Genomic DNA, 144179 nt, shown 5'->3' with positions numbered 1-144179 from the left:
GCGTTGGTATCCATTTCTTCGTGTTTACGTATTCCCATTCCTCTGATGTTCTTTACGTCGTTTGACATAAACAGTTCGTCTAGTTTAGTTTAGTTGCGTAGTTCGACTCGCTTCGGCCAAGTTGTATGACTGCGTCAATGTAATAACATAATATCATCAATGTTCTGCGTAATATTTTGGTAATAGTTACCTAAGTATAAATTGTGTTACGTCAAATCTTTCACGTCATACTGACTTTTATTGATACGTATTTAGTTTTTTTTTCTTAACTTAGAGTACAATAGTGTACTTTTAATAGGTACTAACGATGAAAATTCCTGAATACACAGATTTTTTTACGCAAAAATAACTCTATCTGTTTGTTACCTTGTCACGCTTAAACGGCTGAACCGATTTAGATGAAAAGGGGATGGAGGTTTCGGACAAAGTCGCGGGCGGACAGCTAGTAAAATATAATAATATATTGTAAACAAATTCGAGTCGTGAAGGATTGAAGTTGAGTTGGGGAGTCGTTTAGTCTCCAACGGGGAGATGTGGTGAGCTTCTGTTGTTATGGCCAATGTAATCAGACGACATACTCCGCGATGCGAGTGACTAATGCAGGAGAAACTAATAATGAAGGGGAGAGTATTGAGTAGATGACGTTACAGAAATCATGACTTATGTCCATCTTTGACTCTGTTTTTTTTTGTCGTGACTTATTGTCGGACAAATGGGGAGTGGAGAGTTTGGAGTGTGGGTGTACGTAGTTTGTCTTCTGGGCGCTAGCGGCTGCCCACCACGCTAAGCAATAGGGGCGTGAGTTGTATTCACACTACACGGATAATACGGTCGATTTCATTATGTGTGTGAATCGAATATAAAAGCATCTCGTATCGTTCGCATAATTACTATCTGTTGATAACACGTGAGTTATTTCCGGACGGAGAGGGTACTGGCTCGGAGGAGGTACTGAGCTCATCATCTATTATTAGAAGCTTCACGGTATCCAAATGGGGTTGGCAGAGGAGATGGATATAAGGATCACACCCAATATCAGTGCTCACCGCATGTCCTGTTTTTTTATTTGATTTGACTTAATGACATTTGCCGCAAATGTCATTAACTACTTGGCCGGACTTAAATTAACCGGAGTTAAAATGACCACATCGAAGCAATTCATCTAAGAAAGCAATATTGCTATTTGATACTAAAGAAGACGAATTAGTTTATTTACTAAATGCGTTTTCGCGTTGATTATTAGTCATAAAAAAATTGGGGTTATAAATAGTATAATGAAACCGATAATGAACCGCGTGGTGGCATGCCCATCTAATGGTCCATTATATTAGAAAGGACGTACGGTCACGAGTACTAATATGTATACATTTTGCAACCATGTCGCATTAACTTTTCTGACAAATTAAACCATAAGCTTCATTAAATGTCAAATATGATAGTGCGACAGGGTTTTAAAGTGGGTGCATGATATTGCTCATGACTGAACAATCCCTCTGTCTGTTTTTACGACATGCCAACGAGACGTACCTGTTACATTACATGACTCAATACACTTCAGTTGGCACACCACGTAGCCATTACATTACTCATAATATTAATACTAAGAAATAATTAGTACAAATGTTGTGAGGTGTTATTACTTTCGTTATTATTAGACGGTTTCTTCATTATTACTTCTAGGAGCGAATAAAAAATAGAACGCGTTCAGATGAACATTTTATGTAGTATACTTAATGTGTCGAGATGACGTCACTAATATACCTACACGGTCAAATAGTCATGAATACATCCCGCTCAGGGACGATACTGAAAAGTATCGGCGTCCGAAAGACGTAATATACGATCCCGACGACCCGATTACTCTAGCCATAGAGGCGGCCAATCAGCTCGCGACACCAAACACTTCAGAACCCTGATACCGACCCCGTCGGCGCGGTCGACGAATTCCCTCATTCAGCGCTTATCGCTATCGACGCACTAGGGTCGATTAATTCTTTGAAATACTCTTCCTCTCAGACGACACCCTGAGCCGAGATTCGCGTCCAACTGGGCACCCTCAGGCCTGTTGTCTTAAATTTTGTACCGGGTGAGAGCCTTCAGCGCTCCCCATTGGTCCGGCCAAGTAGTTAATGCCATCTGCGGTAAATATAAAATAATTCACGACAAAAATTTAAGATGTTTTCGTGCTTCGAATGGCACGTTAAGCTGAAACAGCGCCCTCAGTGGAACAGCGTGGAGTATGCTCCATACGTATCGTAATGGTCGCTTGTTGTCACCAGTGGCTCACCACCAGCCAGCTCCAGTCACCCAGAACACATCAAGCTGTCACTATAACAATTGATCTCGACATCTACTACATTAACTATCGCGAGCCATTTGTCACTCCGGCACTAGTTGGCAACGTCGCCTTTACGTTACTCATAACAATATAAATAGGCAGAGAATTTCACTTTAAATAAACAAATTAGGTGATTACGGAACTTTTAAAAAGCTTAACCCAATTTCATTATTTCATACGATTCACAAAATGCATAATACCCTATAGCCACACGGTTCATCGCTTTCCGTTGATCCCGTCGCGGTTGATTATACATACAGTATAGTCACGACTGTATCCCCATCGGGATAGGCAGAGCCAGAAGTCAGCATTAGCCAATAAATAGCACAACTCGCAGCCACTATTAGGTATTCGTACCAAGAGAGATACAATTCAAAATAACTTCATTCCTGCCTGTGATAGGTTTCAGCCTCCTCATAAATTTTAAGTGACTTTTCGTAGACTTTTTTACTACTTGGCCGGGCAAATGGGGAGCGCTCAGGGCTCTTATCCGGTACAAAATTTAAGACAACAGCCGTGCGGGTGCCCGTCTGATCGTATGCCGATAGTGATAAACGCTGTATGAAGGAAATCCACGACCACGCCAGCGAGGTCTGGCTGATCGGCCACCGCTATGACTACAGAACCAAAGAGAAAACAGTCACAAATCGACATCAAAGAAGTCCCCATCGAGAATCGAACCACCTGGTTATTCTTAGATACCTACAACAATATACTTCAGTACAGTAATATATTACAGATTGATGTCCACGACAAGTGTGGCGCTACTAGAACACAATTAGTTGTAGCCAATTAGCTGTGGATAAATTACTGTTTGACTCGAGTCGGAAGACAGTGTAATAAAGTGTAAATATATCTCTCTCTCTCTCTTTGTTTAAGAGCTGCGCTCTTTCGGTGGAGTAATCGCCATTCCTCTCTTCTTCCCGCCAAATCCTTCACCTCCTAATACGATACGACCTGCACCTTCTCTTTTATTTGTTTCATAAATGTTCTCCTAGGTCTACCCCTTCCTCTCTTCCCTTCAATTTTTCCTTCTATGATGTTTGTCATAAATGAATCGTGTCGTATCAGGTGGCCAATCATATTTCCTCTCCGGTTCTCTATAGTCTTCATTATGGTTCTCCTTTCTTCAACTCTTTACTTTTTCATTTCACACCATTTCAATCCAGCTTATACTATAGCCTATATAGTTTTTATTATATAAAGTGTAAATATATTGAGCTTAAATATTTCGTTGCCGTGGAGCAGCGTGGTGGAGTATGCTCCATACCTTGTGGACCTCGATAGCGACACCGCCGGGTGAGGTAAACAATTTCCCTCATTCAGCGCTTATCATTAGGGTCAGTAATAATTTCAAATATATAATCCTCTCAGCACCAAACTGGGCACCCTCTGTTGTCATACATTTTGTATGCGCTCAAGTAGAAACTTGGCCGGACAAATGGGGATTTACTTTTCCTATGTTCGTAACTAGCAATGTATTAATATCCACAAGTTTCTGATTGAAGTCGTCAAACATTGCTGCGTAGCCGGGGATCGAACCCACTAACCCGCCAGTAGGTAAGCTTTGACTGCTCGCAGAACTGACGTTCGTTATACTAACGGCTAGCTAGTGGTGGGGAGGTTGTGGGAGTAGATATCGATTCAATTATAATTAAATTGCAATATTATTGTTGTTTATTTTAAAATATACATAAACTCACGCCGATTTCCCACCGGGATAAGCAGAGACTATGGAATTCCATTTGCCACACACATCACACACACACACCTCTTGCACACATCTCTTGCTTCCTCCACATTCATCAATCGTTTCAAAGACGCACGCCGGTTCAGAGTAGATTATACTGAATCTTTTTAAATGTATAGGTATATAAATATTTTTATAAAAAACGTATTGCATTTTATCTTGGTGTGAATTTAAACCAATATTTCCAACTATTCGCACAAAGCGCTTCGCATCGTATGCGCACTGCTAAGGAGTGGAATTCTCTGCCGTCTTCTGTATTTCCGAATGCATATAACCCGGGTGCTTTCAAGGCCAGAGTGAACAGGCACCTTCTGGGCGAGCTCGCTCCATCTTAGGCCTCGTCAAATGCCTTCGGGCAAGTCTGGGGCCAAGAACAAACCCATCAAAAGTAAAAGAAAAAAAATCCTTACTTATGAGAATGCCTTGATTTGTCGTTGCGTAGACACCTACTGCAAGTATTTAGTTAGCTTAAGTTATTCCGAAAAGTTTTCTCACATAGGTGTTTACTTGTCAAGTAGATAAATGGTCAGCGAAAATATCTCGTTATTTAGAAAAATCGTTAACTATTTGTAACTTGAGTCATTGAGCACAGGTTCGAATTTCGAATGATAATTTTTCCAAGTTTATAATGCATCGATAAAACTATTACAAGCATAACTCGCTCAACCCTACGCTACTCGTCCAGGCCGGTGTGCCCACTATTACAGTCTCCAGCTAATTCAAACACCAGGAATTCGTAATTAATTTACCGAATCCTCCCTAACACACCACATATTAAAACAGTCGGGTAATACCCTAACTAACTAACTAGTTATTTGTGTACTCTATGTAATTAACCTTCCGCTTCCCTACTTCGGATACGCTCTTAGTATTTACTGAATTCGTAAACGTATATTAAGTGATGTAATTAATTATTGGAATTTGGTTTAAATAGAGATATTAGGTACGTCGTCCACGTAAAGTAAATGATATAATAATATGTTGAAATGAATGTTTCCCACATTATAACATAACAATCAGCATTTTGTAAAATGCTGGGACCTACAATGTAAAATGAGTAAAATGCATTGGGACCTACAGGTCCCAATGTTGGGCGAGGGCCTCTCTTTAATATATTTTTTTTTGTAATCAATATTCAACTATTCCAAAACTTTTGACCGTTCAGTACATAAATGTAGCTAGCAAATATGGGAATTATTTATATATGCAAGCGGCTAAGGGAGCAAGGTGGCGACTCCCGATCTGGGCATTACTTAGCGCAGCATATTTCTCTCGCCATCCAACGGGGCAACGCTGCGAGCGTGATGGGCACATTCGGTCGAGAGGTGATAAAAGGGAGCATTTTTAATTGAGCTTTTTAATATAGTTTTAGTAGTATAGTTTTAATCCTTATTTTTGCGTTTTTTCACTGGAAATTTTATTACAAAGCTACTGAGCTTTGTAATAAAATATAAAATAATTAATACTTTGTAAACATGTCTAAAATAAGTATACCTAAATACTTATTTGTAATTCTAGGCTAGTAACGAATATAATAAAAAAATTGTTTTTATCATTTTACTATTCACAGTTTCGCATAATAATAATATTCGATATTAGAGCTACAAAAGATTTTGTTCCACATAATCGTGAATTATGCCAAAACACTCCATAACAATATTTTATGCCTTTCGAAAATATGACTACAGACATCATACATTCCAGAGAGCACCCGAAATATGTTGGTTCACTGTATAACGATATAAAAGAGTAACACCGTCCCCGACCCTCAATTAATTCTAAACCTTTGATCCTTATGACAACAGGCACACGTCACATTTTCACTCGCTCATATTGCAAAGTGAATGTTCATTTGACTTTACTTTACCTATAACAAAAAACGTGTGGGGTGTTGTAAGAACATTATAATTTGCGTTCATTTCGTTTATTACAAGGTCTTTAGTTTTCTGCGTCCGACACCTTAACGGCCTCCGTAGACTAGTAATTGAGCGTTGGACATTACAGACTATGATTACAGACTACCCGATTGTCCGAAAGTAAGATGATTCGTACTTCGGAAGGCACGTTAAGCCGTTGGGCATAGTTACTATTTAGTGATGTAGTAGGTACCTACGTAATCGTGTCAGGGGCCTTTAGCGGCTCAATAGTAACCCTGACCAGTATACGTTTTTACAATAAAATATCAAATAATTGAATTTGTCAGAAAATAAATTTAAAGCTTATGTGAAGCTTACTTTACGTAAAAAAGCTTATTATAAGATTAATGATTACCTAAATGATAAAAATGCCTAATAACGTGCAATGTACCCTCATTGATTCAAAAGATGTGTTGCTGTTGCAGTTTCTTGTCATTTCTTCTCCTCAGCTATAACACCTTGCAAAATTACTAGATTCAACGTTACATTGACCTTCAACAAGTTTATTCGTGATAATTACGTTGAATAAAATGATTCTGATTTTTGTGAGGTTGGTATACCACCTCACAACCCGTACGATAGAGGAAGGAATCTAAAGCGGCGCAGTCGCTCACATTATTAAACTTTATCAAACACTTTAACACCGCACTACCCTTCAACACACATAAAACGAGTGAAGTGCGGTATGCGATACATTCAAATGATACTTAATATGATACTTGGTGTGTGTAATTGGATTCATATTGGCGGGAGTGGAGACGGGAAGAGAGGGGGGATATAGTTAAAGGAGTGGGGGGCGGAGGCGTTTAATGTAGTTGGAAACGGAGTCCTCATTTATAAACCTGGAGTAAGATTGGATTTATCGAACGTTACTTTGTTGACTGAATGCTGAAAATCTTTTTCTCATCGGCAACCTTATGGACAGCGTCTCGATAAGTTTGACATGCTTACTCTGGCCAACAGAAGATTTCTACTGGACATGAAATTCCTACACAAGCTAATCAATGGACATATTCACTGCGATCACCTACTTAACAGAGTTTCACTCAAAATTCCCTATAAATATCCTCGATGTAAAATTAAAAACATCTTTTACACCCCTCCGTCTAAAACAAACTTGGGTTTGCAATCACCGATGACTAGAATTTTAAACCAATACAATTTCGCCAATGGTCGCGTTGAAAACCTTGATGTGTTCCATGACACTCATTCAAGATTTGTGAGAAATGTCCTGAAATACTTAAGTACAAATTCTAATTATAGTAAGTAATAAGTAAATTCATAAATTCATTATATATATTTTTTTTATTCTACTTTACTTTCATATTTTATTCATATTTAAATAAGTAGAGACTGCTGTGTTAATTTTATTACTAATTTGTAGATGCTATGTACACTGTAATTGTCATATATATAAGTCTTATTTTTATTAATTGTATTACTTGTGAATGTTTTATATATAATATGATGTAGTTGTACTCAATAAATAAATAAATCTTTTAAATGCGTCTCCTCAGCCTTATCGCTTTTCTCCGAGGTCGACTTATCTAATACGTGGATAATGTGCTTGATTGTACATGTACTTATGTGAAAATATCCTATTGTTAATATATCATGTATAATTGTTTATTATCCCATGAAAATAAATAAATAAATAAAAACTAACCTGAAGATGTGACAGGCGCGGGTTTTTGCTGAAGCGACTGCCTGTCTGGCCTTCTAACCTGTTGGGAAAAAACAGAAAATTATGTTAGGTCACATACCTCCGAAACGCATTTAGAATAAGAATAAAATAAATTTCTAAACGAATGTAGGAGTTTAGCGTTCTTCCAACAGAGGACACGCACGGCGCTATCTCCTGTCACCTGTCATGGAACCTAGGACAGGATTTCATGGTCTAGTCGTCTAAACAGTGCACTATGAATCAATTTCATATTTAAGCTATACACCTCCGCCTACCCCTTCGAGGATATAGGCGTGGTGCTATATTATAATAGAAAAAAATGCTATTTAAAACGAATTAGCGGCAGTAAGTACTACTGTCGGTAGGTAAATTAAGATATAAGCATATGAGCGCTACTCGCCATCAAACTTCATAAGTTTGGCGGGGATGATTTGTAAATCTACCGTTTAAGTTTTTCATTTAAATAAATTAAAAAAATAAATTACTCAGTATTTAATAAAAAGAGAGATAGATCACAGAATTATGTTCTACTTAAAAACTCCCGGAGTGAACGTGTGAATGTAAAACAGAGTAAGTTTCTCTGCCCGCCCCCAAGCTCCGCGACCGCGAGTATTTGCGCTCGCGATATTAGACAAGTTGTGGGGGGAGCTGGTGCGGCGAGAGGGGGTGATGGCAGGGGGGGGGGGGAGGTAACTACAGTATTAATATCTACAACACTAGATTCCGAGACGACGACCTGGTGGTGAGGGGCTGAGCGCCAGGAGTTTAATTCTACTGGAATGTTCAATAGACCAACAACGTAATGGCTTAATAAGGCCAGGTCAAAAGGAGCAAAATTCATATATTTTTAAACTTATTTTCAATTCTATACTTTTGCGATGGAAAATTCCACTTTATGTTTTCCAACTACATATTAATGTGTGTATATTTTTATTTTATAAATGTATATGTGTGCCGTAGGTTTTACCTGAATAAACTTTATTATTATTATTATATTAACTCACAATAATGAGCAGAATCATCCCTCTCAGTATTCGTTGTTATGTCACTTACACCTTACACCCCGAAGTACGTACAGGTAGCCTTACAAGTACGTACGGGTGTTAGTGACACCGTAACGAATACTGAGGGGGATGATTCGGACCATGACTCGGAGATATCATCTGGAATTTCCTGTCGAAAAATTTATGACAATGTGTTATTTTCAGTTCCATACTTTTGCAACGGAAAATTCCATTTGACATCAACTCAGGATCATGGTCTGAATTATCCCTCAAAGTTTTCGTTACGTTGTCACTAACCCTCTGTATAGCGGGTAACATAGTGTTAGAAGAAGATTGTCTTTTGAACATTTGCATTGAATAAGTAAATAAAATATATCTATATTTATTATTTATTTTCAGCCATGAAAGAAAGTGCATTTCTTTGAGGCAATGACGTCATAAATCGTCTGAAACAGACGTATAAGGCCAATGATGATGATGATATTTATAATCAATCAGGTGGGTTGTAATTGTGAGGATTCATACACGGACTTCATCAACCTTAGACCATCGTTAGAAAAAATAAAACGTACACTGTTTTAACTTTACGCGGTTATTGTTACAATTAAAACACATAATAACGGGTTCTTACCGCGTTTGAAATAGGAATATGAGACTCCTGAACTACTAATTAAGATAAAACGTAATATTTTTGTTGTAAGTACTTAGGTATATTTAATAATACGGCCTCCGTGGTCCAGTGGTTGAGCGTTTGCCTCACGATCCGGAGGCCCCGGGTTCGAATCCCGGTGGGGACAGTCACAAAAACCACTTTGTTATCCCTAGTTTGGTTAGGATATCACAGGCTGATCGCCTGATTTTCTGAAATTAAGATGATCCATGCTTCAGAAGGCACGTTAAGCCGTTGGTCCCGGTTACTCGTTACATAAGCCATGTCAGGGGCCTTCGGCGGCTCAGTAATAACCCTGACACATGATAAGATGAATAAATCGTAATTATTATTAGAATTACAAAAAAATATATCTACCCAATGTGCTCTCTCAATGTTACAACTAAGATCAATATTCAATTATTGCCTCGCTAACAATACATGAGATTTTTCTTTGAAGACGAAACGACTGGTTCATTATGCGAATGAAATCGACTGATATTTTTATGAGGAGCATCGTCTGGCAATAGATATTGGATATTAAACTTATTTCGTGTGGGGGTTGAGAGCCGGCAAAGGAATAAAGAAGTTAAGTCTATCTTTTTGTGAAATTTATAACGATATATTAAAATGAGTGCGCGGGCGCCCGCGGCACTGGCGGCGAATGAACGACTGACATTACTACCTACTTATTACAAGTGTATCTTACTATAACAAATGGCTAATCCCTAATAAGGTTCATCATATATCTTAGGACTTTCTTTTCAATGGTGGCTGCAAATTGTCTTTGATTACTAGCTCTGCCAACCCCTTTTATGTGAGTTTGTGAGATAACAAAAGTGGCTGCAAATTGTCTCCAGACTACACCCAGTAAATAAATAATATTGTCACGTTAGATAATATGAGGAGATGGTGACGGTTACGGTTGGCCGATTGGTCACTTATTTGGCCCCAGTCAGCCGACTGGTAGGCGGATTAGTCGACCAATGTGGGGCTTTCTAGATTACGTTCCCCTAAAATAAAAACAGATGGCGCTGTCCAGGTTCAACACGATAATTATCTATTTTCTCATTGCTTGTGCAGATACAATAGCAGACATATAAATAATTGATGTTTGCAACAGATTGTGTATAGAATTATGTTGCTACCTATATAATTGCTTCCCCAATACCGACCCCGCCGGTGTGGTCGACGATTTCCCTCATTCAGCGCTTATCGCTATCGACCCACTTGGCTCAGACGACACCCTGAGCCGAGGTTCGCGCCCAACTGGGCACCCTCAGGCCTGTTGTCTTAAATGTTGTACCGGGTCAGAGCCCTTAGCGCTCCCCATTTGTCCGGCCAAGTAGTTAATGCCAACTACAATAAGTCACGTCAAAAAAAAATTGCTTCTCTTTATTTTGATCAGTAAAATAATGTGTGAAAGATGTGTTGTGCCTGGATGTAATAACAATGGTCATCAATTACACCCAAAACATACATACATACATAAACTCACGCCCGTAATCCCTAATGGGGTGGGCAGAGCCACAAGTAATCAAAGACAACTTGCAGCCACTGTTGATACGAAGTCCAAAGATGGATATGATGAACCTTATGGTGATAAGGGATCAGCCTATCGCCCATAACATTAGTCCATCATGTTAGAGGACACAATCCCTCTGTCGGTTTTTACGACATGCCCGGGAAGAGAAGCAGCTGAACGTGTTCTATGTTTTTTTATATGCTCACAGAACAGCATAGAAGCAACACCCAAACAGCATACACCCAAAAACAAAGATAAATTCAAAATGCATATGGCTGCTATCTATGAAATTAGAAGGTTAAACGAAGGCAACATTGAACAGCGCCACCTACATTTTTTTTGGAGAACGTAGCCTGGAAAATCCCTCATTGAGCAGCTTCTATTTTGTAGGGAAACGCTATTTACATCGTAGATTCATGAACAAAAATGAATGTATGAATGCGACTTTATAAGTTTGAATTCATGTTTGGTAATTGGTATCAATGTGGTTGGCACGATTTGTGTCCGGTTGATGGCAATAGGTTCGCTCCCGATCACATGGTACTTAAGAATAGCTGGTGAGGAGTGGAGGTACTATTTACCTCTAGCTACCCCTTTGGCGTGAGTCGTGCCGCTATGTTATTTAAAACCCGCCTCTCTCGCTACTCGCCAACACTGATCCCATTCCTGAAACGTGTCAATCGAATTTCACAGATGCTTTCACAGCTGTGACAATACAGCTTTGATGTCACCTGGCACCCGCTCTGCATTGTCTGACAATCTGAAATTAATCTCGAAATTCACAACAATAGTTTATTGCTGACGAGAATTTCATTAAACCTACAGTCTCGATGATGAGTTAATTACGACGCTGTAAGTTGCCAACTCAGTTATTGAATTGGCTCGTTACAGTCTGTATTGAATTGAAATTTGAAGGGATTTGATTTTAATGTGTCTCATCTGTTATGTGTAAGCGAGTACTCTAGTAAAGTATACTAATAAATAAAGTTAGAGTACAGTTTATGTAATGTGTTTTCATCATCATCAATTTAAGAGCCAACGCTCTTGTCGGTGTAGCATTTAAAAAACTAAAATATAAAAAAATAAAAAATAAATGTGTTGTGTGTGTGTGTGTGTGTTTTCTTTAAATGTGTTTTATTCGTGTGTAATAAAGAGTTATTGTAGGTACCGTATTGTTCTCAATATTATAATTATTTTTCTATACTCGGATCAAACCCTATCTCACATCGAGTGTCCTCTACGTCGGTTCCCAGGTGGCATAGCCGAGCTGCATGTGTGACGGCTGAGACTTGGTTGAGAGAGTTTAGATATATGATCCACGCAGGATATTTTATTTTAATATATACAATATCCGGTATTAGACTGGTGAAGATTGACACATACGTTGTATTACATAGTACGTCAAGTTCGGTACAATCAAATTAGTGATTCATCATCATCAGCCTATTAACTTCCACACTGCTGGGGCACGGGCCTTCCCATGGATGGATAGGGAGATCGGGCCTTAAACCATCACGCGGGCCCAGTGCGGATTTATGGTTATTAACGACTACTAATGCAGCCGGGACCAATGGCTTAGCGTGCCTTCCGAAGCACGGAGGAGCTCAAGATGAAAAGTTTTCTCCGTGCTTCGGAATTTATACTTAGTGATTATACTTAATTAAATAAGTATAATCACGTAACATAATAAAGTTTTAAAAAAGGTTCTATTCGTAAAGAGTTAGATCTGTCGAAGAGGTCGAACCACAAGGACAGGAGGCTATTTTTTTAGCAGGCTTAGCACGCTGACGACGCGAGCAGAACGAGTTGTCAAATTTGACAGACGAGTTAAGGTTCTTCGTTCGCACATCGACATACTTATGAAACGTGTGTCACACAAGTGATGTTAAAAACTATAAATTTTCTCATTTCTTATGTTTTTTCTTCATCTTGGCTCTTCTATAAGCAATATATAATAAAATATATTTCCTTTGGAGTGTGACATATTGAAAAAATCGCGGATGCCCGGTAGTCGCGTGTACCAAGGACCTTATTTTATAGTCGCATTTACGTAGCGTACTAGGCCTGCTAAACTTTAATCTTGGTAGCATAATTCCTGCGGTAACTGAAGTCCACCAGTCCACGTGTGGAAAACTTATACGCACTTTTTTACATACACAAACTCACTCCTATTTCCCACCAGGGTAAGCAGAAATTATGGAATTCCATTTGCTACGTCGTGGCACACTTTTGTCCTCCACAAATTTTTCAATGTTAATTTATTAATGTTTGTGATTTTAAATAAAAATTATTATGATGAGGCATGACATGGACCTTCCGAGGCTCAAGGTTGCAGGATTGATGGGATCGGCCATTGATCTCACAATCAGGAGAAGAAGAATGATGAAATCTACGTGTAAACGACGCACGAACATTTTTATGTAGATTTTTTACTTTTTATAAATTATCATATCAAGATCGGTCGTTAAGTTTTTGAGTTATTTTTTTTGCTTTTCTTTTATGTTTATGTTTTTTCTTTTTCGTTGTAGGTATATATTTTTAGTAAAGTGATATTCCTTTAGTTTTTCTTTTTATTTCCGCGCACCCGCTGCCGAACATTTACACTCGTAATTCATAATAAAAAAAGCACCACATCACCTATTTCCGCTAAGATAATACCTACCTAATTACATTGACAGTAAGTGCTATTAATGTTAACAACACGACGACACTTGACATGTAGTAAACAATGTGTTACCGTCGTGTATTGTGACCATCAGTTGCCGTCAATCCATTTGTTACCATCGACCACACACGATCAGATCGCTTGCCAATTTCAACGTGTTGTTTAGTTAAAACGTTGGTATTTGAACAATGATACGGGACATGTTTGCAAGGGGGTCTTAAATGACGTAAATGCATTCATATAAAAGCAATTCTGCTATGTGATAATTGTTTGACATACTTGCTGCTACAGATTAGATTTTAGATTCATTTATTTCACATTTAGTTGTACAACACATTTTAGATACAATATATAACGGTAACAACATAAATAAGATCGTCGAAAATTATAACAAAAAAATGTCAACATAGAAGATAATATGTGGATAATATGGTTGATTTTACATGTACTTATGTGAAAATATCCTACACCGTGTTATAATAACACCTATTGTTAAAAAAGTGGTATAATTGTTTTATCCCATAAATCATCATCATCATCAACAGCCTATATACGTCCCACTGCTGGGCACAGGCCTCCCCTCAATCAACCGGAGGGGGTATGGAGCATACTCCACCACGCTGCTCCAATGTTGCGGGTTGGTGGAGGTGTTTTTACGGCTAATAGCCGGGACCAACGGCTTAACGTGCCCTCCGAAGCACGGAATCATCTTACTTTTTCGGACAATCAGGTGATTCAAGCCTGAAAAGTCCTTACCAAACAAAGGACAGTCTCACAAAGTGATTTCGACAATGTCCCCATCGGGAATCGAACCCGGACCTCCAGATCGTGAGCCTAACGCTCTAACCACTAGACCACGGAGGCAGTCCCATGAAAATAAATAAATAAAATAAATAAATGTCAACATAGAAGATAATAAATTAAAATAAATTGTCACAAGATATAATAAAATAATTATATACATAATAAAATTACATTCAAGTAATTACAATAAAATACTATGTCAATTTTTCATAAAATCGTCAATAGAATATAGCTCCATATCCAACAAAAGGTTTTTTAGACGGTGACCGAATGAAACGTCACATTTCACAAATCTTCTATTGCGCGGATTCGTGCGCCATTTTAGGAAAATATTGAAATGACGAATTATTATTGATAAATACAAACATCACTCCTGTATCCCTGTGGGGGTAGCCAGAGGTACACTTCTATTGTTTCTATACCATCATAGTAAGACAATTACTCCTCGTCAGATATGTTTAAGTTATGAAATTATAGTGGGCGATCTGACATACGTAACTTTTAAATAGCAATAAAGCTTTATAGACGTATTCTAAGTATTGCTTACATGTGCCCTTTTTAGACCCCGGATTTCTTACTTATCTGTAACTAAAAAGCAAAAAAGTTAAGAGTTCGTTACCTTTACCGCATTCAAAGAGAAAGTGAGAATTTAGTAAAAAAAGCAGATCTCTTGTTCTTTTCTTGTTACAAGGGAAGTCCACAACTAAATCTCCAAGATAATGGAATAAACTATTAAAATGAAATTGACAAAAGGATTAAATATTTGTTATACAAGTTTTTAACAATAAATGTATGGAAGTAAAACGAGTAGCGAGATGGTTATTGTTCGTGTTGTGAGGGGATTACAGCGAGGAAGATGGTTATTTTTTTTGTTAATTGCTTTCAAATACAGATATACTCTATTGTACTCAAATAAGGTAACAGTTACAATGACTTAATGTTTTTTTAATCATGATGTGACACTTGCTAAAACTATTCTATTAATAAATATATGTTTTAATAATTACTTTTCAACAATTTAGAAACGAACATACATTACGTTTAATAGTTTTTTTTAAGTAACTTAACTAAATTCCATTTTTTGTTTGCTTCCTAAAGAAGTTTTTTTTTCAATTTTTCTTTTGATTTTTCATTCTGTCTCCCGTGTGTGCAAGTAAGTATTTTAATTATGTTATCTCAACCTAAAAATACGTTTTATCTACAAAATAAAACTTTAACTAAAGGAAAATGTTGCAATAACAAATTACTCCTAGTGACTAGATATCGCCCGCCCATGTCGCTAGGGATTAACGGCGTAAGTTTATTTACGTTTCAGTAATTACTATTTATAATTTATAATTAATAATTACAAGTATGTTATACATAAAAGTTAGACATTAATTTACAACTAATTAACTATTTATTATAAATTTTACAGCCATGTTAATTGTTAGTATATATTGAAACCATTTGGTTGAGACTAATCTCCGCGGACACAATATGTGACACGGTAACGAGGTATCGACGATACAATGAACTTGGCACTGCGCCCGCGCATACGTCACATTGTATGGATGAGGGGGCCATGCGTACGAGATATATTATTGTAGTGATGCCTTTCCTAGCGGATAAAACTTTACATTATTTTCAGATTTTCGTTTGGCATACGTTTCATTACACAAACTCGCGACTGTATCCCAATTGGGGTAGTCAGAGGTACATCCATGCCAAGATGAATTAAGTACCCACACGTTACCGAGCTTTCTGTTAGACCAACGTGTTAGGTGGTGAGCCGTATCGCCATCTATAATGGCCAGTTGTGTTGTGGTAGAAAAAAAACTGCACTTAAGATGTTGACTCTTTGGTGCCAGTCCGGGGCACGAACCGGCGCTACCCGATTGACAAGCGAGCTGGTGGACCACAATGAACACCTACCCACGTTTGGCATAAATCCATATTACATAGCTAGCATAACGTAAGTATTTACGCGTATGCATAATAATAGTTTAGTCAAATATATATCCATATATCCTTTCCCAGCCGTATTCGGCCATGGTGACAAGTCTCCAAACTAGGAACGCCTATGATGCGTTCTTTTAAAAAATATATCATATCAAATATATATAATAAGATATGGAAACGACATACAAATAATAATAATATTAGTCAAATAATAAAATAGCATACCTATAAAATTATACGGTTATGTAGATACCAACTTAAAATATAAGTATACTTTTGCGAATGATGCAACCCCCTTCACTCTACTTGCCTATTTAATTTGCATGGGTTATACGCATACAAAAACCACCAAGTCAAAATTCAAACACAAGCGTTCCCTTTTCAAAAACGTTTGCAATATAAAATTACGGAAGCAAATCTGACAAACATGTCTTTTGAATGCGGATTGCGGCCCAACACTTGAGCTTCATATCTGACGATTACTGGTGTAATCCGGTAATAACTGCAGCACAGGGCCGCACGCGGGCTTTGTGGACCCCTACGCTACACCTGTGGCGGGGGCTACATTTTATTGACAAAATTACCGCATTGCTTAATTCTGGCCAAGTAGTAAAATAGCATATACACATACATACATAAACTCACGCCTATTTTCCACCGGGGTAAGTAGAGACTATAGAATTCCATTTGCTTCGATCCTGACACACTTCTCTTGCTTCCTCCACATTCATCAATCGCTTCATACACGCACGCCGGTAAAATAGCATATGGTTATTCCCAAACTAGGGATGCTTCTTTCATCATCATCAGCCGTATGACGCCCACTGCTGGGCATAGGCCTCCCCCAAGGATCTCCACGACGATCGGTCCTGCGCTGCCCGCATCCAGCGGCTGCTTCTTTACTTATTATTTTTTTCGACATGACTTATTGTATATTTGCCGCAAATGTCAATAACTACTCGGCCGGAATTAGGCAATGCGGTAATTTTGTCGATAAAATGTGGCCTCATTTGGCCTCAGGGAGCCAAATTATTGAAACTGTATTATTTGACGACCTTGTAGGGCTCTACTTTTCTCCGGCTATGTAGATTCGGAAACTGCAGTACTGTTCAAAGTGTAACTTTGTTAACATAAGCTCACTAATACATCCCTATTGGGGTAGTCAGAGGTACATCCATCACAAGAAAAAGTACTCACGGCTCACCGAGCTTTCTGTTAGACCAACGTGTAACTTTGTTATCTATTGAAAAACTTAAAGTAGGTAGTTAAAGAAAAATATTAAGTAGTTAATGTTAAAATTAATGAAAATTTTATAAATTATATAATTATACAGAGGAAGATTATTATTATTATTATTAAAAAGAAAAAAAAAGAGAAGTAGAAAAAAAGAAAAAGAAGAAAAAAAGAAGAAGAAAGAAGAAAAAAGAAAAGAAAGAAGAATAAAGATGAAGAAGAAAAAATAAGAAATAAAGAAGAAGATTATTATTATTTTTTGATTTTATTGATTATTGAGGGGATTATGAGGAAGGGGAGGCCTTTGCCCAGCAGTAGGATCTTGTAGGCTAGATTAGATTAGATTAGATATAATTATAACAAAATTTACGACATTTACAGGTAGACAGACTTTTTATCATATGAGAAAAGCTCTTGTAGTGTGTAAAAACTTTTCTTTAGCACCTTTAGAATCTTATTGTAAATTGTAACCCCCATGGCAAATGTACCAGAACCTACCATTTTCATGGTTGTTATGGGATGTTCGGCAGTTAGTAGACCAATGTACCCTATGCTTAAATGCGGCGCTGCTGCAGTAACCGAATGAAGTCTACCAGCAAACACGTAATGTAATTCAAACTGTGACGGGTGAAGGGGGGAGCGAGGGGGAGAGTGGGGGGAATTTAATATCGGAGCGCGGGTTAAGGCGACGCGCAAATAAAACTCTATGAGACCGCACCCCGCGTTAAGGCGCCGCGCTCGCGAGCTGATCTGTTTTATTGATGTTTATTTTTTATTATATTTTTTAAAATAATTAATAAAATATTAAAGTATGATGATGATATCACAGTTTTACTTTAGGCATCAATCCGTTAAAAAAAAGTAATAATATATAAAACGAAAGTATACCAATAAGATTTTTTTTTATTAGCTGGACTCAAAATTGAAGCTGCATTACTCAAGTATTTTGGCATGATTGTAGATTATCTTTGGATGCCATTTACTATTTAGCGACGAGGGAGATAGCACATGAGCATTTTGTAAAAAAAATACTTTAAAAATAAGGGTCGTTTATCGAGTCCATTGATCAAAACCAAACCTGGCACATAATATTGATGATTAGTAATCTACACCTGGAACGTACACTTAACAAGTCATTTGGTATTTTTGGGGTGTTAATGGTATTTTATTGATGAATAATGCAATTGATTGATGTCATTTCATGATAACAAATACGTAAATACCTTTTATATATTTCGTTTTGTTTTTTTTTTGTAGTAATAGGCAATTTGTTTTATTTTATTGCATGTAAGATTTTTTAAATTGCGTCAAATTGTGTCTTCGATAAGATGTCTAACGTAATATATGAGTGTACCATGAGATATAAGTAGCCCCACCACACAAATAATAGGTAATTGGGTAAGTAGCGTTATGGTAGAAAAATAAACTTTTTGATTCTTCTTCTTTGCGAGTCGATGGCGATCGAAACTAAATTTTTGCTGACCAATGATAACTTTTTGATTAGGTACCTATCACTAATTTAAGAGCTACGCTCTTGTCGGTGTAGCATTCTCTATGCTATTTTTAGGAACAAATTGGGCAGTGGTTTTCCTCTTGGGTTCTACTACGTCTCACCTATCGAAAATTAACTCAAATCTGATTAAAATAATATGCTTCTTTTATTACTTTTTTTTATTATTTTTTTATTTACTCATTTTAATTATGACAAACACAATAGCAACCCCATTCGATTTACTTTAGCATCCCACTTCTACTACTTTTATATTTTTTTTATGTCACGATCGTCCGTTTTCCTCTCGTCTCGTCCCATCCAATCCACAAACGCTTCACCTTAACGGTGTGTCTGCGAATATTTTTACAAACGTTATTACTGTCGCGGCGACGCGGGGAGCGGGGAGGTCTTTATTAAATTGTCCCCCCCCTCGGTGGCCCGCGGACGATCAGCAATCGCGGGGTTACACCTGGAGACTTGGAGACGTTTTGAGGGATTGCCTTTCTAGTGTTTTTTTTAATGCATCGTTCTTAACAAAACCATACCTGAATGTCGAAATTTGACGACTAAACATAACGGGTCCTATCACGTTTGTCTAACAAAAAGCTTGGGGAAGCGTGGGGACTTTGTTCATCTCGCGATGGATAACCCCTGACTACGCCAATTGGAAATATTGTCGTGAGCTTATATTAGCTTAATTCCCACCGAGAAGAGCAGAGTCTATGGAATTCCATTTGCTTTGATATTATGTTGAATAAAACTATTATAATTTGGTCGGTTGAGGGGAGGCCTGTCTCCAGCAGTGGGACATATATAGGCTGCTTCCTTATGTATTTGTTTGGATAGCTTACAGCTTTTCTTACAACATGAACACAAACAAATGCCAATGAGGACAATATAGGCTACGTTCTCAAAAAAAAAATGGTACTGCTCACATTTAACGTGATAATTACATATTTTCTGGTAGCTCGGAGTACGTATATAATTATTCAAGAATATAACCTAACGGCAGGGGCATACTTATATGAAAATAATTGTTGATATTTGGATTTTGGGGGTTAAAATGGCCACATCGAAGCAATTTACAACAGGTAAGCCAAGGCAAATCAAGACCTGGCGGAGGTCTCTCGGACGGCGAAACAAAAGGTTATCTATGTGATTAAAAGGATAAACGAAGGCAAATCTGTACAGCGCCATCTGTATTTTGTTTAGGGGAACGTAGCCTGGAGAGTACCTCATTAAAAAGCTACCTGTAATGGTGACAAGTTAGTCGGTTTTTATAGCAACAGAGAAGTTGTACGATATCAATTCAGATGAGGCTACAAGGTCATTTTCGGTCCTGCCCACCCCGATAAGGATTAAGAGCGTTAGTTGTGTCTAACTTAGCATAATTTAATAGATTTGCACGTGTTTTCATATTTGTATTTCTAAGCCTAACATAGGTAACATTTTAGTAACCGGGCGAAGTCTGGGCGAGTTGCATAATTGAGTTTAATGTTGAAACAATAACTTAACATAAATAGCCTATAATGTCGCACTGCTGGGCACAGGCCTCCCCTCAATCAACCGGATGGAGTATGGAGCATACTCCACCACGCTGCTCCACAACAACAACAATATAAATTATTAATAAAAAATCATTTGCGATCGTTCACAGAATAATTTTCAGCAGCAAGCGCTCTCTGTGTTCTGGCAAGACACAACTTCAGTTCGGCTACCTAGCACTAGATGGCGCCAAAAACGTTTGGTAACTCGTAACCACGGCGCCAAACAGCTTGCCCTACTGCACTGCCGTACGTGCGTACAGGTTAGTTCTGCTACTCACTGCTAGATGGCAGTAAATTACATGAATTAAAAATAGTAACTGAAAAATAATCTTGCAAAAATAAATAGCTTCTATTCCAAGTGGTGTTATTATAAAAAAAAAATGTAAATTTAATAGGTACCTACGCTGCGTACATACAAAAACTCACGCCCGTATTTTTTCTGGGGTGGGCAGTCCTAAAAGTGATCAATAAATTGCGTGTAACGTAATACCACGTATAGTAAGAGTATCCATCTCGTCATCTTATTGTTGTCTTATATGTCTGCCCACCCCTGTAAGAATTACTGACGTGACTGCGTGATGTATGCTATAGAGTTCGAGTTTATAATAATGATGTGTCGTGAAGCCGTGTTAAACTAATGTTGGTGGAATTACTGAGTAATGATAAAAACAGTATTTGAATACACGGATAATGGCCCTGATTGTTGAAGTCACCTCCTAATTTTAATTAAAGTTATTCTTATACGCCGAATAGGAAAGGGAAGAATGTTTAGGAACTTCTTTCACCCTAAGGTTTCCTGGCGGCAATTGCTGTTTAGTAATAAGGCCGCCTATTGTGTTTATTTTTATTCGTATGTATATGTCCTGTGTATATGTTTTATGCAATAAAGAATTATTGATTGATTGATTGAATGTTAATTTTAAAATGTATGAATGAATATCCCGGGCGAATCGCATCAGGCAACTCGCTAGTACGTAATTGCAAACTCGTGCATGCAACCCGTTTGACGTGTGTTGTCAACTTAATGTCTAATTTTCTTTCAATGCATAAACTTCATTCACCCTAAGGTTGCCTGGCAGAAATTGCTGTTTAGCTAAGGCCGCCTATTGCGCTTATGTTTTTTATTCGTATGTTTATGTCCTTTGTATATGTCGTAGTGCAATAAAGTATTATTGATTGATTGACATTTTACCCGTCTCTTTTATTTTCGGTGGATAAGAAAATGTCAGGTAGAGCTTAAAATAAAATTAGATGGTGTGTGCTGGAATCAGCACCATTAGGTGTGCAATTGATTCTTAATTTTATCTTTGAAACAAAAAAAAAAAACTAACCTGTTGGTACTAAGCTTACTTGTAATGTCTGCATTCTTTGTCTGTTCTATAGTGTACTAATATATATTAAGAAACAATAACTAATACCACCTATCATCATCATTAATTTAAGAGTCACGCTCTTGTCGGTGCAGCATTTTCCATGCTACTTACCTACTACTAGGAGCGGAGTTCTGCGGGGCGGAAGGCAAGAGGGAAACCACTGCCCTATTTTTCCCTAAAAAGTAGCATGGAATACCACCAATCATCATCAGCCCATTAACGTCCCCACTGCTGGGGCACGGGCCTTCCCTATGGATGGATACGGAGATCGGGCCTTAAACCATCACGCGGGCCCAGTGCGGATTGATGGTTATTAACGACTGCTAATGCAGCCGGGACCAACGGCTTAACGTGCCTTCCGAAGCACGGAGGAGCTCGAGATGAAAACTTTTTTTTTGTGGTCACCCATCCTATGACCGGCCTGTGCGAAAGTTGCTTAACTTCAACAATCGCAGACCGAGCGCGTTTACCGCTGCGCCACCGAGCTCCTCGCCATACCACCAATAAGACTAAGTAATTGCCTTCAGACTAATTGATGTTTTTAATTATTGTAATTATAGTAGATAGAGTCTGTGTACATGATTATTATTATTTGATAGTGGTATTTTTTGAAGTAGATTTTTTTTCTGATTCAATCATGTTGTAACTTAACGTAATTCTGCATATCAGAATAATAATATTAAAACCACCCACCCCAACAGCACTCCGCCACACAAGTTAAACCATCTCATTACACCGACTCAAAGGCGCAATCCACAATTAAATAACAAATCGGAGTTCACAAATAAAACGGCGCCGTCACAGAAATGTAAGGAGTTAATCAAGTCTCGCGCAAACAGAGCGACGAGTGCAAAAACAGCCCCCCCACAGTGGTTACAGGGAAAATTCGCTCAACAGCCAATAAGGCAGGCAATAAAGTGGGGGGCGGGGCTGCGGAAGGGGAGGGGGGGTCTCATATCTCGAGCAATTACGACAAAACAAATGAGAGCTAACGAAATTCACCTCCGGGAGATCCGTGCGATGGACTCGACTGGTGTGGAGTTGGCTTTATGTTGTAAAGGTTTTTGTTACGAGGTTTTTGGTTTAAATAAAGTTGAAGCGTCTGTGTATAGCGGCTTAGCGCTCACGTAAGCATAGAAGATCTCCAAATATAGGTAATATACTTATAATAAATGACATAGGTACTCAAAATTATCACTCCTAAAAAGTTTATGAATTTTTGTTGTTGTGTCAATTTGTTTTTGTTTGTGCAGGTATTATGAAATACTTCTCTACACGTCTCATCAAGGATCACTGGCGTGAGGATATGTATGTGAGCATGATGATGATTGTTAAGACTATCTAAAATTGATTTTATAATGTTTAATTATTATACAAAATATTAATGGACAACATTCGACTCCACAGAAGTTGCTGTCCGTGGAGAGCGCCAAAGGGCTGTGTGTCGGGTGTTTTAAGGTTTTTTCAGCGGGCTTTGACTTGCAAATTGTGTCCCGCGCCCCTCAGCCAAACGTAATTAAAAATTGAAGCGATGCCAGTGCCTCTAGCGGTGAGATTAAGAACCCTACATATGAGTCTACAGCGCTCACAGCGGCGAGTAGCGGAACGTTTAAACGTATGAACGGCTATTCGACGAAAGATGGCGCTGCTGACGGTATTTATAAGTTTGCAAAACTAAAAAACTTTATTTTTGGTAGTAAGTGATTTAATTTGTGCACTTTATTATTCGACTACGCGAAGCAAAATGGGGTCATGTGTCTCATACTGTTCCGTAGTCAGGTTTTTCTTTTTTAAATTTTTTTTTGTTTTATGTGTCACTTTTCTTATTAAGGGTGGTTTATTCACAGACTTTTTATAAAAAAATCACTATCGGTCGCAGAAAAGTAAGTACATAGTCTAAGTAAGTACATAGACATCCTTTAAAATAAATAAATAAAATCCCTATTTGTCCAGTCAAGTGTAGAAAGTCATCCGAGGCAATTCTATGATAACCCATCGGAAAAAAGGTCGTCCATAAGCCACTACACCACGCGGCAATTAGTGTGACAATATATCATCAGACGACGAACAAACACATTCCCCGCCAGTAACGCGGCGCACGCACCGTACATTATTTATTAACTCTCCTAATTGTCGCATAAAACGCTAACTTAGTACTTAGTTACGACTGTTGATAACGTACTTACGAATTAGTAAAGGGAAAATAATGTAGTATTAAATATTTTGCCTATCAAGTTGGTCTAACCGAAAACTCGGAGAAATGTGGGAGATATGTGGGAGAGATGTGGGAGATATGTGGGAGAGACGTGGGAGAGATGTGGGAGAGATGTGGGACAGATGTGGGAGAGATGTGGGTGGGATACAGTCGTGAGCGTATGTTATGTTATTAAGTAATCCATTTTATTCAGGCAACTAAGACCATACAACTTTAACAACATATCATCACGCCTGTACCTCCGACGGGGTAGGCAGATAAATTTAGGTATGTAGGTGATCCTATTGCCATCATAATATAAAACATAAACAGCCTATTTCTAGTGGTTAGAGCGTTAGGCTCACGATCTGGAGGTCCGGGTTCGATTCCCGATGGGGACATATTCGAAATCACTTTGTGAGACTGTCCTTTGTTTGGTAAGGACTTTTCAGGCTTGAATCACCTGATTGTCCGAAAAAGTAAGATGATTCCGTGCTTTGGAGGGCACGTTAAGCCGTTGGTCCCGGCTATTAGCCGTAAAAACACCTCCACCAACCCGCATTGGAACAGCGTGGTGAAGTATGCTCCATTCCCCCTCCGGTTGATTGAGGGGAGGCCTGTGCCCAGCAGTGGGACGTATATAGGCTGTTTATGTATATGTCCCATTGTTGGGCACAGGTCTCCCCTCATTCAATCGGACGGAGTATGGAGCATACTCACACTGCTCCACTGCGGGTTGGTGGAGGTGTTTTTACGGCTAATAGCCGGGACCGACGGCTTAATGAGACCTCCGCAGCACAAGCATCTTACTTTTTCAGACAATCAGTGATTCAAGCCTGCAAAGTCCTTACCAAACACATTAAATTCTGAAAACACTTGATATCAATGACGACATTTGACGACAAAAACATAAAGGAGATATGCATTTTGGCCTATATTATTATAATAGAAAGAACAAGCAAGCAAAAGAAAAAATCGAAAAGAGAACTGCGGGGCGGAAGACAAGAGGGAAACCATCATCATCATCATCATCAGCCCATTATCGTCCCCACTGCTGGGGCACGGGCCTTCCCTATAGATGGATAGGGAGATCGGGCCTTAAACCACCACGCGGGCCCAGTGCGGATTGGTGGTTATTAACGACTGCTAATGCAGCCGGGACCAACGGCTTAACGTGCCTTCCGAAGCACGGAGGAGCTCGAGATGAAAACTTTTTTTGTTGTGGTCACCCATCCTATGACCGGCCTCTGCGAAAGTTGCTTTACGTCAACAATCGCAGACCGAGCGCGTTTACCGCTGCGCCACCGAGCTCCTCAAGAGGGAAACCACTGCCCCATTTTTACCAAAAAAAGTAGCATGAAGAATGCTACACCGACAAGAGTGTGGCTCTTGAATTAGTGATGATAATGATTATTATAATAACGTTGGGCAACGTATCTTGCCCAGCAGTGGACGTGCACCCCACCCCTCCCCCCACCACTAACGCGCGTCTCTCGTGCTCACGCTAATTATAATTATGATCATAATTACTGTTTGTTCGCCGCCCGCGATATAGTACGGGAGGCGAACGTTTCTCATTTAACCACATAACGTGCTCACGACTGTATTCCTAACTAGACTAGTAATCAGAAATCAGAATTATTTATTCAACGTAATTATCATGGATAAACTTGTTGAAGGTCAATGTAACATTTTTGAATTTACGCCATTTCGCAAGGTGTTATGGCTGAGGAGAAGAAATGACAATAAACTGCAACAGCAACACATCTTTTAAATACCAATGAGGATATACATTACAAGTTATTTAATAACTTGAGGAACACATTCAATACTTGACATTTTTATCATTTAGGTAGTCATTAATCTTATAATAAGCTTTTTTTATATAAAGTACCTAAGCTTCACATGAGCTTTAAATTAATTTTCTGACAAATTTAAAATATTATCTGGTATTTTATTGTAAAAACGTATACATAACCCCAAAAAAGATAAATTTAATTTACTTAATCTAGAATTTTGAATAGCAATTTTATTTTTATTTCTTGTATTGTAAGTATGCCTTTCACAGTTTCTCCGAAGGAGATACATACATAATGTTTTCATAAATATATAGTCAGAGGTAAGTACATCTATCACAAGATGAACTAAGTATCCCTAAAGGGATACAGGCGATATGTTATGTTTAATCCACCCATCTATCCATCTGTGAACTCCAAACTCCAGGCTGCGACTTGTCTCGTGTCTGCTATCGTGTGACGACTGAAGACATTACGATTCGCATTTCGTACACTGACATGAATCACAGGTGAGAGAATTACGTATTACATTTATCTAACATAAGCATACAACTATATCCCAATTGGGATAATCAGAGGTACATCTTCGCAGGATGAACTAACTAAGTACCCACACCTCACCGTGCTTTCTGTTAGACCAACGTGATAGGTGGTGAGTCGTATCGCCGTCTATAATTGCCTCCACTTACCTACTGTGTTAGTGAATGCTGCACTTAAGATAAATTTATTAATAATTCATTGGTACACGTCCCGTACCGGGATCGAACCGGCGCTCCCCGTTTGAGAAGCATGACGGTGAACCACAGGACCACAGTGACTCACTATTGTATTTATAAAGTAATATAGTGTCCTGCTCCTGTACTAGAATCAAGTCGGGCCCCTAATCGCGCGGTATCAGTCACGTCCGCCCCCGCCGCCTCTCATCGCTAACGACCACAACTCGCGCTAATTCGTTTAATTAATCATTTATGTTTTATTCAACCCGCGTGATTTACTGGATGCAGTTAGTTCGGTCGCTCCATGTTTTAATTTCAGTTCAACTCATTACTTTTAATTTACTTACTACACTAATTTTAATGGGTCGGGTAATAATGTTTCGTTGTGAACTTTACTGACTAGTTTGTATTTGTTAACGTGTGTCATTAGATATAGTTTTTTCGAATGTCATTTTTTTACTTCTCCGCACAAGTTATTAGCGTTATCCTCACACGATTTAAGTATAAACAAAAAATAAAATTATATTAATTGATTATTTCTTGTGTAATCGCAATGTGCAATAAACTGTATTATTATTGCATAGTTTCTAAACATACATACATAAACAGCCTATATACGTCCCACTGCTAGGCACAGGCCTCCCCTCAATCAACCGGAGGGGATATGGAGCATACTCCACCACGCTGCTCCAATGCGGGTTGGTGGAGGTGTTTTTACGGCTAATAGCCGGAACCAACGGCTTAACGTGCCCTCAGGTGATTCAAGTCTGAAAAGTCCTTACCAAACAAAGGACAATCTCACAAAGTGATTTCGACAATGTCCCCATCGGGCATCGAACTCGGGCCTCCAGATTGTGAGCCTAACGCTCTAACCACTAGACCACGGAGGCTGTTTCTAAACATATTAAGTTTATTTATGTAAGTACTTACTTGCGTACTCACATCAGAGGTCTTTAGCAATAAAACATGTTGTGTGCTACAAAGAATATTTGTATAATTACGCCAGTTCAGTATTGTTAGTCAAGTCCATTACTTCCGCGAACTATTTAATCTCCGCTCGTTAACAATTTAGTTCCGTTCTGAAGTAACGAATGCAAGTTTTGAACAATAAATCGCACAATATGACGCGACGAGATATGTGTGAGTGATGTGTTCATGAAACGACGGTTTCATGCTGTATGAACAATGAACATATTCACAAAATTACTGAAATTAACGAGGGTTGTATGAACGGAAGGACATTTACTTTAAGCTTAGTTATCAAGCTCATTTATTCACCACCTATCACGTTGGTCTAACAAAAAGCTCGGTGACGTGTGGGTACTTAGTTCATCTTGCGATGGATGTACCTCTGACTACCCCAATTAGGATATAGTCGTGAGCTTATGTGATGTTATTATGTTTATATATTAAGTGAGTAGCTACTATGCCCAGTGCGGATTGGTGGTTATTAACGACTGCTAATGTAGCTGGGACCAACGGCTTAACGTGCCTTCCGAAGCACGGAGGAGCTCGAGATGAAATCTTTTTTTTTTGTGGTCACCCATCCTATGACTGGCCTTTGCGAAAGTTGCTTAACTTCAACAATCGCAGACTACTACTATGCTAGACTGGAAGCGAACAAACATAGACCACGTCCAATTGCTTGTCCTCCCGGGCATGTCGTAAAATCCGACAGAGGGATTGTGTCTTTTCCAACATAAGGTTCATCATATCCATGTGAGTGGAGTACCCATGCTCTGTAGCCGCTCCGGTTGATTAAGAGAAATCCTGTGCCCAGCAGTGGTACGTGTATAGGGTGATTATGTTACGTGCATGTAGTTAGAACCGTATTATTATCTGGCAGAGCCCAAAGTAAGACAACTGGTAGCAACTCTTGATATTTGTCCCAGGATAGATTCAATAAAAAATACCCCTATTTATTTCAATTCTTGATAATGGCTTTTATGTTGTCACAAACTAGAAGCTCAAATCTAGGCAGCACTGTTGAGTGTTCCTAAATTTTGACAGTACTCCATACTGTCCAGCTAAAATTCGTGATAAATTGCTATAAAATGTGGAGCAACGTGGATTTCAAAAAATAAAGGCAGCCAATTGGAAAAAGCAGTTTTGATTGAAAATAAGGTTTAATAAGTTTTTTCTTCTTCCCGATCTTATCCTCAGACTTTATCCTCATTCGCCTTATGTCATTAATAAAAAATATGATTATACGAAAATTTATTGTAACTGTCACCCTCTCAAATTCCGTGTCTACATCTCCCCACATTCCCCGTGCTCACTAATCGCGCTTGAATGTTAATTTGTCGGCAATTTACTGCCCAGTACATTTGTCCCCTACTTCCCCTCCTACAGAGCAGGCTTGATACTACGGGTCATTACTGTATTACGACCTCCGTGGTCCAGTGGTTGAGCGTTGGGCTCACGATCCGGAGGTCCCGGGTTCGATTCCCGGTGGGGACATATCACAAAAATTACTTTGTGGTCTCTAGTTTGGTTAGGACATTACTGGCTGATCACGAGATGGTCCGAAAATAAGATGATCCGTGCTTCGGAAGGCACGTTAAGCCGTTGGTCCCGGTTACTAATTACTGATGTAAGTAAGTAGTCGTTACATGAGCCATGTCAGGGGCGTTTGGCGGCTCAATAGTAACCCTGACACCAGGGTTGATGAGGTTGGTACTCCACCTCACAACCCACACGATAGAAGAAGACTGTATAATAATTATTTATTTATTTTGTGTATATTACTTTAGCTACATGTAGTCCAATAAATAAGCTACGTTTCCCAAAAAAAAAATAGATTGTGCTGTTCAGAGTTGCCTAGGTTTAACCTTCTAATTTCATGGATAACATACATTATGCATCTTTTTTTTCTTTGTTTTTGTATATCATATCAGATCCAAATATCAAGCAACAATTTATTATTTTTATATATTATTTTTATTTATTTAGCGCAGGACCGATCGTCGTGGAGATCCTTGGGGGAGGCCTATGTCCAGCAGTGGGCGTCGTACGGCTGATAATGATGATATATTATGCCACAATTTTTTTAGACATTTTATTTTTGCAAGTACCTACATAATTTTTTTGAATAATTATTTACCCGAGCATTGACAAAATAGGTAATTATCACATTAAATCTACACACAACGCCATCTGTATAGTTTTTAGTCCACGTATCATGGAATGTCCCGAAAGCCCACACTAGCGTCCACGTAGCGTCCGTAGCAAGGCGTAGCAGTCCACTACGCAAATATTACTATACGTCTACGCTTATATTCTTATCTCTTTATTACCCGACATTCGGCAAAGTAAAAGGATGGTTCAACTTCAACTTTATGGTTGTATGGCAACCGAACAGGATGGTTATGTGTATTTATAGTGAAAATAATTCAATTACCGACTTAAATAATCTGCAAGTACATCTTTTTTGGGGTTATGTATACGTTTTTACAATATTTATTTTAAATTTGACAGAAAATAAATTTAAAATTCATGTGCAGCTTACTTTATGTAAAAAGGCTTATTATATGTAATATTTAATGACTACCTAAATGATAAAAATGTCTGGTATTGAATGTGTTCCTCTAGTTATTTAATAACTTGTAATGTGGGTACACTGGTTTTTAAAAGATGTGTTGCTGTTGCAGTTTCTTGTCATTTCTTCTCCTCAGCCATAACACCTTGCGAAATGACGTAAATTCAAAAATGTTACATTGACCTTCAACAAGTTTATCTATGATAATTAAGTTGAATAAATGATTTTGATTTCTGATTTCTAAAAAAAGTTAAAATTAACAACTGTGTTCTCTTCGTTATGATGGACTATATATTTAGGCGAGATGAGCTGGTAATCTGCTATGAAAAGGTTATTGACACATCGTTACCATATGATTAAATCTCGATTGTCCTAACGGATTCCAGCAACATGTGGAAAATATCCCAACCTGAACACGAGTAATAAACAAAAAAACACAAACTGATGGAAACAGGTAAGAGAGGTACTTACATGAGCGGCGTCCATCCATCCCAAGAGACACTTTTGTTGGAAGACACTGAATTTCCATAATTTTGAATGTTCTGGTAAGCCAGCACGCGCCGGCGCCGCGCGGTTCGAAACTGACGTGTGATGCGTTTTGTTTGCTTGAAGTTGACGCACGACGATGGTGCGTTTTTTTGGTATTTCTAAAGAAGGAATACTAGGGGTTGTTTGCTTTTGTCCACGTGACACAATGCAAGATTGCAAGTTATATTCTGATGTATTATACGTTTATGGATGGACAGTGCTATTATGCAGCACTGGACCCGCGTCCAACTTGCCAAAGACACTAAATTATATAAATATTTAATTGATTAATTAATTGTAATTTTTTACTAACATAGATATAAGACTTTTGTTACTAACAATTGCTATGGGAAAACACCCGAAATAAATGATTTTTTATTATTATTTTTTTTGGTGGAGAAAAAAAATCGCGTTTTGGCAAATAAGCATCTTCCGGCCACGTCGTAAAAGCCAACTTGCAGCCACTTTTGGTACGAAGTCCTAAGATGGACATGATGAACGTGGTGACAAGACCTCAATCCCTTTCTTGGATTTTACGTCATTCCCAGAAAGACGATCAGCTGCGCATATTCTATGTTTTTTACTGGCTCCTAATCCAGCGTAGAAGCTATGAAGCCTACAATATAATGAATTAAAACATCCTAAAATAATAACATAACACACAAACATAAACAGCCTATACACGTCCCACCGCTGGGCACAGGCCTTCCCTCAATCAACCGGAAGGGGTATGGAGCATACTCCACCACGCTGCTCCAATGCGGGTTGGTAAAAAATAATGTTGAACTAAAACTCTTGTGACGAAAGAACACATTTATTAATCTCTCCTATACACGTAGTATGTATACAGCTTTACACTACGCTACGTATATACACGAACACACTCACTTACGATGTAGTTGATACACTAGTACCGTACACTGCTACCCTATATATACACATATCATGGGAATGGGAATGGAATGGTCTTTTCATACTACGTTCCTCAAAGACAATGTAGATGGCGCTGTACAGATTTACTTTCTAATTTCACGGATAACAGACATATGCATCTTTTTTTTTGTTTTTGGGTATAAATGATGACCCTTCGTATTACACCCAGGCACAATTACATTTAAAACACAATAACGGGTTCTTACCGCATTGAACCTCTTAACGCCGAGATTTCCAGACACAATAGTTAAACAATCGGTTTTGCATTTTAAAAGAACATTCGGTCAAATCACGGGGTCATTCGGTCATTCGGTTCGGATTCGGTTCATTCGGTTGTTTGTTTGTTTGTTTGTTTGGTCTTACGACTTTAAATCAGGGATATGAGACTCTGGATGATTGGGAGTCTCATATCCCTGCTTTTAACACGGTAAGAACCCGTTATTATGTGTTTTAATTATGATAATAACCGCGTAAACTTAAAACATTGTACAATTAATCTTCCACCCATTATTCATTTGATCAAAATAAAGAGAAACAAGATAGGTAGCAACATAATTCCACACATCATCATCATCAGCCCATTAACGTCCCCACTGCTGGGGCACGGGCCTTCCCTATGGATGGATAGGGAGATCGGGCCTTAAACCACCACGCGGGCCCAGTGCGGATTGATGGTTGCTGACTGCTAATGCAGCCGGGACCAACGGCTTAACGTGCCTTCCGAAGCACGGAGGAGCTCGAGATGAAAACTTTTTTTTTGTGGTCACCCATCCTATGACCGGCCTTTGCGAAAGTTGCTTTACTTCAACAATCGCAGACCGAGCGCGTTAACCGCTGCGCCACCGAGCTCCTAATTCTACACATAATGCGATCCAAATATAAAGCAACAATTATTTTTTATGCTTCTACCATTACATTGTATTTTTGAACAATGATGTACCCGAGTAATGAGAAAATAGGTAATTATCACGTTAAATCTGTACAACCCCATCTATATTGCTTTTGGGGAACGTAGCTTGGAAAGTCTCTCATGGTATAGTTTAAAAGTAACCCGAGAAAGAACACAAAAAGATTGACCTACACAACTTCTCAATAAATGTTTCTTGTTGTTGTTGTTCTTTTTGTTGTATTATTTTTGTGTAATAATATGTAATAATAAAAAAGTCCGGGCCTCTATAAGTCCGAGATATGAAAAAGTCATACAATAAAAATAATAATAAAAAGTTTTTTCCGAGTGACTTCGACAGACTTAAAATATTTACTTACACAATTAAAATTAATAAATGTATTAATAATAATATATTGTTGTTGAAATATCAGTTGTCGTTACACATATTTTGGTCATTTAGCAATATTTTCCTAAAATCAAATTCATGTTTTTCATTATAGCCTTGCTTTTAACTACTATAAATAATATCTTGATAAATATGTCTTCTATGGAAATGCTCCAAATACATAACGTTGTAAAATTAAATAACTTGAGCGGAATACAAAACAAACCCTAAGGTTACCTGGCAGAAACTGCTGTTTAGCAATAAGGCCGCCTATTGTGCTTATTTTATTCGTTTGTGCATGTCCTTTACTTATGTTTTTGTGCAATAAGGAATTATTGATTGATTGATTGACCTTCCAGTCCGCTGGAATGTCACCAACTTTTTGTCAGCTGGCTAGATGGTGGTTACACTCATTGTAAGTCTGGTAATTGAACTTTCGCCGGGAATTGAACGCTTGTCTCTTTATCATATATACAGGCCTGTAAAACTACTACACTTTTATTTATTATTTCTCAACTGTAGTTAGAAATTTAAAATAAGAACAAAATTGTAAAGATAATTTTATCAGCTTTCTTTGTAACTAGTTAACTATACATTAGTAACAGTTAACGTTGTTTTTATTTCAAAAGTTTATCTTGTGCACTTAAAAAGTTATTATAACTTGAATCGCGTAATTCTTAGTTTTGCTGCCCAGTGTCGATACATCTTAGACATTGAGCACTTCAATCTTGACTCGAAATCGAAAATCCAAATTATTAATACCGAATTTGATAAAATTTTCGTAAGTACCAGTATATTTAAGTACACCCTCAGAAGTTTATCTTACATTCTAGTTACCTAATATTCACATAGTTTATTATTGCTTAGGAATCAATTGAAGGGAACAGTAATACTTAGAATATCATCTTTAAAACAATATGCTTTAAAGGAACATACATTTGTGTGTATTTACTTACAGTCAATGTGCTAATGTGTAAAACCGTCATATCTGTATGTTGAGTGATGGATTTAGAATATAACATAATAACATGGCAGAAGCTCACAACTATATCCCCATTGTGCTAGTCAGAGGCACATTCATCGCAAGATGAATTAAGTACCCACGCCTCACCGAGCTTTCACCAACGTGATAGTTTGTGAGTCGTATAGCCATCATCATCATCAGTTTAAGAGCCACGCTCTTGTCGGTGTAGCATTTTCCATTCCAGTCTATCAAAGGCCAATTCGTTGACTTCCCTATAAGACATGACGTTAACCTTTTCTTTAATCTGTTCCATGTAAGCTCTTCTTGATCTTCCCCTTCCAACCTTTCCTTCTATGATGTTTAGTTTATGTGTTAGTGAATTTATAATAGCTAGCTAGAATCCCGTGCTAAAGTACTGGTTTGATTCTCGATGTCAGTTCAATCTGTGAGACAAATTACATTTAACACACTGACTGTAGATTCGTTTTTAACATCGATGCCAGTAAAAACTATATATTAAATAGCGCTTTTACGACACTTTCCAATTTACGTAAACTTAGAAAGATTGTGGATTCATTTTTCTAAGTTTTTTGGTAGAATTAATATTATTTTTGTGTCTTTCTTGCAATATATATTTTGTTCCCGGCACCAACGTTAAAAACATAAGTGAGTACAATAAGTAGTAAGTTATAATTATAATTAATTACGTATATTTCACATCATATATCTAAGCCTAACATGACAAAATCTAATCAGTATACAAGTTCTAAGTACAATATTTACACGTTGATATTTTAACTTAACTTTATAAGCATCGATTACAGTCACGTATAATTACATAAGTACATACTTTAGTTAAACTTTCAATAATTTACTAACACAATAAGTTTATATTTACAATATCAGTTCCATGAAGTTCCAATTTTAAGTAAGTTTCATGAAAAGTTTAATTTAAGGTGAAACGTAGAAATAATATCTAAGTAAGTAATAAGTAGGTATTACCAATCAATCACATATAAAAAAAACACTTAGCAGTGAAAACTATGTAAGGTTGGAGAAATCTCTATTGAGCGATACTACAATAACCTATTTAAAAAAGTAAATTAAATTGCCTTCACAAACCACAGCTCAGTAAAGTAAATTAAGCGTCATAATATTTTTAAGTTTTTTTATCTCAATAACGTCTGCGAATTAAAAACACTTAACAACTATCATACATTTTATTTGACGCGAGGTGTATATTTAATTCGCACGGGTTATACCTCCATGGCCCTTAAACCAGTGGTTCTCAACCTTTCTTTCAGGTACGATTAGGCTAGTTTTGTTTGGAGCAGGACATTGGAAAAATAATTAAACCCTTTTACTTTTGGTTAATGATGATAAGTGCAAATTTTACGACACTAATGTAATTTTAATTTACTTTGATAGTTCTAAACCAAGCTGCACCTATCAGGGCGGCATTATATTTAGTGCTATCAAATTAAGTTAAAATTAAGTTTGTTTCCTTTGCTTCGCGAATCTAGATTTAGTTGCCATGGACCCTCAGTTGTGACCCCGTATTAGACCATCTGCAGCCCCTTGGAGAGGCTCTCGACGTGTTCCTTGGCCTTCATCCTAAGCGCCGCTATGGAGGAGGAGCGCGGGTCGGGCGCGGGGGGCGCAGGGGGCGCCGGCGCCGGCGGGGTGAGGTACGACGGGTAGCCCGAGTGCGGGTGAGACAGGAAGCCTGCAACAGAGACAGGTTATATTAGGTTTTGCTCTTCTTCTCACGAGTGGGTTGTGAGGTGGATTACCAGCCGCCAAAGGCCCCTGACATGACTCATGTAACGAATACTTACTTACATCAGTAAGTAACCGGGGCCAACGGCTTAACGTGCCTTGCGTGCGTGCGTGGTTTTGTTTAAATTCACAGATCTTACAGAAACAGAACACACACATTCACAGATCTGAAAGCTCGGTGAGGTGTGAGTGCTTATTTCATCTTGCGATGGATGTACCTCTGAAGACCCCAATTGAGATGTAGTTGCTAGCTTATGTATGTCTATAGTGAGATACTGACCCGGTAGAGCGGTGAGCAGCGGCGGGGCCAGCCACGGGTCGACGGGCAGGCCCAGTCCCAGCCGCGGGACTTGCCCTGGACCACATCCATACTCAGATAGTCCCAATCGAGCGGCCTCCATCTTCTCCTGTCGACGCCATTTTGCTCGTCGGTTTTGGAACCACACCTGAAATGGATAGACGGTTTTGTGTTAATAAAAACAGTAATTTCCCACAAACAAGACCAACAGTAACCAAAATAAACTCAATCAAATCGTAACAAATACACTAAAATCACGACACGACATCACCCTAATTCCTAACATGGAATCGAACCGAAACCGCCAGAACGCAAACTCCAAACAACTATAACACAGCTAATAAGATAAACGGCGATACCGAAACTTGGCACACGCGACCAAATTAACGAGGTGAAAGAATATTCGTGGAAACTTTATAATTGATGTACTTCCGAATATAGCCGAGTATCAAAAGCTGGGGCTATAAATCAGAAGATATGGCAGCGAAAACGCTTGCCCTGTGCGGGCGACTTGGCGGAGCTCTATGCTGGGAGCGGACAACAATCATAGAACGCTTCCAGCTGCCATGGTCCCGAGCAATGAGTGACAGCCCACAGCGTTCACCATTTGTCCGACCAAGTAGTAGTGAATGCCATGCGTCAAAAAAAAGTCTTCAGGAGGTTAAAAAGGGCACATTCAAGCAGTTCATCTAAATAAGTAATATCACTTGTGGCTCTACCCACCCATGACCAAAAATGGAATAGTTTTCATCCTTTATTGATATTTTTCTTTGTTTTTACCCACCAACTGCTTGCTAAGCTGCTTCGAGTGGATTTCTGACCAGTGGGAGGCGAAACCGAAGAAAATTCCCTTTCATACCTAGTTTTTGACATTGTTTAATAAATAAAAAAAATCTATCTATCTATATCAGCCTAAATTCATATCCAATTTTGGACGTAGGCCTTTTCCATGTTTTCCACTTCCGACGATCTTGGGCTATCGACATCCAGTCATATCCTGCGTGTCGTGAGATGTCGTCCTTCTCTTTCATTGGTGGTCTTCCTCTCAGTCTTGTGAATGCCCAAAAAATACCATTTGCTAATGGACTAGAAAAAAATCAAGAACTTGTATCCGCTAATCGCTCTCCGCTGGCAGTGGGCCGCCAGCTGAGACCATCACATGTCGCGCACCGACATGCGACGCAGATATACACTATAACTTTTATAATCTTGCTCCGAGCCTCTTCCATGATGCCTGCAGGTTGTGTTCAGGTGGTGAGGGGATTTGGTCTCTTGTTTTTTTTAATACTAATAAGTTTAGTTCGTTAAGCCGTTAATCTCGGTTACTTCTTACTCATTAGTGAGTAATTGTTACATGAGCCATGTCAGGGGCCTTTGCGGCTCAATAATAACCCTGACACCAGGGCTGCTGAGGTTGGTAATCCACCTCACAACCCACACGATAGATCTAGTCTGAACCGGCGCGCGTTTATGAAACGACTGATGGATGTAAAGGAAGCGAGAGAAGTAGTCAGGGTCGAAGTTTATGGCATTAATAGTATTTTAACCCGGTGGGAAAAAGGCGTGAGTTTATGTATATAATATGTTCCACGTATATTAGTATACTACTAGTTTTTGTGAAGTTCGTAGGTCATAACCATAGTAAAGTTCTAAAATCGGTCGGAGAGATCATCATCATCATCAAAGTTCAAATAAATTTAATTCGATATTTAAAAACAAAATAAAATTTATTTTCTAATTTGTGCACTCAGTCTTTCAAAATAGGTATTGTTTCATCGACTATAACATTTAAGCGCGAGGGATTTATAATCATGAAATATGCAGGTTTTAAGGTGGTAGTTCAAGCCAAATCTCCATAGTACCATATCCCCCGTCTCACCACACCAAGACAATGCCACTGGCAGTGTGAAATGATATACTCGTCTGATCGCGTGACTCCGTCCATTCCCCACCACAGCAAGGACATGCGAGCACACCTACCATGGGTACACTAAATCCAACAACACACAAACATACTCACACCTGTAACCTGGGGCATGTTTAATAAAACTTCAATTGTAAATTACAATGACAATTTGATGTAGGTACATTGCGGAGTTTGTGATCACAAATATTTTGCAGTTTCATATTAGCTACGAAATGAACACCAAATTGTCGTTGTAATTTACAATCGTAAGTTTTATTAAACAGGCACATGATAGTTATAGTAGATATTGCGAGTTTCAAGATCGAGGCAATTCATCTAAAACCGAGTTCGACAAATGCGCATAAAACATAAAACTAAGTTCGAATGTTTACAAATGTCAAATAGCATTATTGCCTTTGTACATGCATTGATTCAATGTGGCCTTTTTATCCTCCTGTTCTTCTAATAAATAATCTATTTGGATTCATAGGTAGATTAGTAGATTATTATTTGGATTAAAATGTACTGTATCCTCTGCCGAAGGTTGTCTGGAAGAGATCGCTCTTAGCGATAAGGCCGCTTTTGCCCACCTTAAAATAAGTTTATGCTGTAAATGTTTTTTAAATTTGTGTGCAATAAAGTGTTTTATTATTATGTTTGTCATTTAGAGCTAGAGGCCCCTTAAGATAATATAATTATAATTTTATTATTATTAGATTAGATATAGTAATACTCAGAAGAATCTCGTGGTCGTATGCCAATCTGTTCTAAGAGTTTGTTCTCAAAGCCCTAGAGAAGATAAACCGCAGATGTTTCTATTCGTACCTGGCCACTCTTGGTACGTAAACAAAAATACCTGACACCAAATCTTGCAGTCGATAACTGACTTTACAAAAATAGTGGGTAAGTCACGAGATTGTAAAATAAGAACACTAGCAACAAAGTTGTCACGTTAGAATATCGTTAAAGTGTTGCCATAAATATAAATGTTCTCATATCGTATCGAATGTGAAAATGAAAACTATCTAAAAGGAATAAGGTATGGAAACTTTGGTTATTTTTACGACAGTTGGATAAGTTGGAAAGTTAGCCGTAGACAAACATTATTCTTAAGATTAAAAAAAAATGTAGTTCCCCTGAAACAAAATCTATAATAATAATATAGAAAAATAAATATGCATTTTTTTTTTATTAATTGATAATTCGTTCGTCCATCTTGTGTCCGATATACTCAATAAAGTATATAATTTTCATATCATAATAAATAAAGAAAAATAAAAATTAAAACATTATTTTAGAACTTCAACTATAATGAAAATTCTAAACAAAATTAAATTATAAGTAAATATAACTAACTGATCTCAAACTTTAGAAAAAGAACAAATAGCTTTTGATATCACGTGATAACGGCGCCACGTGATTGGTCGATATGATGCCGTGTACACCGGCTACAGACATCTAATGTAGACGACACTTAGTGTCGACCCGAGTGTCGTGACATTGAAGCGCTATTTATTTGCTGTTTACTGTCTAACTTAGTTGTTAGGGCTGCGACTCGCTTGATTTTATGTGAAACGAACGTAGATTTTTTTACGGGACTTATTGTAGCATTAACTACTTGGCCGGGCAAATGGGAAGCGCTGAGGGCTCTCACCCTGTACAAAATTTAAGACAACAGGCCTGAGGGTGCCAAGTTGGACGCGAACCTCGGCTCAAGGCGTCGACAGAGAGGATGATATTTGAAAGAATTAATCAACCCTAGTGGGTCGATAGCGATAAGCGCTGAATGAGGGTAATCGTCGACCACGCCGGCGGCGTCGGTATCGGGGTTCTGAAGTGTTTGGTGTCGTGGAAACGAACGTAGAGTATATTCAAGTAACTGTGAAAGTTTCTACTTATTACGTTTATCTACAAAAATAACAAACAAGCGTATAAGCTGCTTATCTTTCTAGACGTCCATTATAAAGCCATATTATGTCATAGCTTATAAGGCCGTTGGGCACAATTTTTTGTGTTTATAGGGGCATTTAGAAATTTGATCGTTCCTTAACACAACATAAGCTCTCGAGTATATTCCCGTATTGGGGTAGTCAGAGGTACTTTCTAACTACGGTCACGCCTATTAGTTCCTCCCGGTTCTTAAACATTAATTCTGGACTTCAGTACCAAGTTTGGCTGTAAGGAGTTGTGTGTCTCTTCTACCCATGATCCTCATCATTCATCATTCTCCTGAAATACAGGTGTTTCTCCACTTAGTTCAGAAGTATCCAAAAGCATCTAAAGTCATTGCATTAGAAAATCGAAATAAAGTTTTTTTTAACTTATTTTATTCTAACAAGTTATTCATCGACGAAGAATACAATAACCAACGACGAAGAATACAATAAATACAATACTTGTTCGTTATTCGTTATAACAAAAGGAATTGTGATAAAATGTATCTACGCATTTCGATTATTCCTGCCTTGCCTAACTTTAATCTACTAGAGTAAGAAGTAAAATAGTATAGTGTGCACCCCTGTATTGATAGTGAGTATGAAGTATGGTGTCGGTCGGTGCCGCAGCCCACCCCCGCGCGGCCGGGGCACGATGTTGTGTCGCGTCGTTTGTCACTATTATAGCTTTTGTTTTGACGGAGTTTAATGCGATTATTAAGAACAAATTTAGGGGTCAATGTGCTATGATTCTGAATAACATTGCCCAAGAAACCGTATTGCTTAAAGCGGCGTTCCATTTGACTACCATCGTATCTGATTATAAGGTGGGAGACGCTTACCTAGAAAATACCTACTTAATTTACCTGTATTCCTATGTCTGACTGACATATCATATTGTAACTAGAGTCACATATCGTCTGCTCCTGAAAACCACGTAAGCGTGTTTTTGTAAAATCACATTTAGATGTGTGTTCACATAATACCGGGTTCTTACCGCGTTAATCAGGGATATGAGACTCCGGATATTTCAAAACTGTTGCAAGTGCCATGATCACGGGACGACTTATGAAATCGGAGTGATTATGAATTGGAGAATTATAATTATAACAATATATAGACGAGCTAGTTTCAATGCAGGTAAATTTCAATTCAATTCAAAATCATTTATTTCGGACAATACGAGTATACATTTATAATTTATTAGTAACAATACACTTACTTGCTAGGTTAGTTAACAATCAAATAAAATATTAAAAGTGTTAGTAACAATGGAACTTAATTGTGTTAGTAGTACTATCTATATAAAACACACTATTACTAATTATCATAGGCCCCAGAATCAAGCATTATTAGTGCCTTCGTTCAGTGCCTAACCATAGGGCAGTCAACCCTATCAGTAAAACAATATGGTCTCAATTTGTATGCGGATTGAAGTTGATTGAAAGAAATCGAAGATTTGTTGAGGAAAATCACATCAAAATGTGTTTTTCTTTTCACAAGGCGTTTACGTGATTTTCACAATAAGGCACACACTAATGCTTATGTGTATGAGTGTGTGTAATATTAATACACTCCATCAACTATACGCTTTCAACATATAGAACTACTAAAGTGTATAAAATATTTTTTAATTCATACAAATTCTATTGCCGTCAAGTTTACGACATAATGCCTCCATTTCCACAAATTTTAGCTGCAATGAAACACAATTAGCATTGTTGAACATTCCGCTGAAAGTTTGAGGGTACTTAATTGTGGGCAGTAATTACACCATTGGGACCGCATATTTACAGTAGTGATATGGATAGTTATGTTTTGAGCTCACATTTTTGTTTAATTTCAAAATTCTGTGATAGCACAGTAGGAAGAACGCATGTCACGCAGTCGCAAATTCGAATTCATGATTTTAATAACTTAATTGAAACAAAAGGTCTTTTTGTTTTTTTATGTCTAGATCTAAAGTGAATGCTGAACAAAATGTAGTTATTTTAGATTAAGTATATTGTAGAAAGCTAAAGTATTGATAGTGTCGATCATTTTAAATTATTCAACATATATAACATATATAAACCTTATAACATAATAACACATATGCTCACGACTACATTCCAATTGGGGTAGTCAGAGGTACATCCGTCAGAAAATAAACTGAGCACCCACGCCTCACCGAGTTTAAACCTAACCTAACTTAAATCTAACGTTTGCGTCATAATCACCATAAATCATTAATCCCCCTTAATAAAACATTCCATTTTACCAACACAAGTCAATCAATCAGCCGAACGCGGGAGTTTTATTTAAGAGAAACGTCTGCGGAACGCCACATTGATTGAATGACGTCACAATACCCGCCCGCAACAACTGGCGGGAAAGCACAAAACAAGATGGCCGACAGCGATGACAGATGTCATGTAACATTCTGCTAACCAATCACCTCTTGTTACATAGATTTAATTCGTAATATTTTTTTTGCCATTCTTCATAATTGCCAGAATAAAATTGCCAACAATAAAACGTATTAAACTGAATCTATACATCGTAGCTTTATAGCGCAAATCACGTAAGCACTTTTTTTAAATTATATTCGAATGTGATTTTTATTAAACCAATCCTTGCAACAGACACACTTGTTTCAATTCTGATAAGAAATGTGGTCTAAATTATACCCGGATTGAAATTAATTGAATGATATTTTTGAATTAATTGAAAAATAGTAGGTATAATAGACGATATTAGTGTAAGTATTTAAATGTGTAATTTTCGGCGAATTTTTGAATGTCGCACTGTATCTATGGTAGTTGTAGACCAGTGGTCTGTTTATTGTTTTAAACTCTATTCTATCCTCGTCATCGGACATCAAAGCGACAACGCAATGCATTTTGTTTGATACGTACTAAATGTAGCGAATGATTGTAATTGTTTATAGAATTATCCCCCGCCGTGAATGGTCGATTACTGTCGCATTTTGATGCGCGTGATTCAATTACGAACTCTTTTAGCGTTAATGAGTCAATAAATTGACTTCGCCAAAGCGACATGTGTTATTTTTTCTCCTTTTTGAGGGTGAACTGTTCGTGTTTCATTTGATTATCATCACATCACGGTTGAATTGTTTGGAACAAATCTATTATGTTATTTATGGGGCAAGTTGTGACTTCAATTATGTCGAAATAAAATATGGTTTGCTTATTCCCTGTTAGAGTGGAATAAGAGACATCGCGTCATTTGTCGCGTTTATGTAGATAGCGTATCCCATGCAAATCTACTTTTAATATCACAGTCTACTTTTGACAGATTCTTAATTTGACACATTCATTCTATATTAGACACATAAAATATATGGCAACTTGCGATGACGATTCAGAACGAAACAAAAGAAGTATCATCGGTGGCCTTTTAGCAACTCTTTTCCCAGATAACCTCAAAGTGAAAGAAATGCCATAACTTTTCCTTTCACGTTAAAACCTAGCCAATTAATCCGTGAATGCCTCTAACCTGTGCTTTACAATATAATCCACTAATTCATAATCAAGTCTGGGTCAAGCGCGCACGGCAGCCTTTAAGCTCGAAGCTTTACACTCGAACAAATTTAATTTCCATTACGTTTCGCTTATCGCTGATGTAAGGGCGTTGAGGGAGACATAGTAAAAAATAATCAGTATTTTAATGTGAAAGGGTTGAGGAATGGGTAATCTTTAAATATAACTTAAACATGATGAGACACAGTTCCTCTAACCGCCACTTAGTCGCACTGACTCGTGCAAATAATCATCTTATTTGCCTACATCTGCCCTCTCGACATTAGTCAGCCAGTTGGTTTCAAGTGGTCGTAACAAAGATTTTTGAAAATAAAATATTTTGGCCCGCTGCTTTCATTAGCCTGTAAGCTTAAAATTACGAATGTATCGGCTATCGTTGGACAATTAACCGCTAAACAGTTCGTGCTTGGAATTGTTCAACTAATTGGTCGCTACTAGTCGCGCGCGATACACGTCACGCGAATGGTATCGAGCTGCTGGACTGTGACTTGTGATCGAAATGGTGTGTCCATACATAATTAAACTCATGTCTGTAATCCCTAATGGAAAATAAAATAGATCTTATTGCTAATATTAAACGTGAACTATAAATATGGTGTGTATCTGTAAATACACTCATTATAGCTAATGAACTCGGTAGATCTTTCATTATGTTACTATAAGGTAACACTTGGTATTGGAAATCTTAATTGTGACATATTACCAAATCATCACCCATACAAATAGCCCATGGTGTAAGTATATGCCCTGTACTACATTTGTCGACTTGTAGGAGAATTATGTTAAGGAATCATAAACAACCGAACGTTATGTAAGATTTTTTTTAATTAGAAATGTACGATGTACTCTGAACCGGCGTGCGTGTATGAAGCGATTGATGAGTGTGGAGGAAGCAAGAGAAGTGTGTCAGGATCGAAACAAATGGAATTCTATAGTCTCTGCTTACCCCGGTGGGAAATAGGCGTGAGTTTATGTATGTATGTAGAAATGTACCTGCCAACTAATCGTTGAATAGTCGGCAAAGCCGAACAGTCGCTGATTAATCTGTAAATTTCGACTCTTTGCGTATCTAATTTCAGAGAAATTAACTGCATGAGATAATGAACAGCATGGATTGTCGTCTTTTTAATTCTGTGAAAAAGTGGAGGAAGCAATAGATGTGTGTCAGGATCGAAGTAAATGGAATTCTATAGTCTCTGCTTACCCAGGTGGGAAATAGGCGTCAGTTTATGTATGTATGTAAAAAGTTACATTATCAACATGGACAATAAATACCTATATGAAGTAACATAAAAATAATAAAGTAATTTCACATGTAATAAAAAGTATAACAGAGAAAATAATTAAATACTTCGTAACATAAGTGGTAAAAACCTCTCCATATTAACACACGTGACATTTTATTCGTTTGAGAGCGTGTTTACCTTGTGGGTGTACGGTTGGTTCACTGCGGGTGTACACGTTAATAAGCAGCGTTCCATTCCAAACGGTTTATTAAAATTTTCAGCCGACGGTAGATGGGCACAGAAATTGTCATGAAACGAAACGTAATAACATTTTCTTTTAAATAAATGAATGTAAAGGCGAGAAGCCACAGCTAAGTTCTTGTTAGTTGATCATTTTAAATAGGTAACGTAAGTTAATCCTCTCACCACCCTCAAGTACAAAAAGGTCCCACCCCTCCGCCCTTGTATATGAGGGACAAAAATAGGTGGAACGAAGTCTCCCTTCGGGCGAAAGAGGAGAACATCGTAATCACCAGCGCCCGCACGACCCAAGATGGGATCAAAATTCAAGTCCCGTCATCTTCTGAGCATAGAAAGCTCACTACAATTCTGAAAGGTAGAGGAATACAATTCCATACCTACGCCCTCCCGGAGGAACGTATCCTCCGTATCATCATAAAGGGAATCCCTAAGGAGTGGGAAACCACTCTTGTTAAGGAGGACCTTGTTAACAACGGTTTTCCGGTGCTTGAGGTGCACCGTATGCATCGCGGTCGTGGCCAGGTCCCGTATGACATGGTCACAGTCATATTAGAAAGGACGGATGAGGGCAAGAAGATCTTCAACCTGAAGACTTGTTGCGGTCTATCTGGCCTTAAAGTCGAAACTCCCCATAAGGGAGGCCCCCCAACGCAGTGTCATAGATGCCAACTTTACGGGCATTCTAGTAGGCATTGCCATGCCAAGCCTAGGTGCGTAAAGTGCCTAGGGGATCACGCTACCTCGGATTGCCTTAGAGGCAAAAACGAGGTAGAACCCCCTAGTTGTGTGCTGTGTGGTCAGCAAGGTCATCCTGCGAACTATCGCGGATGCACCAAGGCTCCACGCACCCACCACAAGGTAGCCCAACGAAGGGCAGCCCGAGCTGCAGCTTCCCAACCCGGTCCCACTAAAGCCCATATGGCCCCTTCCTCGCACTCTACTCGCGATTTCCCGGCTCTGCCACTCACGCAGACCAAACTCGCGCCGCAGCGTCCATCCGCATGGACTCGTCCCCCGTCAATCGTCCGACCCACAAATCCGCCCCGCGCCCAACCTAGTAGCAATTTAGGTATTCCTGCAGCCTCTCTCGCGCCTCGTCCGGTTCCTGCGATGGCCCCTCAGGCCTCTGCATTTCCTGTCAACCAGTTTAGGGAATTTAGTATTCTCTTTAAGTCGGCCCTTAGTCAACTTGACAGTTTATTAGACTCCCTGTCCCAATTTAAAGCCTAATAATGGATTGTACGAATAAAAGTAGAGTCAAACCGCGTTCCCTTACAATAGGTTTTTTCAATGCTGATGGCATCTTAGGTCAACGTGCAGAGATTCACGAGTTTGTAAAACATCATCAGGTAGATATTTTATTAGTGCAGGAATCTTTCCTCAAACCCTCTAACCGCGACCCCAAGATGGCAAATTATAATCTAGTGCGAAACGACAGGACCTGCGCGCCCAAAGGGGGCACTCTCATTTATTATAAAAAGTCACTTCACTGTATCCCCATAGACCCACCTGCCCTCACTGACATTGAGGCTTCGATCTGTCGAGTAGGCATGACAGGACATCAGCCGATCACATTAGTGTCGGCTTATCTATCTCCTAATAACTCTAAGAGGTTACTTAGAAGTGACCTCGAAGCCCTCTTTAATCTCAGTAATTCAGTCATAATTGCAGGCGATCTTAACGCTAAACATCTTTCTTGGAGTTGCTTAACAACAAACACAAGAGGCAGGGTATTAGAAACTCTAGCCGAGCCCCTCTATTATGATATAATAACACCATTGCAGCCCACTAGATATCCCCCTGACTTGAACCACAGACCAGAAATACTCGACTTGGCGCTTCTAAAGAACATAAACTTACGTTTATGTTCTATAGAAGTACTACACGAGTTACAATCCGACCACCGACCTGTTATATTAAAACTAGGCTCCCGTTTAGACGCCCCTGATAATCCAGCACCCCCTAAGACAGTGCTGGACTGGGAGAAGGTGGCCGAAGGCCTCCAGTCTTCCAGTTCAGTGTACTTAGATAGTATCCCAGTAGAAATAACCTCCTTAGAGGAGGCCTCGACAGCTATTAACTCCCTCACGGATCACGTGAGGTCGGTTTTGAACGAAAGTTCAAAACAGGTTCCGGAGATGGAAGACCATCGCTGGAAACTGCCTACCGACATCCGTGATCTGCTTACGGAGAAAAACGCAGCCACCCGCGCATATGATTCCAATCGCACCGAGGAATGTCGCCGTCATTTGCGTCTCTTGCAGCATACTGTAAGAAAACGTATTAATGACATGCGACAGAATCGGTGGGACAATCTTTTGAGCGGCATTGAGCCCCACCACCAGGCCATCTGGCAGCTGTCTAGGTCTCTTCAAAAGGATACGGTTGTTCCTACTCCTCCTCTCAATAGGCCTAACCAACCCCCCGCTTTCGACGATGACGAAAAAGCCGAATGCCTTGCCGACAGTCTCGAAGCCCAATGCTCGCCCAGCACTCTCCCTATCGATCGTAGGCACCTCTCGACGGTGAACTCTGAAGTTCAGCGTAGGGCTTCTGTACCTCCCACCGATCCTCCTCTTCCACAGGTAACTGAGGAAGAGGTCCTAGGTATTATCAAAAGATTTCATACCCGAAAAGCCCCTGGCTCAGACGGTATCACGAATCGTGTCCTTAAAAACTTCGGTGCTCCCCTCATCTGCTTACTAACGGCAATATTCAACGTCGCCTTGAGCAACTGCGTCTTTCCACAGCAGTGGAAAGAAGCAATTGTAATTGGTATACCAAAGCCTGGGAAACCTAAAAACGAACCTTCGAGTTACCGCCCCATAAGTCTCCTCAATTCCATGGGGAAGGTTTATGAGCGGCTCATATTTGCTAGATTACGGGACTACGCCGAATCCAATAGTCTTATTCCACCAGAGCAGTTTGGTTTTAGAACCAAACACTCCTGCGTTCAACAAGTGCACCGTATTGTTGAACATATCTCTAGTAGATTAAACTTAAAAAAACCTGTCGCTACGGGAGCGCTCTTCTTCGATGTAGCGAAAGCGTTCGACAAAGTCTGGCACAACGGCTTGATCTACAAGCTTTATTCACTGGGAGTGCCAGACCGTCTCGTGCACATCATACGAGACTTCCTCTCAAATCGAACCTTTCGCTACCGCGTGGAGGGGACGCTCTCGTCACCGCACCCGATACATGCCGGAGTCCCACAAGGCTCCGTCCTCTCCCCTTTACTATTTTCATTATATACTAGTGACATTCCCAAATCCCCTAATACCGAATTAGCTTTATTTGCGGATGATACAGCCATCTATTCTTCGTGCCGTGGTCGAGTTATGATGACCGGAATCCTCCAACGCGCGGCCAATGCCTTGGGCAAGTGGTTTCGCAAATGGAGAATCGAGGTAAACCCGGAGAAAAGTGCAGCGGTGTACTTTTCAAAGGGCTATTATAACACGCCACGGTCACGCCGTCAACTTAAAGTCATTACGATGTTTGGCAAGCCGATCCCTTGGGAGGAGCAAGTCAAATATCTCGGCGTAGTCTTAGATAGACGTCTTACTTTCAAGGCCCATATCAAACGAGTGCGCGATCGCGCCGCGTTTGTAATGGGCCGTCTTCATTGTCTCCTTAACAAGCGAAGTAAATTGTCCCTTAGGAATAAGGTGAAAATCTACACGACTTGCATCCGTCCGATCATGACCTATGCAGGGGTAGTTTTCGCTCACGCGAGCCCCTCTCAAATTCACCGTCTACAGGTAATACAAAATCGTTTCATGCGGAAAGCTACGGGAGCTCCGTGGTTCCTTCGCAATGAAAATCTGCACATTGACCTAGGTCTGCCAACCATTGCCCAATGGCTCAAATTAGCTTCCAAACGTTTTTTCGATTCTGCTCCGCACCACCCAAATCCCCTGGTAGTTGCGGCTTCCGAATACATCCCGCTTAGGGACGGTACTGAAAAGTATCGGCGTCCGAAGGACGTAATATACGATCCCGACGACCCGATTACCCTAGCCATAGAGGCAGCCAATCAGCTCGCGACACCAAACACTTCAGGACCCCGATACCGACCCCGCCGGCGTGGTCGACGATTTCCCTCATTCAGCGCTTATCGCTATCGACCCACTAGGGTCGATTAATTCTTTCAAATATTTTTCCTCTCAGACGACGCCCTGAGCCGAGGTTCGCGCCCAACTGGGCACCCTCAGGCCTGTTGTCTTAAACGTTGTACCGGGTGAGAGCCTTCAGCGCTCCCCATTTGTCCGGCCAAGTAGTTAATGCCATCTGCGGCAAATCTACAATAAGTCACGTCAAAAAAAAAAAAAAAAAAAAAAAAAAAAAAAAAAAAAAAAAAAAAAAAAAAAAAAAAAAAAAAAAAACCTCTCACCACGACGACAAGTCAACTGTTTTAAGACAGTAGTTAAACAAAAACTTTACAAAAAAGGTTATTATAAAGTTAGTGATTATTTAGAAGATATGAATGCATGGGATTAACTGTCTAAGAACTTATAGTAGGCAGCTAAATTACTCAATTGTTTACCAATATATTTTTTTTTAAAGAACGTTTAGAGCCCTGTGCCGAGGTTTTTCTTGCAGCTTCTTTTCCCCGGCTATACAGGTTGTGAGAAGCTGCAGTAGTTTTAGGCGGATGAGTGTAACTATGTTACCTACTGAATAAAGATATTTTTGAATTTGAATTTTGTATTGAGTCAAATTTCCTAAAGTAATATCGCTATCAACACGAAAATACCTAACAGTCACCTGAAGCATAATGAGGCGTCAAGGACAGAGATCTCCAATAATGGTCCCGACGTAGGAAATATTATGGCTGAGTAGATTTGACTCCATTCCACGAATCAAGATCCTGTATTCTGATGCTGCAATGTTATTAGATCGGAAACACGACGATACACAGAAGGGGGAGGGGGAGCGAGAAGGGGGCACGCGGGACGGGGGGATCCCCCTTCGTCCCCTTTTAAGCGTTTTACTGACAATCGGATTTGGCGGCAAAATTGACAGATCGTGTTTCGGTTGTTTTATTTTGAATGTCAGTTAATTTGGTATTATTTAACTGTTGTGTAAATATTTGTATTTTTATTCATTATATGTATAATGTTAATCTAGAAATATAAAGTAGTCGAAGATAATCAAAAATGTTTTTAATTTTCCGTTTTCAATTTGAAATAAGAATTACATCAATTTGTTCTTAACATACGTACATACATAGCATCGCGCATGTATTCTCAAAAGAGTATAGAGAGCCTCTGTGTTCCTGTCGTTGAGCGTTGGACTCACGATCCGGAGGCAGCGGGTTTGAATCCCGGTGGGGACATACAAAAATCACTTTATGATCCCTAGTTTGGTTAGGATATTACAGGCTGATCACCTGATTGTCCGAAAGATGATCCGTACTTCGGAAGGCACGTTATGCCGTTGGCCCGGTTACTATATACTGATGTAAGTGAGTAGTAGTTACATGAACAATCAGGGGCCTTTGGCGGCTCAACCATAACAATAGATACCAGGGTTGATGAGGCTGGTATTCCATTCCACCTCACCACCCACACGATAAGAAGAAGAAGCCAGTATGTTTAAATCAACGTAACTTAAGCTCAGCTTGCATTGGATTGCGGATATATTTAAAACACTTGTAAAAAAAATAAAATAAATTGAATTATTTAATTTACTGTTTGCCGAAATTTAAGTCAACCTTAAATTATACCAGTAACATGAGTAGAGGTTACCTACATGTTTTATATTTAGACAATAGCCCGGCTGGCTACATGCTTCGTATTTTCTATTTGTGTTATTTGTGTCTGGTCCGCGGCTGTGGCGCTCCGGTGACGTGTGCTGTCACAATTAATAACAGTCAGACGTCCCACCGAGGTAGGCAGGCACACACGAAATAAAACGCAACGACAGAAACCACAGACGTACTCCGTGTGGCTTAACAGCGATTCCTAAACTGGGTTCCGCGGTAACCGGGGGGAGGAAATATAGAAACATCATTTACCCAATACCCTTCAATTATTAATAATGTTTCCTCAATTACTGTTTACTCAAACAGTAGATATTGTCCATCGTATAATGTAATTATCAGCACTCGAAAGTGCTTGCGTGCTGATTGGTTGACCCCACGACCAATGGCCGACGCGGCTCATCGCGTTATCTCTGACGTCAGAGATATATCGTTTATTCTATCGCATTGTTTTGATGAGTGATTTGTGAATAATTGAGGTACTAAGGTTCGCGACTTCTTGTTCTATTGTGTGGGATTATCAACACAAGGGTTATTATAAAGGTAGGTCAGAAGTATAGAATTGTACTTTTTTTTAATTCACGATGACCTTCTCTACATTTTAGTTACGAAATGTCTCTCGATCTGAAGGTCTCGAGTTCTATTCTCGGTATTACAGACATAATTCATAAAAGCACTTTGTGATCTCATAGTTTGGGTAAAACATTACAGGCTGATCGCCCGATTGTCCGAAAGAAAGATGATCGGAGCTTTGGAGCCACGTTAAGTAGGGCTTTTGACGGTTTGAATAGAAATCAGAATCATTTATTTAACGTAATTATCATGGATAAACTTCTTGAAAGTCAATGTAACATTTTTGAATTCACGTCATTTCGCAAGGTGTTATGGCTGAGGAGAAGAAATGACAAGAAACTGCAACACATCTTTTAAAAACCAACGAGGATATACATTACAAGTTATTTAATAACTAGAGGAACACAGACATTTTTATCATTTAGGTAATTATTAATCTTATAATTAGCTTTTTTACATAAAGTAAGCTTCACATGAGCTTTACATATATTATCTGACAAATTTAAAATGTACCCTGACACCAGGGTTGTTGAGATCTATCATTGACGGCACAACGAGAGAATCTAGGATTCAATTTGTCAATTGGGTTAATGTGATATGTACTAAAACAATGCTCATGACCGTACTGTAAAAAAACTGGCACAACTTACTTCCCTGTCGCTCACTCTCTCTATCTCTGTCATCTTCAAACAACATCACAAACAGCCCGTAATTACCCGTAACAGTAGGTACGACAGCCCAGCTGACGAAATAATAACCTTTATGTTGAAGAAAACTGTATTTTACTACAATCGGCAGTCGACTAATAGGGCTTATTATATTACATCACTAACACACCGCGACCCGTCACCGCCAGAACCGAACCTACGCCCCTCCCTTGACAAACATTATTAACTTCACTATGCCACACCGCAAAATCGAACCAATGAACACTTGAATAAAGCCGCTTTCTTATCGTCAATTGTTCGGTTTATACGGCATTTTTAAAGTGAGAAAGTCGTGATATTGGCTAAGTTTTGGTACACAGGCTGCATCTAAGATGGCCGTATCTTCGGTCCCTCCCGCACTTATGGGTAAATTGTATTTGGGTCTCGTTTTTCTTGGAAGGTCGAGTTTGTGTTGAGAGAGGGAACGAATCGCGTTTGTAGTGTAAATAAAAGGTATCGAGGAATCGATACCTACAGCTGGATGGTACTCGGGACTGTTATTTTGTTGAAGTTTTACACCTTTCCAGGACTTTCACTAACACAGCTGGCTCGACCATTACAGACGGCGATACGGCTCACCTATCACGTTGGTCGAACAGAAAGCTTGGTGAGGTGTGGGCACTTAGTCGATTTTGCAATGGATGTTCCTCTGACTACCCCAATTGGTATATAGCCGTGAGCTTATATTATTATTATTACAGGACGGGGATGACCTTTTCGCTTGTCTACCACGAAAAAGAAGCTTTTTTTTAAAACAGTGCGTAAAGACGGGGAAAACTGCATTTTACCTACTCAAGAGACAAAGCAGATTTTTCATTTTTATTTTATATTCCGATTTTTCCTGTAAGAGTAGGCAAGGGAATATAGCCATACAGCCATATAAACTCCTGCGATTTTGTACGATATTAAATTTCATTCGCTCCAATGCCTATTAATTCTTATTACTACAATAGCTTCCGCCCGCCATTTTAATTCCGTTAAGGATAAATACTATGCTAAGTTCTTCTTTAGGTCTCAATATATCTCCGTACCTACTAGATATGATTTGTCTCTCTCTATCATATATCTTTATCATTTATGTATGTAATTTTTATGTAGGCACTATGTTTGTTTATGGTTTAATTATGTTTTATATAAACCGTTTTATGCTACCCTATTGCTTTATTTACTTATACCTGTGTTGCATCGTCGCCCCCGACTCTAATATTTTAGTTTGCGTGGAAGAAATTGATATTTAGCTATAAGGCCGCCGATTGTGGTTGTCTTTATATGTGCAATAAACTGTTTTTGTATTGTGTTGTATAATCTAAGTCAATTCAGCGGTTTAAGCGTGATAAGGTAACAGAAATATTTATCTACTTTCTTTTATAGGTATAAATGGATAGTTTATGATTGTAAATGTAGGACAAAATGAAGAAACGTAAATGAGTAGAAACGTCCGTATTTCTTTTATCAGTAAGTACAATAAATCAAATTATTTGCGGAGTAAATGTAATATAATTCTTTTTTCTCGAATCTTCAATTCCTGCTCTATCTTTCGCCTGCCAACCCTGTATTTCCCACCCCTTGTTTGCGCACTACTTAATAACGTCTTGTTTATTTGCGCGTTGCGTAGAGCGCGCATGCGCACACGCCTGTCCGCGCAACGACTGACGGATGACCCCACACAATATAAACGTAATTTGACTACGTGAGGGATGAAGAAGGGATGGGATAGGCTCACCCCGCCACAGGCTGTGAATGTTGAAGTGTGATTTGGAAAGGAAGACGACTGGAAGGTATCCCTTTTAAATAGTGATAATGTCGGCTTTGTTCATTAAGTGGACGGCCTCTGTGGTCCAGTGGTTGAGCGTTGGGCTCACGATGCGGAGGTCCCGGGTTCGAATCCCTGTTAGGACATACCACAAAAATCACTTTGTAAGCCGTACTTTCGTCAGGACATTACAGGCTGATCACCCGATTGTCCGAAAGTAAGATGTTCCGTGCTTCTGAAGGCACGTTAAGCCGTTGGTCTCGGTACTACTTACTAATGTAAGTGAGTAATTGTTACATGAGCCATGTCAGGAGCCCTTGGCGACTCAATTATAACTCTGCCACTAGGGTTGATGAGGTTGGTAATTCACCTGACAACGCTCATCCTCTCCATGCGAAATTTTCGATCTATATCGTCAATTGTCTTCTGATTACTTGTGGCTCTGCCCACCCCATTAGGGATTGCGACGTGAATTTATTTATGTATTGTACGCAATACTCATTAAAAGTCATCATCTCCATAGCGATATCCCCTTTTCACAGGGTCCGCACATTAAAATTACTTTTAATAAAAATAGAATTCGACACGATCTATAAATTAAATTTTCGATTATTGAATCACAAAATTGAAATTAATCTGTTTGATTAAACCAAGTTGTATAATAAAGGTTTAATACATTAAATACGTCGTCATAATAATTGGTTTGTAAATAACAATTGGCGATTGAACGCGGTTGCATCGTTCAATCGGTTGAATCGGCTCGCAAAAGCCACGTCACCGGATGATTCAATCAAAATAGAAACAATTTTCAAATTAATTTACATTCAATTGAATATCGTTTTATGGCGATGATTAAATCGTTACAAAAAATGACATTATGTAGATTGTATGTCAGTTACGACAAATGAATGACTAACTACTAGACACTTAATTAATATTATGAATAATTTGGTCAAACAAAGAGTTCCTTTTAATCTGTGTTTAAAAAGTATATAAGTATGTCTAGTTTAACGTCAGTCAAATTATTTTCAAGCAATAAGGTATTTTGTATAACTAGTATTTTTTGTGTTGCCACTGTGGCGTCCTCTAATATTAAATAATTTCTTTCTATTTTTAAAGATTAATCTATTCTAAGACTAATCAAACTTTTAATAATTATAATCATGTTTAGTACATAAGGTAAAGCAAGGCATTTAGAATAAATATATTTTTTGTATAAATTTTATACATATTTATTTAAACTTATATAATAATACCTAGATATATTATATAATTATACGTTTTGTTATTGATATTGTGAATATCGTGTGTACCTACAGATTGGGGCACGTATACAAAAATTTGTTTCAAGATTTGAATTTCATAACTTTACAATATGTGTACAGTCATAAGCAATATCATGTACCCACTTTAGAACCCTGTCGCACTATCATAATTTGACATTTAATTAGATAAGAAGAGACTTACGGTTTAATATGTCAAAAAAAAGTGATATGGTTTCAAAATGTATACATATTAGAACTCGTGAGCGTGACCGTACTGTTGGTATACCTATTTAAATAAATAAATAAGCTACTCTACTGTACTAATAATAAAAATGAGAAAGTATTTTTTATCTGTCTGTTACTTTTTTACATCTTAGCTAATAAATAAATAAATAAAATGTCTAGTAGTCAGTCAGTGTACCTGCAACAATTCAATTAGTAAATGGCCACAACGTGTCCGTGGGTAACTGATTGTATCGCACGGTGATTACTGACGTATCTGCGATGCAGGTGCTTTTTTATATTGCGAAATTCTGCAGAAATCAATCACTTCGACGTTTTAAATCAAATCAATAAGTAATTGCTGTTTAATCCAAAATAGCTCGTACAGTACAGCTCTTCCAGAACAGCCACCGTAGAGACAATTAATCATCATCAAAAGACCTTTAATTTTTTTTAAATTTAGCACCAAAATGTATAATAGTTCCTGTTATGCACGTCGTTAACAGTAACGACGTGTAGACCACAGGGTCTACATCAGACCTTTTTATTTTAAGATTAGTGTGAGCTACGGTGGTAGCTGATGAATAAGAAATGGACTGTATAACTAAATGAAATGAAGGAACAACAGATACTTAGTTTTGAGAATTATTTAATATATTTTCACCAGTCACCAAAAAGAGCCAACGACAAGAAGTAAAACAAAATCAACATACAAAACGTCAAAAAAGAATAAATATAAAAAACATAATAATATAAAAAGATTACAAAACCTACGAAGAGTTCGCAACAATTAGAATTAGGCAAATGTAATGTAAACCATGTGGCAGTTTAATATATAAATAAATAAAGAACAGAATAATATATATAAATAAATAGGGTTGATAAGGCTACTTCAAATCTCTTCATCTAAAAAAGCAATATTGCAATTTGACATTTGCGCATATAAATGTTAGTGCGCAATGCAAACAAATTTCAAATAGCAATATTGCTTTTTTAGATGAATTGCTTCGTTGTGGCCTTTTTTAACCCCACTGGTCTTTCAGAAGAGCCACATTAGGGACACTAAATCTACATTAAAACGCCATTAAATGACATATTGACCAGAATGTTTCTCTTCCTTTATTTCTAAGTGATAATCCGGTATGAAAAGGGCCATATTTTTATATGTATAGTTTGAGTAGCAACCCTACATCCGATCTACACCGAACCAACAATACAAAAACATAGAAACCTATTCCCAAAACTATTAACTTCTCGTTCCAAATAAGTAACAATTATGAAACCGCGTCCGCGCGGTAAATTAAAACGTAACAATACACAAGAAACGTGCCACAACGCCGTGCCGCGCGCCGCGACGCGTTTTGCGTTGTGCGGCTGATCGGAGTCGAATATACAATGTATTGTTACTACTGCTATTACTGAGCCCACAACTCATTAGGTGAAAAAATAAAATGGGCAAGTGTGACTTACTCTCGAGATAATAGGGTCCCGAAGCACTGGTCTTAAAATTCAATCGATTTTTTTCTACATTATCTTTTTTATTCGGATAGGTAAATAAAATCAAGCCTGGAAAAAATTGCTGCCTCTCTCTCTGGAAATATTAATTCTTGGTTTACAATAATAATTACCCTGCGTTAATACAATACAAATTATTGTATATATTACTATTATTGTGTGAATTTGACATTCCATAGGTAAAGTACAATTTGTATTGTATTGTAAAATAAATCAATAGTCGTTAAAAACCATTATTATTGCGTTTTATTATTCACTATTTTGTTTTATTATTATACCACAACTATTTACATGAATAATTTAGGTACTTAGGGTAATTCTTTATAATTCATTGTTGACAAACCTACATTTCAAAACTTTGTTAACTGTCAAGAATTAGGTAGTTTCCTAGGTCAAAGATAAATTATGAAATTCTGTTTACTAAATAAAGACAGATGTAAAACTGACGAAAAAACATTTTCTTTTTATGAATTTTCATCAAGAAAAATGTAATAATAAGTCCAACATTTTATGACGTTTCCTATGACGTCACAGTATGCATTTTCATACAAATTTCACAGTAATTTCGTGTTTTAAAGTTAAGTAAAAAGTAACTGATTTGATTAGTTGGAAACTAGCCTATTGATTCATTAATTGCTGATTCCATTTTATGAGAAATACAAATAGCAAAAGGGTCAGATGGACCCCTTTGCCCACGGATCCCTAATAACTGAGTAATAGCTATTCAATAGAGGCCGGAGTGTTTATTCGCAAACAAATTGCGTCGTTGGGGGCGCGGGAAAATATTCATGAATGGTAATATTTGGGTAAAAATGTTGACAGCCCCTGTGATGTAATGGTGTACTGTGACCAGCAAACCACGGGTCCAGGGTTCGATTCCTGGTCGGCAAAAGTTCAGGTAACGTTTGGAATATTTGAAATTGGAATGGGACTTTGTTTTTCTTTTCCAACCCGCAGTGAAGCAGCGTGGTGGGGTTTGCTCTATAAACACTTCGCCACCAAGATCCAAGATAGACGGCGATACGGCTCACCACCTATTATGACGGTCTAACAGAAAGCTCGGTGTGGTGTAGGTACTTAGTTCATCTTCCGATGGAAGTACATCTGACTACCCCAATTGTCAGTCTTGTCATTACGTTATATTGTAGGGATATTATGTGCCGCGACCATGCGCATGAGACATGCAAGTGGCGTATTACAACATAAGGCAGGCAGGTAGGCAGAGGTACATCTACCTAAAGATGAACTAAGTATCCACACCTCACCGAGCTTTCTGTTAGACCCACGTGATAGGTGGTGAGCCGTATCGCTGTCTATAATGGTCGAGCCAACTGTGTTAGTGAAAACTGCACTTGGGATATAAACTAATGGGTCATTTCTGTTAGTCCGGTACCGGGGTTCGAACCGGTGATCGTCGTTTGAGAAGCAAGCTGATGAACCACAGGCCCACAGTGACTAGTATCAGTTTAGTCTTTAAGTAATAATAAATCCACTATCAAATATAGTTCAAACAATGCGCAAGACCCCGACTAAACACACCCCACAAACTAGCAACTAACAAGTTAATTTACAGTAACTTTCACTTAATACTTCACATGCAGTGACAGCCCTTCTCATTAGAATGGCTCAAGTCAAATACAAACAGGGCTTATTACCACGACCAGCATATTTTGACCCTGGACTTACCATTACATTCTAACAAATTCACAAATTAAACACAAACTTCAGAGTTCTTGAAAAACTGGTCTTAGTCACGTAACTATTTTGAAAGCCAACTTTTAAAGACCTTTATAGAAGTATAAAATTCGAACATAGTTACTAGGAGAGCATAGCTCTAGCAAAACTGGTCGATGTCACGTGGCCAGCTTATTACTTATCTAGTATAATAAGAGCTCTAGAAGCTATAGTTTAAAGAATATATGAGAGGTCATCTTTATTTGGTAATTTCGAAACACGTGGCCAAAATTGTGGGTTGGTTGGAAATGGGCAATTTTGCGCAATGATACAGTATCGGGTTACTCAATACGTTGTGTGGGGGAGATTTCCACTGTTTGAACAAGTCAGGATTTGGAATTAAATCGTGTATTGCTAATGAGAAAGTTTGGCAGTTCATATTGGGGGAGAAATATAAATACAGAGAGGCACAGAACACTCACGCCCGTAACCCCTAATAGGGTAAGCAGAGATACAAATTACCAGAAGAAAATTTATTTTTACATTATCATCGCTTTTTAATGAAAACCACGCATGCGCCATTTTGAAAAATCTTAAAACAGACATGTAAAAACGACAGGCATGTAAAAACTGGTATTGGTTAGATAATTATTATGTTAGTGTATTTCATTTTAATTTTATTTTAGTTTATTTTCATTGTATATTATATCATTTAATTGTCATTTCATTGTGTTTTTCTTTTATTTTTATTTTTACTGTATTGTGTCAAAAGTATTGTATATGAGCCTTATGTTGCTTGAAATAAATGTATTTTATTTTATTTTTATTTATTTATTTTTATTAAAAAGTTTATTACCTACATAATGACATATTACAAAAATCACTTTGTGAATCCTGGTTTGGTCAGGACATTCCAGGCGGATAACAGGATTGTCCCAGACTAAGTTACATTAGTCATGTCAGAGGCCTTTGGCGGCTCTATACTAACCCTGACACCAGGGTTGTTGAAGTTAGAAGACACACGATACACGATAGATGAAGGAGTTAGTTTAAAGCAAATTATTGTTGACTCTAAACTTTCTAAATATAACATCATTATTATTTTGTCGACAAGAAGAAGCCTTCGATTTGTCAGATCTAAGGATTTTTGTTTTTGTATAGCACTCACTTAGAGAAAATTAAATCGAAAAAAAAAAACATTTTTGGCGTCGCGTCGGCTTAATGATGATAATATTTAGATCGAAACAATTCTCAATTCTCATGGTCTGGACGATTAAACTTTCTCTCTGTAAGTACTACTGCTCATTATCAGTCTAAATCGCTGTTTCTAATTAAACGTCAATGATAATTTTAATAGAACAGAATAGTCGGAATAATGTTGTTTTAAGTTTACGCGGTTATTATCATAATTAAAACACACAATAACGGGTTCTTACCGCGTTTAAATGGGGATATGAGACTCCCGATATTTCGACACTGTTGCAAGTGCCATGATCACGGGATGACGGGATGATATCCTGCTTTAAACACGTTATTATAAGTATGTTTTAATTATGTTGATGTTCTTTAAATTATTATAATATCTTGAATTCCAGATACGGTTATTTTTCTGATACTGTTATGTAGGAAAGTGAGAATGCTATGTAAGGATAATGAATGGGAATTTGATTGTTTATGGTATGAAAGGAGGATGGTTGATGAATGGGACGTAAGGCAATTTTAAAAAGTAAGAAGGGGAGTCGACGGTGCGATGTCGGTCGGGTGAGAGGATTTGGTTTTAATATAAGGTGTGTGTAAAGACATTTAAAAAATATCCCGAGTTATTTCATTATCCCACAGTTGTCACACAAAAATAACCCGTAGTCAGCAATAAAGTATATCTGTGTTAAGTACAATATCTGTCAAGCCTCCTCTCCGGTGCCCTCTCAGCCCCTCCCCCTGTGCTCCCGCCGCCACTACAAACTGCCAGCTAATTAGATTTGCGAGTAAAGCCGCCGCCACACCGCACTCCCTGTACTCTGGATATATACACTGCAGCTATGTAGATAGTCATCTATTGCGGCATTTAGGGGGTGAGCAGAGTAAATAACCGCACATAATGTGGAATAATGACCAGTTTGGAAGCATTAAAATTTACGCTCGTCTTCTATCGGTTGTGAAGTGGATTACCAACCCCATCAACCCTGGTGTCAGGGTTACTATTGAGTCGCCAAAGGCCCCTGACATAAGTATCTCTAGTATCTCTAGTAACATGTGCCTTCAGAAGCTTTTTCCGAAGGACGCTCGTAATGCCTACCTCAGTAGGAGTGAATAAAAAATGTATTCGAGTAAGGTCGATCGAATATAACAACAGAGTAGTCAGAGATACCTACATCCATCGCCTCACCTAGCTTTCTCTTAAATTAACAACACATTGGCGCAAGTCGGGTACTGGGGTTCAAACTGGTGCTCCCCGCTTGTATATCCGTATATATATAATATTATGAAACAGAATAGTGTATAAAATAAATTTAAATCCCAGACACATGTGCCATTAACACTTTAATTTAAGTAAACCTCCATTTAAGGCGTTTAATTAGCAAGAATAATGTAAGAAAACAGTCTCCGGCCCTCGCCACGTTCAAAGTGACACAATTTGATATAACCAGAGACTGTCTGTGTTATTTGCAGTTCCCCAGTCGAGACTTAATTAACTGCTGAGAGACCTTAATTGCTTAATTTATGCTAAATTTGTGCTTAATTTATGCCTAATTAATGGTTAATTTATGCCTAATTGCGGTAATTGCGAGATTAAGAGATGATTTGCTGCGCGCGACTTTTTGAGATGAAATGTTTGTGTCATTCCGTCGTTACTTTGAGAGTGTTTTTCTTTTCAGTGTTACAGCTATAGGGTTTGAAAAGGCCAAATTGAAGCAATTCATCTAAAAAAAAAATTGACATTTGCGCATACAAATCAAGTACGCAATATCAACAAGTGTCAAATAACAATATTTCTTGCTGAGATGAATTGGTTCCATATGACCTTTTTAATCCTCCTGTTTAAATAACGAACATCTGAAACTTCAGCTGCTACTTTCGCATAACGTCCAGGATGTGAAAGACGACTCAAAGTAATTATTTGTATATACATAATAATGGAAGGCAAGAAGGAAACCACTGGCCTATTTTTCCCTAAAAAGTAGCATGAAGAATACTACACCGACACGAGCATGGCTCTTAAATTAGTGATGATAAATGGATTAATTACCAAAGATGGAATTGTTCAAAACTAGTCCTTACTACCGAGCTATAAACATATACAATGCATTGCCAAAGCACTTAAGAAATAATATGGAATCAAAAACATTTAACAAAGACCTAAAAGACTATTTGTGTGTAAAAGGGTACTTATACGATAAATGAATTTATAAATTATAAAAAATTATAACATGCATGAAATATAAAATAACAAAATAACAATTTTATGAATAAAATGACGAAAACGAGACAATAACAAATAAAATAATAAAAATGAAATATGATTCTACTAATAATATAACATATTACAGCATGATAAAAAAATAATAAAAAAAATAATAATAAATGATCAAATAAAATTCTTATAATAAAATCACAAATATGATATATAGCATGATCCAATACCACTAATTGATATCTATATTTAATGTTTTTATTTATTATGACCATCACGCAGTCCGCTCAAATTTTGCAACACCCTTCCAGGGTCATGTACTTACCTCATTAATCATAAATCATTATAACATCTTGTATAATTATGTACATGAAGCAATAAATAAAATAAACAAATAATTATAAGTAATGATGAATAAAATTGATAGGTCAAATCTTTCATTCGCAAGTTACCTTTTATCAGTGATGCCACTACCAATACGTATTTCATATCAAATCTACTTTTTTGCTCATTCATACACAAAACATTTTAAAACAGTTTTTACAGCACAATTGGCGGCCTTATTGCTATACAGCAATTTCTTCCAGGCGAAAAGAAAATAATCTAATAATAAAATAAATAAATAATTTTCATTTCAGGATCAAGCCCATATCACAAAGTGACTACAATCACAAAGTCAAATATACAATAGGTGAAATAGAATAAAATATTAGAATGATAAGAAGCTCTTATTAACAAAAACATTCCATTACAAGCAGTTTATAAATAAATCAAAAAAAAATAATCCTACACACACACTAGATACCTTCTAAATAGAAACAAATTGATCCATCTCAACAACCACCCGACTAATCTCCCTTCACATCACAATACAGAATCAAGAACCCAATACTTCTTTGAAATACTTCTCAGTGACAGTGTCGGGTAACCACCAATATACCTTGCCCCGGGACACATCATCACGTCGACTAAACATTACCTGCTTCTGTAATTGTCAGATGTCAAGTTACCCTGGCGGCTAGTCCTTCAGTACGAGCCGCCACTCGCACCGAATTGTAAGCGTCGGTATCGGATCACTATTGTGTGTATTTCAATGACGACGGCAATTGGACGGATAATCTGCGCGAGCGCAGTGACAGCACAAGATGGCGGACCCGTGCCAAATAGTGTAGTTTTCAAGTATTACAATTAAAAATATCTTTATTCAGTAGAGTAATTCCACTTTTTATTATTATTTTAGTCAATGTTGTGTGCGTATAATTGACAGGCATACCGAAACTTTTCCTATGTGTATTTCATTTTATGTGTTTGTACTGCTGTATGTACTGCTGTTGATACACCATAATAAATAAATAAATAAAAATAAAAGTAGATAACATAGTTGCACTTTGAATCGTCGATTTTTACGTAACGAACGTCTCATCCGCCTAAAACTACTGCAGCTTCTCACAACCTGTATAGCCGGGGAAAAGAAGCTGCAAATCCTGTAAGAAAAAACTCATTTTGAAATAAACAATCAACGGTCAAATGTGAAAAGAGAAACAGTCACAGCAATTCGAAATCAAGGAGTTAAAAAGAAATAGCAATAGGGACTGCTGACGTCACATGTTGCTAGTGCCATACAAGCTACATACATTACAAAAGCCGTTACGCTATAACGGAACGGAGCAATCCGCCAATTAAACCCTAAGGCAAGTTGTCTTAACGGCCTCCATAGTCCAGTGGTTGAGCGTTCTGCTCACGATCCGGAGGTCTCGGGTTCGAATTCCGGTGGTTACAAATCAATTTGTGATCCCTAGTTTGGTTAGAACATTACAGTGTGATCACCTGATTGTTCAAAAAGTAAAATGACCCGTGCTTCGGAAGACACGTTAAGCCGTTGGTCCCGGTTACTACTTACTGATGTAAGTACGTAGTCGTTACTTGAGCCGCGTCAGGGGCCTTTGGCGGCTCAATAATAACTCTGACACCAGGGTTTATGATTCTTCAGGGTGAGTTGATGATGAGGGTTGGTAATTCACCTCACAACCCACACGATAGAAAAAGACTCTTCCCCCAACCGTGGGAGGTATGGAGCAAACTCCACCACGCTGCTCCACTTCACGTAACAGGACAGAATACAAGCAAATGAATTAAAACAACCGGATGGTCTCCTAAACCAACAGCGCCGCGGCCAACACTTGTTACACTAATTCAGCACTAATTACATCCACCTAACAAAGTAAAGCATACGTCGAGCTTATTTGGATTAATTAACTTTTCGGTTCCATTATTATTACTATAGTATCATTATTATTGTAGAAGGCTGAGCTGTAGGCCATCTACGGGGCCCATAGGTGGCGGATAGTGGAACGGCCATCAGATATGATGGTAAGCGAATATAAAAATAAACAGTCCCCGACCAAACAGCGACAGGATTAGCAGAACGTAGTGGGTAGCTCACTGGAACGGGCTAACCTATAAAATGCTATTTAGGTTCTATGACGATCTTGTGACGTAGCGAGTAGGCGCCGCTACTTCAAAAGCGCACCCCTGATGCCGGGCAGCACCGGTATCAGTACTGGTTGGAAACCGAGGAAATGGATTCTAGTAGGGCTCTAGCTGGAAACATCACCGATTAAGAAGTTGGTCGGTGTACTGGGGAACGGAAGACGATTGGGGCAACCACCGTTCTACACGCCCTCTCTATGGAGTAATGGCGATTACTCCACCGACAAGAGCGCAGCTCTTAAATAAAGAGAGAGATTATTACTACCTAATCCATTTGAGCCTTTTCTAATATTATGCAGCATCACGACTGTATCCCCGAAGGGGTAGGCAGAGCTGTATAGTTTACACCCACTCCGCGCCAGCTGTTGAAGTCCCATGTAATAGGGGGTGGGCCTATAGCCATTAACTGAGCCCTAATACTCCAAACCACGTGATATCTTCTTCTTCTATCATGTGGGTTGTAAGGAGGAGTACCAACCTCATCAACCCTGGTGTCAGGGTTACTATTGAGCCGCCAAAAGCCCCTTACATGCCTCGTGTAACGAATACTCACTTACATCAGTAAGTAGTAACCGGGACCAACGGTTTAACGTGCCTTCCGAAGCACGGATCACCTTACTTTCTGACTTTTTGTGATATGTCCCCACCGGGAATCGAACTCGGGACCTCCGGATCGTGAGCCCAGCGCTCGACCACTGGACCACGGAGGTCGTTGCTACCACGGCTAATAAAGTAATTCTTTTTTAACCTATTATTTCGAACAGAAGCATTTCATTTCTTTAATAATAAAAAACAGTTTTTTTTAAACAAACGGAAATATTAAGTTCTGAGTTCCGACGGCGAAGGTAATCCATACCGACATGATATGCGCAGAGGCAGCGATTATTGCTTTGTATAACTCTCTTTGTACTGAACACCAGTATAAGTTGACCTCTTAATACCTGACCCTATAAAACCCTGCTAATTCTTTACAATATAGACCTTATTACCCGGCAATATAGAGTTTAATTTGTGAACAATTTTACCTTATTTGCGTTACGAGATTTACAGGTCGATTCAAACTGGTGTAAAATTTCATAAGCCAATTCATCCAGACCTCTTTAGAGTTCTAGACTTCTATAAATTGAAGTGTCAACTAATACTGGTTATCGTATTATAAACTATAATTGAATTACCCCTGTTTCGTCATTTCCTGTGCAGGAAGAATCCGTCAAATTTTAATCAAATTACTTGACAAAGAACTAAAGTTATGATTACGTCTATAGAAGTATGTTCTATTGATTACTGTGCGCATGATTCTCTAATAACTGCTTATTATATTTTTTATAAAAGATTTTGTGTTAGTACTAATATAATTGAAGTACAAAAGATCAAGTTTATGAGGGAGGGATTGGAAACGGTAGTTTGTTATGAGGTGGAGGCCTGGAGTCATAAAGCATAGAGGCATATGGCATACATAGGCCCCTGACATGACTCATATAACGACTACGAACTTACATCAGTAAGTAGCAACCGGGCCCAACGGCTTAACGTGCGTTTGGATCGTCTTACTTTCGGACAATCAGGTGACCAGCCTGTAATGTCCTAACCAAACTAGGGACCATAAAGTAATTTTTGTAATATGTCCCCACTGGGAATCGAACCCAGGAACTCCGGTTCGTGAGCCCAACGCTCAACCACTGGACCACGGAGGCCGTTCGAAGGTGTTATGGCCGATGATAAGACATGACAAGATACTGCAACAGCAGCTCATCTTTTCTTCATTGTACGTCCTTCTACGTCTTGGACCAGCCCTACCATTAATCTTTGCTTTATATACCGCTTTAAATTCTAATTATGATTATGGTAATATTTTGTCATTTATTCTATCTACCTTCAAACATATAAAATATCTTTACACCATCATCAGACGACAACCGTCTTAACTCCGAAGTAATAGACACTTCTGTCTCGCCCTATTTGATCGCAGACAATACAAAAAATTCGCATCACATGAAGACATTAGACGTATCAAGCGGAAACTGGGGGGCGCGGAGGTAGGGGTTGCCAACCTTATATAATAAAGTGTTTATTAAATAACATCATCATCAATTTAAGAGCCACGCTCTTGTCGGTGTAGCATTTTCCATTCCAGTCTATCAAAAGCCAATTCGTTGACTTCCCTATAAAACACGACGTTAACCTTTTCTTTAATCTGTTCCATGTAAGCTCTTCTTGGTCTTCCCCTTCCTCTTTTTCCTTTTATGATGTTTTTAATAAATTCGTCGTGTCTTATTATTATTAAATATAAATATTATAAAAATAAATAGTACAGAATACAACTAACGCATGTAATCCCTATGATACGCAGAGCAGCTAATCGTCTAGAAAACAACAATAAATTCATAGCCGCTACACTGGGTCAGAAAAATAAAGAATAATACTACGTATACAACGGACACTTTCCGCCCCGCACCAATTCGTATCTGGTGTCACCTCACCCCCTCTCTTTAGTGTTAAATGGCCACAAGTCGCTTAGGTGTGACGAGGAAAGCGCGCGTGCTGTCTCGTTCACACTTGTGCTTTGAGATTTTTGTATACAGTGTCCAGGGCGTGCACGTGTGACCACTTTTGTCCTTAGACACAAATCAGAATCATTTGTTCAACGTAATTATCATGGATAAACTTGTTGAAGGTCAATGTAACATTTTTGAATTTACATCATTTCGCAAAGTGTTATGGCTGAGGAGAAGAAATGACAAGAAATTGCAACAGCAACACATCTTTTAAATCAATGAGGGTTACAAGTTATTTAATAACTAGAGGATCACATTCAATACCAGACATTTTTATCATTTAGGTAACCATTAATCTTATAATAAGCTTTTTTACATAAAGTAAGCTTCACGTGAGCTTTGACAAGATGTTTAAACCAGTGGCAGCCCTGGAGGAGAGTGGTGTAATGACGTGATAACGATAAACACAATTTCCCGCCAGCCGCCAGTTCCCACGTCTCGCCGTCGAGGACGCGGGGACTTACCACGAGTACCCAGTGGGATAACTTGTATTGGAGATATCATTGGTTTACAATTGCTACGTGTTTTCTATGGTTACTGGTTTAATTGGTACTTGTAGTTCTGCCCACCCCATTAGGGATTACAGACGTGAGTTTATTTATGTATATGTAACACTTAAAGAAATAAGAAGGCAAGGGACCGTTAAAACTCCATTAAGTTACGTTTTTTTTGTTTTGGAAATTGGAAGATAGAGACGTGTGTCAGATCGAAGTAAATGGAATCATATAGTATCTGCTTACCCCGGTGGGAAATAGGCGTGAGTTTATGTATTTACGACTGGTATAACTTAAAATAAAATTAGATGCTGTCTACAGGAATTAGCACCAATATTGTTTATCATCTAAGGATTGTTGTTAAATCTTCAATATTCAACGAATTAACTGCTTAATTAAAATGGTTGCATATAACGTAGTTAGTTGTAAACTGTGCAGTCGCATGTTAGGCCGGAGTTAAGTTAACACCGACAGGCGGTAACTGGATTATGCAATCTAACGCGTTTTCACACGACATCGATATAGACAAGAGCTGGATGAGGCAGTCTAGATACTAGAGTCATATGATAAGGAATAATACTAAGTATAGAACGGCAACTCTCCGCTCCCCACCAGCGGCTGAGCTAGGTTTACCTCACCCCCCTCGGTCTTACTTTAGTCTTCAATCGTAGGCGTCACGCACACAGCTGCGCGTGTACGAAAACATCAATGTGTAGTGTCCGGGTTTGTGCTAATACATTTACACAGAACACAATCTCGACTGATAGTCATAGTCATAGTCATTTATTGATAATAATAATTACACGTCACAGATATTACAAAATTCAATTAAATTAAATATTACTACGGAATTCAATTACATTAAAATATATTATCAATTACAGGTCGTCAAAACTATAGAATGCCTGCTCAATAAGCCATTTTTTAAGTTTAAGTTTAAATATAGTACAATTCTTTGCTTGTATGATATGGTCAGGCAGTCTGTTGTACACTCCCGGGGCCATGACATATCATATCATGATACATCACTATGCTGATGGTTGTCACAACACTGACTTACTCCCGTCATCATCTTGCTAGCGACATCCCGTATCAGAATCCAGTGACTTCAAAAATTTAAGCCGAAACTTGAAGTCGAATTTTAATCTTATCAAAGCAATTCTTCGTATTTTAAGTAGCCAATCATCGACTATTAGGTTGGTTTAGTTTAGTTTGGTGCAGCGTGGGAACTCAGTTCATCATGTATCTTTGACTACCCCAGGTATCCGGGTAGGTATCAGGAATTATGTTATGTGTTAAGTATTATATGAAATTACAATACAATACAACAAAAACTCTTTATGGAACAGAATGAGAATCATTTATTCAACGTAATTATCATAAGTAAACTTGTTGAACTTAAAACATATTAAAAATACACTATTATAATTAGATAGGTTGTGCAGTACAACAGGCGGCCTTATTGATAAGGTAGCAATCTATTCAAAACAAAAAGTTGAAAAATATAAGTATACTTAGGTATATATAACCTATATTAAAAACTGTACATAGAAGACAATAAATAATTATATATAAATACGTAAATATATACATACATTACTATGGAAGAGAGGAAACCATGACAGACATATACCTAATTTATAAAGAAGAAGATGTAAGAAGAATGGAGTTGAAGAAGAAAAAGGTTATAAAGAAGAGGAGAGAGTTGAGAAAGTGCTGCTTGACTTGCAAAAGCATCTACCGACGGTGCCCTTCGAATGGATTCAGGCAAGGGATTCCACAAGGCATTACACTCTGGTTAGAAAACATAAAAATAAATAAAAATAAAATAAAATATACTTTATTTCGGACAAATTTACATCCATATGTACTAACCTAAAATACAAGAAAGAAAATACTTAAAAGCTATAAAACACCATAATGGCACACGCTTAAATGCTGATGGGTCCAGTGCTTTATAAAGCTGCTGTCCCACCTATCAGCTATTACAGCCAGGATGCTGTTGGTGCTCAAAGATCAGAGAGACCTTTCAGTGTATTTTTATTATTGTTTGTATACAAAACCACTACTAACACCATAATTTACGAATTTCCGCCTCATCCAGCCTCCATACATCCGTTACACACTCGCGGCGCGTGATTAAGTTATAATAGTTATTAATTGCGCACTAACTCGATCCCCCCTGCCCCTACTCCCCCACCCCCCGTCGTCCCCCCACGCTGATTATTGTCTAACTATATTACATAATGCCGGAGTTAGGTGCTTATCTACTTACACGGTACACTGAACGTAAACTAGTTTTCTAGGTTGGCTTGAGGTTTTAGAAGGTTCTAGTGGTAAGATACGACACGATTCATTTATAACAAACATTATAGAAGGAAAAATTGAAGGGAAGATAGGAAGGGGTAGACCTAGGATAACATTTATGAAACAAATAAAAGAGAAGGTGCAGGTCGTGTCGTGTCGGGAGGTGAAGGTTTTGGCGGGAAGAAGAGAGGAATGGCGATTACCCCACCGACAAGAGCGCAGCTCTTAAATAGAGAGAGAGAGAGAGTGGCAAGATGGCGTGGTGGTCTAACGCTGTTTAGCTATTGAAATACTAATGACTGATGATAAGCGCAGTTTGAAAGAATTGGCCCTTGATAGACAAGAATGGAGAATTTTGCACTTTAACAGCCTCCGTGGTCTAGTGGTTAGAGCGTTAGGCTCACGATCTGGAGGTCCGGGTTCGATTCCCGATGGGGACATTGTCGAAATCACTTTGTGAGACTGTCCTTTGTTTGGTAAGGATTTTTCAGGCTTGAATCACCTGATTGTCTGAAAAAGTAGGATGATTCCGTGCTTTGGAGGGCACGTTAAGCCGTTGATCCTGGCTATTAAGCCGTAAAAACACCTCCACCAATCCTATGCTCCATATCCTCTCCGGCTGTTTGAGGAGAGGCCTCTGCCCAGCAGTGGGACGTATATAGGCTGTTTATGTATGTATGTAGATTCATCTAAGCAATTTGTTGCTTCCATGTGGCCTTTTTAACCCCCTGGTCGGTGTAGCATTCGCAATTCTTGTCTATCAAGGGCCAATTCTTAGACTACAAGTAACAAACTATGCGCCAACATTACCCTGTTGTTTACGGTTTCCCAAGATACTGGTTCCGCCTAGTTTGGGAACCTCAGTTCATTTGGTTATATTTTTAATGTACCCACCCTACTTCATGTGCGATATTCTCCGGGTGAGAGCTTTCAGCGCTCCCCATTTGTCTGGTCAAGTAGTTAATGCCATCTGCGGCAAATTTACAATAAGTCACGTCAAAAAAAGTGCCATATTGTATTATTTTTGATAATAAAAACATTTTTTATTTTATTTAAGTAAGGTTAAGTACAAGTACTTGTCTATTAACGCCAACACCAATATCAAGGCGTTGAAGTATTGGTTGTCAGACTACTAGCCCATAACAATACTCACTGTTATATCCAGCACGTGAGAGACTGTTCCAGTGAATGCATTTGCAATGGTGGTTCACAATACTTCAGTAACATTCCAAAACAGGATTCAATCGAAGGACGGCCTGTGTGGTCCAGTGGTTGAGCGTTAGACACACGATCCGGAGGCCCCGGGTTCGAATCCCGGGGCATATCACAAAAATCACTTTGTGATCCCTAGTTTGGTTAGGACATTAAAGGCTGATCACCTGATTGTCCGAAAGTAAGATGATCCGTGCTTCGGAAGGCACGTTAAGCCGTTGGTCTCGGTTACTATTTACTGATGTAAGTGAGTAATCGTTACGTGAGCCATGTTAGGGGCCTTTGGCGGCTCAATTATAACCCTGACACCAGGGTTGATGAGGTTGGTATTCTACCTCACAACCCACACGACAAGAAGAAGATCGAAGGACTGAAACGCTTACTTGAATAATGTAAATAGGCTGTTTTTAATCTAGGCAAATGTCACCTTTTACGAAATATAATTGTACTAATGACGTCATTAACAAAAGTAGTTGTCTATCGTACTCATTGTAATTTTAATTCGTGACTAAAAATCTAAAATGAGTCACAAATTTTAATAAGAACGAGATTGATTTTTGACTCCCTTAGACTCGTTTCTATGTCTAGATTAACACAACACAACATAGCATACCCCCAATAGGGGTAGTCAGAGGTACATCCATCGCAAGATGAACGAAGTACCCACACGTTACAGAGCTTTCTGTTAGACCAATGTGATAAGTGAGCCGTATCGCCGTCTATAATGGTCGAGCCAACCGTGTTAGTGAAGCTGCACTTAAGATAAATTAACAACCTATTTCTAGATTATCATTTTATAATTGACATTTGAACCTGTGAAATACCGTATAAGGCATTACATGCGGCGATGGTAAGCAGCTAAACTCATTGTGTTTTTCTTATCTCCCAGCTCAGCAGCCAAGTGAACCAAAAGAATCCATAATCCAAGAAGTACATTACAAACTGGAAGGCTATCCGACGATGGTCGGCGATGACTGCGCAAAAAGCGGGCTAATAGCCTCGTTAGAGGGTCGCTAATTGACTGCGGAATGAACTGGCAATGAGTGTACATAGCTGTGGTTGCTATATAATTTACTATAGTATATGTATACACAAGTACAGCAAATTAGCGGTCCCAAGTTTGATACCCGATCGAGTTTCATCCAGTTTGAGGGAAGGATATCGCCCAGCAGTGAGATGAACGCTGCTTTCCATATGTAATAACTTGAGAAGCATTTAACTTTTAGCATTTAACGGCCTCTATGGTCCAGTAGTTTGAGCGTTGGGCTCACGATCTGAAGGTCTCGGATTCAATTTCCGGTAAGGACATATCAAAACATCACTTTGTGAACCCCAGTTTGGTTAGGACATTACATGCAGATCACCTGATTGTCTGAAATTAAGATGATTCGAGCTTCGGAAGGCACGTAAAGCCGTTGGTCAACGTTACTACTTAGTGAAGTAAGTTAGTAGTCGTTACATGACTTACTCATTGTAATTTTACCATAATTGTAAGTAGGTTTAGGCGTGAAAATGTAGCAGACAGACGGAGTTACATTTTTATTTATAATATTATTCCACGCAAATAAAATAGACATTACATACATTAACAGCCTGTGTACGTTCCACTGCTGGGCACAGGCCTCCCCTCAATCAACCGGAGGGGGTATGGAGCATGCATAAAATAGAAGCTAGACAAATTGTCCCCACCAACATTCGTCCACCCATATCATCAGGCCCCCTCTGGGGTAAAATAAAAAGCGTGTAATAAACAATTTGCCGTAATCGAGTGAGTAATCCGTGACCGACGGGATCCGATCCCCATTACTGGGGATTGTGGTATCGCGGCGATGATCCCGGTAAACGCGGACACCTGCCCGGTCCCACGGCGGGGGCGGCGCGCTGAATCAAGTATTAAGATATTATTGTTCTTAATATCCATGATATGATTATGGTGATAACGGCCTCCGCGGTCCAGTGGTTGAGCGTTGTGCTCACGATCCGGAGGTTCCGAGTTCGAATCCCGGGACATATCAAAAAAATCACTTTGAGATCCCTAGTTTATTTAGGACGTTGCTTCGGAAGGCACGTTAAGCCGTTGGTTCCGGTTATTACTTACTGATATAAGTACGGGTACGGGTACGGGTACGTACGGGTTGTGAGGTGGATTACCAACTCCATCAGTCGTGGTGTCAGGATTATTACGAGCCGCCATAGGCCCCTGACATGACTCATGTAACGACTACGTACTTATATCAGTGAGTAATAACCGGGACCAACGGCTTAACGTGCCTTCCGAAGCACGAATCATCTTAATTTTGGACAATCAGGTGATCAGCCTGTAATGTCCTAATTAAACTAGGGATCAGAATGAACGTCTTATTTTATAGTGTCATTTCTCCGCCTACTCCTTCGGGGATACAGGCGTGATGTTTTAATGAACCCGGTAATATATACAGCGGAATATAAATTGGTAATTAGGTGATATTATTTAATTTCGTAGTCACGTTGCTACGGCGCGTAGCAGCTACGTCGAATCAATTGTTTTACATTATGACTACGCTGTGGTTCATCTCTAACGTAAGTTTGTAATTTTTTTTACAGCAGCGTAAATAACAATAATATTATTTATTCTGTATAGAAATGATCACGCTAATTTGCCTTAGGGTATACGCTGAACACTTCATGCGAAAAACCTGGTTTTACACAGACACTACACATGGGTGTTATATCACAATTGCATTTGTGTGTGCGACGTCTGACGCTAAAGTAAGACCAGGGGGGTTGAGGTAAACCTAGCTCAGCCGCTGGTGGGGGGCTGAGAAGTTGCCGTTCTATATGTACAGTCATGAGCGATATAATGTACCCACTTTAGGACTCTGTCACACTAACATAATATATTTGACATTTAGTAAGACTTATAGTTCAATTTGTCAAAAAAGTTAATGTGACATGGTACCAAAGTGTACACATATTAATGCTCATGACCGTATATGCCGTTATTCCTCATTCTATGCTCAGGTTAGGTAGACGTTACAGATTCCACTTGCTACTTTGGTTTCCTCCAGATAAGTGTTATTTTTTATTTATATTTTTTTCACTTATTGTAGGTTTCCTCAGTGAGCATTAACTACTTGGCCGGACAAATGGGAAGCACTGAGGGCTTTCGTTTAATAAGGTATTTCGAACGGTGCCGTGAAATTTAATTTCCAACTTTCTACATTGAAAATGAAGATCTTTACGAAATGTACATTAATATAATTTATTTTAACATTTAAGATACTAATCATAATCTTTTAATTTTCAATGTTCAGCTTTGAGTGACAAATAAGAACAAATCAAACTCAAAACTCCTATTCCATACGAATTCTAATCCTCTCAAAAACTTCTATACAAACAAAACACAACTGTATTGTACAATTTGTCATTGTATCCATTGTAGAACATTGTATCCGATACAATCCCCATCAACAAACGCGACGATATTACCTCTAAACAAACACTAAAACTCATTTCACGCATCCCTATATAAAAAAAACATAAAATACAAGCAAAATTAAACTTTATTGCTATAGCGATAAGGTGTGAAGCGACGAAGGTGAGGATAAGGGTCCGCACAGACGGCGCGGCACAAAACGTTTATTAGCGCGTTAGTCGCAAGTCGAGCGCGCGATAAGTGACAACCTATTGAGATGCATAGGGTGGCCAGCATTGTTTTGTATTTATACACTTTTAATACTCTCAAGGACATAACGTCTAAGGACGTTCCGTTTCTGACTCATACTATTTATTATGAACCATCAATGACCCATGGTCTCTGCCCGTGAAAGGGTTAATATACTCTGACAAAGAAAAACTGTTTATATATTATACTCAATTGCATTAAAACAGAACCAAAAGAGTTAACTAATAATAGAAGTTAGGTATGAATAGAAGGCTAAAGCTTACGCTAAAATGAGACGAATGCGTTGGTTGTATGATAAATTAAGTATATCATCATAATCATCAGCCCATTAACGTCCCCACTGCTGGGGCACGGGCCTTCCCTATGGATGGATAGGGAGATCGGGCCTTAAACCATCACGCGGGCCCAGTGCGGATTGCTGGTTTCTAACGACTGCTAATGCAGCCGGGACCAACGGCTTAACGTGCCCTCCGAAGCACGGAGGAGCTCGAGATGAAAACTTTTTTTTTAGAGTTGGTTGTATACGTGAATAAATTAAGCATAAAAAATATTATAAAGATTTAGAATAGAATAGAAAAAGATTTCAACATGAACAAGCTCAATATTATAAAATCTTTTGAGAAGCATTAATATATTAGTCAATGGAAGTCGTCTAATAACTACTCACTCGAGATGTATCGGTATCGAGATGTTCATTAGGAACTTATATTTTAGATTTAATGACCAATAAATTTTGTCTGATTTACCGAAACATTGGTTTTAATTTTGGTTATATCCAAAACCTTTTTTGGGACATGTCCATACCTACTTATATCGGTAAAATTTAAGGTAAATGAAAAATAAATTGTCCCAAAATGATCCCATCCCCTCATGGCCACCCCGCGTGCAATAAGGGCGCCCAACGTACCGAATTCGATTACCATCGCTCTCTCATTGTAGCCTCGCACCTAATGTAACGTGAAAGCACCCAACACCAAAACAATAGACCCCCCTACACCAACCACTTCACCCAATACAGAGCTCCAACTAATCTGGACAACCGTCCATTTTACAAGACCCTTAAATTGCAATTGTTTATCCCACCCGGCGGATCATATTAAACTGGCGTTCTAAAAGCTTTTTAAAACGACCATTTTAAAACGGTCTCATTTCTAGAACAAATTATTCTAAATCTAAGGTCACGGGAATTTGGTCGTTTATTGTTAATTCTGGTGACAAAAGAGAAGTGTTTATATGTGAATGGTTCTGTATAAAAGGATACAATTAGTATGAGATTAGATTGTAGATAAGTGCTGAGAGGTTACATACAAATTGTTTTTTTTTTTTAAAGCTTCGTAACGGTAATATACGGGTAAAGTAATTATTATAAGAAAAAATCCGATAGCGAGACGATATCAACTATACAAAAGTTAATAATAATCGAAGTAAATGGATCAAATTGGGTTTAATAGCTTAAAATATTTAAACAGAAATCATAATCATTTATTCAATGTAGATATCATGGATAAACTTGTTGATACTTCTCATTTTCATTTCTGAATCTACGTCTTATCGCAAGATGGCTGGGGAGAAGAAATGACAAGAAACTGCAATACAACACATCTTTTAAATCAATACAAAAAAAATAATAAATAAATACATTGTTTTAAGTTTACGCGGTTATTATCATAATTAAAGCACATAACCCGTTATTATGTGCTTTAATTATAATAAATAAATAATTACTCAATTAAAAAATAATAATTAATAAAAAATAATTGATTATTAATTAGAAAATAATAATAATTGAGGAGCTCGGTGGCGCAGCGGTTAACGCGCTCGGTCTGCGATTGTTGAAGTAAAGCAACTTTCGCAAAGGCCGGTCATAGGATGGGTGACCACAAAAAAAAAAGTTTTCATCTCGAACTCCTCCGTGCTTCGGAAGGCACGTTAAGCCGTTGGTCCCGGCTGCATTAGCAGTCGTTAATAACCATCAATCTGCACTGGGCCCGCGTGATGGTTTAAGGCCCGATCTCCCTATCCATCCATAGGGGAGGCCCGTGCCCCAGCAGTGGGGACGTTAATGGCCTGATGATGATGATGATGAAATAATAATTATTAATTAATTAATTTTAATTTAATACATTACAAGTTATTTAATAACTAGAGGAACACATTTAATACCAGACATTTTTATAATTTAGGTAATTATTAGGTAATTTTCAGGACTATAGTGACTTCGCACTGCAGCTTTTATAGTTAGATGATCTACGGGTGATAGATGTAGTATGTAGTGCTGGTAGTGGATGAGGCGGGTTTAACCGAATTACCGGCGACTTCCGACCCGCGCCCGACCTGTACTCTACCTGCCTGCGAACTGTATTAAGTGGAGATATTTAGTGTGAAATGAAGTTTGAAGTTAACAGCCTCCGTGGTCTAGTGGTTAGAGCGTTAGGCTCACGATCTGGAGGTCCGGGTTCGATTCCCGATGGGGACATTGTCGAAATCACTTTGTGAGACTGTCCTTTGTTTGGCAAGGACTTTTCAGGCTTGAATCACCTGATTGTCTGAAAAAGTAAGATGATTCCGTGCTTCGGAGGGCACGTTAAGCCGTTGGTCCCGGCTATTAGCCGTAAAAACACCTCCACCAACCCGCATTGGAGCAGCGTGGTGGAGTATGCTCCATACCTCCTCCGGTTGATTGAGGAGAGGCCTGTGCATAGCAGTGGGACGTATATAGGCTGTTTATGTATGTATGATGTATGAAGTTAGATGATTTTTGATTTTTAATGAGTTGAATTCAGAATTTTATCACTTAAAATAAGCTCACGACTCACGCCTATATCCCAATTTAGGAACACAGAGGTACGCTCGTCTCTTCTAATCGTGTGGGTTGTGAGGTGGAGTACCAGCCTCATCAACCCTGGTGTCAGGGTTATTATTGAAACGCCAAAGGCCCCTGACATGGCTCATACAACTTTCATCTTACTTTCGGAAAATTCGCCGACCAGCCTGTAATGTCCTAACCAAACTAGGGATCACAAAGTGATTTTTGTGATATGTCCCCAATGGATTCGAACCCGGGGCCTCCGGATCGTGAGGCCAACGCTCAACCACTGGACCACGGAGACCGTTACCTCACCGAGCATTCAGTTAGATCATCGTGATAGGTGGTGAGCCGTATCGCCGTCCATATTGGTGCTAATTCCTGTAAACACCATCTAATTTTATTTTAAGTTCTATCTGTCAGTTTCTTATCCGCCGAAAAGGAAAGAGACGGGTAATCGACAAGCATAAAATTTAAGGAACACACGGCAATTTAAGCACAAATCTAAAACAACCGTCTAAAAATTTTACAGTGGCCAATAACCCGCCAAAATTATGTTGACAGCACACGTCAAACGGTTTGCATACCAGCGAGATACCTTTTTGATTCGCCCGGGTAATTCATTCATTTACTCTTCTTCCTAAAATTAAGAGCTGTCAATCACCCGTCCCTTTCCTTTTCGGCGGATAAGAAAATGACAGGTATAACTTAAAGTAAAATTAGGAGATGTCTGCAGGAATCGGGGCCAATGTCTATTTTACTACAGTAAATAAATCTGTTTACATACATACATACATACATAAACTCACGCCCGTAATCCCAAATGGGGTGGGCAGAGCCACAAGTTATCAAAGACAACTTGCAGCCACAGTTGATACGAAGTCCTAAGATGGATATGATGAACCTTATGGTGATAAGGGATCAGCCTATCGCCCATAACATTAGTCCATCATGTTAGAGGACGCAATCCCTCTGTCGGTTTTTACGACAAAAATAAATAAATCTGTTTACTTAATATAAAATGGTTACAAATAAATGAGTTTTCCTTATAACAAATCTAATCAACTTCAACCAGCAGCCCAGTGGTCGCGTCCAAATTATACGAGGACAAAAACAGAAAAAAAAACTGTTAATGGAAAAATCGCTAGAATGTTGCAAACCATTAATAAAAGCGAGAAACAAACAGAGATAATTACGAAAGGGTTGCGAATGAACGGACGCCGCACAGAAATAAACGGGTTAAGTAATTAAAGAAGATTACTTCTTGGTTTTAATGAGTTAATGTGACAAGGATGATAATAATTATGATGTCTGTTACCGTCTTTACCAAGAAACATCTACACAAAGTTACAAAGGTAATGACTATTGTTGTGGGCAGTTGCTTTGGTGACGAAGTCTTAATACTACGACGAAACGTTTGCTGACAGAATAGATAGTCCTACAAATTTGAGTAATTTGACAATGATAGATTAATAACATTTTTACTAGAAAATAATTTTTCGCTACATAATGATAGGGTATGAAACGATTGATAAATGTGGAGGAAGCAAGAGAAGTCAGGATCGAAGCAAATTGAATTCTATAGTATCTGCTTACCCCGGTGGGATAGGCGTGACTTTATGTATACATGTGTGTATAAAGACAACACTGAAAGATCATACGTTCACACATTTTAGAAAAAGTTTCAAAAGCCACCAAGGAATTGCCTTCAATGATGGGAATTTCACACGGAACAAGCGCATTGACGATCAGAAAACAGTCTTCAATGCGAACAATGAGTTTACATCGAACACAAAGTAACTCGGCATTACCGCCACTGTCAGATTAGCGACAACCGCATTATTTGGCAAACATCCCACCACGGACCACTGTGCGTCTCAACACGCCTTATGTCATCGACATACAAACTACTTTTCTTTACAACATCACATTTTTACTGTGGCATAAGAAAGCAATTAGGAACCGACCAGTTTCTCTTGAACTCTGAAGGGGTTTTCAAATGGTGTTGCGGGAGTGAGTTGGCTGGAAAAAAGGGGAGGTGACGTGTCTTGTTACATTGGTAGCGTTGAATACGCTTGACATATGTTCGGCCTGGAGCCAAGGGGGATTGAGTGGCATAAGCCCTTTGGACTCATTATTGGCCCTTTACCCTTCAAGCCCTCTGTTTGCGAAGTGTACTCGTTTCACTTAATAGAGAAATTTCGTTTAGTTTAATGTTAAATAATGGGGTCTATACAGACCCTCCGGCTATAATAGTGTGATTTTTTAACAGAACTAATGAAAATAATATTGACGAGGAGTTTGGAGTGACACTGAGCAAATACATCTGAAACTCATTTCACTTGTTATATTGGATGGAATCAAATATGAGAGGCACTCGCATATTTGGATTGTACTTACTTAATAATAATCCGCAGAGAGTATTCTCTTGTAGACCGATGTTTTCTGTGATGAAATTCCAGTCCTATGTTTATTGTGAACACTTCTAATTGGCCTATAGTTTACTTGCATTTATAGACAATATAAAGCAACTTAAAAGTTATTGCTAATTCTATCAATATAAGCTTCCTTGGAAGCTAAAGTGATAAAGAAATAAAAAACCGGAAATCTGTGAAATTAAAAAAACTGAAAACTGAAATAAATGTTACTGCAGCACAGGACCGGAAAGGATGGCGTAAAGGAGAGGAGGCCTATACCCAGCAGTGGGTGGATACAAGCTAGATAGATAGATAGACAGCACTAATGAATATCATAGTGATACTTATGTTTAAATTTTAAAAATCAAATCAAATATACTTCATTCTCTCTTATAACTTCTATTTAGTTTTGCCTAAAACCTGTATTGGGCTGGTCTTCCCTTCGCGGGGTGGAAGGTCAGACAGGCAGTCGCTTCTGTAAAAAAACCGGACCTCTGTGAAAAACGGGATAAAGCTAGGAAGATGCTGATGTACTTCAATAATATGTACAAACATTATATCCACAGGTTGTTCACTGACATACGAGTAACTAAAATGTAGTTACGACGCAATCATCAACTCAGGCACAATCATGTGACTTGATAGAGTGATTTAGTAGGAAGGTTTATATGTATAATAACATCCATTAAATAGTGGAGAAATACTGTTATATTTGAGGTTTTTAATATGATGTCGTAGATAATTTCATTTATTCCTCAGCATTGCACCCGGGGCGGGTCGCTAGTACGGAATAAGTACCCAAAACAAAATCGATAAAACAACATTTATAAACAATGTAAAAAGTCGAAGAAAACTGTCAAAGTAGTAGTAAGTAGTAGTTTCAACTCACGTTGCCGCAAGCGCTAGCATCGAGATATCCCCAGTAGTTCATAAGACTACTAGGAATCGGGGAAATAGTTTACCTTATAGTGAAAACCATATTATATAACATCTTTTTGAGACTTCGATTTAAAATGACGAAATGCCATGGAGATTTTTTTGTTTTGGTTTTCCCCGAAGGGCAAGGCAAAGGGAACTATGACCATACAGCCATGTCTTATGTTTTTTTTTCTTGATGATGATTAATGAAATGATGATGAATGATGTAACCTAAGCCCCAACCTCGGAGCAGACTACTACTCGGAACCTCAAACGAATTAACTCAAAAGTCCGCATAAACTTTCGCGTTATAAAGCGGCTTGTTGGCACGAAGCGAAAGTAGAAGTGGACTTTGTTTATTGAATATTTCGATTAAATAACAGTATCGCGAATGTTTTCCGACTAACTTAATGCGATCGTTAACCACAAAAACACCACTTCGTATTGATTATTTAGATTATTCAATGAAGAAATCAACCGTTCTGTTCCCGCCAAAAAGCTATGCCAAAGAGAATCAAAAGATATTAAAAAAAAACTGACCTGCACTCTAACTTCAGGCAAGTTGACCTTCATCGCCAACTCTTCTCGGGAATACACGTCAGGGTAGTGACTCTTCTCGAAGGCTCTCTCCAGCTCGTGTAGCTGGTAGGTGGTGAAGGTGGTCCGGTTGCGGCGGTGTTTCTTCTTGTCCGCTGCCGACCCCGGTCGGGCGTCGTCGTCACTGCCGCCCGCGGACTTGTCGTCTGTCGTCTGGGGGAAGCCGTCGTTACTGTTGCATGAACCTTCGCCTGCAGACAACGGGAGATTCATTTATTTATGTAGGAATGGTAGGCTGAATGAAACGTAACGCAACGGTGCGTGAAAGAGAGAGAGCGAGGTGTGAGCGAGAGAGAAGAGAGGATCACGGAAGGAGAGAAATGGCAGACGGTTGTTTTTAAAAGAGCAAAATGTAGAAGAATATAAAACGTTTTAAAATAAACAAAGTTAGTTAGAAATAATAATCCTTTTCTTCATGCCATATTTATGTATTTAAAAGTTACACACAACAGGCAACAAACATGGCATGAGAAAATAAAACGTTACAGATGTGGGTAATAACTAGAATGAAACCCAAAACGTGTATACACGGTGTTCTACCACTAGCGACCCGCCCGGCTTCGCTCGGGTGCAATGCTGAGGAAGAAATGAAATTATTTACGACATCACATTAAAAACCTTAAATATAACATACTTCTCCACTATTTAATGGATGTAATTATACATATGAACCTTTCTCTTGAATCACTCTATCTACTAAAATAAACCGCATCAAAATCCGTTGCGTTTTAAAGATTTAAGCGTATATAGGGATATAGGGAGAGAAAAAGCGACTTTGTTTAATATTATGTAGTGATACACGGTGTTAGTGGCACAGCAACTAACACTGAGGTGGATGATTCAGATCATGATTCTGATTGAATATCAAGTAGAATTTGCTGTCGGAAAATTAATCTTCTGTCGTCTGGTGTCAGGGTAACTATTGAGCCACCACCGGCCATTGACGTGGCTCATGTAACGACTACTAACTTCACATCTGTAAGTAGTAACCGGGACTAACGGCTTAACGTGCCTTCCGAAACACGGATCATCTTACCTTCGGACATCAGGTTATTTAACAGCCTGTAATGTCCTAATCAAACTAGACATCACGAAGTGATTTTTATTTTCTGTCCCCACCGGGATTCGAACCCGGGACCTCCGTATCGTGAGTCCAACGCTCAGACGTACTTTTAGCAAAGTAACTCCTTCGTAACGCACCGCACTTTTTTATCAATTTCAATCATCAAGCATTAGTCAAGAAACAGAAAGTACCAACATTAAAGTATCAAGAAAACCTGTTACTACGGCGACCGATAAAGTTCAATTTTCCGTTTATTTTTGCATTTATTAACCCTTTTTTCTACTGAGTAAGTGTTTCGCTTTCGCCTTTTCGTTTCGTAGTAAATTGGATTTTAAATTACAAGCACAACTTAGGATAAACAGCATTTTTTCGGCTAGGTCTAAATATTTGTAGGTAATCATTTACCACTTTTTAATTCTAATAAATCATTTATCTTTCAAAATGGGATTCCATAGCTTCTGCTTAGCCCGGTCGGAAATAAGCGTGAGTTTTTGTATGTATATATAATAAATCTTCATTAAATCCTAATTGAAAAAATATAATAATAAAATGAACTACTGTGCATAAATAGGGAAAAGGTACCTTGCACAGTGGTCTGGCCCGCTAAATTAACCAGTCAAAATTAATTGGTAAGTTCGATTAAAGTAATTGGTATTTCCCACGACTGTATTTGATGGGAAGTCCCATATTGAGGTGTTAAAAAACTATTAAATAGTCTTATGACGTGTTCACAACATGTCGTGACCAGAGAGAGTTCTCAAAGTTCACGTCAATCTAAGCTCTCCATAATAACCTACACCAATTTGCTAGGGTTGCCTTCAGAATAAGACGGACTTTATACTCGGTATTCTAAAAATAGTGCTTAGTTTTTACTAACACAATTGGCTCGGCTATTCACGTGTAACAGTTGTGTACAGTCATGAGCAATATTATGCACCCACTTTAGAACCCTATCGCACTATAATATTTGTCATTTAAAGAGACTTACGGTTTCATTTGCCAAAAAAGTTAATGAGACATGGTTTCAAAGTGTATACATATTAATGCTCGTGACCGTACACAATAAATCCAAAACTTATTGAGAATTCGATTGAACTTTGCTTGGATGTCGAATACAATACTTTTTTTACATATTTTTTATTACCTAATTAGGCGACAAGTCTGCAGAGACAGGGGAGACGTTAGAAAATAGATTTATAGTGATTCGGATCGCTTTATAGGAAACACATTTGGTACAACCTTTTTTGACGTTACTTATTTTAGATTTGTCGCGGATGGCATTAACTACTTGGCCAGACAAATGGGGAGAGCTGAGGGCTCTTATCCGGTACAAAATTTAAGACAACAGGCCTGAGGGTGCCCAGTTGGGCGCGAACCTCGGCTCAGGGCGTCGTCTGAGAGGAAGAATATTTGAAAGAATTAATTGACCCTAGTGGGTCGATAGCGATAAGCGCTGAATGAGGGAACTGGTACAACCGTATTCATTTGCTGATATGGTTCTCAATACGTTACACAATATCTCGCACCCGCCTCGCTTTTCCCGCGTTTCCGGCTAAGTGTAACAAGCTTTCGCTCGTTATAGAGCACAGTACTACTGTGAAACTAGCCTTAGTACTAACAAAATCATGTCTCTCGGCTCAATTTAACGTTGCCGATCTCAAAAAATGAGGTTATAATTATCATATAGAGTCGTTACCCTGTCAGTGTTGGTCGCAAAAACAAAATCGACTTAATCATTACCAATTAACGGCGGGATTCCCAAAACGGCGGCGCGTTCACAAAAAACGAATAATTCAATCAAATAGTCCATTTTGAAAAATCATTAACGCCCCGAGCAGGTTTAATATGCCCAACACGGCAAATCTGACACGTGATTAGGGTTGCCACATCAAAAAAACAACGAGACAAGCCATTATGGACGATAATGCTCGCGAGTGTTGCCAGATTATCGATAATTATTACAAAAAGGAAAAAGCCACAGATCGTATCGCGATAAGTGTAAAACGTCTTAATGCGTTGCCCATAATATTTTTATTTGTTTTCTGCTGCCGCCTGTAATCTGTCTGGATGATCTTAATGTAACGTGACTATCTCTTTCTTTCGTGTGGTGTTTGTACGTGTGTGAGCGAGACGGAATAAAGTAGTTAGTCTGTTTTGACTTGTGATCGCTCAATCTCTTGTACAATGAAGGATGTTTTGTCACTTTTGTGTATCGATTTTGATTTCTTAATCGTCGACGCGAGTGACGGCTGATGGGGACTCTCGATTGGAATTAAATGTCGTAACTAAATTACGTTTTGTTATATCTCACTGTGTGTTGGAACGTTTTAATCCGTTATTATCCTTTTACATCTGTTAGTGTACGGAATTCTCAATGTATCTGTAAATGAATCAATTTGTTAGTCTATGACCTTAGTTAAAACTACAACGTCACAAAAAACAATTACACTTAAGTGGAATAAAGAATTATTATCATTATAATCAGACGCTTACTGTTACCATTTGTTATTTAAAAAAAAAATCTTTATTTTCTCTAAAATAAAAAAAAATAAATCGAGTTTTTTTCTCTAAATTTTTTATTTTTTTTTATATGAGCAAATGTCAAATTGCAATATTACTTTTTAGATGAATTGTTTCAAGCTGTGGTAGTCCAGTTGGAAAATCGCTTGGCTCTCAATGTAAGGTCGCAAGTTCGAATCCAGCACGGGCCTAAACCTATGATTTTCGAAATCGTATTTCTAATTCATGTTTGGATCATAAATGATTATCGCGTGCTCAGCGGTGAACGAAAACATCATGAGGAACCCACACACCCGAGAAATGCGTTTCGGCGATGACCTAACCAGTATTGGATTGGTTATCCTTTCGCGAGTTGGAAGGTCAGACAGACAGTCCCTTTTGTAAAAAACCGGACCTGTCTAATCTTCAGTTTAAGGCGCTTGCCCTGGACCCTGTGAAAACGGGAGTACGCTAGGGAGATGATGATGATGATTACAGTCATCATTACAGCTACTATCGTCTATGAGCGTCTGGTAATCTCCGATAGTATACAGAAGGCCACCACAAGTGTTTAAGCGCTATCTTCTTCTTCATCAGCCCATTAACGTCCCCACTGCTGGGGCACGGGCCTTCCCTATGGATGGATAGGAAGAACGGGCTTTAAACCATCACGCTGGCCCAGTGCGGATTGACGGTTATTATCGACTGCTAATGCAGCCGGGACCAACGGTTTAACGTGCCTTCCGAAGCACGGAGGAGAGATGAAAACTTTTTTTTTTGGTCACCCATCCTATGACCGGCCTTTGCGAAAGTTGCTTAACTTCAACAATCGCAGCCCGAGCGCGTTTACCGCTGCGCCACCGAGCTCCTCATTTAAGCGCTATACATCGCATGTAATATTTAGGTGTTTGTGTACTTTATATGAGTATATATACTGTTATAATCAAAGCTAATAACAAGGTAGGTAATGTAGGTAATGAGATATGAGACCGGCTATTATGACGCCGCACCGTTTCATTTCTCTAATGGAAAATGGCCGATATTGCCCTGTCACATTTACTATTAAATATTCATACATTTTTGCATTTATTAACTCCTTTTGTAATGATTTTTTTGCTATTAAAGCAAATTGAGTTTTACGGTGATTCCATAGCTATAAAAAAGTTAGGTAGGCATTTTATTTTTAATTGTATTGCAAACTGTATTAGTGTACATCGTTACGTTGATTATACGAAGTGAAATGATTATCGTCAAAACAAATAAATTTATGTTTTATATTTTTCAAGATGGTGGATATTATTATAGAGAGAGATACTTAAGGTACAAAATATGCAAGATTTTTGGCTAGCCCCTCAGCGGTCCCCAATTGGCCGGTCAAGTAGTTAAGTCCATCCGAGGCTAACTCAATACAGGCCAAGTCACTTCAAAAAAAGCTCTTACAAAAAGCATATTGTGTTTTACGGTGATATCACAGCTAAAAAAAAAATGATGTAGGTATTTTATTTCTGTTTGTTTTGCAAACTATATTAGTTCACACCGATTCATTGATTACACAAAATAAAAAAATACTGTCGGTAAAAAAAAAAAATATTTTATATACTTACTTTTGCTCTCAAACATAGTGGACTTTAAAAAGTTGTAGGCAATGGTGGTTATTAAGATGGATACAGATAAATGTACCTGCTCATGATAAAAATATGCAAGATTTTTGGATAATCAGGTACGAATAACGCTCATACATAGGGTGAGAACCTTCAGCGCTCACCATTTGTCCGGCCAAGTAGTTATTGCCATCAGAGGCAAACCTAATATAGCTGCAAGTCACTTCAAAAAAACGGACACACAATCTGAAATAGCACACTTCACAATCTATCACATCTTAATACAGTAAATTAATACAACTCTAAAATATTTGGCCACACTTTCAACCCACTCCGGCCCATTATGCTCACTTTGTACAAATGAAAAGCCGAACCAACAAAATTTCCCTGCAATCAATCAAAACAAATTGTTGCTGAGTATACGTTTGCACAGTGGGCACTCAATCACGCGCGCGGACAAAATAATTGCGCGGATAAACGCTGCGTTTCCGCCAACTATTACCTCGCGCCGTTTCCTCCCTGCACAGTGGGCCGCGCACTCGCTTTAAAACTCATTAGTCATGTGCACTGTGGGTTTGTGTGTTTTAGTGTAGTATTGTATTATCTATAGTCGGATCTTGTGTTGTAAATTATGAAGGATAGCGGTAGCCGGCATCATCGGCTAGTGATTTATGCTCGCAGTAGCACGGAGTTTCAAAGATATTATCTAAATTAAAGTTTGGTGTACTGTGCAGTATTTGCATCAGATTGCAGATTATTTACTCTAAAGTATACAGTCTATTTTATAATCGTGTAAGAAGTATTATCGAGGTGATTGCGATCCTAAAAAAATATAATAAATCTAAAGGTGTTATATTTATGTTAGTTACACACGTCGTGATTGACCGAAATTAAGATGACAACTTGCTTCAGAAAGCATGTTAAACCGTTCTTTTTGGCTGTTATTTGCTTTCGAATTACGTAGACTAGTCATAACGCGAGTCGTATCAGGTAGAAGAACGTTTTTTTTTGCGAAAAGCAGATAACGCTAGGTGAGTATTTTTTTAATGTGTAATAATTAATATAAATATAATTTCGCCCCAGCACACCTCGCTTCGTAACCACAGTGCAATATGAATATAATCGCATTAACCACCACAGCCATACCGATTCTACATTAACTACATTTACATAAACAAACACTGTTGTTGATTTATGTACATGTTGTGTTATGTTGTAGATTTGTATAATTGCAAGGTTGTTACATTGTTGTATCACTCAGGCATCCTGGTAACTTGCAGTTAAGTGGAACCACACTGTATGGTAGATTAAAGTACCTAGTGAATGGCATTCGAGGTTACAATAAGTTTACTCAGGATGACAACACTTAGCCGTGCATTTCTGAAATGGACGGTGGATTACCAACCTCATCAACCCTTGTGTCAGGGTTACTATTGAGCCGCCAAAGGCCCCTGACATGACTTATGTAATGACTACTGAAGCGAAAATGAAACCTTTAAAAACCTGATAAATGTGTAAAATTATTCTAGTAACTATTCGAGTCGGCAGAAGCTGAAATTCCTTGAGAATCAACTTGCATTCAACCTAGTTACTGGACCTAGGTCACGGAATAGAAAGAAGAGGTTGGAAGAGCCACGTGAGCGTGAAACGCGCGCCATACAAGTATGAGCAAATAGTTCATACTTCCATTTTGCACTCCACTCGTCCGCAAACTTAACAACACACGGAGCTCCGCGATAGTACCTCTATAAGGTCGTTTTGTACATTATAACCTGCAAAAAGTTAAATATCGACTATCATGCAAGGAGATCTCTCCTTATCACAGGAAAGCTAAAAAGCTTAGTATGTTCGGCTATCTATTAAATAAATACTTCTGTATGGGACATACCTAATAGTCTACCATTTATGGTCAGTCACATCTCTAGCGCGAGCAAGCCAACGCGTCTCAATGTTTGGATCTTGTAATTTAATTAATATCCTAAGTAATACAGTTCATTCAATTGATTGTGTGGGGTTTTATTACAATTACCAGCGCTACCTACAACTTTAGCATTCAGTATCTTAAGAAAAGTAATGATAAAATTGCATCCTATCACATAAAATGTAATTGCCGGTAAATTGGCTGCGTAATTTTAAAAGCAGTAGAGCTGTCGTATCGTTGTAAAAGAGAGCGGACCTTAGGACCTTTCCAACCTCTTTGTTCTATTCCGTGACCTAGGTTCAACAGGTCCGTGTCCTATACTAAATATAGGTAATACACGTTTTCACAAGATCGGCCAGTACCTAAACTACGTTCACCTTACAAAATACCTATTACCAACCAATCACACCAATCAACTCACACAATTTCGCGTAAATCATTGGATCCCAACGACATTGGTTACATAACTTGATAACATGACCCCGACCGCATCCAATGATCGCATTCGAATGATGTGGTCAAGGGGGAAGGGGACGAGGGGATGGGACGACGGGACGGGGATGACGGGACGGGATGGGGACGGGGGGATATAATCGGATGTGGGTAATTGATTGGCGATCGATTGTCCGCACAATCCGCGCGCTAATCGAAGAGTAACGAGTTCCATTATTACGTTGTTCAATTGAGGGATGGTTTGTGGAGGGATGTCTACTGGATATACCTAGTACCTAGTACCCAATACTATTGAAATAACATACGTATATACACATGGGCACATGGACGGAATCTGTATTGAGTAGAGCCACAAGTAGCTAATGTAAAACTGGTGCCTTCCGAAGTACGGATCATCTTACTTTTGGACAATCAGGAGTTCAGCCTGGAATATCCTAAACCAAACTAGGGAAAGTGATTTTAGTGATGTGTCCCCACCGGAATTCGTAGCCGGGACCTCCGGATCATGAGCACAATGCGTTATATTATAAACATGAACCTGGCCCATTAATGAGCATAAAATTATAATGTATTTAATTCGTCTCTTTATTGAAACATAGTACAACTTGCGTGTTAAACTTAGGCGTTGCGTGCCGAAAAGCTTCCACTTAGCGTTTCCTAACGCTACTGAAATTCAATTAGCAATACTAACCGTTATAACGGCTGTTTAATCACGTTTGTTTGCTCGTAATTGCCCTTTATTGGTTCAAGGTTTGAGTGGTTAGTTTTATTGGTTCTATAATTAGTAAAAAGAGGGATTTCATTTTGAATTTGGATTGGCTAAAATTGATGGTGATGTCGATGGCTTTATATCTGTAAAATTCACAATAAGTTTTCATAACGTTTTGCTTGTATTATAGTTACCACTGAAAAAGATCACATTAATGCAATTTATCAAAACAACAATATTGCTATTTGAGATTTTTGTTGACTTTGCGCACTTATTTCTTTATGCGCAAATGTCAAATTACTTACTTACTTTTTTTAGTTTGTCAGAGGCCTTCGGCGGCTCAATAGTAACCCTGACACAAGGGTTGATGAGGTTGGTAATCCACCTCACAACCCACACGAGAGAATAAGAAGATTGCTTATATAGACGAATGGTTTCAATGTGGCGAGTTTAACCCCCCCAGAAGCCGAAAGCATTCGCCGTAATATTGTGACCGTTTAGTTAACTCGAGCAAACTGAGCTTTATCAGATCCTTGAGGAAAACATTCAGGTCGAATGGGGGGTCAAAGGGGGGGTATAATTTGTGTGAAATTATTAATTAGCTTATCCGCTATCGTGGGATCTACAACACGGCGGGAGGACTGGCGTTTTTAAGGTTTTTGTTCCATAATTGACGTAGTGGGGGGCAATACATTAAGCTATTTTTCTTGTTTCTTGTATTTTTTTTTATTTTTTTTATTATATTTTATTTAAGTATTTTCTTTTGGACAGGAGTCCTAGTACGGCTTTGAAATTGATTACTCTCGCGTCAGACAGAGTACTGCGGGGCGGAAGGCAAGAAAAAAACCACTGCTCTGTGTTTCCCTAAAAAAGTAGCATGGAGAATGCTGCACCGACAAGAGCGTGGCTCTTACATTAAAGATGATACCTAAGTACTTTAGTAGACACTCATGTTATTAAACGATATGTTATGACAGGTTTAGCTGGAGTTGGTGTTGAAATTCTGGATGAAAATGAAGGACATAGATAGGTATTACACAACATAACACATCATAAGCTCACGACTATATTTCCAACTGGGCTAGTCAGGATTACGTCCATAGCAAGATGAACTAAGTACCCACACCTCACCGAGCTTTCTGTTAGACCGACGTGGTAAGTGGTGAGCCGTATCGCCGTATATAATGGTCGAGACAGCTGTGTTAGTGAAAATTGCACTTAAGATATATAAATATCTCATTGGCGCATGTCCGGCACTGGGGTAAGACTACGTACCTAATAACATCAGTAAGTACGGTCACGAGCATTAATATGTATACACTTTGGTACCATGTCACATTAACTTTTTTGACAAATTTAACTGTAAGTCTCACTAAATGTCAAATATGTTAGTACGACATAGTCCTAAAGTGGGTACATTATATTGCTCTTGACTGTACTTAAGTACTAACAGGGACCAACGGATCCGAAGCACGGATCATATTATTTTCGGGTAATCGGCTGATCAGCCTGTAATGTCCTAACCATCACAAAGTAATTGAAGTTGTGAGACTGGTTGATGCTGGTCATCCACCTCACAACCCACGCCATTAAGGAAGAAGAACAGTAGTGAAAATTGCACTTAAGATAAATTAATAACTCATTGGCGTAAGTTCGCTACAAGGTGGACCGACGATCTGGTGAAGGTTGCGGGAAGCCGTTGGATGCGGGCAGCGCGGGACCGATCGTCGTGGAGATCCTTGGGGGAGGCCTATGCCCAGCAGTGGGCGTCGTACGGCTGATGATGATGATGATGGCGTAAGTCCAGTGCCGGGGTTCGAACTGGTGGTGCTGCCAGCTTACAGTTTTGGCAGTCAGATGTTATGTTATCTGGCTTCTGTCCTCACATCATCTATTTCTCAACACCCTATATTTAATACTCTAGAAATATTTTGATGGCGCTTACACTATCTCCTATTCAATCTACTCAACACATCCGTTCTATATTCATACCACTCTAACCTCTACTCACATACTAATTTATACAACTTTCATCAAACCACAATTAACATAATGAACTTAACGAGTAATAACTAACTAATTACAATAATTAACATTGATTGCAATGAAAGTGGTGTGTCATAATCGTAGTAAGTATTTCGTGGTATCTGCCTACACCAATAGGAAACAAGCGTGATCTTGTGTATATGGCACAGTTGGCTATCGACCATAACAGACGGCGGTACAGTACATCACTTATCGTTGGTAAATTTTTAATATCTTGGTGAAACGCGGTCACCTTGTTCCGCTTGATGTATCTCTTCTTCTATCGTATGGGTTGTGAGGTAGATTACCAACCCCATCAACCCTGTCAGGGTTACTGTTGAGCCGCCGAAGGTCCCTGACATGGTAATGACTACTAACTTACATCAGTAAGTAGTAACCGGGACCAACGGCTTAACGTGCCTTTCGAAGCACGGATTTATCTTACTTTCAGACAATCAGATGATCAGCCTGTAATGTACTAACCAAACTAGGGATTACGAAGTGCTTTGTGTGATATGTCTCCACTGGGATTCGAACCCGGGGCCTCCGGATCGTGAGTCCAACGCTCAACCACTGGACTACAGAGGCCGTTATAACGGCCAACCAACCAACCAACTCAACCAACCTCCAACCAAGCTCTATAGAGCTTGGTTACGCGAGAACTTAGTTCATCATGCAAAGATGTATCTCTGGCTACCCCAATTGGGAACATATTCGCGACTTTTTTATACGTACACACACACGAGTACATGCTCATTTTCCATGTAACATAACATAACCAGCCTATATTATATACGTCCCATTACTGGGCACAGGCCTCCCCTTAATTAACTGGAGGGTGGTAAGGAGCATACTCCACCACGCTGCTTCACTGCAGGTTAGTGGATTTTCCGTGTAAAATGTTTGTTTGTGTATATATGTCACCGTAAAATTGTAAATAACGTTAGATTATAATCTATCTCGCGAGATTGTGAACTGTCGAAAAATTGTGAAACGTAATATACTGCTTACAATTTAACGTATTATTATTCGTCAGATTATAATCTATCGAAGTAAAACTGTTAAATCACAATCTTACAATTGTCAAATTGTCAACTGTCCGACGGCTGTCCCTGATTGGTCGGCCTTACAGTAGACCGTTCTGTGTCCATAGAGTTAGGAATAAAACACAGGTGTCAGTCAAATAAAATAAATGCTCTTCAAGATTGTGAAATCAAGTACGTATTTATTAATTATTTAGTAAAGTAATCAATAATTCTGACATCACATGGTAAGAAAAAATGTATCAAAATTAAAAAATCTGAAACGTATCATTCAGTATACTTTTCGTGTGTAAGATAAACATGCTGGCGGCATAGGGGTGGCCCAAGGGCCACCCCCGCCGCACCCTAACCTACTGTTATGCCTTGTAAAAATTATGACAAAACACTATTATTCTAAAAAAGAATTATGGATATCTATTTATTAATCCCAAAAATAAGTTATACCTAACAAACCAGTATTCCTAGATGTTATTATGGGAAAGTAAAACTATTATGCTAAAAAAGGTTATGCAAAAAGGATTATGATAATTAAAATTATGACAAAAACATTTATGCATTTTAAGAGAATCCCAAATTAACATTATGCTCACTCTAATAGTTTTGTAACTCTATGGTATAGCACGCGAGGTGCGTTTCGTATCACAATTTGACGGTTTCACTTCGATAAATTATAATCTACCGAAAAATAATACGTTAAATTGTAAGCGATATGATACGATTCATAATTATTCGACAGTTCACAATCTCGCGAGATTCAAATCGATATATTATGATCTAACGTTATTTACAATTTTACGGTGACATATATAAACATAGAACACGTTTAGCTGCTTGTCTTCCCGGGCATGTCATAAAATCCGACAGAAGGATTGTGTCCTTCTAACATGATGGTCAATTGTTATATTATAAGCCGTAGGCTGGTCTCTTATCACCATAAGGTTCATCACCATAATCACCTTTTACCATAATAATAATAAAACACTTTATTGCACACAAATTTACAAAACATTTACAGGATAAACTTAGACCCACCTTAGGACTTCGTATCTACAGTGGCTGCAAGTTATCTTTGATTACTTGTGGCTCTATCCACTCCATTAGGAATTACAGGCGTGAGTTTATGTATGTATGTGTGTATGTATAATGTAATAATATGTGTATATATAGTTACCTTAGCGGAAGTGGTGTGTCAGGTCATCTTAGTAAGTTATAGTGAAAGTGCGGCACTGTTCCCCAAACGATGGAACATCTAATATCGTGTCCACGCAGCACGCAGGAGGATCTGATGAGCGCTGCAGATAGCGCCATACTTGTTGCCAAGTTTTGAGCCGATATTATTTAGTTTGCCATCGACACGATAAGAAGAAGAGTAAGTTGAATTCCGTGGGCTCTGTCTACCCCAAAGGGAACTAGGCGTGAACTTGTGTATGTATGTGTGTGTGGTTATTTGAATCCAAAGTCAGCCACCGGACGTGCCCGTCAACAACTTTCCATACTTAGTTTAATGTTAAGCAACGTTTCGACAAATGCATTAGCATTCATCAACGATCTATAGATCTTTAATAAATCGATACTGTGTCCGGTTGTGAAATCAACTGTAAATCGATTCGTAATTGATTTGATTGTATCGATATTATTACTTTTTTTATCGTGATTGAAAGCAAGTAGCGGCTGACGACCGAGTTAGATTTATAACGCGTCGTTGCGAAACATTAAGACTGTAGATAATAATGTAAAGTATAATTTAATTGATAATGCTGTTATTATCGAAAGGTGTTATATTGTAATAATTTCAAGGATTTTTCTTCTCTTTTTCTCAAACACAGTTTAGTGTTCGATCTAGAAAAGTGTATTTTAACCAAATTGGGGATGTCTTTGAAAAAAGTTTATTATTAGCCGTAAAAAATACACCACAGTGGAGCAGCGTGGTGGAGTATTCTCCTGCCCCCTCCTAGAGATACTGTGCCTAGCAGTGGGACGTACATAGGCTGTCTATGTATAAATAAGTAAATCAAAATAGTTTACTGTGTAAGTGACTGTGGTCCTGTGGCGGCTGGCTTTTTAAATGGAGAGAACAGATTCGGTTCCCGGTACCGGACTTGCACCAATGAGGTTATAATTTATCTCAAGTGCTGTGTTCCCTTACATAAATGGCCCAATATTATAGACAGCGATACGGCTCACCACCTATCACGTTGGTCTAACAAAAAGCTCGGTGAGGTGTGTGTACTTAGTTCATTATGCGATGGATGTACCTCTGACTACCCCAATTAGGATATAGTCGTGAGTTTATGTTATTTCGCGTTGAATTTTCTTTACTACCAGGCTTAATAATTATGCACAGGATGCTTTGTAACGTATAAAACTTTAAAATAAAATAAAATATTGAATAATGACGTTAATAGCCGAAGGAATTTTGTAATCGCACTCACAAAGAAAAAAATAATCTGAATCAACTGGACAAATGGAAAGCGCTGAGAGTGCTTATCCGGTATAAAAAATGTAATCCACCTCACAACCTACACCTTAGAAGAGCAACAGCCAAGTGACTACCGCCGCGCCCCGCTCCTCGCTTCCCTCATACACACTCCAACCCACTACCATTGAGACAATTTTATAATGTTCGACACCTGCATGTATGTACCTACACAGCTTCTCAATAAATGTTTCTTGTTTGTTTGGACTTGACTTGACCCCACAGCTCTTGTTAAGCCGGGACGAGCGTGTTAACCATTACCCAGGGTCTTCCTCTTGTCCATGCGAAATTTCCGATCTATAAGTATTTCGGATTTTTCGGAGGAGGACTCTTTGATGAGAGTGGGAAAGGCGAAAGTGGTGTGTCAGGATCAGTAACTGCAATTCCGTAGTTGTTGGGGACTGCGGTTGTTCTTCTTCTTCTTCTATCGTGTGGGTTGTGAGGTGGATTACCAACCCCATCAACCAGTCAGGATTACTATTGAGCCGCCAAAGGCCGCTGACATGGCTCATGTAACGATTACTAACTTAATCAGTAAGTAGTAACCGGGACCAACGGCTTAACGTGCCTTGCGAAGCACGGATCATCTTTCCTTCGGACAATCAGTTTCTTATTCAAAAGACGTTGTTGAAAAAAAATATTTATTTCCACACGACATGTTAAATACGAGATGGCGTTGAAGACGGAGGAGGAGAGAAAGAGAGATCTTAAAATTGCCACAATCATAAAAAATAACATTTTATTAATGGTGTTGTTAACAGTAGTATCTGCCAAACCCAACGGGAAATATTATGTATGTACTTCTTGAACACATTTTCTCTGTGTCCACCCTGTCAGGGCGAGGGTATGAATATTCCAGCGCGGCAATCTAGTAGATGTTACCCACCGGGTACATCACATACAGTGGGTTCATGTAAAATGTATGCAGCACTGAACTGGACAATGGTAGTGCGTTGGAGTGTGTATGAGAAAAGCGAGAATCGGCGGGGCGCGGCGGTCGTTACTTGGCTTAAATCTGTTGTTCTTCTATGGTACACCATACATACAACATACATACAGACAACCTACAGGTTGTGAGGTGGATTAATTTTTTATACTCTCAGCGCTCCCCATTTGACCGGCCAAGTAGTTAATGCCAGTTGTGGAAAATATACAATAAAGTCATGTCAGAGAAGGCCCTGAATAAGTTATAATATACCGTATTATTGTGTTATGTCTGTATGTTAATAAAGTATATAATTTAATTTGATACATAATTTACATTAAGTATAATTTTCGTAGCATCTACGCCGCGTAGCAAAAACTACGTTATTCGTATCGGCGTAGCTACATTGATAGATGATAACTCGTATTGAACGTTTATTTTATTTATCTAACTATTATTATCATAATAATAATATATAATTATTGTTTTTAATAAAAAATATAACTTATATATTAATATGAAGCGAAAGTGGTGGTTTGCAGTATGTGAAATTGCGTGATTGCGTAATAAATCTCTGCTTACCATAACGGAATTTTAAAAAATTACATAAGCTCACGACTATATCCCAATTGGGGTAGTCAGAGGTACATCCATTGCTAGATGAATTAGGCATCCATTATGTGTATATGTATGAAATATTCAGGTTTAGTAAACATTTCGAAACATATTATAAAGAAAAAATTTTTTTTTTTATAAACGCGAAAACACAAATCGCTACCCGCTCCGCTCGTGCCAAGTCACACCTTTACAATGCACCATAAGCGAGATACATGAATAATTCCGCTTACAGGCCGCATTACAACGGAACTAGGTTAACTTGTTACAATTATGTAGTCTAAACATAAACACGGCGTTAGTTATGTCCCGGCGTGTTAGCCCGTGTTCATACCTTTATCTATGTGACTGGTACTCTATCACAGCCCACCCCGGACACTTCATACACTCTTTATTTAAGAGCTGCGCTCTTGTCGGTGGAGTAATCGCCTTCATTACCCCATAGATAGGGCGTGTAGAACGGTGGTTGCCCCAATCGTCTTCCGTTCCGCAGTACACCGACCAATTTCTCAATCGGTGATGTTCTAGCTAGAGCCCTACTAGAATCCATTTCCTTGGTTTCCAACCAGTACTGATACCGCTGCTGCCCGGCATCAGGGGTGCGCTTCCACTATCCGCCATCTGTGGACCCCTTAGATGGCCTACAGCTCAGCCTACACTTTATACAAAACACCTCGTTTTACACAGACACATTGACGTTATCGTACACGCGCAACTGTATGGGTGACGTCTGACGCACGCGATTGAAGACTAAAGTAAGACCGAGGGGGTGAGGTAAACCTAGCTCAGCCACTGGTGGGGAGCGGAGAGTTGCCGTTCTACACGTAATATTATTCCTTATTCTATGTTCACGGTATTTATATATAGGCAGTACTACGTACAGAAAGGACACCTGCTTAGAAGAACTATAGAACGCAATAAAAAAGTATACGTGTATATAAGACTCCCATAATACAGATTCACTTTAGTTTGGGAGTTCAGAGGTCATTACCTTGTAAAAAATTGAAACAGCCACACATTGTAAAATTTATTTTTTAGCTCACTGTGGCTATTTGAAATAAATATTTTTATTATTTATTATTTATTTATGGACTAAGTCTTCCTTAAATAATTTTATTGTTAAATTGTATATTTAGTTATTATTTATAATTATATTTTATTTATTATTTATAATTATATTTTATTTATTATTTCTCGCGCATTTCTTCTATTTTCCAGGCTACGTTCTCCAAAAATAAAACAGATTAGTAATAATTACCTATTTTCTCATTACTAGGGTACAAAACTATTCAAAAATACAATGTAATGGCAGAAGCACATCAAAAATAATTGTTGCTTTAGATCACATTATGTAGGTATAGATTTATGTTGCTATCTGTATTGCTTCTCATTATTTTGGTCTCAATAATAATGGGCGAACCAGCTTACTCCGAACGAAAAATGAAGGTAAAAATTTCATACTAAAATAAAATAAATTATATTTTCTATTTGGGAAAGGTTTTTGAATATATTAAGAAGAAGAACGAAAAAATATTGTTGTAGCGATAATAAAAATATAAACAGACATGACCGAGCTTGGTGGCGCAGCGGTAAACGCGCTCGGTCTGCGATTGTTGAAGTTCAGCAACTTTCGCAAAGGCCGGTCATAGGATGGGTGACCAAAAAAAAAAGTTTTCATCTCGAGCTCCTCCGTGCTTCGGAAGGCACGTTAAGCCGTTGGTCCCGGCTGCATTAGCAGTCGTTAATAACCACCAATCCGCACTGGGCCCGCGTGATGGTTTAGGGCCCGATCTCCCTATCCATCCATAGGGAAGGCCCGTGCCCCAGCAGTGTGGACGTTAATGGGCTGATGATGATGAAACAGACATAACACGAATATATTCCCAATCGACGTGGTCAAAAGTAAATCAATCACAAGATGATCTAAGTACCCACACCTCACCGAGCTTTCTGTTAGACCAACGTGATAGGTGGTGAGCCGTATCGCCGTCGTAAATGTGTTAGTGGAAAACACATAAAACCAACAGCCTATTCATGTATATGTGCCTCTGCTGGGCACAGGGTCTCCCCAGAGAAAACATAACATAACATAAACAGCCTATATACGTCCCACTGCTGGGCACAGGCCTCTCCTCAATCAACCGGAGGAGGTAAGGAGCATACTCCACCACGCTGCTCCAATGCGGGTTGGTGGAGGTGTTTTACGGCTAATAGCCGGGACCAACGGCCAGAAAAAACCAAAATGATATACCTAATCAACGCAAAAATCACAATCTTTTATTCAACGTAATTATCATTATATAAACTTGTTGAAGGTCAATTTAACGTTATTTCGCAAAGTGTTATTGCTTAGGGAAAAAAAATGACAAGAAACTGCAACGGGAACACATCTTGTAAATCAATGTAGGCAGGTACATTACAAGTTATTTAATAACTAGAGGAACACATTTAATACAAATATCATAGGTACCTAATTTAATGTGCCTATAAAATATAAAAGTAATAGTAAAATTTTGAAAAGTAATAGGTAGATAGAAATAAACTTGATAAGCAGTAACTAAAATTATTAATATAGGTAGGTATCTTTAATAATTTTACAACCTAGACATTTTTTTTAAAGAGAACGTAAATTAAAGAAACTCCATGTTTATTAAAATTAGTTAGGTTAGTTTAGCCCTTATACCTATTTACCCTATGAAACTTACCGCCGGGTGAGAGCCTTCAGCGCTCCCCATTTGTCCGGCCAAGTAGTTAATGCCATCTGCGGCAAATCTACAATAAGTCACGTCAAAAAAAAAATATATGAAACTTACACGAATAAATAAATTTACAAGGCATTTAATCAGTACTTATAGTATTTTGTTATTTATTTTAAAAAGCTAATTTTAAAACCTATTATTAATAAATTAATATTTAATAATATTAATATTTAATTATATTTATTTTGAATCACCTGATTGTCCGAAAAAGTAAGATGATTCCGTGCTTCGGAGGGCACGTTAAGCAGTTGGTCCCGGTTATTAGCCGTAAAAACACCTCCACCAACCCGCAGTGGAGCAGCGTGGTGGAGTATGCTCCATACTCCCTCCGGTTGATTGAGGGGAGGCCTGTGCCCAGCAGTGGGACGTATATAGGCAGTTTATGTTATGTATGTTAATAACAAAAACAAATAGGTATGTTTATACTTTATTAGTTACTATTAACCCACTGTCAACGTTATGATGTTGGTAACCGAATTCAAATTCAAAAATATCTTCTATCAGTGGTAAAACAGTCACAATTTGAATCATCATTTACATAACGAACGTCTCATCCGCCTAAACCTACTGCACTTCTCACAACCTGTACAGCCGAGGGAAAAAAGCTGCGAGAAAAACCTCGGCACAGGGTCCTAGGCTTTCTTTATAAAGCATATTTTTTTTCTATACAATATCAGTTCCCGGACAGTTAATGTCTCACGCATTCATATCTTTTAAATAATCATTAATCTATAGGTAACATTTATAACCTTTACTTATAACCATTTTTACAAAAGTTTCTGTTTCATTACCGTCTTAAAACTGTTTAAAGTTATGAATCTGAATGGAAATCTTATTGTAAAAATGTATAAATTGCCCCGTAAAACATTTTGTGATCTTATGCAGTTGACTGACATGTAAAGCAAGATTATTTTTATTCCGGGTATTAATATTAACAATGTGACCGTCACTATTTTTTCCAAATAATCCTAGGTAGATATAATATAATTATGTTTTTTACATGTACCTATGCCGCCGCCGCCAGTCGCGTCCGTCGGTCGCGTCTTCTACTCGCGCAGCGCATCACGATTAGGTATAACGCGGTGGGCGCGTTACCGTCGTTTTGGTTGAAATTAAATAAGTATATAGGATATATATTCACCTAGATTTTACATAATTATTAATACCTGACCTTCCGCTGGCTCAATGAACCTAGCAACATAATAAAACAATCACCACGTAGGTAGATAGGCGAATAGAAATAATTTAACCCTGCCACGACCGCGACTAGGTCCCGTCCGTCGCGCGACATTAGTTTAAAAACCTATCATTTCGTTTTCACAGTTTTTTTGGAAATGACGTGGAATCAAAAATAATTATATTTGATGATAATTTTACGTTAAATAGCTAATTGGTTTTGATTTTTTTTAAGCGTGGTCTACACGGACTGGTCTGCACGGACGTCTTGTCTAGTAGGTTCCTAGTTAGGGCTGTGTAAAAGCGTCGCAACGCAATATATCTACCTAATACTTATTTATTTTTCTTTCACGTTAGCTAGGTACCTGTACGACTTTCAAAATGTCTTTGATAAAAGTTATGAGTTTATGTTGTTTTAATAAAACTAATTATAACGCGTTCAATCCTTGAATAGGTATACGTACCTACTTATTATATTTTTTATGTTTACTTGTTTTTTATGTACTTATAAAAGGTATAGGTAATAATACTTTTTACTGTAGGTATATAGTTTACGGTTTAGATTATTCAGTTGATTTTTCGTTCAAGTAGGTAGGTATATTTGATAAGTTTTGTTGTTAATGACTGATTAAAGACTACAAACCATGAGGGTTTGAAACTTTTTCTAGTTGAAAATAAAAATAATGGTTAATATGCAGTAGACATTTCATGTATTGTTGTCATTTTGTATTTTTAGAAGTAGGTAGATATCTTTTTCAATATTTTATTGTTTTATATTTTTACTAAATAAACAGAAACTTCTTTGAGTCTAATTCTAAAACAAATTTAAAATTTAAAGTTTTTAATCCGTTCACGCCGCGGTCCGCTTACGTACCGAACTCTTCAGGAACCCAAAATATCCGTCAACAACAACTCACCGGCACTCTCGTTGGCGCCGGGCGACACAGGCACGTCACACTCCCTCTCGTCCCTCCTCTCGATCGCCTGGGGCGGCCTCAGGCCCAGAATTGCGTCAATGGTATGCCTCGGGCCAGCACTCGCCCCCGGCACCTGTGTCAGCCCGAGCCTACTCTTCACAGCGTCAAAACTCTGGTTCAAATGCATCTGCTGCGCGTGAAAGAACATCCCCATTCTGTTTAACGTCTCCAAGTTCTGCTGGTGTTGGGATAACGATATATTCTGGTCTGTTACATTAATGGAGTTAGGGCTGCTCATGTGCGAGCGCGGACTACTGGAGTCGCGGTCCGGCGTGCGGGTGCCGAAGTAGCGTTCGTCGGACGCATCCATCTCGGGCGAGAGCGCGCGCGCGACTGAGCGGCCGGCCCGCGCTGGTGGTGGGGGTGGGCGGAGCCTCGCGAAATTGCCCATTGAAAGTGCGAAATTTGGGGTCGCGAAGTGATTTTGTTTGGTAAGAAGCAAGAAGCGTCGCATTAGCATTTTCCCCCACGGAGCTCCTTTATTGAGTGTCTCTGAATTGAATAGTTTTTCGGAGTGATTTGGCCGATTGTGCGAGGTGTTAGCCGAGTTTGTCGGCTGCCTTTGAGGGTGTCCTTTATGACTTGTTAGTGTTTAGTTGGGCTTTTGAACCTCTTTCAATGAGTTACGGATTGTGATTCCGAACGTTTCCTTTGGGTTTGGCTTTTAATGTTGTCGTTAGAGTTTGTATAGATTATTGAGTCTACTTAGCTAGTAGTGTTACTCTGTTACTGACTTGGGATGTTCCGAGAACGTCAATACTGCCTAGCTCTGTTTAAAGTTTGCCAGAATAATGTCCAAACTATCTATCATTCATTAGACAATACTAATTACACTAAACTTAAAACCAATCGCATCAACCCCACGGACTCAAAAACCAATTTAATCACGAATGGTAACCCAAAAAGCCAACATCAACTTCTACAAATTGGTCTTCAAAACCCAATTACGCAAAAGCCAGTTAACGAACTAAATTCCAATTAATCAAGCTAATCAATACACAGCCAATCAGAGCGTCTCGTGCCGGAGAGCGCATAAAGCGGCCATCTGCCTGTTAACACACGAACTTAACCAAATCGGTTAACCCGCAACCAAACAATAACAGCTTTTCCAACTGACCATCCGTCCAAACACAACCCATATTTCCACAAGTCCCAATCACTCTGTTATTCACTCTAATATATTTCAAAATAGAATCGAAACTAAAATGACGCTTGAAGGTAGTTACACCGTTTAAAAATCGAAGCGAACTCTGTCAATATCGTTCTGTCTCGCTCGCACTCGTCGTTATTCATCTCAGGTGTAGCGACGGTTGCTAGGGGGCGGGGCGTGCGTGACGTCACGCGAGTATCGACCAATCGGAGAGCGGGTTTTATTTTTTCTTTCGCGCGCGTTTCTTTTGTCGCCGCGTTTCTTTTGTGCCAGTGATTGTAGTCGGCGTCGGAGGGTTAACTTCGGGATAACAAGCCAGCGGCTTCTCAATGGAATAACTAGATTATATTTCGGTTAGTTTATTTCCTCCCTTAGAAGTTTAGTTTCTTACTTTTAATAAAAATAGGTTTACTGGTTTCTTGTGTTGGATATAAGTCTTTGCAATGTTATTGTTATTCGATGTTTAAAGTAGGTAAATATTTGAACACTTTCTTTGGAAATGATGAAGAATTTACGATAGGTACCTACTTCAGACCTTAGTTTTCTTTTAGTTTTATTTATTTTAATAATTTTAAGGTTGTAAGGCTAACTATCTTTTATAATCCAATATCTTGAAAGCGTCTAGAAATCTGAATCTTATGAGGCTAAGTAAGTAGGTACGTAGGTACCTACCTACTCAACTTACCTGTGTAGCTACATTATACCTACTTAGAATTGGAAATAAGTATCTTTATTTTCTATTCAAATATTATCGGTATTCCTATTATTATAGGAACATCCTATAACAACATGTAGTCATCAGCCACTTTTTTTGTTTATTTTAAGGTTTTCCGCTACTAACACAAATCCTCCTGTTCACTAAAATATCGATTTCCAATTCTAAAGTCAACAATTAAAGGAATTTTCAATACACCCGGCGCGCTAAACAACAGTGCAGCAATACATTTGTGTGATTGCGCGCACCGTCGTTGCATATTTCATGAGTCGCTATTAATTGGGAACTCACTCTGATTGGCGCACGCGCGGCACGCTACGCTTCGCTTTTTAAAAACAATTAAATTTTGTCGCGCGCACTTCGCACAGCGTGTCATAAGTTGTACAGTTACCTACAATTTGGTTTTGTTCTTAAAAAAAATCCTATTGTCTTATTTAATTTTTCCTAATTTCCTATTGTCTTGTCTTATAATTGATTATTTATTATTGTCACTCGCGTCAGACATCAAATTATGTCAAATGAATGCCAGGCGGTGAAGGAACATCGTGAGCAAACCCACATTCCCGAGAAATGCATTTTTGAAGGTATGTGACCTAACCTGTACCTATTGGGCTGGCAGTCGTTCGTGTAAAGATAACATAAGATATTTATTGCATTCGTGATGTTTTTACAGAGGTCTTAAAAGTAGAGGAAAGTATAAACAGGAGCCCTATAAGGGCACTACAACAACTTAAAATTATACACAATGAAAAACAGAAGACCAAGAATAAAAATAATAAAGATTATGTTAAAAAATTAAAGATACGTACATTTACAATAATCAGTATCTCAAAGATTCGTTAAAAAACTCATGCAGCGTATAAAATACCGGACCTGTCAAATCTTCAGGTTAGGTAAGCTGACCCTGTGAAAAACGGGACAACGCTGGGGAGATGATGATGACTCACGCCAGACAGAGTACTGCGGGGTGGGAGAGGGAAACCACTGCCCGATTTTCCCTAAAAAAGTAGCATGGAGAATGCTACACCGACAAGAGCGTGGCTCTTAAATTAGTGATGACCATTATTACAATTGATAATTTTAATTTACTAGGCACTTACTTACTTTAACTGTAAACGTGTAAAGGTAATTTACACATAAGCTGGATTAACATTCCCTATTTAGTAAAACGTGGCCTTCGACGGGTTATTGAGTGACAAACGTAAGAATAAATACTTAATTAACCTTTACGTTTTCATTGCATGAATTTTATCATGCCATCAATTCGTCAATTTAAATAGAAAGTATTTTTGAGGAAAAAATGGTTGGACCATTAATGTCTTGTTACCAATAAATAAGTACCTAAATATAACATAGTAAAAATGGAACTTAAAATGTAATAGAAACAACACTTTTTCCAAACTAATCCACAGTAAAACACTGGGAATATTTACTTATAATAAATAAAAATATAATAATTTATAGGTATTTTCATAAAAATTCTAATACAAATTCAAAAATATCTTTATTCAGTAGGTAACATAGTTACACATTGAATCGTCATTTTTACATATCGAACGTCACATCGGCCTAAAACTACTGCAGCTTCTCACAGCTGTATAGCCGGGGAAAGAAGCTGCGAGAAAAACCTCGGCACAGGGCCCTAGACTTTCTTTAAAAAAAAATTATATACAATTTAGTGATTTGGCTGCCTAATATCAGATCTCAGACAGTTAATCTATGGCATTTATATCTTCTTGTAAACTTGGAATTGGCTCATCACAGTTTACTTGAGCCGCGGCAATCCGAGTCGTTGTAACGGTTACGACGAGCGCTCGTTATAACGGGTCGTTTTATAATAACGACTCGTTAACGGAAGATTCAGCCCAAATTACGCGAGATTGATTGAACTAGGGTTGCAGGCGGGCTCCATTTTGACAAGTAACTTAATTATCGTCATAATTGCGTAGGTTTAATTAAATGGAAACATGGTTATTTTTCTTGTAGCTTTTGAATTATGAATGTAATTAAATTGTTATTTTATATTTCACTATGTTACATCCAGTCAAGGATTGACGTAACAGAACTATAGGTAACTCTAGCGAATGGCTTGTGTAGTAATCCACACTCCTTCATCCTCCCGCAGAGGAGCAGCGCAGTGGAGTATGCTCCACAATACCTCCAGTAGACTGGCTGACCCCAGGAGTGGATCGTAGGTATAGAAAAATGCTTTTGTATTTTCATATTAAGTACGTTCGGAGAACGTATGAATTACACAGTCGGGTCATGGGTTCGAAACCTGGCTCGAGTTCTAAACCACTGGACGGGAAGTGGAGTCAATAAAGCATGAGCTTCCTAAGTTCTAACTTGCCAGGGACAGGACAGATTTTGGTGATATTTTCTTTTGTAGGGGGGTTGTTCTTCTTTTTTATCGACAATGATCTGTCCTTCGTTCTGCTTCTGATAAGTTATGTTTTAGAATTTTATTTCATGTTTTGATTGTCCAAAAATATAGTTATCTTATTATACTCAAAATACAAGCAAAATACTAATCGGTTCCTCAATTAGTTATTAACGTAGCTTCATTGTTTTTCACAAAATTATGTGACAGAGTGGTAAATTGAAATGCTGTCTCCGATGAAAAGGGCCACTCTGTCACAATATTTTTTGGAATGCGCCTGCAAAGAAAAGTATGTTACCAAGATAAAGAGAACCTCTAAATGGTCCTCTACAGACACATCTTTATATGATGTTTTAAAATATTTATTGCCGTTATAATTTTAAAGATGTTAAATCCGATAAATCGAGAAAATGTCTTTTTATTGTCGATAAAAAAGAAGAACGACCCAGGGGTAGTTTTTTTTTTTTTTTTTGAGGTTTTGGCAGCTTTCTAGTTTGAAGTAAACTGTATTTTCTTGCCAAATATATTACTGCTTTTTTTTTACAAAGCGAAGACCCGCTTTTTACCGCTTTTTTTACAGAAGCGAACGTTTATAAAAAAACGTTCGTAATTTTTTTAACTTTCTGTTTTTTATTACGTGATAATATGAATTAATATCCGCTATAATAAATGTATATTTTGTGCAAATTACAACCAGATAACAAATATAATAAATATAGGTTTTTAAAGGTTGAACTTTGAGACCCTCTGACAGACAAACAGACAGACGCAAAAACGGTTAAGGGGTACTAATTGCAAGCCGTCTCTGTGCGGCAGAAAGGTACTTTAAATCCATTTTTCGTTTGAACAAAAAACATCTACATTTTTTTATATGATAGAAATATTTATAAAAAACTACACCTACAAAAGAAAAACTCATCAAAATCTTGTCCCTGACAAGTTAGAAGTGAATCCCTTCATTGACTCCACTTGAGCTGCTGTTATGTTATGTATTATTACGACGGACAACGCATTCCTTGCAAACGCCAAAACACAGAGCTGACCACACTAGACAGCGTAGGTACTCCGGTCCCCCAACAGCGCGGGTGACACCCCCTGTCACCCGTCACTCGTCACCCCTTTGCAATAACATTCATCTGCGGGAGGGGATGACAATTTGCGGGCGAACGGTCCGCAGCGTGACCGACGGAGTAGGACCGGAGCAAGGGAGCTTCCTCCCACGACTTGATGAGGGCATGCAACTCCACCAAAGCGGAGCGGAGAGGTATTTTATTTTTTTTATTTTTATGTTTATTGAGAAAACCAACAGCATTATAAAAACATATTTAACAACACTTATTATATGTTTTATAAACAATACAATTTCACTATTGTCAATTTGTCATCTTATATATGATCAGTCTTCTTCTATCGTATGGGTTGTGGTGTGGATAACCAACTTCATTTACCCTGGCGCCAAAGGCCAATGACATGACTCATATAACGACTAGTAAGAGTAAGTAGTAACCAGGACCAAGGGATGATGAACGGATGATGGATGATAAACGCTAAAAACAACATGATGCATTTACAAAATTTAGTCGTGGCCAGTTGGTAGAACGCTCGCCTCTCATTTTGAGGTCGCAGGTTCGAATCCAGCACAAACCTAAACCAATGATTGTCGAATTTGATTTCGAATTCATGTTCGTGCTCAAAAGTGAAGGAAAACATCGTGAAGAAACCCACATTCCCGAGAAATGCATTTTCGGAGGTATGTGACCTAACTTGTATTGGGCTGGTTTCGCCTTCGCGGGTTGAAGGTCAGACAGGCAGTCGCTTCTGTAAAAAACCGGACCTGTCAAATCTTCAGGTTAGGTAAGCGGACCCTGTGAAATACGGGATAATCCTAGGGAGATGATGAAAGGAAGGGTATATAGTAATTAAATAAAAAAGTGGATACCTACCTAGTGTCCTCTGTAACATGATGGATAATTGTACAACCGACGTGATGGGAGCATCACCTGACATCATCATAAATATTATACGCTTTTTTGATCTGTCTTTTGGTTCTAAAAAGCAATATTGCTATTTGACATTTGCGCATATAAACCCAACCACGTGGTGGCACGAACAAACTCGGGACAGGGAGGAGTGAAAGAAGGGAAGAGAGGCCTGTGCCCAGCAGTGGGACGTATATAGGCTGTTTATGTACGTACATACATACATAAATACATAAACAGCCTTTATACGTCCCACTGCTGGGCACAGGCCTCCCCTCAATCAACCGGAGGGGGTTATTAATAAATAATAATAAAAAACCAACCAATGTCGAATAGCATTATTATCATCATCGGCCTAGCGCTATCCCATTTTAATAAGGTCTGCCTTCCAACTCGCGCAATACCAGCCAAATACGGGTTAGTCCACATCCCCCAGAAACCCCCTTTCTAGCATTACCAGTTCATTTGTGTGTGTATGTAATGAACTAACGACCCGTAACAATCCCCAGCCTTGCCGCCGCCCCCCCTGCCAGGCACCTGACAGCGACCTCTGTATAATTGTTGAATGAGCCAACATTAAAGCGCCAATTAACCAAAATTGATTGGATCCCCCCTCCCTCCACCACCCTCAACCCTCCTCCTTTTCCTCCTCGGGCATAGTGCAATGAGAACAACGTACAAACGGCTGGAATGAGCATTGATACGACGCTGAAAATATCCACATATGAAGTAAGTAAATAAAATGATTATTATTCATACTTCATCATCATCATCATCAGCCCATTAACGTCCCCACTGATGGGGCACGTGCCTTCCCTATAGATGGATAGGGAGAACGGGCCTTAAACCATCACACGGACCCAGTGCGGATTGATGGTTATTAACGACTGCTAATGCAGCCGGGACCAACGGCTTAACGTGCCTTCCGAAGCACGGAGGAGCTTGAGATGAAAACTTTTTTTTGTGGTCACCCATCCTATGACCGGCCTTTGCGAAAGTTGCTTAACCTCAACAATCGCAGAGCGAGCGCGTTAACCGCTACGCCACCGAGCTCCTCATTATTCATGTATTATTCATACTTAAAATAGCCTATATACGTCCCACTGGGCACAGGCCTCCCCTCAATCACCCGGAGGAGGTATGGAGCATACTCCACCACGCTGCTCCACTGCGGGTTGGTGGATGTATTATTCATAAGGACAGAAAATCCGTTAATACAATAAAAACCCTACAAAACAGATTCCTCGGTTTATCTATAGGTGTGCAGTTCGCTTTAAATTAAAATTCAATTTTTTATAGCTAAACCAATGATTCAATGATTCCAGCACAGGCCTAAACCAATGATTGTCGATTTGTTTTCGAATTCATGTTTGGATCATAAACTTTGTTAAATATTTAGTTCTCATGGTTGTGACGTATAGCTTTTTTATAAGAATAAAGATAAATTATTATCACGTGCACAGCGGTGAAGGAAAACATCGTAGCAAACCCACATTCAGAGGTGTGGGTACTCAGTTCATCTTGTGATGGATGGACCTCTGACTACCCCAATTGGGATAGAGATCGCTCACCGAGTCAAACTTTGTCGATTTAATATCCTCGCTATGAATATTAACTTTTGAGAATATTTTCCATATCAATTTTGACATACATACATAACATACATAAACTCACGCCCGTAATCCCAAATGGGGTGGGCAGAGCCACAAGTAATCAAAGACAACTTGCAGCCACTGTTGATACGAAGTCCTAAGATGGATATGATGAACCTTATGGTGATAAGGGATCAGCCTATCGCCCATAACATTAGTCCATCATGTTAGAGGACGCAATCCCTCTGTCGGTTTTTACGACATGCCCGGGAAGACAAGCAGCTGAACGTGTTCTATTTTTTTTATTTGCTCCCAGAACAGCATAGAAGCAATAACCAATTCAATCAATCAATCAAATATCAATTTTGAATGTAAAAATATAAAAATATAAGTTTCCAATTGGGGTAGTCAGAGGTACAGCATCGGCTGACGAACTACCCGCGTTTCACCTAGTTTTACTACATCACCATTATAGGAGGTGAACTGTATCATCGGCTGTAAATAAGAATAATAATATTATCTTTATTTTTTTTTATTAAAATTAAAATGCAAAAAGATAAAGTTAGAATAAAATTGTAAAATTATAATTGTACACATAAAATTAAAATTTGCAAATTTAAATAAATAAATAATTGTAAATTTAAAATTCTAATAATTATTATTATTGTCAAAAAAATTATTATTCTAAATTTAAAATTGTCATTCTGAGTGCGGTGCAATATCTTCCAGTGTCGTATAAAAAGAAAACTTGTGTTATTGAAAATTTTACAAAAAAATCTAACTTACTGTTATTTCTGTACTGTGGTCGGGCCCTCTGTCCCATAATGAAATCAAAGATGCCTCGATTATAGCATTTGACCTCACCCTTTGATGTGTACTTACTTAGATTGGTTTGGGCTTTCTTATTACAAGAAATTATTATCTGTGCAAATTAATTTTGATATTAAAAAGGTAATCTGAATTTTATGAAATATTAAGAAAAGGTAAGTATCTTTTTGATTACTTTAAAAAAACTCTTCTGCTTCTCTCTGTAAATTATCCCATTTGGGGTAGTCAGAGGTACCTACATCCATCGCTAGATGAACTAAGTACCCACACCTCACCGAGATTTCTGTTAGACCAACGTGATAGGTGATGAGCCGTATCGCCGTCTATAATATTCGAGCCATTTATGTAAGGGAACTTAGCACTTGAGATAAATTATAACCTCATTGGTGCAAGTCCGGTACCGAATCTGTTCTCTCCGTTTAAAAAGCCAGCCGCCACAGGACCACAGTCACTTACACAGTAAACTATTTTGATTTACTTATTTATACATAGACAGCCTATTTACGTCCCACTGCCAGGCACAGTCTCTCCAGGAGGGGGAAGGAGCATACTCCACCACGCTGCTCCACTGTGGTGTATTTTTTACGGCTAATAATAAACATTTTTCATAGACTTCCCCAATTTGGTCAAAGTAGGTTCTAGCAGCCTCCGTGGTCTAGTAGTTAGAGCGTTAGGCTCACGATCTGGAGGTCCGGGTTCGATTCCCGATGGGGACATTGTCGAAATCACTTTGTGAGACTGTCCTTTGTTTGGTAAGGACTTTTCAGGCTTGAATCACCTGATTGTCCGAAAAAGTAAGATGATTCCGTGCTTCGGAGGGCACGTTAAGCCGTTCGTCCCGGCTATTAGCCGTAAAAACACCTCCACCAACTCGCAGTGGAGCAGCGTGGTGGAGTATGCTCCATACCCCCTCCGGTTGATTGAGGGGAGGCCTGTGCCCAGCAGTGGGACGTATATATGCAGTTTATGTAGGTTCTTCTAGATCGAACACCAACCATTTATAAAATACTTCCATCACAATTCACAAAACAATAATTAATTAACAAAATTCTGCAAAATACCGTTAATTATTTATTCGTCCGCTCACCATCCGAAACATTAATTACAGGCCGCTGGGATGAATGCAAATTAATTAACTTGCTAATTTAATTAACTATGTTTTTGGATTCGCGCTTTCCAATATACCAACAAATTGGACAATTCTAAAAGTTAATGAGATTATTAATGAAATAAACTTGGCTACAATTAATACAAAATATTCGTATAATTATTATTTTTGAAAATCCGTGATGGCCCAGTTCGGAGAACGGATGACTTTCAACGTAGTGTCACGGGTTTGAATCCTTGCTCGGGCTCTAAACCATTGAATTCGACTTTATTTGAATGCATGTTTGGATCATACATAATTGACATCATGAGGTTTCTAGGATCCGTGCCCGGTTAATGTCAATAAGCTTCCCCTTATTACAAGGGACTTAAACGTAGATTGCGTTCAGCTGCTTAGCATCTCGGGAATGTCGCAGACTACCTACTCCAACATAATGGCCCATAATGTGGGTGATGGGCTCATCATTTATCACCATACGTTTCGATATCTTAGGATTTCGTATCACAATGGCGGTAACTTCTGATTACTAAGATTCATGTGGTCCTGCCCACCCCTTAGGGATTACAGACACGACTTTATATAACCAAACTAAGAACAGTCTCAAACAGCAATTATCGACAGTGCCCCTACCAGGACTCAAACCCAAAACCGTGACATGATGGTGACAGATTTATAGGTATCAAACACATAATCATAAGAGTAACTATAACTCCCCGGCAGAGTGGGATAATCTATCCCACTAGTGGGCACCGATACTGTCGCCACAACAACAACCGCGGTCGTAGCTTACCTCGTTACAGCTGCGGTATGTAGAGGGACCACAAGTTTTGTTTTGTGATGGATAACTTGATTCAAATTCAAAAATATCTTTATTCAATTGGTAAAATAGTTACACTTTGAATCGTCAATTTTTACATAACGAACGTCTCATCCGCCTAAAACTACTGCAGCTTCTCACAACCTGTATAGCCGGCGAAAAGAAGCTGCAAGAAAAACCTCGGCACAGGGCCCTAGACGTTCTTTAAAAAAATAAAAATAATGATGGACCCGTTCTTCTTCAGCCTAGCGTTTTCCTGACCTGATACCAGCGTCAACTTTCCTACTTAATCTCCTTCGTTTCATCCGTCTTAGTCATCAATGGTAAGAGCATTTTATCACGTGTAAATAAAAATCTGCATTCTTAAGTACTTAAGGCCATTTGCGACAAATCTTATCAAATAAAATCGAATATTCTTTACAAATACAAATACACTTTATTGCACCAAAATAAAAAGAAATAATTCAAATAAAATAAATATTAATTAATTCTTTATTGCACATAAAAACATTTTAATGCTATCTACAATAAATTACGTGTAAAAAAAGTAAGTATCTGCTTCCAATACGTCTACCCGTAATAAGTGACTATATTCAGAAGATGGCCGAGTAACCTTTTTTTTATGTGACTTATTGTAGATTTGCCGCAAATGGCATTAACTATTTGGCCGGACAAATATGAGGAGCGCAGAGGGCTCTCACCCGTCCAAGTAACCATCACTATACAACTCAACATTAAATTATTCTGAAACCATATCGTTTTACCAACTTGCAAAAAAAATTAATGCAAGTTTTTTGTGACGACTTCTGACGCGCTAATTAGGTATTGCTAGTGATTATACTTACTGTAGTGGGAGGAGCTCGGTGGCGCAGCGGTAAAACGTGCTCAGTCTGCGATTGTTGAAGTTAAGCAACTTTCGCAGAGGCCGGTCATAGGATGGGTGACCACAAAAAAAAAAAGTTTTCATCTCGAGCTCCTCCGTGCTTCGGAAGGCACGTTAAGCCGTTGGTCCCGGCTGCATTAGCAGTCGTTAATAACCACCAATCCGCACTGGGCCCGCGTGGTGGTTTAAGGCCCGATCGCCCTATCCACCCATAGGGAAGGCCCGTGCCCCAGCAGTGGGGACGTTAATGGGCTGATGATGATGATGATACTTACTGTAGTGATTATACTGATTGTACTTGCTGTTGATGTATTCTTTTTGTGTTAAATTTTTGTTTGATGTTACTTTTATTGTTGTTACTAGTCCTCGAGTTATTTATTAGGTTAGGTAATTATAATAATTTCCAAAACTGTCCATTCCCAACCCATCAACATACTCACCCTACCCTACGTGAACATGTCTCTCACCCCCCCCCCCTCCCCTCCCTCCTCACCCCGCGCCCCGCAGCTCAAAGGGTACTCCCGATTGTCATTACCTCGCTGAAATTAATTATTTTTCTCCGCGTGCGCTTGAAGCATCATCATTGGATAATAAAAGACATTGGTTGTTCAAACGAGGCCGGTTTAATGCGTCTTACCTATTACCGGGATTGTCGAGCAAAATAGATTTACTGGAAGACGGTAAATATGTTGTGTTTTTTGACGTGGCTTATTCTAGACTAGTATTTGCCTGCGATTACGTCCTTCTAGAAGTTATTTTTTTATTATAAAAGGACGCCACAAAAACAAAACAATAACATGAATTAAAATTTTCACAAAATAACAATAAGACACGACCACCTTATGTGGCCCATATGATCAGTTTTCTTCTTCTATCGTGTGGGTTGTGAGGTGGATTACCAACCCTATCAACCCTGGTGTCAGGGTTATTATTGAGCCGCCAAAGGCCCCTAACATGGCTCATGTGACGACTACTTACTTCTTACATCAGTAAGTAGTAACCGAGACCAACGGCTTAACGGCACGGATCATCTTACTTTCGGACAATTAGGTGCTCAGGCGAGCCTATTGCTATTAATCGATTGTCATTCAAACTTATAAAATCGAAACTCAGTGGTTTCGTGACAGTACAATGTAAGTGATGCGTGCTTTGTAAAATTTTCAGACGGCTGGAGTGCAAGAGGAGGAAGTACCTAAGTCACTGAGCTAATTAAAACACATTATATCGGGTTTTTACCACGTACGTGCGAAGGATGGAGGGTATAAGCTGGACTGAAATGGTGTCAAATGAAAGAGTGCTGGAAAGAGTTGAAGGAAAGAGAACCATATTGAAGACTATAGAGAACCGGAGAGGAAATATGATTGGCTACCTGATACGACACGATTCATTTATAACAAACATTATAGAAGGAAAAATTGAAGGGAAGAGAGGAAGGGGTAGACCTAGGATAACATTTATGAAACAAATAAAAGAGAAGGTGCAGGTCGTGTCGTATCGGGAGGTGAAGGTTTTGGCGGGAAGAAGAGAGGAATGGCGGTTACTCCACCGACAAGAGCGCAGCTCTTAAATAGAGAGAGAGAGAGACCACGTTTAAATCAGGGATATGAGACTCCCGATATTTCGACACTGTTGCAAGTACCATGATCACGGGATGACTAATATTATGTGTTTTAATTATGATAATAACCGTGTAAACTTAAAACAAAGTATGAGCTGTTTGATCCTACCCGTATGGCGCGCACGACTCCCCTTCGGCCCTTCTAACCTCCTCCTTCTATTCCTTGGTATCTAATCTTACAGCTCGTGTTCAGCGTTATAACATGGTGACTGCGCTCAATGAGTTCGCAAAGCAATTACAATCAGCGGGCAGTTATGAAACTAGTGCAGCGGGGACCACCCGCCGCAGTATACATACTACCAGTGGCGCAGGTACTGGTCGCTTAACTATTTGACTGTTGTTAAAGAATTCAAGTGCATGTATTGTGTTCATGTGTATACTGGTATGTTGATCATTTTCAATAATTTGCTATTGTTAATAAGACACTAATTATTTTAGCAAAATATTGCAGATACGTCAGTTCGCAAAAGCACTTATGTCACAGGCTATTATCTCTGTAGATATCGTTCGCAAATTGGAGACGTCCTTAGAAAAGGTTCAGTTCAGTACGATCTACTCTGAACCGGTGTGCATGTATGAAACGATTGATGAATGTGGAGGAAGCAAGAGATGTGTGTCAGGATCGAAGCAAACGGAATGGCGTGAGTTTATGTATGTGTTTATAGTTTTATTTTTCTTTTTGTTTCTTTTTTTTATTCATTGTATATTTTTGTATTTTAGTTTTTATATATTTTTTCTCGTCATACAGCGCATAGGGTTACACTGTAATGTTGTATGTACCTTTATAAATAAATAAATATTACCTAAATAAATGTGTGTTTGTATGTATGTATAACCCAGCAGGCGTAAGCCATGTCACCGTGTGAGCTGCTAACCTGGTGGTATATACTGTGCAGTGTAATGGGCAGTGGATGGTGCGGTCAGTCAGTTCCACTTGTTTCTTGTTCGCGTCTTGAGATTACTGCGACGCAGAGTAATGTACGAACGATACATCACCTCCCTCTCATATTCTATCTAACATCTGTGGTTCAGTGGTTGAGCGTTCCGGGTTCGAATCCCGGTGGGGATTTAATAATCCCTATTTGTTTTGGACATTGCAGCCTGATCACCTGGTTATCCGAAAGTTAGATGATCCGTACTTCGGAGAACACGCTATACAGTCGGTCCCGGCTACTATTTATTTAAAGTATGAAGTCGTTACATGAGCGATGTTACGGGCTTTTGGCGGCTCAATAGAAATCCTGACACCAAGGTTGATGAGGTTGGTCATCTGTATTCTATTATTGTACTCCTACTAGTATTGTTTCAACGAAATAAAAAATATGATTATTATAAAATATATTATACCTACGTACAACAAACAAACAAACAAACAAAATGTATATTTATGTAGAAATTGAGGTTGGGTAAAACAAATAAAATCCGTCAAGTTCACTGAGACACTGAGTTTATTATTATTTTCCACTATTTTAAACTATTTTTAACAGAAATATTCACTATCTCACACGCCGTCCGTCACACACCATTCGCCATTCCCCCTTTCTTCTCTCCTTTCCCCTCTCATGCCATCTCACTCACATCATCTCACTCACACACAATCTGTACCGTTCGTTCCATCGTCCCAGTCATCCTACAGCTCGGCCATCCTGAAGTTAAGTCTGCCCTCAGACCACCAAAACAAAGTTACAATGAATCAAGTAAGTATAATAATTATGGTAAGTATAGCAAACAACAACTCAGAGCTAAGAAATACAATGATAGCATAGACTGGCAGCAACAAACACTTCCATGCAAAAGTTAGGTATCATCAAACATCTTAAATTAAGAACAGTTTTCTTAAAAATAAAAGTTGGGTGTCATCAAACATCTTAAATTAAGACAGTTTTCTTAAAAATAAAAGTTAGGTATCATCAAACATCTTAAATTAAGAACAGTTTTCTTAAAAATAAAAGTTGGGTGTCATCAAACATCTTAAATTAAGACAGTTTTCTTAAAAATAAAAGTTAGGTATCATCAAACATCTCAAAATTAAGAACAGTTTTCATAAAAATAAAAGTTAGGCAGGTATCATCAAACGTTTTTAAATAATCTTACTCTTATCCTAATAAAAAACACAACATAGTAAAGTTTCAGTATTACACATTCTCTCAATACACAATAATGGCTAATTTTGAATAAAAGTGTACAATAAATCAAGACTATTTAGAAATATAACAGGCACTTAATTAAATTATTAACCTTTTAAGTAGCAACAATATTACATCACACAGCCACAGCACTGAAAGTTTAGAAGAAATAAAATACCTACTGCACTATGAAAATCTTTGCTATGTGATAGTGTACCTACAAACCTTCTCTAATTAGCAGAGCTGTCACCTGCAGGCCAAGGCTTCATGAAATCTGCTGCCGAGCTGGTTCTCCTCGGTCCTTCCGCCAAGTCGTCGAGTTTCTCCACATCATAGCGATCTTTACCCTTAATTGTTGTGACCTTGTAAGGACCTAGGAATTTAGGTTTTATCTTCATTCCAACTCCAAATTGCGTTCTTCTGATCGCCACCAGATCTCCAACTGAATACTTTTGGCTTGCTTTTCTCTTCCTATTGAATGTTCTTGCATTTTCCTCTTGAATTTTTAATATTTGCTGTTTCGCTTTCTCTCTTAAATCTTCTCTATTTATAAAGTAATTTTCTATTTCCTCTTCTTTCAACAATCTACATAATTCTATGTCTTCCCTATTCTTCATCTTCACACCAGTCAGTAACTCAAAAGGAGACATGCCAATGCTTCTCTGGTAGGTACTATTGAGACATCTTTGTATTTTACTGACATGCTTGTACCATAGAGTAGGGTCTTCTATGCAATATTTAGTGAGTACGGATATGATGGTCCTGTGCATCCTCTCAACCTGTCCATTTCCTCTAGGTATGCCCGTTGTGATGGTGATATGCTGGATGCCTTCCTCTTTACAATAGTCTTGGAACTCACCACTAGTAAAAGCGGTTCCCCTGTCTGACACTATCCTAGTAGGGTTTCCAAATGTTTCTTGATGAATCTTTAGTTTCTCTATCGTCTCTCTGCTTGTGGTACTTTTAGTAGGGAAAATCCATGTGAATTTTGTAAAAGCGTCCACAATAGTGAGTATGTGATTATACTGTTTCTTTGTAGTCGTCATAGGTCCAAGGTGATCTACATGTAGGGTATGTAGTGGTACATTTTCCTTGTCTATAGGGTTCAGCCATCCCTCTTGCTTCCCTTCTTTTCGGTTTGCTAGTAAACAAGGAACACATGTGATGATAAAGTTCTCAACTTTCTTCTCTAAGTTAGAAATGTGGTAGTCCTTACTGATGAGACTCATCATTTTTGTTTTTGCGAAGTGACCATTTTCATGTGCTCTTTTAATTATCTCACTTTCTAAACTCTTCGGAATTACCAACTTCTTTTCTTGTCCTTTATACAGTAGTCCATTATCTAGACAATAATCTTCAAAAGACTGAGACTTCAAAATTTCTTTTATGGCTTTTAAACCTTCATCATTATCTTGCGAATATAGTATGCTGTCATGAAGATCAGAAAATATCATTCCCACATAAGGTACCCTGCTCAATGCGTCGACATGGCGCATTTTCTGGCCTTCACGGTGCACCACTTCAAAATCATAGTCTTGTAATAAAATTATCCATCTAGCCACCCTGGTGGACATTGCCAAGTCTTTCTTCTTTATTGTCATTTCAAATGCCTTACAATCTGTAACAACTTTAAAGTGTATACCAAACAAATAATGTCGAAACTTTTTGATTCCTTCAACTATAGCCAATGCTTCCAATTCATAGCTGCTATATTTGCTTTCTGCATCGCTGGTCTTCCGGCTTAGATAGTGTACTGGATGCAATTGTCCATCTTCTGGATCCCTTTGCATTAAAATTGCTGAATATGCAATGCTTGAAGCATCCGTGTGAACTTCAGTTTCTTTTCTTGGGTCAAAGATTTTTAAGACTGGATTTGTTACCAACGCTTCCTTTAATGTGATGAAACTCTTCCTATGCTCATCACTAAACTCAAATTGAACATTCTTCTTTAATAAGTCTGTTAATGGCTTCGCCACAATGGCAAAATTCTCCACAAACTTCCTGAAATATGAGCATAATCCAACAAAGCTGTGCAGCTGTTTTAAATCTTTTGGCTCTGGATATCTCCTGACTACCTGCGTCTTCTCGGGCGATGGTCGTATCTCTCCACATCCAATAACATGCCCCAAGTATTCAACACTCTTCACCACAAGCTGACTCTTTTTCCAATTAATATCCAGGCCATATTCGGAAGCTCTTCTCAACACTCGTTCCAACCGCTGCACCGCTTGTTGTTCATCCTGCGGATAATTCCATCCTGTAACCACTGTTTTACTTGAGCATCAATTTCAATCTGTTCCTTTAACGCCACACGACGCGGTCGCTGCGCTACAGGGATATCATCTTTCAGGTGTAGTTTGAGCTTGATGGGAGCTTCCCTCGTCTTTACCGGTTGATATGACGTCACCAACTCAACCACTGCTCGCTGCACTCCCGGCGACACCTCACGTCCTATAATGTCAAAATCAGACACAACACATGCAACACATTGCAACCAATTTTCGTTTTCAAGCATAAAATATACATCCGAGCCATCCATTACCATAACTGTGTGCTGTAAAAATTGTTGCCCAATGATAACAGAACAAGGTATAGCGTTATTTTGCACTATATAAAACGTAATGTCTCTATAACAGACGTCGTCCACAGACACTGATGTTATTATTTGCCCAAGCGCACGAATTCTCGTCGAGCCGAGTCCCGTCAACACCACGTCACAGTCATCGTATTTGCACCCAGTTAAGCTTTTATAGCACTGCCACGACATTAGATTAACATCACTGCCGGTATCAATAAGCGCACTCAGTTCCTTACCAGCAATTTTCATTATTTTCATAGGTTTTCTTGTACCCGTCATGCGTTTATCGACGCTCAGTACATCACCTGTTGTTGACGTGTAGTCGCCATCTTGTTTGCCATTGTCAAATGACACTTCACGGTTGCGTTCCGTTTCACAATATAAAGTTGACGTCTCGTTATCAAATGTCACTTCAGGGTTACGTTCCGCTTCGCAATATAAAGTTGACGTTCGTCTATTTCCCATTTCTGCCACCGAGAAAGAGCGATGTCGCTGCTGTGCCGCAGTACCGCCAACTTGACGATTTCGCTCACGCCCTCTCTGATTTTCAAACTTGCCCGCCGCCGCTTGGACTCCAATTCCGGTGTTTGCTGTCGCGCTCGCGCCGCCGCCATTGCTCGATTCCGCCATTTTGCACTGAGATGACAAATGTCCGAATGAACCGCATCGAAAGCACTTCGAACCCTTGTTTCTATGAGGACAATCCACTGATAAATGCCCATTATCGCCGCAATTGAAGCATTTTCTTCCATCTAGGTAGTGTCCTTGCCGGGGCTGCGCCGATGGTTGTGGTCGCATACCGCCGCCGTCACTTCTTCTGTCGTCGTGTTTCATTTTCTCCTTTATACTCTCATAAATCTTCAATTTTTCTTTCAGCTCGCCGTACGTGGAGACACCATAAAGCATTATTTTGTTGGTTTCCTTGTCAATAATGCCATCGACTATGTATTGTACAGCCACGTAGTCTGCCATTTTGCCGCGCCGTCCAAGTTCTTTCATTACCAACATATAATCGAGACAGCTTTCATCTCGTCTCTTTTTCCTCGCGGTCATTATTTCATGTACTTTCTTCACGTCCATTTTATCGGGAAACTCTTTCAACAGCGCCGCCTTTAGGTTCTCCCATGATTTATGAGGTCGTTCCGATTTTATCCACAGCGCCGCCGTTCCCGTTAGAGCCCGCCGTGCCACTAATAATTTCTGCAATGGTGACCACGAAAATATTTCCGCGTTATCTTCCAGGTCTTCTATGAAATTTGACACCGTATAATCTCCATCTTGGCCGTTGAATGTAGGCACAAGTTCGGCCGTCATGAAAAGCATTTTGCTCCCAAAATTGACATCCTCTTTAATGCCGTCGTCGTTAACGCGTTGCTGGTCTTTAGACATGTTGGACAAGTGATGAAAACGCCTTTTCGTCGTCGTCGTTCGTCGTAAAATCGCCTTTTCGCCGTTTTCACCCACGCCGCCACGTGCCACGCCACGCCCAACCTCAAACCGCAATACTGTTCTTCAATCCCGTACGAGCCCCCAATTTGTAGAAATTGAGGTTGGGTAAAACAAATAAAATCCGTCAAGTTCACTGAGACACTGAGTTTATTATTATTTTCCACTATTTTAAACTATTTTTAACAGAAATATTCACTATCTCACACGCCGTCCGTCACACACCATTCGCCATTCCCCCTTTCTTCTCTCCTTTCCCCTCTCATGCCATCTCACTCACATCATCTCACTCACACACAATCTGTACCGTTCGTTCCATCGTCCCAGTCATCCTACATTTATAAATTCAGTCGTACATTAGTTTATTAGAGTTTCCTTTTAAGCAACAAATTGCCTGTGTCAGGAAAAACTCCGCTCTTCCAGTGTTGTGATTATTTATAATGAAACATTTTAATGCCACAGAAATTTAAACAAAACAATAAAATAAAACAATAAAAATAAAATAAAAGAACATAAACAATAAAAAAAAATTGTGTGTGTGTGTAAGTGTGTGTGTGCGTACAAAATTGGATATGAATTTAGGCTGATATAGATAGATATTATAATTATAGAATCTGCTTCACAACCCACACGAAACCTCACTTTTATTTTTATATGCGCAAATTTATTTTTAGATGAAATTTTTCGATACGGCTTTTTAACCCTTCCTGGAATCAAAACTCCATACCGTGCGGTATATACGAGGTACAGTCATAAGTAACATCATGTACCCACTTTAGAACCCTGTCGCACTATCATATTTGACATTTAATGAGACTTACTGTTCAATTTGTAAAAAAGTTAATGTGAATTGGTATCAAAGCGTATATACACATCATACATACATAAACGGCCTCCGTGGTCCAGTGGTTGAGCGTTGGGCGCACGATCCGGAGGTCCCGGGTTCGAATCCCGGTGGGGACATATCACAAAAATCACTTTGTGATCCCTATTTTGGTTAGGACATTACAGGCTCATCACCTGATTATCCAAAAAGTAAGATGATCCGTGCTTCGGAAGGCACGTTAAGCCGTTGGTTCCGGTTACTACTTACTGATGTAAGTAAGTAGTCGTTACATGAGCCATGTCAGGGGCCTTTGGCGGCTCAATAATAACCCTGACACCAGGGTTGATGAGGTTGGTAATTCACGTGACAACCCACACGATAGAAGAACAATACATACATAATTATATCATAATTGCATGTCCATATTAGTACCTACTCGTGACCGTGTTCACTACCCTGTACCCGTGCAGAGAGCAGGTAACTGGATTGTCACACAACTCCGTTGATTGCAGCCGGACGCCTGCCGGGGTCCACCGACTGTACTGGACACTACCTATCTACTTGTATCTATGAGGTCTTTACACAAGTTGACTTTATTGGTTTATTCTAAAAACATACATAACATAAACAGCCTATATACGTCCCACTGATGGGCACAGGCCTCTCCTTAATCAACCGGAGGGGGTATGGAGCATACTCCACAACGCTGCTCCAATGCAGGTTGGTGGAGGTTTTTTTACGGCTAGTAGCCGGGACCAACGGCTTAACGTGCCCTCTGAAGCACGGAATCATCTTACTTTTTCGGACAATCAGGTCATTCAAGCCTGAAAAGCCCTTACCGAAGAACAGTCTCACAAAGTGATTTCGACAATGTCCCCATCGGGAATCGAACCTTCAAAATTGACCTAAATTGACGATTCTAAGTGTAACTATGTTACCTACTGAATAAAGATATTTTTGAATTTGAATTTGAATTTGAACCCGGACTTCCAGATCGTGAGCCTAACGCTCTAACCACTAGACCACGGAGGCTGTGTACTCCAAAAAACAAAACATAAAACACTTCAAATATTTAATATAGCATTACGTCTGTTCCCGAAGGGGTTAGGTTAGCGCGGAGCTGGGCGAAGAGAAGCGGAGATGTGCAGGAATCGACCAATCACCCTGAGGTAGAGAGTGACAGAGTGTCTTCGTTTTTCGGTCTCTCGAACACTGTGATTGGTCAAATCGACACATCTCCGCTCTTCTCCGCTCATCTCCGCGTCAGTGGAAACCCGGCCTTAGGCAGCGGTGTACATTACACCATACAGTTATTTACAGTATTGTAGTAGTAAACCTGACACCATGGTTGATGAGGTTGGTCATTGATCTCACAATCCACACGAGATAACGAGACAGTATTACACACACTTCTCGCCATGTTTATTAAGTTCCTCGTAAAAGTGGCGGGCACAAATCTTGTACACCACGTGATATCTAGTTTCTATAATCCTAACATAATTCAAAGTCGAATTCAGTGGTTTAGAACCCGAGCCAGGATTCGAACCTGTGACGACCTCGCCGGCGTGGTCGACGACTTCCCTGAATCATCGCTTATCGCTATCGACTCACTAGGGTCAATTAATTATTTCAAATATTTTTCCTCTCAGACTACGCCCTGAGCCGAGGTTCGAACTGGGCACCCTCAGGCCTGTTGTCTTAAACGTTGTACCGGGTGAGAGCCTTCGGCGCTCCCCATTTGTCCGGCCAAGTAGTTAATGCCATCTGTGGCAAATCTACAATAAGTCACGTCAAAAAAAAAGTCACGCGTTCTTCGAACACAGCTATCATGGTTGGATGGACTGACATTTGTCACTATTTGCAAGGTTAATCATCTCCATCTTAGGACCTCAATGGAGTTGTCTTCTTGTAACCCCTCCGGTTGATTGAGGGGAGGCCTGTGCCCAACAGTGGGACGTATATAGGCTGTTTATGTATATGTCTTCTTGTGACACGAGTCTGCTCTTCCGACTTAAACGTCTGTCTATCTATCATGGCAAAAAATATACCCCTGTTTGGAGCAAAAAAGTGCAAGTAACGTTACAAAAAAACGCACAATTTATGATAACATCAAATGGCAAGCACTCGACTCGTGCCCACTATTATGACATCTCTAAAAGCACAATTATACCTAATAATATGAAAAAAATATAGCAAATCAGACATAGTTAAACGGTTGATAAAAATCTTTTAGAAACCAATTTCGTATTTAACTTAGCGATGATTTGCACAAAATATAGTTGAAAGATATTGCACATTATCACTGGAATTTAGATTAGCTTGAAAAACTATATTGTGGTAAAATATAATTGGTTTCACAAAAAAATTAACCCCTTAATTGATTAAAAATAAAAATAATAAAATGAAAAGCAAAATTATGTAAAAAAGAAAAGCAAATATCTTAAAATAATAGCGCATGTTAAGATTATAATATTGCTGGAAATAGAAAATGTAAAAAAATGTAATCCTTATGTTGACGTCATCTAAATTGTATAGGTAAGTGGGTAAAAAGTTATGATAACGGAAAAGCTTTAAACGGCATTTTCACAAAATGGCCTTTGGGCGCTTATGTAATTTTGCCTTTCCAGTTATGAAATTGTTCGCCGTAGAAGCAACAAGAAGCAAATTAGGATTGTGTTATGATTGTATTATGATTATATTATGATTGTATAATGATTGCCTAGAAATTGTAAATAGTTTGTAAGTTTTATTTTTAAAATAAAGAGAAAGATAGGGACTGAGCGCGGCTTCACCGCTACACACCCCCGCCGCGCCCTTGCCCCGCCCCGCTTAGTGGGCGTTTTCCTATATATACACGCGCGCGGGGACTAGACTCTCATTCTTATTAGAATCACCACACGGGTAGGAGCTCTGATTCAACTCCAATCGGTGTTTAATTTCAACGACTCCTAATTTCAACGCCTACTAGTTTCAACTTACATCGATAACACTAACATCGATCACATCGATATCTGGTATAGTCTATAAGATTTATGTGGCAAGGATCGAAGGGGCCACATAAATTCTCCTTCGAGCCGGATTGAAGAAACAGCGGATATGAAGACTAGGAGCATGAAGTCCGTAGAAACTCGCCCAACGCCGACCGCCGCCGAGTCGGCACCCGCCGCCGCCGCCGCCGCCCCCGTCGTCACGACTACGTCGACCACCGCCGCGTCAACGTCAGTCACGGCCGCCGTTAGGACTGCGCCGACCACAGCCGCGTCGACGCCAGTCACCGCCCCCCCGCTGACCAGGAAACCCAGCACAAGCCGTACAGCCACGGCTACCAGCACAGAGGACAGCTCGGGCACTACTACGACGACTGCAACGACGACGGAGGAATCTACGGGGGAAAGCACGCACGACACGACACTACGGCCCAAGTCGGTGAAGCGTGCACCGACAGCGCCGCGTTCCTCAGCGTCGAAGGGACGTCGCCTGGCGCTGCTGAAGGCTAAAGAAGAATTGTTGAAGAAGGAAGTGGAGCTAGCGGCGGCGAAGATCGCCACATTAGAAGCGGAATCAGACGACGACGATACGGATATAGTCAGCGTGAGCGAAATGCAAGAGCGCACCAAGACGTGGGTGGACCAGCTTCCCGCCGCCGAGGAAGACCCGTCCCCCCCGCAGCCGTCCGCCGCCGCCGCCGTCCCCCCCGCTGCCGCCGTTTTCCCCGCTGCCACCGTAAAGGATCATGAGAAGCCGAAACACAGGAGTATAGAAGAGAAGCCAACAACTTTCGATTACAGTCAACTAGCGACAGCGATAGCATCGGCCGCACGAGCAGTACCAGCCGCCATCGCCCCGCGCTCCGTGCCTGAGCTACCCATCTTCAGCGGAGCGTCGAGTGAATGGCTAGTTTTCAAGACCGCCTATGAAGAGACTGCAGTATATTTGACGGAGCAAGAAAACTTATCAAGACTACGTCGGAGCCTTCGGGGAGCAGCAAGAGATGCCGCCCAATGTTTATTCATCGGTGCAACCACGACTGCCGACGTGATGCGGTTGCTGTCTACGCGCTTCGGGCGGCCGGACGCCCTCGTCATGGCCGAACTGGAGAAGCTGCGGGCCCTACCACGTCTGACCGAATCACCGAGGGACATTTGCACCTTCGCCACGAGGATATCAAACATTACGGCAACCATCAGGGCATTGAAGAAGACACATTACCTGCATAACCCGGAAGTAGTTCGACACGTAGTGGAGAAGATGCCGTCAGCACTGCGATATAGGTACTACGATTTTGCGGCCGAACAAGATGAAGAGGAACCAGACTTGATGAAGCTAGCAAGTTTCATGGAGAGAACAGCGGAGCGGTGCGGCAGCTTCGCGCCCGTGGAAGCCACACCAGTCGTCGACCGGCGGGAGCACACGTCCGCTCCACTGAGGCGGACAATGAGGACTCACCACATAGAAGAAAAGAAGATAAACGTCACGGCCGGTGACAATAGGAAACAATGTCCAGTCTGCGAAAAGGAAACACACCACGTCGCCGAATGTGCAGATTTCAAGAAGACAGAGGTCAACGAGCGCTGGGAAACCGCGAAGAAACATAGGTTGTGTTTCCGCTGCCTGAAACGGAGGAAGTTCGGCCACACATGTCCCACGAGGAGGTGCGACGTCGGCGGGTGCAAGTACTCGCACCACCGCCTACTGCACTCCGAGCCGGAACAACGAGCGTCCATCCACGCGGGAACTCACATAGAAGAAGACCCAGTAATAGCCACTATAGCGTCGACAAGAGAAAGGAAGAATACTACAGCACTATTGAAGATTCTGCCGGTTCGTGTAAGTGGACCTAAGGGGACTCACTGCACGTACGCACTTCTCGACGATGGATCAACGTGCACATTAATAGAGGCGGCGGTGGCGGAACACATCGGCGTATCGGGACCTCCGGAGCCATTTTACATAGAAGGAGTAGCCGGGGCACGAGTGGACGCCGGCGCTTCGAGAAGAGTAACCTTCGACATCAGCGCGCCAGAGGACACGCACAGCTACAGCATCTCAGCGCGCACGATGAAGAACCTGCAGTTATCGCCGCAGAGCGTGCCGGCGTGCGCCGTGACGGGACAGAGCCACCTAGAAGACCTACAAGACCAGCTGACTTATCACCGGGGAACGCCAACCGTATTAATAGGACAAGACAACTGGCAGCTACTCCTGGCACATGAAGTCAGACGCGAGCAAGACAGCCAACTGGTCGCCGCGCGCACGGACCTAGGATGGGTGTTGCACGGAGTGCGGCACACACCGGCGGGAGGGCCCGCTCATCGAGTACATCACGCGAGGATCGTAGAAGATGATCAAGCAATAGAAAAACTGCTTCGAGACCACTTCGCACTGGAAGTCCTAGGAGTGGAACCGAAACATTTCCACACAGAGGAAGAAAGAAGAGCGCTTGAAACACTAGAGAGGACCACTCGCCGCACAAACGAAGGATACGAAACGGGCTTACTCTGGAGGAGCGACGACTACGACCCTCCTAATAGCTACGAAGCCGCCCTGAGAAGACTTCAAGCCATAGAGAGGAAGTTAGATCGCGATGAAGAAATGAAAAGGCGGTACGAGAAGCAGATGAACACGCTGATAGAGAACGGCTATGCAGAAGTCGCGCCCACGCCGCCGAAGGGAAAAACGAAGATTTGGTACTTACCACACTTTGCAGTTATGAACCCGCAGAAACCAGAGAAATTGAGGATCGTCCACGATGCGGCCGCAAAGGTGCGAGGAGTCAGCCTGAACGACATGTTACTGTCCGGGCCGGACCTACTTCGATCCCTACCAGGAGTGCTGATGAAGTTCCGGCAAAGAAGAGTGGCGGTGACGGCTGACATAAAGGACATGTTTATGCGGATCTCAATAAGGACGGAAGATCGAGACATGCAGCGCTTTCTCTGGCGCGGAGATAGAAGAGAGGGACCCCCCGTCGAGTATCGCATGAAGAGTGTAATATTCGGCGCTACTTCCTCCCCCTGCACGGCAATCTTCGTGAAGAATAGGAACGCCGAACAATATAGAGAAGAGTATCCGGCGGCGGCGGCGGCAATCATCAACAACCACTATGTCGACGACTACTTAGCAAGTTTCGATACAGAAGAAGAAGCAATACAAGTCTCCAGTCAAGTGGCTTATATACATAGCCGCGCCAACTACTACCTACAGAAATGGGCATCGAGTTCCAGACACGTACTGTCATCATTGGCGCCCGAGGCGAAAGAAGACATCGTCAAGCTTGCTCCCGAGAAGATACTGGGGATGATATGGTACCCAGAGCGCGACACGCTGTCATTCAATATGAATGAAGCCCGGATACCCACCGACATACTACACGGCGAGCGCGTGCCAACGAAGAGGGAAGCGTTACGAACGACGATGTCACTCTACGACCCGCTGGGAATCGCCACGCCCGTGACCATACAAGCGAAGCGCATCATTCAGGACACCTGGCGCACCGGAATAGGATGGGACGACGCGCTGCCTACCCCCGAAGCAGAAGCATGGAAAAAATGGACGGAGCATGCGCGGCGCCTCTCACAACTAGCCGTACCTCGGTGCTATGCCTCGCTCACATGCGCCCGGTTCGTGGAGCTACACACCTTCGTGGACGCAAGCAGCTCTGCCTACGCCGCTGCGGTGTACTGGCGAATCGTCGACGAGGACGGGCAAATACACATCTCGCTCATCGCCGGCAAAGGGAGAGTAGCGCCTATCAGCAAGATGACATCGATACCACGACTGGAGCTCCAAGCGGCCGTAATGGGCTGCCGCCTAGCCCGCACAGCGCAAGAGGAACACGACATCAAGCCTACACGTCGTTACTTCTGGAGCGACTCTAGGACCGTCCTATCATGGTTGCGAACGGGACCACGAGCCTACAAGCCCTTCGTAGCTCATCGAGTCGCCGAGATAGCAGAGGAGACTAAGACAAACGAATGGCGTTGGGTATCAACGAGAGACAACCCGGCCGACGACGCTACACGAGGAACGCCGAAAGACTTCGCCTCCGAGCATCGTTGGTTCGGCGGCCCGCCTTTCCTGTATCTACCAGAAGACACCTGGCCGGCGGAGGACATCTCAGAGACTATTGAACACACAAACGAGGAGAGAGTGCACGCGACGACCGCCGCAGAAAGAACAGGGAAGGCGCTACCCGACATAACACGTTTTTCATCGTGGGCAAAACTACTACGTGTCACGGCGCGTGTCCTACAATTCATAGAAAAACTAAAGGGAAGAGAAAGGTGTGCCGCCGCTAGAAAACGCACCAAGAAACGTGCGGAGGAAGACCCGACGTGGAAGAAGGTACAGGCGCACAGAGAAACGGGACGAGGCACAGGACACAAACATGCGCCGAGACAGCAGAGAAAGATCGTGCCTCTCGCGGCACGATACTTGCATCGCGCACGGCAACTATGGATACGCGCCGTGCAGGAAGAGGCCTTCAGCGCGGAGCTAGAAGCTATAAGAAGAAAGAAGCCCCTGCCGGCCGACAGTCGACTCAAGCAACTGTCGATTATGATTGACGAAGAGGGACTAATACATCTACGCTCGAGGATCGCCGCCGCCGCCGACATCACAACAGAACAACGGGAGCCCGTCATCCTGGATGGAGACCACCGATGGACGCGGCTGTACATCAAGTGGGTGCACACGCAATTACACCACGGAGGGTTTGAAACGACGGCAAATGAGGTGCGACAGCACTACTGGGTGTTGCGCCTCCGCCACGCCGTGCGCAACGAACTGAAGAAATGCCAGGTCTGCCGCATCCGTCGGGCCACGCCAGCCCAACCATCGACAGGCAATCATCCAAGGAGCCGTCTAGCCCATCACCAGCGGCCCTTCACCTACACGGGGCTTGACTACTTTGGGCCCATGACAGTCACCGTGGGTCGCGCACGTCAGAAGAGGTACGGAGTCCTCTTCACCTGCCTAACCACCAGGGCAGTGCACCTGGAACTCGCCGGGAGCCTCAGCACCGACTCTGCAGTAATGGCACTGCGGCGCTTCATAGGCCGCCGTGGGTGCCCCACCGAGCTCTGGTCAGACCAGGGTACCAACCTGCGCGGTGCGGACGTCGAGATGAAGCACGCCGTCGAGGAGGCCATACAACAAGAAGCCTCCGCTCGCTTCATCACCTGGAAGTTCATCCCTCCTAGCGCGCCATTCATGGGAGGCGCGTGGGAGAGACTGGTCCGCAGCGTCAAATCAGCACTAGCCGTGGTGCTGCACGAGCGCGCGCCAAAAGAAGAAGTCCTGACAACGCTACTGGTGGAGGCCGAGCACACCATCAACAGTCGACCCCTCACACACGTGTCGACATCACCGGAGGACCCAGAGGCCCTCACACCGAACCACTTCATCCTGGGAGGTCCATCACGGGTGCCGATGCCAGGCGCCTTCACGGAGGGCGACGACGCCGGCCGCAAAGACTGGAGGAAGAGCCAACGCCTAGCCGACATGTTCTGGGCGCGATGGGTACGGGAGTACCTACCTGAACTCCAACACCGGCGGGAGCCCCGAGCCAGCAAGGGTTCCATCTCCGTGGGCGATTTAGTATTGATCGCTGACGGCACGCTGCCTCGCAACTCGTGGCCGCGAGGTGTCGTCGTGGCTGCCTACCCCGGACCAGACGGCGAGACGAGGGCGGTCGACGTGAGGACAACGAAGGGGATCCTGCGGCGGCCAACGAAGAAGCTGGTCATCCTGCCAACATCGCCACCCGAGGACGGCGAACCGTAGATGGTCCAGCTGCGCGACGTGGTCATCGAGCTGCGCAGCTGCGGCGGGAGAATATGTTCGCCGTAGAAGCAACAAGAAGCAAATTAGGATTGTGTTATGATTGTATTATGATTATATTATGATTGTATAATGATTGCCTAGAAATTGTAAATAGTTTGTAAGTTTTATTTTTAAAATAAAGAGAAAGATAGGGACTGAGCGCGGCTTCACCGCTACACACCCCCGCCGCGCCCTTGCCCCGCCCCGCTTAGTGGGCGTTTTCCTATATATACACGCGCGCGGGGACTAGACTCTCATTCTTATTAGAATCACCACACGGGTAGGAGCTCTGATTCAACTCCAATCGGTGTTTAATTTCAACGACTCCTAATTTCAACGCCTACTAGTTTCAACTTACATCGATAACACTAACATCGATCACATCGATATCTGGTATAGTCTATAAGATTTATGTGGCAAGGATCGAAGGGGCCACAGAAATGGTATCATTAAGTTACTGGTGCTAATGTCAAATTTTGTTATTGTTTGCAACAACCATTGAGCCAAACCATTCTTAATTAAAAAAGAAAAATATTATTTATATGGTAACATTCGTTCCAACCATTCACTCTCTCTTCATTTTAAAATTATATCGAATCAACACGTTCTCTGTAATATCTCTTTTGAAAAAAATTAATAAACCGTGAAATTGCCGTCACAAACTCTTTTATTTATGTCTTTCCTAGACATAAATTGGTGCCGAAACAAAAGTAAAGTGATTGCGCATCGTAAAAACTGTTTTTTCGTCGCGAGTGCACATTGCCGATCTCGTGGGCGCGTGAGTGCGAGTCGCCATTTACAAGGCTTTTGCGCATATTTCATCATCAAGGGGCGTGCTAGAAGTGAAATAAGAGGCCTGGACCAACATTCGTCAAGGAATATACCACGGATCGTCACAGAAGCCTCAACATAGTTCACGCATTTCTCCGGTGAAAATCTACTTGTTGTAAAGAGAGGCCGCCATTATTCGAACTTCAACGATAACCAAACGTGAATCAACGAGTCGGTCAATGCAGTCATTCAGCCGTTCAACTCTTGACAGATACTGTTCGTTCCTTCATCTGTCAATGTCAAGCATCATTCGTTCGTTCGCCCCGTGTTTTGATAAACAAATACGTCTGCATTTCTGCGAAAAATATTAATTATTTACGGAATTTTCTGCGATTTTCAACATGGGACGCAGAAAAAGCATTGCGGATGAAGAAGACAGGGCGTCTCGGGACAAACGGCTGAAAGTTCAATTGGCACAATGCAAATCGAAATTGACGAAAGCAGAAAACTTTTTGCGTGAACAGAAAGGACCTCTAGATACGGATGCTATTACCCTCCGGCTGCAGCTATTGGAGAAAGTTTTACTGACCGTGAACGATCTTTTGCTAGAAAAGCAAGTTTTAACTTGGAGCGACGACGACGAGTTCGACGATGATGGACTAGAAGAGAGATGTCTTAGCGTGATAATAAGCTACAAGAAGGCGCTCGCGCAGGCAAGTTCGTCGAAGCAAAATACATCAGCTAGTGATAGTGCCAGTGACAGATATTCATCAATGAAACTTCCTGAAATTGACATTCCAGTGTATGAAGGAAAGGACTACACCAAGTACCAATCGTTTATCGAACTATTCACGGCTATTATTCATAGAAATGGTAAACTAGAACCTATCCAAAAGTTATTCTATTTAAGAAAATATTTGAAAGGGGAGCCGTTGTCACTTATTGAAGGGCTACCCTTAACGGGTGATTCTTATGAGAAGGCATTGGCTTTACTCAAAGCTAGATATGATAATAAGTTTCTCGTTGTTACAAACCATGTACAGGCAATCTTGGATTTTTCGCCTATTGTGAAGGGTGCTGCCAGCAATTTACGAGAGTTAATAGCTCATGCTCGTCAACATTTAGGAGCCTTGAAGACCCTTGGACAGCCCACTGAACATTGGGATATGATAATTTTACCCATTTTGTTGCGAAAAATAGATCAGTTTTCTTGCAGAGCATACCATAGTGAGCGTGTTGATAACAAGCTGCCAAATCTGGATGACTTCTTTGCATTCATTGAAAGAAGGGCCAGCAGCTTCGAGGAGAGCCAAAGGAGCGAAGGTAAGAACTCCACACAATTATTTAATAAAAAAGTTACTAACCTCGCAAGCAGAGAGTTACCATCTTGCAGGTTTTGTAAAGATCCTTCTCACAAATTATTCAAATGTCAAAAATTCCAAACATTGTGCCCAAAGGATAGGATTGAATTTGTTTTGAACAATAATTTGTGTAAAGTTTGTTTAGGATATCACAATAAAAAATGTCATTTTCATTTCAAATGCTCTTTGTGCAATAGCAAAGATCATAATACTCTATTGCACCTGGACGCAAGTGAATCAAAAGCTTCATTGCACAGCAACATCAGCAACAGCACTGTACTGCTGCCCACCATTAAAGCAAAGCTCTTCAGCCAAGACGGAAAATCACATATTATTGCTAGAGGGCTAGTGGACAGCGGCAGTCAAGTTTCATTTATAAAATCTGATCTTGCCAAAATGTTAAATTTAAAGCCATTCAATAGTAATTTAAATATTACAGCTCTAGGTCAACAAAACAGAACTACCTCAAAAGCTGTCAATGTGCGTTTCATGTCACTTCAAAACAATTTTAATTGTCAAGTGACTTGTTCCATTGTGAACCAAATAACTTCAACGTTACCTCAGCATGCAATTGATATGAAAAATATCCCCATGCCAAAATCTGCAGTGCTTGCAGATGATGAATATGGTACTCCAGGTGACATCTCATTTTTACTGTCAGCTGACATGTTTTTCAAAATTATGCGGCCTAACAAAATTCAATTAGGAAGCAATCTCTACCTAATAGACACCGAATTTGGCTCAATTGTGTCAGGAGAGATCAAAGAGAATGCATCATCTTTAAATAAAAATCTAGTAACACTGCATGCAATGACTACTTACAATGATGAACAGCTTGATCACCTCCTTACAAAGTTTTGGAATACTGAACTAGTACCTGAAACGAAGCCGGAGGTTACAGTAAAGCAGGATCCCTGCGAAGCCGCTTTTAAACAGTCGGTACAGTTAATTGATGGCAATTTTCAGGTTTCACTTCCACTTCAAAGGCCTCTAGATCAGCTTGACTTAGGTAACACGTTTCCCATTGCAGCCAAAACATTAAATTACATCGAAAAGAGACTAGATAAAGATGAGCAGCTTAAAGAAAAATACCATGCATTTATCAACGAATATGTTGAGTTAGGACATGCCAAAATCTTGCCCTTCAGCCATGCTGAAGCGAATAAAAGGTATTTCATGCAGCACTTACCCGTAATAAGGAATGACAAAAAAACCAATAAAGTCCGTGTTGTGTTCAATGGCAATACTCGAGCAAGGGCGCACCCCAGCTTAAACGAAATGCTTATGAACGGTCCTAAGGTGCAAAAAGACCTCTTTGATATTTTGCTGTCATTCAGAGCTCACGAGTATGTTCTTTTGGCCGACATTAGGCATATGTATAGAGCCATTTTTCTACACCCAGAGCACAGAGTGCTCCAGAATATTCTGTGGAGAAATAAAAATAATAACCTAATTATTATTGAATTGCAGACCGTCACATATGGGTTGAAGTCCTCCAGTTATCTGGCCACAAGGTGCCTGGAAGAACTAGCACGCCAGTACGAGGCTGAGTTCCCTAGGGCGGCAGCTGTGATCCGGAATTCCATGTATGTAGATGATGCGCTGTTTGGAGGTCAGTCAATAAAAGAGGCATTGGAGGTAAGAGATCAGCTTATTTCATTACTTCAGCGAGCCGGCTTTAGCTTACATAAATGGGCCGCCAGTGATCCTCGTCTTCTTGTTGACATTCCAATCAGTAAGCAGCATTTTGATGAACATGAGCTCTGCAAAGAAAACTTATCTATAAAAGCACTCGGCGTAACGTACGATGTCAAAAGCGATACGTTAAAAGTGGGTTGTCCTATCAAAAATATGCATGGAGACTGGAGCAAGCGTTCCGTGCTTAGTGTCATAGGGTCCTTCTTTGACCCTCTCGGGCTGGTAGGGCCAATCACAGTCCGAGCTAAAGAATTTTTACAAAAATTGTGGATTGAAAACTTAAAATGGGACTCTCCCTTACCTGATAAAATATTAAAACAGTGGAAACAATTTTACTGTCAACTTACAACTATGTCAGCTATTTGTGTAAATCGTAACATAATGTGTTCTAATGCACAGCGTGTTGAGCTGTATTGTTATTGTGATGCGTCACAAACAGCATATGGATGTTGCATTTATGTAAAAGTAATACATAACAATAGTGCAACCACTACTCTACTTTGTGCTAAATCTAAAATAGCTCCTATTAAAAACAAATTGACTGTGCCTCAATTGGAATTAAATGCAGCATTAATTTTAGCGAAGTTATATGACAGAGTCAGAATAAACTACTCAAATATTAAAATTGATGCCAAATACATGTTTTCGGATTCACAAGTTGTGCTGTGCTGGCTTAAGTCAAACAAAAACTTGAAGGCTTATGTACAAAATAGAACAAATGTTATTCGGTCGTTGACTAATGATTGTAATTGGTATCACATTGATGGCGCGTTCAATCCGGCAGACTGCTTATCTCGCGGATGTGACCCGGCCGAGCTTGCCTCTAACACCCTGTGGTGGAATGGTCCACCACAGCATTCTAAACCTAATTATGTGCCTGTAGAATCCTTGGTAAGCTGCAATCACCTGTTGTGCTCTGCTCCTACTTACGATACACGGGAGGTCGGCTTGAGCGTGACATCAACTGTGCCTGAAATACCTGAAATAATTTTAAAATATTCCTCTTGGAACAAAACTGTAAGAATAATGACTTGGGTTCTTAGATTTGCATATAACTGTAATAATAAAAATAATAGGCTAAAACATAACTTAACTATACAAGAATTAAAAAACACAGAAAATAAAATATTTAATATTGTACAAAATTCATATTTTGTTCACGAAATTCATTGTATTAAAAATAAGCATCCTATAGGATCTCATTTAAAATCATTAACTCCGTTTCTAGACAACAATAAAGTATTAAGAGTTTCTGGCAGATTACAAAATGCTTCAATTCCATATTCACAAAAATATCCTGTTATTTTACCAAAAAATTGTCACATTACGGATTTAATTATTTTAAATGAGCATTTAGCCTTATTGCATGCGGGTCCAAAAATGACCATGTCTAATCTAGCACTGCGTTACTGGATTATAAGCTGTAATCGAGAGGTAAAAAAGATTTTAAACAAATGTGTTAAATGTTATCGTTTTAAAGCTCAATGTGCTGAACAGTTAATGGGTTCATTGCCCACTGATAGAGTTAACCAGGCTAGTACCTTCAGCATTGTTGGTATTGATTACTGTGGCCCATTTCAAGTTAAGCAATCTAGCCTTCGAAGGAGTGTGGTCTCCAAAGGTTATGTTATAGTGTTTGTGTGTTTTGTCACCAAAAGTGTGCATTTAGAGTTGGCCTCAGATATGACTTCGCAATGTTTCATTGCAGCCTTGAAACGATTCATTTCAAGGCGCGGGTTGCCACGCGTTATCCACTGCGACAACGCCAAAACTTTCAAAGGTGCGGATAATTCTCTTAAAGAGTTGTACAAGCTACACAGCTCTACTCAACATCAATCGACCGTAATTAATTTCGCCTCTTCAAAGGGCATCAAATTTGATTATATACCCAGTTATTCACCAACGTTCGGCGGGCTCTGGGAAGCCGCCGTTAAAAGCGCAAAGTTTCATTTTAAAAGGATAATTGGTCCCAGCATTTTCAACTATGAAGAGTTTAATACAATCATCATATCGGTAGAAGGTATATTGAACTCTAGGCCTTTGACGGCTCTGTCTAGAGACCCTTCGGACCTATCATGCCTAACACCAGGCCACTTCTTAATAGGTAGACCGATAACGACCATCCCAGAGGCTGACTGTGTTTCAGTGCCTACCAATAGGCTTCGATTTTGGAGACGATGCACACAGATACAGCAAAGTTTTTGGCATGTATGGCATAAGCAATATTTGTCGTTATTAAATAATCGGCCTAAGTGGCACCATAATCAACCCAACATAGAGGAAGGTGCTTTAGTACTTTTAAAGGATGAGCGCTCTGCTCCACTCAGCTGGCCATTGGCTAGGGTTACAAAGCTGATTTCAGGACCCGATCAGAGGGTGAGGGTAGCAGAAGTGAAAACTTCTTGCGGCATGTCACGTAGAGCCATTAATAAATTATGTATATTGCCAATAGAAACATGAAAATAATATTTAAAAAGTGTTTATTTTTCTCATAAAAATAGTTAAAAAAAAAAAAAGGTTTATTTTTTCTAATATAAGCATAGCTTAAGAGTCTAAAAGTTCATAATATTTTTGTAAAAATTGTATAACTTAATATTAGTTAATATGGCTCTTGCGTTATAGTAGGGTGCGTAGTGCAGTTGTCATTGAGTACATTCTCTTAGTACGGTTTCCGTCGCATTATGTGGCACTTTATATTTGTACCCCTGTTGTACGCACCGTGCTAGATCGCTAATTATTAGGTGGTCGGAGTTGTAGTTTTTCAGTTGTAAGTTTAGCACCCGGCCCTCGGGAATATGTTTGCAACAACCATTGAGCCAAACCATTCTTAATTAAAAAAGAAAAATATTATTTATATGGTAACATTCGTTCCAACCATTCACTCTCTCTTCATTTTAAAATTATATCGAATCAACACGTTCTCTGTAATATCTCTTTTGAAAAAAATTAATAAACCGTGAAATTGCCGTCACAAACTCTTTTATTTATGTCTTTCCTAGACAGTTATTGTTACCAATGGATGTGTATTGAAATGTATGAAGCATTTCATGTATCTAACAATACTTATTTTTTTTCTTTTCATATGAGTTGTGAGGTGAATGACCGACTTCATCAACCCTGATGCCAGGGTTATTTATTATTGAAACCTTATTTTGTAATCTAACTTATTATGTTTTTGTTACTAACCCTACCGATCGATCATATGTTGTCCGAATAACCAATTTTTGAATTTTGTTTTTTTTTTTTATTGAGCCGCCAAAAGCCCTTGACTCATGTAACGACTACGTACTTACTACGTGCCTTCTAAAGCATGGATCATCTACTATTAATTAAATAAACTCGTCGAAATTCAACTTTATTGTTTTTCAATTAACTTTCTTTATTCTCACGAGACAAAAAAAAAAATAAAAAATAAAATAAAGATAAAAAAAATAAAGAATAAAGATTTGTACTTATTTGAAAAATGCCTTCTATTCCATACCACCGGGAGCATTGTACGAATCAATTTATACTACATTCTTACAATACGAGTAGAATGAAATAAAATAACATTTAAATCCTTAAAAACACCTCAATCCCACAAACCCCAATAAAAAAGCTTGCCCAAAACTCGCACCATTTGTGGTTCCACTCCGGTGTGGTATGCGCCGCGTCATCCAATCCATCACACGGTAACTACTTTAAATTGATACCTGCCCACTGCTGGGCGCATCACTGACCGTGGTGCCAGAATATCTCGACCTCACTCCACTTTTATATTTTTAGCAATTTCTCTATGTTTAATTGTATCCTGACTTACGTGCAACATTCGTATTTGTAACTTTGAGTAGTAAATACAAATGGTATTGTAACTAGCTTTTACATGCATAGGTATAATATAAAATAAAAAAAAAAAATTTGAATTTTTTTTTTAAATGGGAAAGTGAATGTGTGTGTCTGTCTCTGTTTATTTGTCTGTCTTTCACGGCAAAACAAATCGCGAATTGACATGTTTTTTTTAAGTGGAGACAGGTTGAAGGGATGGTGGAAAGCTAAACATTGGTATGCGGGTTATTTGTGAGTAACAAAAAATCGTGTATCATTTTTATAAAATTTCATATGGGATGTTTCGCAGTATTCATGGTCTTCTTCTATCGTGTGGATTGTGAGGTGAATTACCAACCTCATCAACCCTGGTGTCAGGGTTATTACTGAGCCGCCATAAGCCCCTGACATGAGTCATGGGTCATGGAGTCTCATGTTTTCATGGTAGGAAACTAAAAATTGGTACATTAGGAAAGGGGGTACTTATATTCAAACGCTCAGCTCAAATGTCACAGGTCTTTGTAACCTGGTTACGGCTGCACCAGATTATTAGTAATGCTAATTTTGATTTTATTTCGAATAAATAACTACCGATGGATTCTGAGTGCTTTTACTACCGCCATCGATATATTTGCCTCAAAACTTATAATTTACAATCTAATTAATACTTTTCGGCTACTTTATAAAATGAGACAACATAATTTAGAAGAAAAAAACATTTAATGATCACCTACTAAGTACCAAGTTGATGGTTTACAAAAAACAGGCAGAAATAATGAAATGATGATTCATCATATCCATCTTATAACTTCGTATCAAAAGTATCTGCAAGTGTTTATAAGCATTTCTGATTGATAATGTATTTTATAATATTAGGGACTTTTTTGGTGAAAAATGGAATTAGATTTAAGTACACCATTGTGCAAGTTTCTTAAGTTACTAGTATTATATTTTTTTACTTTAATGTTACCTATTGACATGTAACTTTCTAACGTTTGACATTTTATAATTTAAATACTTGAGTTTTGTATTGTAATCTCTCTAATTTTAAATCATTTGTTTTGATTTTGTGCCTAAATTCGTATGCCTGACGGTTATCGCAGTGGCTCCTAATTTTTAGTGTTAACATCTGTACATTGAATTGTAACATCACCCTGTGTTTTTACGAATAAATAAATTTGTATTTGATTACTCGTGGTTCTGCCCACCATGTTAGGGATTTTAAGCGTGAGTTTAGGTATGTGCGTAGGAGTAAAGAGTATAAATCTTGTGATTACTGATATGTCTTCTTTAAGAGAATCAGAATCTGTCACTTTTCGACATGCCCGGGAAGAGCAGAGTTCTGTCTTTTATTCGCTCCTAGAATAACAAAATTAGTGTTGAAATATGTATATTTGGAAAGTGAAAAAATATATATCAAAAATATTCAACTCGGACGGGACTTGAACCCGCAACTTTTGTGAAGCCGGGACGAGTGTGCTAACAATCACACCACTGGGTCTATATAGTCATTTACGATCTATATCGTAGGTAATTAATCTGTCGCCGGCACCATCTATCCGAAATATTTTATACTTATATTTCTTAGACCGATATGTATTAAATATACCGAAAATAAATAAAATATGGGAAATGATGATGAATGGTCGACGATTTCCCTCATTCAGCGCTTATCGCTATCGACCCGCTAGGGTCGATTAATTCTTTCAAATATTTTTCCTCTCAGACGACGCCCTGAGCCGAGGTGCGCGCCCAATGGGCACCCTTAGGCCTGTTGTGTTAAACGTCGTACCGAGTGACAGCCTTCAGCTGTCCATTTTTCCGGCCAAATATTTAATGCCATCTGCGGCAAATCTACAATAACTCACGTCAAAAAATAAAATGTATTACTTAAATCACAAAAAAACGAAAGTCAAAAACTAAAACAAAATTTACAAACCCGTGTACCTAGTAAGCAGTAGAGCAACCATTAAATAAATTACTTAAAGAAAGAAATAAACCAGTAAAATTGAATTAAACGCGGCGTCGGGAGAGTGGCCAGTGACGGACGCTAAGTAGCTCCAATTATGTAGTTTTTGTACCACAAACCACTTCCACTTGATTCGCAGTTACACACCACTTTTTTTAAAATACACTTTCAATTTGTACAGCGTGTTGTTTTGACTGATCTTTTTATTTTTGTCGATGGCTTAGTAAGTATTTTAATAGGTGTAACTCCGCCATGAAACATCCTTTGACCGTCTTGGGATTTTGATCTATCTCTCTGTCAAATAGTAAACAATATCCGAGACCAATCAAGAAAAACGTTTGAAAAAAGACCTTTTTCAAACCCTGGCCTTTTTTGGTGAGCTGCGGCACCCATATACCTTTATGTTTTCCAACTGAATAATAATGTGTGTATATTTTAATGTTGTAAATGTATTGTGTGTCGTAGGTTTTACCTATAAATTAACTTTTTTATTATTATTAAGAAGATCCTACTGCCTTATTACTAAATAAAGTCTAAAGATAATACCATGTGTATGTGAAAGAAAAGAAAATTTATGCAGAATCTGCGACACTACCCCGCGTCCGCCAGACTTCTTTCTGCGGACTATATTTTAAACCTGGTATTATCTTTAATCTTTCATTTTACCGACTTCAAAAAAGGAGGAGGTTCACAATTCGACCGTATATTTATTTATTTTTTGTAATAAAACAACAATTGTTCAATACACATAGCAATAAGTCACGTGAAGTCAAAAACTAAAACCATATTTCCATCCAAATGGTAATTTTCTGCCCACCCTATACAGCGGACAGTTAATGACGTGAAGAGTGGTGGCGTGGTGATTGTTTCACTGTTTACAGTCTCTTTAAAAAAACTAAAGGCAAACATTTTTATTCAACCGTAGGCTTCATGTAGTGCTTCTATTTACCCGACTGCACCGTAGCAAAACGGAGAGATATGTGTTTGACTATGTATGTATGTTTCTTAATGATTATCGGCAATCATCGCATGTACGAAAACAAATGAATGCTAAATGCTATGTTCTGCAATGATCAATAGGTCTAGCACGCTATGTACGGTCACGAGTATACACTTTGATACCATGTCACATGAACTTTTTTGACAAATTGAACTGTAAGTCTCACTAGTGTCCTAAAGTGGGTACATTATATTACTCATGACTGTAAGTGCGACGCGACGCGACGCGATTTAAAATAAGGTCCTTGGTACACGCGACCACCGGGACATTCGCGACTTTTTCAATATGTCACACTCCAAAGGAAATACCTTATTATTGTATATTGCTTATAAAAGAGCCAAAGAAAAGAAAATACAGACACCTGTTTTCATTATTATATTGCTCCTGGCTAATACTTACTGATGTAAGTAACCTGCCAGGGTTGAATTACCAACCTCATCAACCCTGGTGTCAGGTTTACTATTGAGCCGCCAAAGGCCCCTGACATGGCTCATATAACGACTACGTATACATCAGTAAGTAGTAACCGGGACCAACGACTTAACGTGCCTTCCGAAGCACGGATCGACTTACTTTCGGACAATCAGGTGATCAGCCTGTAATGTCCTAACCAAACTAGGGACCACAGAGTAATTTTTGTGATATGTCCCCATCGGGAATCGAACCCAGGACCTCCGGATCGTGAGCCCAACGCTCAACCACTAGACCACGGAGGCCGTTTTTATTATTTTTTTATTTATCAATAAGGTAAAGGTGTCTTTCTTTCTTCCTTTCAATTTTGCAAATATTTTCTCGTAATATAATGAATGTACTTCACATTGGTAACAATTCTATTGAAAGGGTAACAAATGAACAACATTCTAGCAATGTGTACAACCAAACGGATTACAGAAAGGATTAACACTTTATAATATTGTGACGATCAATGGGGCTTTCACCCTACACTCTTCAATAAAGTGTTCATTATGTTACTTATAATAATATAATCCGAACTAATATTATAAATGCGAAAGTAACTCTGTTTGTTACCTTTTCACGGTTAAACCACTGAACCGATTTTGATGAAATTTGGCATGGAGATATTTAATAATTGATATTATAAAAAACGTGACAGCTCAGTAGGAAGAACGCCTGATTCTCACTGTGAGGTGGCAAGTTTAAATCCCAGGTCCTAAACCAATTTGTTTTCAAATTCATATTTATCATATCCTTCTTAAGACTTCGCAACGAAAGAATAAATAGGTCATTCTCCACCGGATTCGAACCCAGAACCTTTCACTCAGCAACTAACCTGCGCTAAACTAAGCCAATCCAACAGAACAATGTTCTTTATTTAAACACATAAAGCGGTATCTAACGCTTATTACCTTAGCCGGCTCATTTAGCCGACAAAGATATTTTCATTACGCGTCAATTTGCCGAGTCTACAATAGTAAAGAGGGTGTTATTATTCAATTAACTCTCGACGAGAGGAGTGTGCGAGTGGGACGGAGCACGCCGTGACGTCATAACGGCGTCTCGCTCTGATGCTATAAAAGCGCGGACTAATTTGAGCGCGATTGCAGAGTTAAAACGGTTGTCGGGTTGTTACTGTTTCGGTAGTTATAGTATGTAAGATGTTCCATCGTTTGGGGAACAGTGCCGCACTTGCACTTTAAGTCCGAGCCATCCGAGAAATCCCACCTGAACAAATTGTCCTTACTTCGGCCCACCTGAATCCGAAGTCTATTCAGAGACTTCCAGGTAAGCCAAGGCAAATCAAGACCTGGCGGAGGTCTCTCGGACGGAAAAACAAAAGGTTTTACGCGGTAAGAACCCGGTATTATGTATTTTAATTATGATAATAACCGTGTAAACCCAAACACTTAGCTCATCTATCATGGGGATGATCTGTAAATCTACCGTTTAAGTTTTTCATTTAAATAAATTAAAAAAAAAAAAAATCTTACGATGGATATACCTCTGACTACCACAACTGGGATACAGGGTGTATACAGGGTGTTAGTGACATCGTAACGAAAACTTTGAGGGATGATTCAGACCATGATTCTGAGTTGATATCAAGTGGAATTTTCCGTCGCAAAAGTATGGATAGGAAAATAATTCAAAAAAAACACAAAAAAATTCATGAATTTTTTAACAGGAAATTCCACTTGATATCAACTCAGAATCATCAACTCAACTCAAGGGTGTAAGTGACATCGTAACGAATACTGAGAGGGATGATTCAGCTGATTATTCTGAGTTAATATCAAGTGGAATTTTCCATCGCAAATGTATAGAATTGAAAATAATTTTAAAAAACTAAAAAAAAAATACATGATTTTTGCGACGGAAAAATCCACTTGATATCGACTCGGAATCATGGTCTGACTCATCCCTCAAAGTTTTCGTTACGACGTCACTAACACCCTGTATTATATTACCTACATTAGTATTTGAACCAACATTATTACAATTTTAAAACCCAACTTTCCCAACCGCTTCCTTCCGAAACGAACCCAACCCGCCCGGACTCCGGCGAGTATAAAACAATAAAAAGCCTATTAAGTACCAACAATAGACGCCCCCCCTTCACAGACTGGACCCCCCCAACTCCTCCTCCATCACCCCCCTCTCGGCAGTAATTACCGACGCCTTGAGACGGCGGCAATGCGATTACCACCGGCCGGAGTAATGAAGTCCAAGGATTTGTCTGTGTTGAGGTAATTGAAGGAAGAGGTGGGTTGATATTGGTATAAATTATTTGTGTATGTATATTAGGACAACAGCCTCCGTGGTCTAGTGGTTAGAGCGTTAGGCTCACGATCTGGAGGTCCGGCTTCTATTCCCGATGGGGACATTGTCGAATACACTTTGTGAGACTGTCCTTTGTTTGGTAAGGATTTTTCAGGCTTGAATCACCTGATTGTCCGATAAAGTAAGATGATTCCGTGCTTCGGAGGGCACGTTAAGCCGTTGGTCCCGGCTATTAGCCGTAAAAAAACACCTCCACCAACCCGCAGTGGAGCAGCATGGTGGAGTATGCTCCATACCCCCTCTGGCTGATTGAGGGGAGGCCTGTGCCCAGCAGTGGGACGAACGTATATAGGCTGTATATGTATGTATGTATATTCAGACAAAAATATGGTTATTATATATTGTGCAGGCAGTAAATATGCCGTGAGCCCATAAGTATGATACAGCGTGTTAGTGAAATCGTAACGGAATCTTTCAGGCCATGATTCTAAGTTGATATCAAGTGGAATTTTCCGACGGGATTCGAACCCGGGACCTCCGGATGGGCCCAATGCTCAATTACTGTAAACGT

The 144179-nt window shown here is 39.4% G+C and overlaps 3 protein-coding genes across 3 annotated transcripts; 2 read left to right on the top strand and 1 right to left on the bottom strand.

The window, feature by feature from the left end:
- Positions 1–32805: 32805 nt before the first annotated feature.
- On the bottom strand, positions 32806–101707 carry LOC126377583 (retinal homeobox protein Rx1-like). Its single transcript, XM_050025393.1, has 4 exons — positions 101338–101707; positions 81099–81346; positions 35924–36089; positions 32806–35590 (listed from the first exon to the last, which is right to left on the bottom strand). Exons 1-4 carry the CDS (start codon positions 101705–101707, stop codon positions 35424–35426), a joined length of 951 nt encoding a protein of 316 aa, XP_049881350.1. The 3' UTR covers positions 32806–35423.
- Positions 101708–124539: 22832 nt separating this feature from the next.
- LOC126377485 (uncharacterized) lies at positions 124540–130227 on the top strand. The gene has a single exon (XM_050025217.1). It carries the CDS (start codon positions 124540–124542, stop codon positions 130225–130227), a length of 5688 nt encoding a protein of 1895 aa, XP_049881174.1.
- A 1102-nt stretch (positions 130228–131329) lies between these two features.
- On the top strand, positions 131330–136909 carry LOC126377580 (uncharacterized). The gene is made up of 2 exons (XM_050025389.1): positions 131330–132360; positions 133869–136909. Exons 1-2 carry the CDS (start codon positions 131439–131441, stop codon positions 133946–133948), a joined length of 1002 nt encoding a protein of 333 aa, XP_049881346.1. The 5' UTR covers positions 131330–131438; the 3' UTR covers positions 133949–136909.
- Positions 136910–144179: the final 7270 nt, after the last annotated feature.

The sequence above is a fragment of the Pectinophora gossypiella genome, chromosome 23 (genome assembly GCF_024362695.1).
Source record: "Pectinophora gossypiella chromosome 23, ilPecGoss1.1, whole genome shotgun sequence".
Lineage (NCBI taxonomy): Eukaryota > Metazoa > Arthropoda > Insecta > Lepidoptera > Gelechiidae > Pectinophora > Pectinophora gossypiella.
The sequence above is the reverse complement of the archived record's forward strand: the minus strand, read 5'-3'. Positions and strand labels throughout refer to the sequence as shown.

Bases quoted from the DNA above. Each gene is read 5' to 3' on its own strand.
- LOC126377580 (XM_050025389.1), top strand. From the start codon at position 131,439: ATGGGACGCAGAAAAAGCATTGCGGATGAAGAAGACAGGGCGTCTCGG. The intron at 132,361-133,868 runs GTAAGAACTCCA...ATTGAATTGCAG, and splicing joins GGAGAGCCAAAGGAGCGAAG to ACCGTCACATATGGGTTGAA.
- LOC126377485 (XM_050025217.1), top strand. From the start codon at position 124,540: ATGAAGACTAGGAGCATGAAGTCCGTAGAAACTCGCCCAACGCCGACC.
- LOC126377583 (XM_050025393.1), bottom strand. From the start codon at position 101,707: ATGGATGCGTCCGACGAACGCTACTTCGGCACCCGCACGCCGGACCGC. The intron at 81,347-101,337 runs GTGAGTTGTTGT...CGTTGTCTGCAG, and splicing joins CGGCGCCAACGAGAGTGCCG to GCGAAGGTTCATGCAACAGT. The intron at 36,090-81,098 runs GTCAGTTTTTTT...TATCCATTTCAG, and splicing joins TGCCTGAAGTTAGAGTGCAG to GTGTGGTTCCAAAACCGACG.